At 51.7% G+C, this 139,434-nt stretch overlaps 6 protein-coding genes and 1 long non-coding RNA gene across 25 annotated transcripts in view; 1 reads left to right on the top strand and 6 right to left on the bottom strand.

Moving 5' to 3' along the window:
* Window positions 1-15,386, bottom strand: part of PDE4C (phosphodiesterase 4C) — a 30,765-nt gene extending 15,379 nt beyond the window's left edge. For 2 of the 5 annotated variants that reach the window (XM_021083502.2, XM_085012310.1), the window contains exons 1-3: window positions 15,312-15,386; window positions 14,864-14,928; window positions 7,208-7,413 (exon numbers count right to left, since the gene is read on the bottom strand). In XM_021083502.2, the coding sequence (XP_020939161.1) occupies window positions 7,208-7,413; window positions 14,864-14,905 (248 nt within the window). In that variant the 5' untranslated portion in view covers window positions 14,906-14,928; window positions 15,312-15,386. Of the gene's footprint in view, window positions 1-4,322; window positions 5,251-5,409; window positions 5,435-7,207; window positions 7,414-14,863; window positions 14,929-15,311 lie in introns of all 5 variants that reach the window. The other 3 variants (XM_085012305.1, XM_085012304.1, XM_085012309.1) reach the window with 3 other exon arrangements.
* A 3,339-nt stretch (window positions 15,387-18,725) lies between these two features.
* Window positions 18,726-24,070, bottom strand: CIST1 (colon, intestine and stomach enriched 1). Of its 2 annotated transcripts, none has more exons than XM_005654893.4 (4): window positions 23,945-24,070; window positions 21,215-21,583; window positions 18,973-19,118; window positions 18,726-18,867 (listed from the first exon to the last, which is right to left on the bottom strand). In XM_005654893.4, exons 2-4 carry the CDS (start codon window positions 21,576-21,578, stop codon window positions 18,820-18,822), a joined length of 558 nt encoding a protein of 185 aa, XP_005654950.1. In that variant the 5' UTR covers window positions 21,579-21,583; window positions 23,945-24,070; the 3' UTR covers window positions 18,726-18,819. The 2 variants fall into 2 exon arrangements, with proteins under 2 accessions (XP_005654950.1, XP_003480804.1); XM_003480756.5 differs by having other exon boundaries at window positions 23,971-24,070.
* An 882-nt stretch (window positions 24,071-24,952) lies between these two features.
* IQCN (IQ motif containing N) lies at window positions 24,953-44,475 on the bottom strand. 5 transcript variants are annotated; one of them, XM_085012298.1, is made up of 5 exons: window positions 44,409-44,458; window positions 38,918-39,046; window positions 37,409-37,549; window positions 32,825-37,147; window positions 24,953-25,972 (listed from the first exon to the last, which is right to left on the bottom strand). In XM_085012298.1, exons 3-5 carry the CDS (start codon window positions 37,439-37,441, stop codon window positions 25,037-25,039), a joined length of 5,292 nt encoding a protein of 1,763 aa, XP_084868424.1. In that variant the 5' UTR covers window positions 37,442-37,549; window positions 38,918-39,046; window positions 44,409-44,458; the 3' UTR covers window positions 24,953-25,036. The 5 variants fall into 5 exon arrangements, with proteins under 5 accessions (XP_084868424.1, XP_020939190.1, XP_084868422.1 ...); XM_021083531.2 differs by lacking the exon at window positions 37,409-37,549 and having other exon boundaries at window positions 44,409-44,475; XM_085012296.1 differs by having other exon boundaries at window positions 24,953-37,147; window positions 44,409-44,438.
* Window positions 44,476-50,178: 5,703 nt separating this feature from the next.
* JUND (JunD proto-oncogene, AP-1 transcription factor subunit) lies at window positions 50,179-52,012 on the bottom strand. The gene has a single exon (XM_021083521.2). It carries the CDS (start codon window positions 51,870-51,872, stop codon window positions 50,829-50,831), a length of 1,044 nt encoding a protein of 347 aa, XP_020939180.2. The 5' UTR covers window positions 51,873-52,012; the 3' UTR covers window positions 50,179-50,828.
* A 17,767-nt stretch (window positions 52,013-69,779) lies between these two features.
* On the bottom strand, window positions 69,780-83,415 carry LSM4 (LSM4 homolog, U6 small nuclear RNA and mRNA degradation associated). 4 transcript variants are annotated; one of them, XM_021083530.2, is made up of 6 exons: window positions 83,354-83,415; window positions 83,044-83,104; window positions 78,361-78,402; window positions 75,618-75,716; window positions 72,541-72,724; window positions 69,780-70,413 (listed from the first exon to the last, which is right to left on the bottom strand). In XM_021083530.2, the coding sequence occupies exons 3-6, from the start codon at window positions 78,361-78,363 to the stop codon at window positions 70,322-70,324; spliced, it is 378 nt and encodes a 125-aa protein (XP_020939189.1). In that variant the 5' UTR covers window positions 78,364-78,402; window positions 83,044-83,104; window positions 83,354-83,415; the 3' UTR covers window positions 69,780-70,321. The 4 variants fall into 4 exon arrangements, with proteins under 4 accessions (XP_020939189.1, XP_084868459.1, XP_020939187.1 ...); XM_085012333.1 differs by lacking the exon at window positions 83,044-83,104 and having other exon boundaries at window positions 75,618-76,748; window positions 78,029-78,402; XM_021083528.2 differs by lacking the exon at window positions 83,044-83,104.
* Window positions 83,416-97,156: 13,741 nt separating this feature from the next.
* On the top strand, window positions 97,157-134,934 carry PGPEP1 (pyroglutamyl-peptidase I). 7 transcript variants are annotated; one of them, XR_014837413.1, is made up of 6 exons: window positions 98,289-98,408; window positions 100,428-100,480; window positions 121,708-121,824; window positions 124,773-125,232; window positions 125,719-126,644; window positions 132,738-134,934. XR_014837413.1 is itself a non-coding variant. In XM_021083522.2 (6 exons), exons 1-6 carry the CDS (start codon window positions 98,375-98,377, stop codon window positions 129,489-129,491), a joined length of 837 nt encoding a protein of 278 aa, XP_020939181.1. In that variant the 5' UTR covers window positions 98,289-98,374; the 3' UTR covers window positions 129,492-131,880. The 7 variants fall into 7 exon arrangements, 5 of the variants coding, with proteins under 5 accessions (XP_084868455.1, XP_020939181.1, XP_020939182.1 ...); XM_021083522.2 differs by lacking the exons at window positions 125,719-126,644; window positions 132,738-134,934 and adding exons at window positions 99,383-99,484; window positions 129,194-131,880 and having other exon boundaries at window positions 124,773-125,005; XM_085012329.1 differs by lacking the exons at window positions 98,289-98,408; window positions 125,719-126,644; window positions 132,738-134,934 and adding exons at window positions 97,157-97,931; window positions 129,194-131,880 and having other exon boundaries at window positions 124,773-125,005.
* On the bottom strand, window positions 98,286-108,016 carry LOC146405437 (uncharacterized). Its single transcript, XR_014837415.1, has 2 exons — window positions 106,788-108,016; window positions 98,286-103,122 (listed from the first exon to the last, which is right to left on the bottom strand). It is a non-coding gene; the product is annotated as an uncharacterized LOC146405437 (long non-coding RNA).
* Window positions 134,935-139,434: the final 4,500 nt, after the last annotated feature.

Here is a 139,434-nt window from a genome sequence, read left to right as displayed (position 1 = left end):
GGGGTCTGGTGGTCCTGCTTTATTTTACATTAAAAGGCAATAAGCCTTTGAAGAGTATCACACTGGGAGGCAGGACCTGGAATACCCACAGTTCAGGCGGAAGCGACAAAGGCCCAGGAAGCCTGGGCCTCCCAAATGAGGCCACACAGAAGCTTAGGGCCCGACTGTGTCCTGCTGTGGGATAACAACCCCCCTGGGGACTGCACCCATTTTGGGGTCCCCAGACAAATGCCACTCAGGTTTCTGGCAATCCTGGGGAAATGTGAGATACAACTTTGGAGATCAGGACTTCAATGGGGGATCCTAAGGCTCTACAGGGAGGAGACCCTGACCCTCCCCTAACATCTCAATCATGCTATGGTCCCCATCATATAGATGAGAAAGGGGAGGCTCAAAGAAGGGTTACACTGGGGCCCAGGAGGACAGAGAGTCTCAAGGGTCTGGCTGGGAACCCCCTTCTGTTCCTGTGGCTCTGCAACCGGACACCTGGTGGGAATCAGACGCGCTGTCCCCAAGACAAAAATACCATCTGTGGCTGCTGTGGCTGGACCTAATTATAGCTGGTCCCCAGGGGATAGAGGTCACCAGGACTGGCCTGGTGGAGAGACTGGGGCTGGGTCCAAGGAGCCTTGACACCACCTCGGCCCCATGGGAAAGGCTCACAATACTCTCTTGTCCCCAAGAAGAAACTGAGGCACAGGGAGATTCAGTCCCTCCCCTGAATTCACGAACAAAAAATGGAAGGTTAAGACTAAACAACACATGGATGCAAACGGAGCGCTTTCTGCTCTTCTGGTGCTGAGCCAAGGGCTGTGAAAAGTCATTTGATTTTCAGAGCAACTCTGTAAAGTGGGGACTATTATTCCCCTTTTTTGGATGGGGATACTGAGGCACAGAGAGGTGTATTACTTGCCCAAGGTCATTCAAGCCTAGGCCAGCAGGCATTGCAGCCTGTGCCCATCCCTCTTAATGTTTAACTGGCTCCATCCCATCTACAGTCCCAGATGCTACTCTGACATTAATGCTTTATCAGTAGTCTTTTGTTTTTGTTTTGTTTTTGCTGTGCCCATGGCATATGGAAGTTCCCGGGCCAGGGATCGAACCCATGCCACAGCAGCATCCTGAGCCACTGCAGTGACAACATCAGATGCTTAACCCACTGTGCCCCAAGGGAACGCCCATCAATAATTTTAATATTTTAATATTAGTGCTTCATTGATAGATTCAATTTTAAAATATTTATAACCAATTATAACAGTAATGCATTATTGATAACTTGTTGGATGCAGAAACTGAGCCACAGAGCCAAGCCTCAGCTTTTAAGTCTGGTCTGCCTGACTCTGGAAGACCCCAAGCTTTGCCTGGGAAGGGGCATAGGCTAAAGGAAGAGTTGACATGATTTCGTCTCACGCTGGCTTTGTCCCTGCATACTGTGTGACCCGAGGAAGTGCCCAGCCGTTTCTAGCACCCTTAGCACATCACTGTCTCCATTTCCCCCATTTGAGCCCCTTTTCCCTGGGCAAACAGTTTTCTCAACTGCCACCAGGTGGCTCCAGTGAGATGGTGCTGTTCCACCCATTTTACAGAGAGCTATATACCAGGGTCTGGAGAGGAGAGAGGACTTGCCCAAGTTCTCATGAAGAATTTGGATAGAAAGAGGAGGGTGGAGGATGAATCACATGTACAGATGCTCACATGGGTTGGGTCTCACCCTCCTCTGCTCCAGATCCTCCTGTGGCTCCCCACTGCCTGCACTTCTGAATCCACACCTCCCCAGGCCCCACTCCTCAGCTCACTCCACTCCAGCCTCATCGCCCCTCCCTCCTTGCTATTTTTGGAAGCAGCTAGGCTCAGCCCTATCCCCATGCCCTTGCCCAAATGCTCTTCCCTTGCTAACTTTTGGTCTTTCAGGTCACAGTTGAAGCACCACCCACTTCAGGAAGCCCTCCCTGGACAGACAAGCAAATCTTCTCAGAGCACCTTCCTCTCAATGGCACAATATCACACTGACTGTCATGATTATTTGATCTGTCTCTGCCTTGCCCCCTAGCCCCTCAAAGGCAGGAACTTGCTCCCAGTTGTGCCCTCAGTGCCCAGCACACAATAGGTGCTCAGTAAATGCTTGTGAAATGAATAGAGAGCCTCCCCTCCCACCCTCCAGCCACACTATCTGTGTTCAGCTCCTCATAACCAGATCCTCTTGAATCTGAGGCTTTGCATGTTCTGTTCATCCTGTTTGGCATACCCTTCCCTGCACTCCTCCCAGCTGACTTCTCTTTATCCTTCAGGCTAAGCTTAGATGTCACTTCTTCCAAGCAGTCCTTCCTCATCCTCTACCCCCAAATGCTGGGTCAGAAGCCTCCTTTGGCCTCCATGGCACCCCGATCTCTCTCCATCACAGCACAGATCACTCTGTGTTTTCTCCAGCTGGTGTCAGTCTGTCTCTACCATTAGCATATGAGCACCTGCTTGTCCCTGGGCTGTTTCCCCAATACAGGGCCTGGCACACAGTAGGTGCTAAATAAATGCTTGCAGAACAACACTCAGACCCTCCCAGACCCACATGATCTGCCTGGGGTGGTGGGGAGGAGCGCCATAGCTGAGGATTATGCTCCTATATAGACAATTCATGACAAAATGCAGAAAGTATGGAGTTCCTGTCATGGCTCAGCAGAAACAAATCTGACTAGTATCCATGAGGATGCAGGTTCGATCCCTGGCCTTGCTCAGTGGAATAAGGATCTGGTGTTGCCATGAGCTCTGGTGTAGATCACAGATGTGGCTAAGATCCCGTGTTGCTGTGGCTGTGGTGTAGGCCAGCAGCTGTAGCTCCGATTGGACCCCTAGCCTGGGAACCTCCATATTTGGAGGGTGCAGCCCTAAAAAGACGGGAAAAAAAATGCAGAAAATAAGAGTTTATGTTTGTATCTCATGATGACACTGACGGTCAGGGAAGTACCACCACTACCGCTTGCTTGGAGATGCACAGCACATTGGCCTTGAACCTAGCCTCCTTGAGGGCTGATCCTCTCCTACGACATCTGTACATATATGCATGGGCAAGACACACACACACATGCACACTCACAAGAACAAAATTCACCACTCCCGCCATCCGGAGCTATGTGATTCTCCCCCGCTAGATGGGCCCAAAGCTAGACTCTGTTTTTTCTTTCTTGAAGATGGAAAATCACAAGTCACTGGGAGGGAGGGCAGGAGGAGCTGAGGGCTTGGGGGGTGGGGATAAGGGGCCTGCTGGGTCACCTGGGAAAATCCAACCCTTCCTGGCACTGGAAGCCCATTGGCCCCAGACACCAACCAGGGCTGCTGGAGAGCCAGGCTGAGATGTTTGGCCAGGTTTGTTGATCAAGAAGCCATTGACACTGGGAGATCCATGGGCTAAGGCAGGATAAAAGTCCAGAGAGGAAAGCAATTCACCCTAAATCACCCAATCTGGCCTCAAACCCAGGCTTTATGTCTGGCCAGATTTACCTTCCCCTCCCACTCAAGTAGGGCCTGGGACTTCAGGACCGTCTGCCTTAGCAGCACTGAGGGCTGACTGGTCCCTCTAAAGCCCAAGTTTCTCTGTGTTTCTCTCTGTCTTTGTCTTATTCTGCCCCCTCCCTCAGTTCATAGGAATTAGGAGCAGCCCCTCCCCCATCTGTACTCCCTTCTTCCCCACCCCATTCTTTCTTCTGTGGAAGAAACATCCTGTGCTCAGGCTCCCCAAGAGGCTTTCTCTCTGACAGCAGGAGACATGGGATGGGGGAGTACAGGACAGGCTATAGAGGAGGCTCCTCCCCCCAGCATAGCAGACAGCAGGCCCTGGCTGCTTGCCAGTGGCCACAAACCCCACAAACACTCAAGAACACTCCAGGGTCTGGAGGACACTTAGACACCCAGCTGGGTCAGATCAGATGCCCAGCCACACACCAGGCATGACAAGGAGAAAAACACAGCATGTAGGTAACCCGTAGACACATACCCAAACACATCCCATCACCCACAGAGACACAGCCAGCTGTGGACATTCACACAACAGACCAGAGCACACACAGAGTCGCAACTGCTCAGATTCACACACACATCCAGATGCAGCGACGCTTGAGTACACCCGGTCACACAGACGCATAAGCAATGGTGGCACTACCACCCTCCAGCTCCACCCGATGTAAAAGCAGCTTTTTCCTTTAAAGAGCCGGCCGCAGCCAAAAAGCAGAGACCCCCGCCCCTAGAGAAACAAGGACCACCCCCCACACTCCCGCCAGGCCCTGCGCGCCCCTCCTCTACCCCGCAGGAGGGCCCTGCCCCCGCCCACATACCGCCTGTGGAAGGAGATGGGCCAGGAGCGCCGCGAATTCTCGAGCCCCGGCCGCGGGCTCGGGTGCCGCTCCCTGTGGCCCACAGACTTTTCCGGGTCTGAGTGGTAGCGCTGCTGGATGCGGATGGGGCGCCTGGGCTGCCGCCACAGGTGCTTCGGGACCCTGGCTATGCCTTGGCGGCCGCGAGCGCGGTTCAGCTCGCGGAATGCCTCTACGCCTTCTTGGACTCCCGGGGTCTCCATGCGCCAAAGCAGGGGAGCAGTCCCGGGAGCGAGGAGTGTCTGAGCCGGGTCGGGCCAGAGCCAGGGGTGGAGACAATAGCGAGGAGCTGTCCGCGCCGGAGGTGCTGAGGCGGGAGAAGGTGGAAACAGAGGCTCAAGGTTGGGGGGTGCGGTTTGACACCGAGTAGCTGTCCGTGCTGTGGTGGTGCTGAAGGATAGATAGCGCGGGAAGAAGAACTTGGGGCGGGGGGAGGGTTGGAAACTGGAGCTGAGAATACCCCCGGAGACAAGAATGATATGCCGTCCCCTCTATTGCTGAAGGAAATAGGGTCAACACATGGACTCGGAGTGAAGACAAAAATTGTCCTCTCGGTTGCTGCGAAATGGAGAACAGACAAAGGGGGGCTGCGGAGACCCCCAGAGCTAAGGCACCGACCGTACTCCTGATGCTGAAAGGGAAGAAGGTAGAAGATTCAGGAGCTCCAGGTGGTTGAAACGGAGAGGAACTGTCCGTGACTTGTTGGTGCTGAAGGCAGAGCAGGAAGACTGATGGTGTTCAGAAGCACCTCCAGACCAGGATGCCAAACAGTGCTGAAAGCTGAGCAGTAGTGGGTCCTCAGCCTTTCCCCAGTGACTACAGCAAAGAGAAGTCTGGAAGCAGAGTCCAGGGCTCTGGTCTTCAGAGGTAGACACAGACGGTGGTTTCTCTGCTCAGGAAGGTAGGCTTATCAGCTCAGCCTCAGATGAGGTCTCTTTGAGGTCTTAAAACCCCTATCCACACAAGGCAGGAATCCAGGAAGGACAGAGGAATTGGAGAGAGCTGTGGCAGGGCCCTCCCATGCCTGAGGTGGGCACACAGAACCTACCTCTGGTTGGGAATGTTGACAGTGGCTGTGGGTAGAGAGAGGCACTCTTTTATAGCCACAACCAATGCTGAGACCCCTCAGCAGAAATGGCAGGATCTCATTTGCCCCGTGATGCCTCGGGCCCCACCTCGCAGCCACAATTCCTGCTCGCAAATTCCAGGTCTGCCCCTCCCTTCCCCAGTTCTAGAAACTCAACCCTGCCCACCAGGCAGTCTAATCTCAGGGGTAATTTCCTGGGAAGTGGCAAAGGGAGGGCAAGAACATTTTCTATCATGGATAATGGAAGAAGACAGGGACAGGAGCAGGGCTGAGTGGGTGGGTGGGTGGTTGGGTGTGGGCTGGGGCAGGGAGGAACTTGGGGCCACTTGGTGCAGCAGATGTGAGGGCAGAAAGAGGCCTGATCTTTTCAGAGCTCACAAGGACATCTCAAGAATATTTCCCATGGTGACTGTCTACCCTCTACCCCAGTTGTGTCCAGGTTTGAGGAATGGAAAATGCTTGGATGTGATAGACTGAGCTCAAGCCCCAGTACTACTACTATGTCTTGCTAGGTGATGCAAAACAAATGATTTCTCTCTGTCCATTACACAGGGCTCAATCCCCCACCCTCCAAAGCTGATAGTAGGAGACAACTTGATCCAATGGTGGGAGATGTGTGTTCTACCACTGGTTTGCTATAAATTCCCCTCCCCAAACCTGTTTTCTATTCTGGAAAATGGGGATAATGATGGTGTTCCCACCTCTGAGTATTGTTGCAAAGACGAAAAGGAATGTCACAAGTGAAGGCTAAAAGACCAGGAGCTGTCCACACCACCCCTCCCTCTCTCTTTCCCTCTGCTGATGTCCACCAGTGCCTGTGTGTCCACTTCAGAAATCTTGTATCTGCCTGAACTTCTGAATATGCTTGCTCTCTCCAGCTCTTGGCTTCCACCCTGGTCCAGGTACCACCATTTTCTGCTCAGAACTGCCCAGGCCTCTTTGTTGGGCTCCCGCTATTTCCACCCTGGTTCCTGACAGTTCTCCCTACAGCAGCTGTAGGGAATTTTTAAAATTCCAATCTAATTAACTCACTCCCTTGAAAAACCACCCATGGCTCCCCATTATACCTATAAGATCTTGTGTGGTCATGCCCCTGCCCATCTCCCCAGGCTCCCCACCCACCCTCCAGCTACACTGATCTGTGTTCAATTCCTCATGCACCTGATCTTCTTGAGTCCAAGACTGCAAAACTTGTTTCTTTTTCTTTCTTTCTTTCTTTCTTTTTTTTTTTTTTTTCTGCACTCACAGCATATGGAAGTTCCCAGGCCAGAATCAAATCTGAGCTGCAGCTGCAACGTACGCCACAGCTATGGCAATGCCGGATCCTTAACCCACTGCATCAGGCTGGGGATTGAACCCTTGCCACCAAAGAGACAACACTGGATTCTTAACCCACTGCACCACAGCAGGAAGGCTGCATGCTGTTTCTTCTAATTGGCTTACACTTCCCTGTGCTCCTCCTGGCTGACATCTCTTCATCCTTCAGGCTAAGCTTGCTTGCCACTTCTTCCAAGCATTCCTTCCTCCCCCCAAGTCCCCAGTGCTCCCATATCGCCCTGATCTATCCAGCTGGCATGAGTCTATTTCTACCATCAGCCCATGAACACCTGCTTGCCCATGGCTGTGTTCCCAGGACAGGGCCTGACACAGAGTGGGTGCTTAATAAATGCTTTCTGAACAAGTTAAAGAAAGGTTCAGCTAGATAAGGAGGTCTCCCTCTCCTGGGACAGGACTCCTTGGTTCCCATATACCTCCTCACCTGCTTGGGACCAGGCTGTGGCTTTGCTCATTCCCTTGAGCCTCGATGGTGAAGACCACACAGTCACTAGGCTCCACCTCTCCAGAGGTCCCAAGGTGGCTCAACAGTGGCGGCAGCAATGGGGTCCCCGAGAAGCATCTCCGGATGACACCACTGCCAAGGGGGATCAAAGGGTCCAAGCCAGAATCTGCCGACACTCGGGCTGGCTGGGGAGACAGCAGCAAAACATGAGTGAGTTCCCAGGCATGGTGCCTCTCTGGGACCCTGGAGACCAGGAGGCTCTAAGATGTCCCCACTCAGATTCCTGGACTGACCCAGAGAGTTGTATCTCAGTTCTACTTTCTCCCTGAGTGAATTTCCTTCTCTAAGCCTCAGTTTTCTCATCTGTGAAATGGGGATGTGGATCTTAACCTTGCAGAATATCAACAGTGCCTGGCCCACAGTAAGCATTGCAAAAATATTTATCAATTAACTAATACACAATGTATTCATTATTTATAACATTATATAATATACCACTATTTATGATAATAATATGAACCATAATGATATTCTATCATACGTTCTTTATTAAAATATAAAAATAAGACAAGAAGTAAGTAAACAAGTGAATAACGACAGTATGAATAGCTACCTTTCTGGCACACTCACTTCACACTGGTGCTGTTCTAAGGATACCTCATGGATTAACTCAAAGGGCACAATGAGGCCATTTTGTACAATTAGCCTCTTTGTACAAACAAGAAAACTGAGGCTCAGAGGTTAAGTAACTTTCCCAAGGTTGCAGTTAGTAAGTAAATGGTGGAGATGGGATTCTGGATTCTGAGGTTTGACTCCTCATTTCTTGAAGGAAGGACTGAACAGGGAAAATTAAATGAGATGGTGTTTGCAAGCATGCTCTGGGTAAACACTTGAGACATTTAAAAAGCAAGCAAGTTGTCTTCTTAGTGCAGTAGGCAGCTCATCAGTCTCATAAAAATCAAACAGAATAGGTGTACCCATCACGGTGCAGGGGAAATAAATCCGACTAGGAACCATGAGGTTATGGGTTCAATCCCTGGCCTCACTCAGTGGATTAAGGATCCGGTATTGCCGTGAGCTGTGGTGTAGGTTGCAGACACAGCTCAAATCCCGTGCTGCTGTGGCTGTGGCTCTGATTCAACCCTTATCCTGGGAACCTCCATATGCCATGGGGACGGCCCTAAAAAAAACAAAACAAACAAACAAACAAACAACAAGCAGAATCAGGATGGAATTGATGAGTTGGGGGTGTGCACTCTCCAACCCAACAGATCTGGGTTCAATCCATGCCATGTGGTTCAGGGCAAGCATGCCTCAGTATCCCCATCCTGTGAACCAGGGATGAAATCCATGTAGATTCCTCTGGGTTGTTGCTAGAAAAAGATCTGGCTGGGAGCTGTCCACAGTGCTGACCCCAGGAAGTGGTACCAAAACTGGAACCCACAGCCACAGGGTGGGAGTCAAAGGAACAGAGAGGGAGGTGGAGAGGTGGAGCCCAGAGCTTCTCTGGCTCTTCCCATGTGCTTCACAAGCGAGTCTGTCTCTACCATCAGACAACATTCAGATGGGAAACTGAGGTCCAACACCTCATGGCTAATCAGGATCAGGGCCAGGGCAACAGGGGCAGGGAAAAAAGTGAGACAAGGGGACATCAGTTGAAGTTCTTCTATGTTTGTTTCCTTTCTTATGAGGTGGAGCTTCTCATTCCTGTGTTACAGAGGAGGATGTTAAAAGTCAGAAAGGAGGGAGTTCCCGTTGTGGCTCAGCAGTAATGAACCCGACTAATAACCATGAGGACTGGGGTTCAATCCCTGACCTTGTTCAGTGGGTTAAGGATCCAGCGTTGCCCTGAGCTGTGAGGTAGGTCACAGACATGGCTCAGATCCGGCGTTGCTGTGGCTGTGGCTGTGATGCAGGCTGGCAGCTGCAGCTCCGATTCAACCCCTAGCCTGGGAACTTCCATATGCCTCAGGCGCAGCCCTAAAAAGCAAAAGGTCTGCTGAGTGTCACACAGCTGAGAGCCACTCAGCTCCCGCATCTTCCCTCAACTCTTACCATAGATCTGATCCTTCTAGGACCCAGGATACCCGAATGTTCCCTGCCACACACCCACCCCATTTGAGCTCCACCATCACCACCCTCTCCCAAGGGTACTTCAATTCTAATGCAAAAAGCTAAGTGTTCCACCCCAGGCCTCCCCTGAGAGGATTCCTGGCAGCTGGGAGGAAGTGCAGGAAAAAATGAGGGTGGGGCGCATGGAGACATTGGGCTTCTTCCAGAATAGAGACTTGCTGAGATGTTACCTGCCTGTATTCTTGAGGAAACTGAGTTCCAGATGGGAAAACCATTGCCCACATGTATGTGCATTCATTTATTCACTCGACAAATACAAAAAATAGCTCATATGGTGCTAGAAAGAAAATTAAACCATGTAAGGGCCTGGAGAGCAATTTGGGGAGTGGCTGATGATAGGCGTAGTTAGGGGCCTTTCTAAGGAGATGACCTTGAGCTGAGACTGAAAAGAGGAGAGAAAGCTGGCCAGGGAGTTCTTGTTATGGCTCACTGGTCACGAACCCACTAGCAACCACGAGGATGTGGGTTCCATCCCTGGTCCTGTTCAGTGGGTTGAGGATCCAGCATTGCCATGAGCTGCAGGGTAGGTGGCAGATGTGGCTCGGACCCCAGCCTTGCTGTGGCTGTGGTGAAGGCCGGCAGCTGTAGTGCTGATTCAACCCCTAGCCTGGGAACTTCCATGTGCCATGGTGCAGCCCTAAAAATAAAAAATACCCACCAAAAAAAAAAGACAAAACAAACAAACAAACAAAAAATGCAAAAATAGTTCCTATGGTGCTAGAAAAAAAAAATTACATCATGTAAGGGTCTGCAGAGCAATTCAGGGAGGGGCTGATGATAATGTCGTTCAGGCATAGTTAGGAAGTTTTCTGAGGAGATGGCCCTGAGCTGAGACCAGAAAGAGGACAGAAAGCTGGCCAGCAGATAGCTAGGAAAATAGCTCCCAGGCAAGCGGACAACTCATGCAAAGGCCCTGAAATGGGCACAAGCTGGCGAGTTTGAGGAACAGGGAGGGGAGATTGGAGTGGAGTGCAGGAAGCTGAGTCGGTGGGGAGTTGATGGGGGGCCTCTGAGGTGGGGTGATAGGATGGGAGTTAGTTCCAGGAGTGGAATGAGAGGTTTCAAAGGAGGTGATTTGCTGTATGATTTTAAGAAGTCCCCAGAGTTCCTGTCATGGCTCAGTGGTTAACAAATCCGACTAGGAACCATGAGGTTGAGGGTTCGATCCCTGGCCTTCCTCAGTGAGTTAAGGATCCGGCGTTGCCGTGAGCTGTGGTGTAGGTTGCAAACACCGCTCGGATCCCGCGTTGCTGTGGCTCTGGCGTAGGCCGGTGGCTGCAGCTCCCATTCGACCCCTAGCCTGGGAACCTCCCTATGCTGCGGGAGCGGCCCAAGAAATGGCAAAAAGACAAAAAAAAAAAAAAAAAAAGAAGTCCCCTGTGCCTACATCGGGGAGCAGGGACCACTGGGGGTAGGATAGAGGCTGGTGCAGCCTCTTGGAGGGACACGGACTAGGGTGGGGCCCATGAGTGGATTGGGGACATGTTTTGGAGGCTGAGAGATGGGCCATAGCCGTGACCATGGGGTGTTCAAGGAGATTCAGGGATAACTTATGATCATAATGGGTGACTAGTCATAGTTCTCTGGATAAGTGGGGCCACCATGACCTGGATGGGGAAGATTTTGGAGGAAGCACCAAGATCTAGTGAATTCAGTTTCTGTTTGAGCATAACATGAGCCAGAGGAGGAAGCTTGATGTTTGAGTCTGGGCTTGTGTGGAGCCTGGATGGTTTGGGGGTGATTCAGACAAGATAGGCCCTGTGGGAAGAAGCTGACAGCACCTGCCGTGGGTTGGTTGCCATGGGTTGGGTGATGGGCTTTTCAGCAAAAGCCCCAACTCCCAGGATCCAGCCTGGCTGCTCCTCCCGCCCCCATCCAGAGTGAGGGTAGGGTAGGGTAAGGGGGAGGGCTCTCAGAGCTGCAAGCAGGGGAGTAGAGGGTCCTCCAGGCCTCTCAGCTGCAGCATTAATCAACCTGCCACTCCAGACTAATTGCTTTCCTCACTGAGAGGCTGGAGCCAGGAACCGAGGGGATGGGGTGGGAGGATGGGGTGAATGAGGAAGGAATTGCAGAGAAGCTGAGAAGCTGTCTTTCTGGGTTTTGTTTTGTTTCCCTTTTAGGGCCACACCAATGGCATATGGAAGTTCCCAGGCTAGGGTTCGAATCGGAGTTGCAGGTGCCAGTCTATGCCACAGCCACAGGAACTCAGGATCCAAGCTGTGTCTGTGACCTTCCCCACAGCTCTTGACAATGTGGGATCTTTAACCCACTGAGCGAGGCCAGGGATTGAACTTGCATCCTCAAGGATATTAGTTGGGTTCTTAACCCTAGGAACCACAACAGGAATTCCCAAGAAGCTCTGTTTTTGTTTTTTGTCTTTTTATCTTTTCTAGGGCTGCACCCGTGGCATATGGAAGTTCCCAGGCTAGGGGTCTAATCAGAGCTACGGCCTCCAGCCTACACCACAGCCACAGCAACATGGGATGCGAGCCTCGCCTCTGACCTATACCACAGCTCATGGCAACACCGGATCTTTAACCCACTGATTGAGGCCAGGGATCAAACCCGCAACCTCATGGTTCCTACTCAGATTTGTTAACCACTGAGTTATGACGGGAACTCCAAGAAGTTCTGTTTTGATTTGCCCATGCTGTCCCTGAAATCCTGATATGTGCTAGCTCTGGCTGCGACTCCAAGTTCTCCTTCTAAGAAAAACCCTAAATCTGTCCCTTGCCTGCTCCTAACCTCCCCTCAGCTTCCAGCACCCCTAGATCACTATCCACACCCCTTACCACAGCCCCAAGGCCCCTACCTGCCACTGCCTCTCACCTTCTTCCCTCTGCCCTTGCTCAGCCTGCCCCAGCCCTTGTTGTAGCTGCTCCTTAAACCTGCCTCAGGGCCTTTGCACAAGCTGTGCCCTCTGCCCTTCCGGAGCTCTCCCCATGGCTGGCTGCTTGGTTTCATCAATTTTTTTTTTTTTTTTTTTTTTACTTTTTAGGGCTGTGCCCACGGCATATGGAAGCAGACTAGGGGTAGAATCAGAGCTACAGCTGCTGGCCTACACCACAGCCACAGCAACGCAGGATCCAAGCTGCGTCACCAGGGATCAAACCTGCAACCTCATGGTTCCTAGTCGGATTCGTTTCTGCTGCGCCACAACGGCAACTCCGGGTTCATCACTTCTTCAGCTCAGATGTCACTTCCTCAGAGAAGCCCTTCCAGCCCAGGCTGGGTAACCCCACTTATACTCACCCACCCCGACAGGTTATTCTTTATCTCGTTTAACACCTGTCTGCTTAGCCTGTGACCCTCCACATCCCCCAGGCCCAGTAGCCCTCCACATGCAACTGGATATTGTAAACTGAGTGTTTGGGGGAATGTCAGGGGGTCCCCACTTTGCAGAGGAGGAATGTGTGACTTGGAGAGGGAGCCAGCTGCCAGGGTTCACTGGGGCTGCCCATTAAAGAGGAAGGCTGGGGAGTTCCCGCTGTGTTTCAGTGGGAACGAACCCAACTAGTATCCATGAGGACTCAGGTCCAATCCCTGGCCTTGCTTAGGGGGATAAGGATCTCGTGTTGCCATGAGCTGTGGTGTAGGTTCCAGACGTGGCTCAGATCCGGTATTGCTATGACTGTGATGTAGGCCAGCAGCTGCAGCTCTGATTTGACCCCTGGGAACTTCCACATGCCATGGGTGTGGCCCTAAAAAAAAAAAAAAAAAGGACAAAAATAAATAAATAAATAAATAAATAAAGCAAAAGAGTGTCCTGGGTGGTTGGAATAGTTGGGAGCTCAGTTCAACAGAGCACAGACAAGGGCCCTGAGGACTCGGGTTCAAACCTTACTCAGACACTCACCTTGATGGAGGGCCAGCCTCCCTGTGCCTCAGTTTCCTCATCTGTAAACTGGGACTACCCTTATCTTTCTCTTCCTACAGACAGCTGGAGCGCGGCTGAATGAGTTAAGGCATGTGAGACCTTGCTTGCTGCTGGGGACCAGCTCTTTCTGATGTGTGTCAAGCCACACAATTTTAGCCTGTTTTTTGTTGTTGTTGTTTTGTTTTTTTGGTCTTTTCTAGGGGCCACACCCTCGGCATATGGAGGTTACCCAGGCTAGGGGTCTAATCAGAGCTGTAGCCGCCGGCCTATGCCAGAGACACAGCAACACGGGATCCGAGCCGCGTCTCTGACCTACACCACAGCTCACAGCAACGCTGGATCCTTAACCCACTAAGCAAGGCCAGGGATTGAACCCACAACCTCATGATTTCTAGTTTGATTCATTAGCCACTGAGCCACAATGGGAACTCCCAGCCTGTTGGGGTTTTTTTGTTTGTTTTTTTGTTTTTGGTCTTTTTGCCTTTTCTAGGTCTGCTCTCGTAGCACATGGAGGTTCCCAGGCTAAGGGTCTAATCGGAGCTATAGCTGCTGGCCTAGGCCAGAGCCACAGCAACGCAGGATCCGAGCCGTGTCTAGGACCTACACCACAGCTCACAGCAACGCTGGGTCCTTAACCCACTGAGCAAGGCCAGGGATCGAACCCACAACCTCATGGTTCCTAGTCGGATTCGTTAACCACTGAGCCACAACGGGAACTCCCAAGCCTCTTGTTTTTTAAAACAAGCAAACAAGCATATGGAGAGGCAGGTACCAGCTACTCAGCCATCAGTGACCAACCTGGGATTTAAGTCCAGCTCCTGCTCAGTTCCCTGTTCTCTGGCTTTTGTTTGTTTGTTTGTTTGTTCTTGTTTTTTGGGGTTTTCTTTGGTCATACCCATGACATGTGGAAGTTCCTGGGCCAGGGATGGAACCATACCATAGCAGCAATCCAAGCCGCTGTAGAGACAATGTCAGCTCCTTAACACACTGCACCACAAAGGAACTCCTTTTTGTTTTTGTTTTTTTATTCACTTTTCCTCTTGACTCAGTTTCCCAGAATGGGGCCACTGGCCCTGCCTCACACCCTCCCCACCCTGGACTGAAGGTACCCAGGCCCCCTTTCCTTGGGCAACCAAAAACCTTGTATCCAGGAGTTCCCACTATGGCTCAGCGGGTTAAGGACCTGACATTGTCTCTGTGAGGATGTGGGTTTGATCCCTGGCCTTGCTCAGTGGGTTAAAGATCTGGCGTTGCTGTGGCTGTGGTCTAGGCCAGCAGCTACAGCTCCCGTTTGACCCCTAGCCTGGGAACTTCTATATGCCCTAAGTGCAGCCATGAAAAGAAAAGACAAAAAATTTAAAACCTTGCATCCAGGCCGAAGAGGTCCCAGCTGTCCCCACCCCTCCCCCCACTGCTCATCCCCTGCTCTTCCCAAAAGCAATGGCTGCAGCCCTGGGCTGAATACTTGGATCAAGCCTTAGTGCCCTCTCTGGGCCTCAGGTTCCCCACATATAAGTGGGTCTCCAGGCAGCTCTGGGTGTTTCTAAGTACTGGGACACCCTCCCCCTTGTCCAGGACAACCCAGTTCACCCACCTCCCACCCCGTCCCCACATCCACTGCTCACCTCTCTTAGTGGAAAGGAGAGGGCTGTTCTATTGCGCCTCATGGCAGCATGATGCGTCTCTGAACCTGGGGAGATGGACATGAGCCCTTTGGGCTCCAGGAGCCCTGCTATGCCCCTATGAGCCCCTCAACTAGACAGGGAGCCCGCTCCCACACCCTGTACCCTCCGCTGGAGCCTACACTCCATCAAGGTAGCCCAAGGTAGACCAGGGCCACCAGTGGGGGACATCCATCCATCCCTCTGCAGGGGCCTGGATCCAGGTCTCCACCAGCCACACACTCCACCAGCCCCCTCCCTACTCCCTTCCCAAGTCACAGGCCTTGGAGCATCAGGATCCTCAGGAAGAAATCTCCTGGCCCCAGACCTCATGGGGGATCTGTTCCACTCCCAGCCTAACTGGAGGGTTCAGGGACCCCAGCCTACCACCAGGGAACTCCCGCAAACTTACAAAAGCTCTGCGAGGCCTGGGTAGGCCTGAAGCTCACTGCCACCACTGAGCCCTTCTTGAGTTCCGTGACCTCACAGGGAGGGCGGGGGAGGGAGAAAAGGACTAAACCTGCCCAAGAGCCAGCCCAGGGTCCCCGCCCCCCAGCCCCTTAACTATCTGAGTGCCAGGCCTGAGCAGGACACACCCACATACTACCCTTAGGGGTTGGGAGGTGGCAGACAGGGCAATTGGGAGGGCCCAGGGGATGTCACCAAGACAGGGTAAGAGAGAGTGGCCGGGATGGTGACCAAGTGTGTTTGTGTGGGCGAGGGGTTTGGGGGGTGGGCCCAGGGTGGGCAGGTGTCAGGTTCAATTGTTCTGGTGTTTTCTTATGCAAGTGGGGAAGGAGCCAGAGAGACAGAGGTGTGGCTGTAGGTAAAAATGGACGGTTTTGACCAGCTCAGAGTCTGGGACATAATCTTCCCAGCAGAGCCTGTGAGGTGTGACTTCAGGAGTTTGAAGATGGCTTTTCGGGGTCCCTGGAGGCTCGGGGAAAGTTACCCACCATGCTCTGCTGCCCCCGGCAGATTGATGACCATCTCTGGTCAACACCCCCCTCCATGAACAGTGGCGGGGCTGGAGGTGCAGCAGGAACTGGGCCCCCCGGAGGTGCTGTGGGGTGAGGGGGGCTGTGGCCAGTAAAAGGGATTCGTGTGGTATTGTTGCCTCCCAGGCTGCTCCCAAGTTAATGTTTCACCAGACCTGCTGCCTGCCCGGGAGGCCCTGCCACCATTTCCTCTGCCCTCAAGAATCATTAGAGCATGACCCTCCCCTGGGTGGGCTTCACCTCCACCTGCTGGATGACCTTGACCCACAGCCTCTCTGACCACCCCTCTCATTATGGGGTAAACCCAGCTGGTGGAGGTGGGGGTCAGCGCCAGGCCAAGACCCAGCCTAAAGCCTCCAGAAAGGGTCCAGAAGGTCCCTGGGGATAGCGTGAGTAGAATGAAGAGCCCACAGACCCACCAGTGTCCCCACCCCCAGGCCTACCTATCCCCGAACTCAGTTTTGCCTCCTGTAAAATGGGAGGGAAGGACGTGGGCACTCCGGCTCAGAGCCTGGGAAGCAGGACTGAGACAAATGGTGCTGGGGGGAGTATGCATTTTGACTCCCTGTTCTCTGCATGCTTCTGGGCCCTTCCAGCCTCCAAGCCTTTGTAGAGGCTATCCCTGACCCTGCTGGTCTATCCTCCTAAAGACTTAAAGGGGGAGTTCCTGTCGTGGCACAGTGGTTAATGAATCCGACTAGGAACCATGAGGATGCCGGTTAGATCTCTGGCCTCACTTGGTGGGTTAAGGATCCAGCGTTGTCATGAGCTGTGGTATAGGTTGCCGACACGGCTTGGATCCTGTATTGCTGTGGCTGTGGTGTAGGCCAGCAGCTATAGCTCCGATATAGACCCCTAGCCTGGCAACTTCCATATGCCACGGGTGCAGACCTAAAAAAAAAAAAAAAGGACTTAAAGAGGAGTTCCCATTGTGGCTCAGTGGGTTAAGAACCTGGCTAGTAACCAAGAGGATGCAGGTTTGATCCCTGGTCTCACTCAGTGGGTTAAGGATCTAGCACTGCTGAAAGCTGCAGTGTAGGTGGCGGCTCCAATTCGATCCCTAGCCTGGGGACTTCCACATGCCATGGGTGCAGCCCTAAAAAGCTACACACACACACACACACACACACACACACACACACAAAAGACTTTAAGGAAGACGAGTTGGATTCTGGTACTTGCTGGGTAGAAACTCCCCCTTGGTGTTCTGGCTCAAACTCACACCATAGCCCACCCAGTGTCCCATAGACCCCTCTCTCATCCCAAACTGACCCTGCTCTCACCTCTTTTTTATTTTCCAAATGAGGCAGAATATTAACTCAGGTAGTCAGTGTAGGAGCATGGGCTTCGATGCATTCTTTGATATGGCCATTGGTTAACATTTGCGGCTTAAGGACTCCAGGGAGTAGCATCCCCACAGGCCTTGTTTACTGTAGGGTGTGTACCTACATCCAGACGGACTTGAATCCCTAATCCTCTGTGCCTCGGTTTATGGGAAGAAAAGGACAAAGAAACTATGAGACTTATAGGACATTTCCGCCCCAAGCCCCTATTGGACAAGGACTGATATAGGCAATTGAACAAGGCCAATGGGAGAAAGCCACATCTTTCTGGGCCCCATGTTGGTACCCCTGCCCCCATCTTTAAGGAATAAAAACCCCTATAGGACAATAGAGAAAGGGGGCTCTTCTCCCCCTTCCCAGCAGCCCTGGGAGCTATCTGCTTTCCTTTAATAAAAACTGTGCTTGCGGAGTTCCCTTCGTGGCGCAGTGGTTAACGAATCCGACTAGGAACCATGAGGTTGCGGGTTGGATCCCTGCCCTTGCTCAGTGGGTTAACGATCCGGCGTTGCCGTGAGCTGTGGTGTAGGTTGCAGACGCGGCTCGGATCCCGCGTTGCTGTGGCTCTGGCGTAGGCTGGTGGCTACAACTCCGATTGGACCCCTAGCCTGGGAACCTCCATATGCCGCGGGAGCGGCCCAAGAAATAGCAACAACAACAACAAAAAAGACAAAAGACAAAAAAAAAAAAATTGTTAAAAAAAAAAACTGTGCTTGCTTGCTGCCTGTGTGTTCATGGAGTTCATTCTTTGACTGCCGTGGACAAGAATCTGGATTCCAGTATCATCTTTCTGGTATCACAAATAGCCCAAGTTTTCCCTACCACAGGGCCTTTGCACTGGCTGTGGCTGCCTCCTGAGACAGCTTCCCTGGCTTTCCCCAGGGAGGCTCCTTTGCCCCTTTCAGGTCTCAGCACAAAAATCACCTTCCAGAGAGACCATACCCTTTCAGCAAACCTGGACACCCAGGCCCTTGGAATCCAGCCACAGCCCCAATTTGTGACTGTGTGGCCCTCAGCACCATCTGGAATTCTATCATTGGGTCCCTTGGCTGTCGTCAGTCCTTCTGCTTGAGACTTGTCCCCATAAGGGTGGAGAAAGAAATGGTCTCCGTGACTCTAGCACAGAGTAGGCACTCAGAAACATTTGTACATTTGTCAGGAGTTCCTGTTGTGGCTCAGTGGGCTAAGAACCTGATTAGGAACCATGAGGTTGCAGGTTCAATCCCTGCCCTTGCTCAGTGGGTTAAGGATCCAGCATTGCCATAAGCTGTGGTGTAAATCACAGATGCAGCTTGGATCCCATGTTGCTGTGGCTGTGGTTCAGCCAGTGGCTGCAGCTACGATTCAACCCCTAGCCTGGGAACTTCCATATACTGCGGGTGTGGCCCTAAAAAAACAAAAGACAAAAAAAAAAAAAAAAAAAAAAAAAAAAAAAGAAAGAAAGAAAGAAAAGAAATGTTTGTCAAATGAATCCATGACTCAGGAGGCCTCAGAGGAATAGGGCTTTATTCCCACTAGCCTTGCCCCTCCCCAGACACCCCCAGCCCCATCCAAGCTTCCCTCTCTCCCAGGCTCTTGAGGATCACTCCATCGGGTGATGGGCAGAGAATGACCTTCGACTCACAAGCCCCTAAAGGAGGAACACACACAAGAGGGCGTTCAGGCACCAGTGGGCTTCGTAGCTGGGGAGGGAACTCCCCCAGCCCCCCTCCCTGCCTCCCGTCACCCTGGATACCTCATCCAGCTCCTGGAACTCAGACACGCCCTTGTGGCAGTGCCTCACGGCCATTACCACAGACCCAATGAGCAAAAGAGACACCAGCAGACACACAGCCACCACCACACCTGGGTCTCTGTGCAACTCGGGGGCCCCAGTGTCACCTGGAGTTGAGGGGAGGAACCCTGAGTCAGCCCTGGACCCCACCCCTCCTAAGGCTGAGACACCCACCCAGGGCCCAGGGCCTTTTAAGTCCCAGCTTAGAAAGCTGTGCTTCCTTCCCTCTCTGGTGGCTGCTGCGACTGTTTTTTTCAAACACATTTTTGTGTGTGTGTGTGTGTTTTTAGGGCCCCACCCGTGGCACATGGAGGTTCCCAGGCTAGGGGCTGAATCAGAGCTGCAGCTGCAGGCCTACACCACAGCCACAGCAAAGCCAGATCCGAGCCTCGTCTGTGACCTACACCACAGCTCATGGCAATGCCGAACCCTTACCCCACTGAATGAGGTCAGAGATCAAACCCAGGTTCTCATGGTTACTAGTTGGGTTCTTAACTTGACGAGCCACAAATGGAATTACTCAAACGCATTTTATCCTTTTGCCTTTTTTTTTTTTTTTTTTTTTTCTTTTTTCTTTTTGGCCATACCCATGGCATGTGGAAGTTCCTGGGCCAGGGACTGAACCTGCACCACAGTAGTGACCCAAGCCACAGCAGAGAAAACACCAGATCCTTAACCAGCTGAGCCACCAGGGAACGCCTTCTTTTTCTTTTGAATCTGTTGTCTATAAGGAGTTCATTCTGATCACTATTTCCACTGCCATTGGTGTTTTTTTTTAATTTTATTTATTTATTTTTTTGTCTTTTCTAGAGCCACACCTGCGGCATATGGAGGTTCGCAGGTTAGGGGTCTGATTGGAGCTGTAGCCGCCAGCCTACACCAGAGCCACAGCAACGCAGGATCCAAGTGGCGTCTGCGACCTACAGCACAGCTCATGGCAATGCCAGATCCTTAACCCACTGAGCGAGGCCAGGGATCGAACCCACAACCTCATGGTTCCTAGTCGGATTCGTTAACCATTGAGCCACTATGGGAACTCCTCTACTGCCACTGTTGACCACTCTCAGGGGTTCTTGCAAAATGAAAAAAATCCAACAACCTAGAACTCTGTTCCCAAATGCAGTGACCCTCAACACATGCAAAAAAAATTTCTTTTAGGGCTGCACCTGTGGCATATGGAAGTTCTCAGGCTAGGGGTCGAATTGAAGTTGCAGCTGCCGGCCTCCACCACAGCCACACCAGCAACACCAGATCTGAGCAGCATTTGCAACCTATGCCATGACTTGCAGCAAGGACAATCAGATCCTTAACCCACTGATCAAGGCCAGGGATTGAACCCGCATCCTCCCAGAGACAATATCGGGTCCTTAATGTACTGAACCACAATGGGAAATCCCAAAATTTGACACTCTGTGAAGATGGCTTACATTCTATGACTTGAAGCAAAATGTCATAGTGTTTGCATTCTTCTTTGCATGTTTTGGAGACAATATATTATTTGAATGATAAATTTTTCTAGACCCCCCAAAAATGTGTGGCCTTGGGGCCCATTCACTCACACCTTGCAACTTCCCCACCTTCACTGCCTCCCACTAGTACACCACTAGCCCCATTCCAGCCATCTCACTCTTCCTCAGATGCACCAGCTACAGTCCTACCTCAGTGCCTTTGCACTTGCTGTGATCACTGCCTGGGCTGTTCTCCACCTGCCTGGTTCCCTCCATCTCCTTCAAACCAAGACCTCTGCTGAACAGTCTTTAAAATTTTCATGTCCTTTGCATTCCTATCCCAATTCCTTATCCTTTTGGTTTTGTTTTTTGGCTGCACCCGGGGCATATAAAACCTCCCAGGCCAGGCCAGGGATCAAATCTGAGCCACAGCAGCAACCCAAGCTGCATGCAGCAGGGGCAATGCCAGATCCTTAAGCTGCTGGGTCAAAAGAGAACTCCATGTTCTTTTATAAACAAACATGTACTTATAACTGTGATACACACCAGGCACTTACTAATGCGTATGGAACCAAGAAAGCCTGAAAAGGATTAGATGGTGCTGGGGTGGGGGCGGGTGAAGGGTGGAGGAAGAGGCCCTCCCCAGCATATTCTTGGACTGTGTCTCCCCCTGGTGTCCACTCCCAGAACTGCAACTAAGTACTCACAACTGTTTCGCTCCCCCACCCTCCCTGCCCACATGTGTCAATACTCACCAAGGCCAGAAGCTAAGGTGGTCCCGTCAGTGGAGGCGGGGAACATGGAGGAAGGCACTGTGCTGGGGTTGGAGTGAGTGGAGCTCCAGTGAGGGGTGGTCAAGGAGATGGAACTTGGGGGACTGGAGTGGGAGGTGAGGGGGAGCTTTGTACTCGGGGAGCCAGAGCTGGTGTGGGAGCTTAACTCTGGTTGTAGGGAAGTGGGCTGGAGGGTGGTGGTTGCCCATGAATCTGAAGCAGGGTGGGAGGTTGTGGAATCTGCCTCTGAACTAGAGGTGCTAGGGTGCATGATGACGCTTGTCTCTGGGCCCTCTTCTGCTGGGTAGCTTAAGGAAGAAGATGAGTTTGCAGCATCTGAGGCCATAGTATCTGGAAAGGAAACACCATTGTGGTGCAGGAAGCATATGATGAGGAACAGAACTGTGTGACCCTGGCCCCAACCACCCTCTGTCGCAGTTTTTGTTTGTTTGTTTTTCATTTTTTTTTGTTTGCTTTTTTTAGGGCTATACCCATGGCATATGGAAGTTCCCAGGCTAGGGGGCGAATTGAAGCTATAGCTGCCAGCCTACACCACAGTCACAGCAATGTGGGATCTGAACCACATCTGTGACTTACACCACAGCTCATGGCAACACTGGATCCTTAATCCACTGAGCAAGGCCAGGGGTCAAACCTGCATCCTCATGGATACTAGTCAGGTTCTTAACCCGCTGAGCCACAACAGGAACTCCCCACCTCCCTCTGGATGCCTCTTTCCCTATTACACCAGACAGTACACACCCACTGCCTAGGGTGATCTGGAGGACTTAGTGCACCATATGAGTGCTCAGTGGGAAACCAAAGTGCCCTTGTCTGAAGTCTCTTATCTGACATCCAATCCGGCTTGGACCTTCCCTGCCCCCTATTCAGGGCTCTGAAGATAGATGCCCTCTGGATATAGGGAATGGCTACACCCGCAGGCAGCACGCTGGGCAACTCTTTTAAACTTTCTGGGACTCCGTTTCTCTGTCTGTAAAATGGACATCACAGGAAGTCAGAGACTCTGAGAAGTCACACAGGTGTCTGGCACATAGCGACACAATGCTGCAAGCAGGCACAGAGCCACCTCTGAGCACCCAAGGAGGATCAGCCCTAACCTTCTTCCCCAGGTACCTGGAAGGTCCCATGGCTAAACTCAGAGTTTTAAGGGGACGCAAAAGGAACAGTGAGTGAATCAAGGCTCTGAAGCCCCCACTGCCTTGCTCCAGCTACTCCCTAGCTCCTACCCCATCCTAAACGTTGAGCCCCGGGGCCAGGCTGAGGGTGGGTAAAGAGTTCATGACTCACTGCCCACAATTACTTCCTTTCCAGTTCCAGGCTGCTGGGCAGCTTCACTGCTTGCAAGTTCATTCATCAACTACTCCCTGCCCCACCCCTACCCACTCTGCCCTGTACTGATCTTTGTGCTTCTACCCTGCCTCACCCCAAGCAGTAGAAATGCGGAAATAACATCCAGTACTGGGCCCAGGAGGGAGCTTGGTTCATAAACAGACCTCCATTTCTCGGTCCAATTTCCCAGGCCCTGTGGGGATGACAGATGAGTCTAGAAGTAGCATGGTGCACTAGCCTTATTTCATCCCCATTTTACAGGTGGGGAACTGAGGCTTAGAATAGTTTAACATCTGGCCTGAGGTGACAGAGAGAGAGGGAAGAGGGCCCCTTAAGGACCTCAAAGAAACCAAGGACTTAAGAGTCCAGCCTCCCCAAACTGCCTCCCACCATCATTTGAAGATGAATCCAGAGGACGAGAGGTTTCTGCTGAAATGAAGATGACTCGGGCCACAGTGGACCCTAAGCCAAACCAGACGTCTGAGGAGTTAAATTTTTCAATTGAACGGAGGAAAACTAATGGACCTGGAAAGAGGAGGTGGTGGTGGGGGCACAAGCTCCACTGAGTACCTGGCACAGAGCAGAGTTGACCAGAAGGTAAAGTGGGGCTGTTTCTGCACACTGTGCCAGGAGTTTGCCTTGCCCAGAGACTCCTGGACCAGGAGGCTGGCATGAGCCAAGTCAACTAGTTCTAATCTGGGTCCACCACAGGCTGAGCCTCAGTTTCCTGAGCTATGAAATGGGGACAAATGTACTGCCTTCTGAGTGAAGTCTTCGCTGTAAGAGTCTCAGGCTTGGTGGCCGCCACTCTGACATTCCAGGTTTGGGGTGGGGACGTGGGTCAGAGGGAATGATGACTTGGTGGGATGGGAAGGGCTGCAATAATTTCTTCTCTGCCCTGGGAACTGTCTCAAAGTGAAGCAGAAAGTAACTGTCAGGCGCCAAGAACTCCCAGGGGCCATAGATGCTCAGTGACCAAAAAGTGAGCCCTCCTCCTGCCCACCCCGCCTCCTCATGGTCCTGGCGTCCCTACTCTTTGAGGACTGGCTAGGAGAAACTGAGGTTTGAAATAGAACCTCAGACTGGGTGTGAGGCACTCAACTAGCCTCTCCCTGGTTCGGGTCACGCTGGCTTGGCAAAACTGGGAGCTCTCTGGGCTGGGGTAGGGGGTGGAGACGCTGTAGTGTTCCCACTGTTCTCGTGACCTCCCCACCTTACTTCTGGTAGAAAGAACAGCCCTTTGGGAGATAGGGGGCACCTGCAGACCAGCCTGCGGGAGAAGTCTAGCCGCCAGATGTGTGGCTAGGCCATACGCCCTCTCCGGCTTCGTGGAAGCCGGATCTCCTTTTTACCTGTTTTTACCTGAAATGTCAGTAGAAAATTCTCACCAGAAGGTATCAGCGGCAGCAAGAGAACCAACAGCAGAAGAGGCAGCGGCGGCAGCTGGGAGCCCGCCATTCTTGCGACGGGAAGCGGAGGGCGGGCTCTGCACAGGTGTGTGGCAGGTGCCGGCTTCTTACCCCTGCGCGTCCCCTGCTGGCAGCACGCGGGGCTGCTCAGGGGAGCGTCAGAGGCGGACCCTCGGGACATAGGGCCTCCAGGGGGCGCTACTGCTCACCAGAGGTGACACTCCTGACCCCCTTTCTCCATCTGGCCTACCCACCTCTCCTAACGAACTCTCCTGGTTCATGACTCTGAAGCAGTTACACTCTGCCTAGTCCCTCAGGACACCTCTACCCCTTCCAGTTCCCCCTGGTGCCCCCGCCGCTCTGGTCCCCCTCTGTGGCTGCTCCAAACTCATGCTGTCACCGCCCGCTGCACCTCCTCTTGGGCAGGCTGCCCCTTCTGGGTGTCCCCAGCCCTTGCCTTCCCTCTCTGCCCTGTCCCTGATCCCACCAACTAAGGATGTCTGTGTCTGGCTCTCCCTCACCCAGACTAGGGTCCCTTGAGGTAGACCCAGCCTCCCCCCACCCCCCCATGCCCTGGATCAAGATGTGGCTAGAACTCTCTCTGGTATTTCCTGAATGAGGCACACATGCATGCACCCATAGGACTTTCAAGGGCCAAGGGACTCATGACGGCCCTTCTAGGTCAGGTCCCCAGAGACTGGCTTCTGGAAGGCACTGGGGATGGCCTCCATCTGACACTGTTCCTGTAATCATGGATGGATATCGTGGCACACTGAGGCCACAGTGGCAGCCCTGACCTCCAGGAAAGGCTTAGGGGTGGGCTCCCCAGCCACAGACCCCAAGTGCCAACTCCATGGTTGGAAGTTTTGGGGCCCTCCTGTCCAGGATGTTCCAGATGCCCCCCTAATTCCCCCAACACACCATGCCCAAGATGCCCCCATAAGCACAGGTAGACCAAGACTCAGGCTGTGGAGGGCTTTATTCATTAGACCCAGAGAGCCACATGGCTCCTGCCCTGGTGTCCCCCCACCGGTAAGCCAATGTCCTAGACGCCTGGCCACTGCGTGTGCCGTGAGTTGTCCCATGCTGCTGGGCCCAAGAGCGCATCCGTGGTGAGGGAGGCCCGGGTGCAGCGACCACGCCAGCTCGCTTGAAGCATCTTAGCTGCTACCTGCTGCTGCTTCAGCTGGCGGCGTACCCTGAAGCCCCTCCAGGAGGACTGGATGGTGGTGGCTGCCTTGTTCTGGCTATGGGGTTGCGGGGGGCTCCGGGAGGTTGGCTGGATGCTGCAGCCCCGTGGCATGCTGGCCTGGACTACAGCACCCCGGCCGGTACCTTGCACCACCCGCGTGGGCAGGGTGTGGCCACACATGTGGCATGTACGGGGGCTGGAACCCACAAGCATCACCACGCTGGGTGGGCTCCCCAGCCCAGAGCTCAGGGACTGGCAGAGGCTACAAGCGTGTGGCTGGCAGGACTGGTAGCAGCGGTGGTCAGATATTGACCTGGCCCCACCCCCACCCCCGCCCACTGCAGCCCACACAGCTGGGAGCAGCATCTGCTGGGTGTGGCTCCGGCGGACGCAGAAGCCTCTCCACGCAGCCTGGATGATTGTGGCGGCTCTACAGAGCTGGGCCAAGTCCCGCCGCACGCAGTAACCTCGCCAGGCAGCCTGGATGATGATGGCCCACTGGTGCCACACCTTGATGGTACGGCGCACCAGGTAGCCGCGCGTACACGCCTGGATAATGACCGCGGCATGGATGATTATCTTCTCCACAGCCTGCACCGACGCCACCAGCTCCCCTGGCTGGCTGGGATCCACCGCCGCCTTGCCGCCCGTGGCCTCCCATGGCACAGTGCCCCTGGCTGGCTCCCATGTGCCACCAGGGACTATGGTGCTGTTCCTGGGCCCGACTGCGACACTGGGGATGGCGGAGTTCCACGCTTGGCCACCAGACACGCCAGCGTCCTCAGGGCCCTGGAGTACAGCGGGAGTCAGGGATGGCTGGTGACTGTCCAAAGGAGCCCTGGAACTAAGAGAATCCTGAGACACCAGCGGCGACTCGTGGCTAAAAAGGGGCCGCCGGGAACCATCTGGTGAAGACTCATAGCCAAGAGACACCCTGCGAACCCCCGGGTTCAGCCTAGTGATGGCCACGCCGTGTGCCGCCTCACCAGTGCGGATTATTGGCATGATGGCCGGCACCGCACCTGTGGAAGGGCGTGGAACTTCCTGTAAGGACCTGGGGGCATCCTCCTGCTCCTGATGGGGGGGCACGGTATGGGCCTCAGAACTGCTTGGCATCTCTGAGGCAGGGATATCATGCATGGCCCTGTAGGACTTTCTAGGGCCAAGGGACCCATGGCCATTCTGAATCAGACCCCTGGACACTGGCTTCTGGAACCCCCCGGCCTCTACCCCTCTAGCCAGAGATGGATGAAGAGGCACCTGTGAGGCCATGCTGGTGGACCCTGATCTCTGGGGGGTGCTTGGAGTCACTATCCCAGCCACAGACCCTCGGTGCAAACTGGATGCCATAGAATCACTATGGGCCGGCTTGGGTGACCCTGAGACCGCGGTGGAAGCCATCATCTTATGGGAATGGCGCTGGGGCACAATGTGAGCCACCAAAGACTTTTGATAAGCTGAAGGTTTCTGGGGTGTGATGTGAGCCACTGAGGGCCTCTGGGGTGCAGCAGGAGGCACTGATGCCTGCTGATGAGCCAATGGGGCCCCAGTGCCCTTGACAGACTCCATCTGCACATCAGGAACCCCACTAGCAGCCACAAAGTGGGAACTGGGGACCCTCCAGCTGGTTGCTGACCTCTGCTGCAGAGTTGGGGGACCACCACTGGCCATGGGGTGCTTGGCAAAACTTGGGGACTGGGAAGGGACAGAGGCCACGCCACTGGTCACAGTCTTAGCTTGGCTGGGAGCCACCTCCTCCAACAGTGGCCTTTGACCTTTGGGAAGTGTCTCATCCTCTGCAGGGAATTCTTGGCTGTAGTCAATATCAGTTGCCAGGGGACTATGGTACAACCACGGGGTTGCCTCAAGGATCTCGGACTCCGTCCTAGTAAGGGAGCCCTGGGGCAGAGATTTGTCTGGGTCCTCTGACTTTTTAACAGACTGCCTGCCTATGGTCTCAAATGGCATCATCCCAAGAGCTTGGCTCAACTGTGAGGCTCTTTGCAGAACTGTGGGCACTGGGGCCACCCCCTTGGCTGTGCCATTGGCTTCCAGGGCTTGGGGATGAACTTGAGCTGGGCCAGTGTCATGCGGTGCATGAAAGGAGGCTGTAGGCCCTTCTCCTGCCAGGGCTCCATGATATGGCCGAGGAGTGAGCCCGATCAGCATGGACCCCTGGGGAAGGCTCTGGGCCACATATCCAGTTGTGGAGGGTGAACCAGGTGCACTAGCCATAGGCAGGTTCTGATTCAGTCCCCCAGGCGTAGATGCTGGGACCACATTAGGGGCTATAGGGACACTTGGGTCCACCCCACCTGCCACTGAACCTGGGAGCAAGTTTGGAGCAGTTAGACTAACTGAAGGTCCTACAGAGAAATCTTGCCTCTTCCCACCACCACCAGATGCTGCAATCGGACCTGGGGACACCCCAGTTCCCGACGAACTCAGAGGCAGGGTTCTGGCCATGCCACTGGCCTCAGAACCTGGAGGTAGGCTCTGGGCTACAGGGTTGGTCATGGGATCTAGAGGAAGGCCCTGGCTCATGCCACCAATCGCAGACCCTGGAGGAAGGCCCTGGCCGACGCCACAAATCACAGACCCTGGAGGAAACGTGTGAACCACACCATTCACCATATAACCTGGTGAAAGGCTGGAGGCCACAGAACTCATCATGGACCCAGGAATTAGGCTCTGGCCCATGCCCCTGCCCACAGACCCTGGGGAAAAACTAGGGGCCATGCCACCAGCCACAGTACCTGGCACCAGAGCTGCAGTTATCCTACTGGTTACAGAACCTGGAACCACCGCACTGGCCATGCCCATTCCAGGCTCCTGGATGACAGCATGTGTTGGTTGGTAGCTAGACATGGACCCAGGATACTGGTAGTCCAAAGGTACTGGAAGATCCACCTTGACCTGTGTGCTGGGGCCCATGCTGATCAGGGAGAACTTAGATGAAGTCTTACCTAGTCCACAAGGCCCTGAAGCCCAAGAGAAACCAGGTCCCTTCCCTGAGGCTGGTTCACAGGTCAAAGGGGCACCAGCCACAGAGGCCCGGGATATAATAGGAGTGGTGCCTCTGGCCGCCTGCGATTGGCTTGCGTTCATACCAGTTGCCACACTCCTCCGGCCCATACTCCCTGTCATGCCAGGTGACACAGGTACCCGAGACATACTTAGAAACATGCCAGCAGCCAGAGTCCCCTGAGACATATTTGGGAGCATGCCAGCAGCCATGGTGCCATGGGACATGCTTGCAGCCATGCCCCTGAACAGGATCCCCTGAGACATACCGGGTCCTTGGCCCAGACCAGGGTCCTCTCTACTGGCCGCAGATGCCTGGTAGCGATTTGGCGTTGCAACAGTGACAGAAGGTTGTTCAGTTATGTTTAAGGGTCTCCCACTGACACTGGGTGGCTGATGAAACCCAAGGGACACCTCACTGAACTCAGGGGCCTGAGGATTTGAGGCCACCCCACTAATCATCAGAGGATCTTGATGTGGATCCACCTTAGTAGACACAGTTGGCTGGCTCAGACCTCGGCCCCTGCCATTAGCCACCATTGGATATGGTGTACATGATGTGACATCAATGGCAAATGATGAATGGTGCAGACTGGGAGCCACTGCATTCACCCTCGAGGATGGCAGATTTGAACCTACCCTAGAGGACCAACTTGGCTGACCAAGTGTACAACCCGTACCACTGATCATAGATGGCTGGGCCAGGCTGGGGGGCCCCCTTCTGGCCACAGATGGCTGGGTTAGGCTGGAGAACACCCCACTAGCCATAGATGGCTGGCCTAGGCAGGGGGCCTCCCTATATTCCATAGAAGGCTGGCCTAAGCCAGGAGCCATCCCAACGGCAAAGGATGGCTGGGCTAGGCAAGGGGCCACTCCAATGATCAAAGACGGATGGCCTAGGTTAGGAGTCATGCCAGTGGTCAGAGATGACTGGGCTAAACTGGGGGCTGCCCCACCAACCCTAGATGTCTGGCCTATGCTGAGGCCAACCCCACCAGTCACAGGTGGATGAGCTAGGCTACAGGTCATCCCATCTATCTTAGATGGCTGGACCATGCTGGGCAGCACATCACCAGCCACTGATGTTTGGCCTAGGCTGGGGGCCACTCTGCTGGTCATACATGGCTGGGCTAAGCTAGAGGTCACTCTACTGGTCATAGGAAGCTTGGCAAGGCAGGGAGCCACCCCACCAACCCTAGATGACTGGTTTAGGCTGGGGTAAACTCCACCAGTCATAGACGCCTGAGCCAAGCTGGGGGCCACCCCATGAGTCGCAAGTGACTGGGCTAGGTTTGAGGCCACTCTATTGGCCACAGATGGCTGGGCAAGGTAGGGGGCCCCCCCACTGAACATAGGTGCCTGGGCTAGGCTGGGGTAAACCTCACTGGTCATAGATGACTGTTCTAAGCTGGGGGGCACCCCACTTGTCACAGGTGGCTGGTCAAGGCTCGGGGTTATCCCACCAGTCATTGATGGCTGAGCTAGGCTGGGGGACACCCCACCGGTCATTGATGGCTGAGCTAGGCTGGGGGCCCCCTCACCAGTCATGGATGGCTGGGTAAGGCTGGGAGCCACCCCACCAGTCACTGATGGCTGAGCTAGGCTGGGGGCTCCCCCACTGGTAACAGGTGGCTTAGCTAGGCTGGGGGCCACCCCACCAGTCACTGATGGCTGAGCTAGGCTGGGGGCCATCTCACTGGTCACAGGTGGCTGGGCAAGGCTGGGGGCCACCTCACCAGGCATTGATGGCTGAGCTAGGCTAGGGGACACCCCACCGGTCATTGATGGCTGAGCTAGGTTGGGGGCCACCCCACCAGTCACTGATGGCTGAGCTAGGCTGGGGACTCCGTCACTGGTCACCGGTGACTGGGCAAGGCTGGGGGCCACCCCACCGGTCACAGGTGGCTGAGCTAGGCTGGGGGCCACCTCACTGGTCATTGATGGCTGAGCTAGGCTGGGGACCACCCCACCGGTCATTGATGGCTGAGATAGGCTGGGGACTCCGTCACTGGTCACCGGTGACTGGGCAAGGCTGGGGGCCACCCCACCGGTCACAGGTGGCTGAGCTAGGCTGGGGGCCACCTCACTGGTCATTGATGGCTGAGCTAGGCTGGGGACCACCCCACCGGTCATTGATGGCTGAGATAGGCTGGGGTCCACCCCACCGGTCATTGATGGCTGAGCTAGGCTGGGGTCCCCCTCACCAGTCACAAGTGGCTGGGCAAGGCTGGGGTCCCCCTCACCAGTCACAAGCGGCTGAGCAAGGCTGGGGTCCCCCTCACCAGTCACAAGTGGCTGGGCAAGGCTGGGGGCCCCCTCACCAGTCACAGATGGCTGGGCAAGGTAGGGGGCCCCCCCACTGAACATAGATGCCTGGGCTAGGCTGGGGTAAAGCCCACTGGTCATAGACGACTGTGCTAAGCTGGAAGGCACCCAACATGTCACAGGTGACTGGGCAAGGCCCGGGATCACCCCACCAGTTACAGGTGGCTGAACTGCACTGGTCATCAATGTTTGAGCTTGACTTGTGGCCAGCCTACCAGTCATTGATGCCTGGGCTAGGCTGGGCACCCCCCGACTAGCTAAAGGTGGCTGGGCAAGGCTATGGGCCACCCCACCAGTCATAAGTGGCTGGATTAGGCTAGGGGCCACCCCGCCAGTCATCAATGGCTGAACTAAGCTGGGGACCCCCTCACCAGTCACCAGTGGCTGGGCAAGGTTAGGGGCTCCCCCAACAATCATAGATGCCTGGGCTAGGCTGGGGGCCATCCCACCAGTCACTGATGGCTGTGTTAGGCTGAGGGTCACCCCACTGACCCTAGATGGCTGGCTGAGGCAGAGACCCATGCTATCAGTCCTGGATGTCTGCCATAGACTGGGAGTCATCTTATTGGCTGCAGATAGCTCAAATAGGCTAGACGTGTCCCTAATGGCCATAAAAGGCTGGCCTCGGTTTGGAGACACCTTACTGGCTACTGTGGGCTGGGATAGATATGGGGTCAACCTACCAGGCATAGGTAACTGCCAATAGACAGTAGGAACTACATTACTCAATGACAGACTTCTTGTCAACCCAGTTCTACGGGGTTTCTGGGACAAGCTCTCCTCCAGATCCATGGAACTTTGACCTGAGAACATATCACCCTCATCCTGATCATCTGAGCCCCAGTGGACACTCAAGGTCAGGCGACTGGCCACTGAACTGCGATGCAGAATGGGGGTCTGTTCTAAGGCTGGAGAGGACCGGTCATGGACCTTTGGGATCATGGCCCGATGGTCTGTGCTCTCAGTCCCTCCCATGGTCCCAGGTCCCTGAGACCCCTCCATGGCCTCCCCAGATTGGAGAGCCCCTAGATGAAGGTCCCTGTCCAAGCTGGCTTCCCAAGACTCCTCCTCTACCAGGTCGAGTGCAGTCAGGCTGGCCATAGACATGGTGGAAAGGCTGCGTGAACTGCAGCTTCGTAGAGAGCTCTGGGAATTGCTCATATTTGGGCCATAGTCTGTGGAATCCTGGGAGAAGCTCCTGGCCAGGTCATTGTCTGGAGCCTGTGGCAAAGTGGCCACCAGTTCATTGATTATATGGCTAGTCACCAGCTTCTGTGGGGAAGGCACACTAGAAACAGCATCCCCTTTTCGACTCTTCTCCTGCCTAGGGATGGCTGTACGGGGAAGGGTGGGTGCCAACTTATTGCCTGGGGAGGCTTGGAACAGAGTGGGGTTGGCCTGAGTCCTGAGCGCCCAGCGATGACCAGGAGCCACAGAGCCAGGGGTTATTACACAAGCCTTGGGGATCTGTGCCTGTGGTCTGCTCACCATGGTGGCATGTGGTGGACTTGGGGTCACCTTGCTGGTCACATCCCTAGTGCCCATGGAGGGCCGTTTACGATTTGGGGACCGAGTTCTCTGCATGGTCTCCTCAGGGACCACAGATGGCTGTTGCAGACCTTTGGTCGCGGAGGGTCGACGCACACCAGGGGGCACCCTGCTAACCCCGGAGGGCTGACACCAGCAAGTAGATCCCCCATAGGCGGCAGCACACTGGTGGGAGTGGGCAGCCCTCCCACCACCCTTAGTGTTGGGAAGCTTGCCCGATGCCACCCTGCCCTCCCTTGACGACGCCCATGGACGTGGGGCCACCCTGCTGACCTCGTGTGGACTGTGGGAGCTTGGGGTAGTGCTACCACCAGCCAATGATGGCTGGCTGGTGCTTGGGCCCACGCCATTGGCAATGAGCGGCTGCCATAGGCCAGGGGGTGGCTGCAGGTGGGGTGAGTTGGACAAATTGGGATCCATGTCACCCAACATGGGGTGGAGATCTGATGTCAATTCACTGGCCCTTGGGTGCAGGTACACATTCTCGAAGACCTCAGGGCTCAGATACAGATTTAGGGAGTCGCTGCTGGGCCCTGTCTCCCAGGACAGAGTGGGGTCCAGGGCAGCAATCAAGGGATACTGATGAATGGCAGTGATCACCCCAGCTGTCAAGGAGGTGCCCACAGAGACCACCGATGAGCAGGGGGACCCCACGAGCATGGCCCCATCCCCCCTCTCTTCCAAGAACCCAGAGGGCCAGCCTGTGACGAAGCCCTCCCAGGCCCCACCCCAGGGAACCCTGACCTTGTTGGGCTGTAGTCTCATGGGGCCCAGGCTGGGCCCCCAGGAGGCCAACTGGTTTCCCCTGTAGTCCACCTCCACTGGGCTCGGCATCACAGTCATCCCACTTCCAGCCGTTTTCGAGGCAGCCTTGGGAAGGACAACTCCAGACCTCAGGGCTGCCTGAGACAGAGACTGGCTGAGGACTGCTCCCAGCTCCCCCTGACACAGGGCCTGGCTCAGGGTGGCCCGCTCCTCCTCCGTCAGGGCCTTGCTCAGCACGTCAGCCAGTCTGCCCTGAATGACCTTGGTGAGTTCCGCCCGCAGCTCGCCCCGGGACAGGGCGCGGGACAGGGTGGTACCCAGCTCGCCCCAGGACAGTGCCTTCACCAGCGCCGTGCCCAGGATGCCCTGGGGCAGGGCCTTAGCCACTGTTGCTCCCAAGACTTCTTTGGACAGGGCCTGGTTCAGGGCCGCCCTCACTTCCCCCTGGGAGAGGGCTTTGGCCAGCAGGGCACGGAGATCATCCTGGGAGCCCAAAACGGCAGCCAGCTCAGCACACAGGGAGGCAAGCTGAGAGGCCGCCAGCTCCTCCTGGCAGGGTGGGGCCGGGCTGGTTGTTGATGGCTGGGCCCGGGCAGCCCCACTGTCCCCCCAGGATTCAACATTGCAGGTGGTGTGTCCAGCAGATGCCAGCAGAGGCGCCAGCATGCTCTGGGTCTCCGAGGCCCCATGACATGGGCCCTGGGTGACCTTGCCCTGCACATAGCCGTGGGACGGGAGCTGGGTGAGTCTGTCCTCTGGCTTGGCTCGGGGTAGAGTGCCAAGGATGCTGTGCTGGCAGGGCTGGGTGGAGGCCTTGAACCCAACCAGGAATGGCTGTGACTGGGTCTTGCTGCTGAGCTCAGCAGCTTGGCGGGCTCCATAGAGGCACTTGGCTGTTTCTGTGACCAGCTGAGCCTGCGACTGAGCCTTAGTCAGCCCTGTGGGCAGATGGGCTTGGGATTGTACCTTGATCACTCCTGTGGCCAGGTGTGCCTGGGACTGTGCCTTGGTCAGAAATGAACCTGGGTGTGCCAGGGATGGGGCCTTGGCCAGCTTGGTGGGCAGATGGGCCTGGGACTGTACCTTGGACAGATGCGTGCCCGGATGCGGTTGGGCTGAGGCTGCGATCGGCTCAGCAGATGGATGTCCCTGGGGTGGGGCCGTGGTCAGCTCCGTAGACAGAGGTGTCTGGGACAGGGGCTTGGACAGACATGTGCCCAAGTGGGCCTGGGGCAGGGCCTTGGTCAGCTCGGCAAGCAGTTGGCCCTGGGATGAGGCTGTGGTTAAACAGGGGGCTGGCTGTGCCTGAGGCAGAACTTTGGCCGGACATGTAGCCGGATGTGCCACAGCTGTTCCAACAGGGACATATACCTGGGAGGGGACATTCATGACCTCCATGGCCAGGTGGGCCTGCTTTTTCCTGTCCTCAGCCTCTTTTTCCCAGGTCATAGCCTCGGCCATTGCCATGGCCACATTGGTGTGAGATGCTGTTTCTGTTTTTACCTGTTTCTGGGAGAAGGCTTTGATTTTCTCACTTTGCAAAGGAAGCCGGGCTGGAGCCTTGGGAGCCCCAGCCGCTAGATGTGATGGGGGGAAACATTTCATCTTTCCTTCAGTCAAATAGGAGCGGGATGGGACCTTGACCACCCCTGTCACCTGCCTTGGGGTCACCACAGCCTTGGCCTTTGGTCCACTTAGGCATGTGTGGGAGGAGGTGTCAGGGATTCCAGCTGCGGCTGCCGCCGCCACTGCCGCTGAAAGTGGAGGCTTCAGATTTCCAGCTGCTGGAGGGGGCAGACACAGGGTCCTGAGGATGGTGGCTACTGAGCGTAACTGCGCTGGGGTCTTAGTTATCATGGCCGCCAGGCGCGTCTGGGGAGGAGGTGCCTTGGTCACCGAGGCTCCTTGGAGCGTCTGATGAGACGGGGTCTTGGGCATCGTGGCCACCTGACATGTCTGCAGTGGGGTCTTGGTCGCTGTGGCTGCCGGGCGCACCTGGGGTGAGGTCTTGGCCATCATAGGCACGGTGCAGGTCGGGGGCGGAGCTTTGGTCATTGTGGTGGCTGCCGGACGTGTCTGTGTTGGGGACTTGATCATCGAGGCCAGCAGGCACAACTGGGGTGGGATCTTGGTTGTCATGGCTGCCAGCCGCGTCTGGGGTGAAGTGTTGGTTGTTGAGGCTGTTGGTTGCATTTGCGTTGGGGTCTTGGTCATTGGGGTCGCCGAGCACGGCTGGGGTGGGGTCTTGGTTATTGTTATTGTAGGCACTGGGCATGGCTGGGATTGGATCTTGTTCATCATGGTGGCCAAGCACGTCTGGAGCGGGGTCTTGGTCACTGCGGCTGCTGGGCACGTCTGGGCCGGGGTCTTGGTTATTGCAGCCATTGGGCATGTCTGGGCCGGGGTCTTGGTTATTGCAGCCATCGGGCATGTCTGGGCCGGGGTCTTGGTTACTGCAGCCATCGGGCACGTCTGGGCTGGGGTCTTGGTCGCTGGGGCTGCCTGGTACACCTGGGGTGGGGTCTTGGTTACTGTGACCATTGGTGTGGGGCATGGCTGGAGTGGGGTCTTGTTCATCATGGTGGCCAAGCATGACTGGAGTGGGGTCTTGATCATTGTGGCTGCTGGACACGTCTGGGCTGGAGTCTTGGTTATCAGGGCAGCTGGGTATGTGTGGGGTGGAATCTTGGACATTGGAGCTGCCAGGTACATCTGGGGTGGGGTCTTGGTTATTGTTACCATGGGCACTGGACAAGGCTGGCGTGGGGTTTTGGTTGTGGCTGCCGGGTACATCTGGAGAGGGGTCTTGGTAATTGTTCCTGTGGGCACCGGTTGGGGTGAGGTCCTGGTTACCACAGGTGCCGGGCCTGTCTGGGGTGAGACCCTGAGGACCTCTGCTTCCATGTGGGCCTGGGTCTGGGTCTTGAGTTGGCCGTGAACTGCCTGGGCATACCTTCCACATGGTGGTGGACCCAGGACTCCTGCCTTGTTGGCTCTGGCAGTTACTTGCTTGGTCTTCATTGTGTCCCCTCCTACGTGAACGAGGCAGGTGCTTCTGACAGTTCTTGTCAGCAGACATGGGCGGCACTTTGCATCCAGACTCACAGGATACGGAAGTCCGATGGAGACCGTCTGGTGTGGCAGGAAGGTGACATTGGGATCTCTGATGGCACATGTAGCCTGCATGCCAGGCTGTGACATGACTTTAGACTGCAGCAGGGCTAATTGGTGTGCGCAAGAGGTCAGGCTGTCAGAGGAAGGGAACTGGGTCTCCTTGTTTACCATGATGGGCTGGGCCAGAAGGGACCTGCCCTCTTCTGGATGCTGGAACCGCACCTGCTGGGGTGGGTGATAAGGAATGTTCCTCTCCTCCACCTTCACTTTTTTTTCCACTGCCTTGCCAGACCGGAGGAGGCGCCTGGTATTAAAGCGCCGCCAGGCCTCCTGGATGGCCTTGGCTGCCATCATCTGAGAGATTAGCTTCTGTCGGAGCCGGTAGCCCCTCCAGTTGGCTTGGATGAGAGTGGCTGCGCGGGACAGCATCATGTCCATCTCATCCACCAAGACATTCTTGAAGGCCTGGCTCTCAACCACAGCCCGGAGGCGTGGGATACGGCGAGCCACCATTTTGTCCTTGTCCAGCTGTTGCAGAAGGGTCTCCTTGGGTGTAGGTGGCTCATGCTGGGGCTGTGGATGCGGCATCCCCACTTTGTCTTGGGTATTGGGGACAGGCTGATAGGAGCTCTGCCCACTGGATGACACCTGTAGCTGTGAATGTGGTGTCCCCACTTTGTCCTGGACATTGGGGACAGAATGGTATGAGCTCTGCCCACTGGATGACACCTGTAGTTGTGAACATGGTGTTCCCACTTTGTCTTGGGTATTGGGGACGGGCTGGTAGGAGCTCTGCCCACTGGATGACACCTGTAGTTGTGAACGCAGTCTCCCTGCTTTGTCCTGGAGACTGGGGACAGACTGGTAGGAGCTCTGCATACTGGATGACACCTGTAGTTGTGAACGTGGTGTCCCCACTTTGTCTTGGGTATTGGGGACAGGCTCGCAGGAGCTCTGCACACTTGGTGACATCTGTAGCTGTGGACACAATGTCCATGCTTTGTCCTGGAGATTGGGGATGGGCTGGTAGGAGCTCTGCACACTTGGTGACACCTGTAGCTGTGAACGCAGTGTCCCTACTTTGTCCTGGAGATTGGGGATGGGCTGGTAGGAGTTCTGCCCGGTGGGTGACACCTGTAGTTGTGTTGCTTGCTGCATTGTCTTGGTTCCTAGGCGGGTCAGCTCTGCCTGTGGAGGTGTGGCAGGGAGGTGAACAGGGAGTGGGGGTCAGGCAGACATGAGGCCTCCTGGCTGGAGCAGGTACGCACCAAGGGACCTCTATTTTCTTATTCCTGGCACCCTGCAATCTTCTTCCTGTCCTTTGCAAGCCCTCTCTCTCCTGGCCACAGGCTCAGGTGGCCTTTCATACCCATGTCTCCCTCATCATCCTGTGGCTACTTCAACACCAGCATACAGTGCCCCTTCTCACCCAAATGCCCAACCACTTACCTGTTTTTCAACCTTCCACTGTATCTTGACCATATGGTGAGTACAGCACTGATCACGCTGTTTTGAAAATATCCTGTTTGTGTGTGCATGTGCACGTATGTATGGTGTTGTTATTTGCCTTTTGCCATTGACTGTGAATTCCTAGACAGCAGAGACCAAATCTGAGTCATTTCCATGTCCCCATCTCAGTCATAGGGTCTGGCTTCAGGCTATGAACAGGTGGATGTTGGCTAGGTGGCTAATAAACAAACAGGTAAGTGGGAGTTCCCACTGAGGCTCAGCAATAACAAGCCCTATGAGGATCCACGGGGACGTGAGTTTGATCCCTGGCCTCACTCAGTGGATTGGGGACCTGGCATTGCCATGAGCTGTGGTGGAGGTCACAGATGTGGCTCGGATCCCCCATTGCTGTGGCTGTGGGGTAGACTGGCAGCTACAGCTCTGATTCAACCCTTAGCCTGGGTCCATATGCTGTGGTTGCAGCCCTAAAAAGCAAGCAAGCAAATACAGAAATAAATAGGTGAGTAGATTGAAAGTTGGATGGATAGATAGATGCACTACTAGATACTGAATGAATAAAGCAGCAGATGAATGAATCATTGAATGGGTTGGAGGGATGGATGAAGGCTGAGTTGAAAATGGATGAGTAGGAGCTCCCATCATGGTGCAGTGGAAACAAATCTGACTAGGAGCCATGAGGTTGCAGGTTCGATCCTTGACTTTGCTCATTGGATTAAGGATCAAGCATTTCCGTGAGCTGTGGTGTAGGATGCAGACACGGCTTGGATCCCGTGTTTCTGTGGCTGTGGTGTAGGCTGGAAGTTGTAGCTCTGATTAGACCCCTAGCCTGGGAACCTTCATATTACGTGGGTGCGGCCCTAAAAAGCAAAAAAACAAAACAGAATGGATGAGTAAATGAAGTTGAGAAGTTGATGAATGAATTGTTGAAGAGATTGGTAAATAAGGAAGTGAATACATGGATAGAAGAGTAGGTAAGTAAATAAATGGATGGATATGTGTGTGGGTGAGTGGATGGATGGGCAGATGGATGGATAAACGGAGGAATGAATGGATGGATATATGAGTGAGTGGGTGGATGGACAGATAAGTGGAAGGATTATGAATGGATGGATGGGTGTAGGAATAAATGGATAGATGAAGGGAGGAGGATAGATTAGTGGGTGGGTGGATGGATGACATCTGAGTGAACAAGTGTGTGAATGAAGAAAGCTGAAGGAATTGGTAAAGAGATCATGAATAGGGAGGTAGATTGATAAATGGCTGGATGTATCAGTGAATGGATGGTGGGTAAACTGACAGATGATGGATAGATCAATGGCCAGTGGAAGGATGGGTAGAGGGAAAAATGAGGGGATGATTGGTTTTCAGAAGTACCTTGGTGCAAAGAGAGTTTAGACACTGTCAAACAGTCCTGATGTATAATCTGGAGCATAACACACTTATTTTGTTGAAGTATCCCCCTTCCCACCAGACCAACAGATTGCATACCTTGGAAGATCATAGAGTTGGAAGAGGAGCAGGAGGAAGAGGTGCAATCTCAGAAGCCAGCTTGCAAGAGGAAGCAGCCTTCAGCCCTTCATCTCATTCAACATGCAGCAACACCGCCTTGGGCTAGCTCTGTTCCCAAGACCAACATGAGAAGAGATGTTAAGAGCAAAAAAACTAAATTCCCTAAGAAAACAAAAACAAAAACTTTTTTTTTTTTTAGTTCTAGGGCCAGGGATCAAACCCAAGCCGCAGCAGTGACCCAAGTCCCTGCAGTGACAGTGTCAGATCCTTAAACTGCTGTACCACAAGAGAACTCTAAAAGTTGGCACTTCCAGGAGTTCCCGTTGTGGAACAACAGAAATGAATCTGACTAGGAACCATGAGGTTGAGGGTTCAATCCCTGGCCTCGCTCAGTGGGTTAAGGTTCCAGCATTGTCACTGTTGTGGCACAGGTTCAGTTCTTGGATTCAGAACGTCCACATGCTGTGGGCATGGCCAAAGAGAAAAAAGGGCATTCATTTTCAGTGAATCTACTGCACATGCATGTCTTTGGATTTGGGGCGGGGGGAAGCTTTTTAAATCTACAAAAACGAATGCTCAAGGAAGTTTGTTTCACTGTTTTTTTGTACCTAAAAACCAAACAACTGGAAATAACCAAAAAGGTGATTGCTAATAGGACAGTTACAACTGCATATAGAAAAGTATTTAAGGATGCTCATCCCTGTATTGTTTAGAAGAGTAAAAACTGAAACAACCCAAATGCTTATCAATAGTAAGTAGTTTAAATTAATCAATAGGACCTTGGTATGCTACTCAGCCATTAGAAATGATATCCAGATCCACAGAATGGCTAAAATTTAAAAGGTGAACATGTCATAATCATCTGGGTAAACAATCTGTGTCTTGAAGGCAACTCATCAATTCCACTCTTGACAAATATACTCATGAGGTCCATGTGTTTATACTCACCCCAAACCAGAAACCACTGAAATGCCCATTATTATAATAATGAATAAGTCAGAGTTCCTACTGTGGCACAGCAGAAATGAATCCAACTAGGAACCATGAGGTTGCAGGTTCAATCCCTGACCTTGCTCAGTGGGTTGAGGATCCAGCATTGCAGTGAGCTGTAGTGTAGGTTGCAGATGTGGCTTGGATGTGGCATTGCTGTGGCTATGGCGTAGGCCAGCAGCTACAGCTCCGATTAGACCCCTAGCCTGAAAACATCCATATGCCACAAGTGCAGCCTTAGAAAAGACAAAAGACAAAAGACAAAAAAAAAAAAAAAAAAAAAAACAAAAACAAAAACAAAAAACCACCTCAGAAAAGCCTAAGCAAGATAAGCACAAAGAAACACACGCCTGGGCTCTACACAGTCAACAACCTAAAACACAAGGATCAAATCTTGAAATCAGGCAAAGAAAAATAATACATAACATACAAAGGAGCCATGATTCAGCCAACTTCTTATCTAAAACTATGGAAGCCAGAAGACAGTGGAACCACATTGAAGCTGTTTTAGCTCAATCAAGATAGAAACCACACCATAGACTGAGCGAAATTTAATATGAAAAATTGTTTGTGAGGAGTTCCCGTTGTGGCTCAGTGGTAAAGAACCTGACTAGTATCCACAAGGTTGCAGGTTCAATCCCTGGCCCTGCTCAGAGGGTTAAATCTCTGGCCTGGGAACCTCCATATGCCGCAGGTGTGGTCCTATAAAGACAAAAAAAAAAAAAAAAAAAAAAAAAAAAAATGAAGACTGCCAAAAGGTTTTCCCCAGCCAAGCCTGCAAAGTTGGCTTTGAGAGGACATTCTGGATCCATGACTGGGGCAAGTTCACCAGGAATCTTTACACTTCCACCGCTGACCCTTCCTGAAATGTCTCATCAGCACCCTCTAGTGAGAAAAATGAACATTACACTTACCTGAAAGACCATGAAAGGAGCTCTTGTTTATTACAGAGCACTGTACATATTGAAAAGTGCATTTGGAACCAAGAGGCAATGGATTGGGGACTGACAGGCACATATTTAAAGTGCTGAAAGAACAAAGAAACCCACCAACCCATAATTCTGTATCCAGTGAAACTGTCCTTTGAGAATAACATTTTTAAGAAAACATTTTCAGATAAAAGAATTTGTCAACTGTACACCTGCATTATAAGAAATGCTAAAAAAAAAAAAAAGTTCTTCAAACTGAAGGAAAGAGACACTCAAGGGAAACAGATCTTTGGGGAGAAATGAAGAGAACATAAGAGATGATAAAGGAATTCCCATCATGGCTCAGCGGAAACAAATCTGACTGGTATCCATGAGGACACAGTTTCAATCCCTGGCCTCGCTCAGTGGCCAGGATCTGGCATTGCCATGAGCTGTGGTGTAGGTCACAGACACAGCTTGGATCCCGTGTTGCTGTGGCTGTGACTTAGGCTGGCAGCACAGCTCCAATTCGATCCCTAGCCTGGGAACCTCCAAATACTTCAGGTGCAGCCCTGAAAAGACAAAAAAAAAAAAAAAAAAAAAAAAAAAAAAAAATAGAGAGAGAGATGATAAGGATTTGCATAAATAGGAAAGACTATTATTTCACTCTTTTAAAAAACACCTATGGGAGTTCCCGTCATGGCGCAGTGGTTAACGAATCCGACTAGGAACCATGAGGTTGCGGGTTCGGTCCCTGCCCTTGCTCAGTGGGTTAACGATCCGGCGTTGCCGTGAGCTGTGGTGTAGGTTGCAGACGCGGCTCGGATCCCGCGTTGCTGTGGCTCTGGCGTGGGCTGGTGGCTACAGCTCCGATTCGACCCCTAGCCTGGGAACCTCCATATGCCGCGGGAGCGGCCCAAGAAATAGCAGCAACAACAACAACAACAACAACAAAAAAAAAAAAAAAAAAAAAAAAACACCTATGACTATATAAGCAAAGATGAAAACATTGTCTTGTTATGGGAGTTCCCTTTTGGCACATAGGATTAAGGATGCTGCATTGTCACTGCCACAGGGCTCGGGTCACTACTGTGATGCAGATTGGATCCCTGGCCTGGGAACTTCCACATGCCTCAGGCAAGGCTAAAAAAAAAAGCAACACATTGTTTTGTGGCATTTATAATTCATATGACAAATAGAGAATAAAGGACAACAGTGAGGGTAAATGGACTTATACAGTTGGAAGATTTTTTACATTTTAGGTGAAGTAGAATAGTAAATCTAAGTCAATTGTGACTTAAGGATGGGTATTAAGAATTATAATTCCTTGAGCAGCCCCTAAAAAGGAAAAAAAAGGCAGTAGTTAATTTAAAATGGAATTCTAAAAAAGATTCGAAGTTCCCATTGTGGCATGGTAGAAACGAATCCAACTGGAATCCATGAAGATTCGGGTTCGATCCCTGCCCTTGTTCAGTGGGTCAGGGATCTGGTGTTGAAGTGGCTGTGGTGTAGGCTGGCAGCTACGACTCGGATTTGACCGTTAGCCTGGGAACCTCCATATGCCACAGGTGCAGCCTTAAAAAAAAGAAAAAGAAAAAGATTCAAATAATCAAAGACAGAAGAGGGGGAGTATGGGGGATAAAACTCAGGGACCACAGAAAGAAAAATAGTGAAACAGTATATTTAAAGGCAATCACATAAATCATTGATATGATAATTGACTAAACATCTCAACACAGAGATGATCTCAATCTATTTGTTTTCAAAGACCCATGCACCATCTCCTTGTAAAATGGACTTTTTTTTTTTTTTTTTTTTTTTTTTGCTTTTTGCCTTTTCTGGGGCCGCTCCCGTGGCATATAGAGGTTTCCAGGCTAGGGATCTAATTGGAGCTCTAGCTGCCAGCCTACATCAGAGCCACAGCAACACAGGATCAGAGCCATGTCTGTGACCTACACCACAGCTCACAGCAACATCAGATCCTTAACCCACTGAGCAAGGTCAGGGATCGAACCCGCAACCTCATGGTTCCTAGTCAGATTCATTAACCAGTGAGCCACAACAGGAACTCGAAAATGGACATTCTTGATTCACTTATGTGATAGGTCAGGGCAGGCGAGGCCCAGGCACAACGAGCATCAATGTGAACTGAGTTGTAACAGCAAACTGGCCTGAGGTCAGCTTCCCTGGAGGTAGGCACAGTCCCTGTTCCCATGTCACAGAGGAGAAATCTGAGGCCCAGAGAAGCCAATATACTATGTGTCTTATTTCTTGTTTTTTGTTGTTGTTGTTTTATTTTGTTTTTTAGGGGTTTTTTTGTTTTGTTTTGTTTTTAGGGCCGCAACCCCAGCATATGCAAGTTCCCAGGCTAAGGGTCAAATTAGTGCTACGGCTGCCAGCCTGAGCCATAGCTGCAGCAACACAGGACCTGAGCTGCCTCTGCAACCTACACCACAGCGCACGGTGCCGGATCCTTAACCCACTGAGCAAGGCCAGGGATCAAACCCCCATCTTCACGGATCCTAGTTGGGTTCATTAACCGCTGAACCATGAAGGGAACTCCCTGTGTCTTACTACTTGATATAGTTTCCTCTTTGCTTCCCCCATTAGACTGTGAGCTGCCCACTGGGGAGTATCTTTTGTCTGCCTTCAAATCCCAGTGCCTAGAACAGTACACATAGTAGGGCTTCAATAGATGTTATGGATGGATGAGTGTGGCATAGGCTTCAGAACTTGGAGACGGCAACCTCCAAGGCCTGAGGTTTCATCATTCGCATGGTTCAGTCCTTTTGATGAACTCAGCCAGAGTAATAAGAGAACAGGGAATTCCCTGGTGGTACAGCGGATTAAGGATCCAGCGTTGTCATTGCTGCATCTCCAGTGGCTGCTGTGGTGTGGGTTTGATCCCTAGCCAGGGAAATTCTGCATGCTGCTGGCGGGACCAAAAAAAAAAAAAGAAGAAGAAGAAGAAGGGGGCAAAGGGAGGATGGGGAGGGAAATGGGATTGTGGGGGCCAGAAAAAGGAAAAGGTGCTATGGATATATAACCTGAGTGGCCAGCTATGCAATTTTTTTTTTCTTTTTAGGGCCGCACTGTGGCATGTGGAAGTTCCCAGGCTAGAGGTTGAATCCGAGCTACAGCTGCTGGTCTACACCATAGCCACAGCCATGAGGGATCCAAGCCACTTCTGTGACCTACACCACAGCTCACGGCAATGCCAGATCCTTAACCCACTGAGCAGGGCCAGAGATTGAACCTGCATCCTCATGGATATTAGTTGGGTTCCTTACTGCTGAGCCATAGTTTCCCTATGCGTCACATGAGCTAAGACCACTTTTCCAGGCTCCCAAGAAGATGTGCTAGGCTCTCCAGGCTGGGACCTCAAGGCAAACAAACCCACTGGGAGGCCTTTGGGGAGCCCCAGCTCCCCTGCTCTGACAGGTTGTGGAGCTGTTCTACCTCTCCGAGCAGCCTGGAGGGCCCAAGAGGATTCTGAGGGCACTGGGGACCAGGGGAGAATGACCAGGTCTCCACATATCCCCCCGACCAAACCCACCACCAGCCTCACTCACCTGCCCTTGAAGCTGAACCCACCAGCCCAAACAGTCGGCCTTGGGGACTTGGTGCCAGGGTGGCTTTGTGACTCACAGCCAGGTTCCAGCCAATCCCCACCAGCTCCTGGGGGGAGGGGCTTCTAGAAGGCTTACAGTGGGGGTGGGGGAGGGGCAGGTCAGGGCTGAGGGCCATGGTGGTTGCTACAAACCGCCTGCCCATCCTGAGAGCAGAAAGTTAGGGCTCTGAGCCCAGAGGGGACCCCCACATCTCTCCCTTCCTGTGTCGGGAGATCTCAGTCTCTGATCCCTTGGGCACTTGCTGAGGACCTACTTGGTGCTAGGATTTGATGTGGGTCTGGGACACAAAAAACTCAAACAATTTAAGGAACCAAAGAGGAGGTGGGATAGGCTGAGCCCTACAGAGAGAGAAGGAGTTGGCTCTGGGAGATCTGTGGGAACGAACAGCGTCCTGGGTGATGGACAGAGCATGTGCAAAGGCCCTGAGGTCAGAACAGGCTGGGTGTGTTTAGGGAACACAGAGGAGGCTAATGCCTTTGGAGGCGAGGGAGAAGCGGGCATAGATGGGGGGACTGTAAGGCAGGGCTTCAGAGAAGAGGACAGGCATTTGGGTTTTGTTGAGAAGCTGAGGGGAAGCCAGCAGACGGTTTAAAACAAAGGAAGCGTATGGGAGTTCCTGTTGTGGTGCAGCAGAAACAAATCCAACCAGTATCCTTGAGGATGTGGGGTTTTTTTGTTTGTTGATTTTTTTTTTTTTTTGGTCTTTTTTGTCTTTTCTAGGGCTGCTCCCAAGGTATATGGAGGTTCCCAGGCTAGGGGTCTAATCAGAGCTGTAGCCGCTGGCCTACGCCAGAGCCACAGCAATGCGGGATCCGAGCCTCGTCTGCGACCTACACCACAGCTCACGGCAACGTCAGATCCTTAACCCACTGAGCAAGGCCAGGGACCGAACCTGCAACCTCATGGTTCCTAGTCGGATTCGTTAACCACTGCGCCACGACGGGAACTCCATGAGGATGTGGGTTTGATCCCTGGGCTCAATCAGTGGGTCAGGGATCCAGCATTGCCATGAGCTGTGGTGTAGGTCGAAGATGCAACTCGGATCCTACATTGCTGTGGCTGTAGTGTAGGCTGGCAGCTATAGATCCGATTCGACCCCTAGCCTGGAACCTCCATATGCCACAGGTGCAGCCCTGAAAAGCAAAGAAATAAAGCAAAGGAGTTCCCACCGTGGCTCAGTGGAAATGAATCTGACTAGTATCCATGAGGACGCAGGTTCGATCCCTGGCCTCACTCAGTGGGTTGGGGATCCAGCATTGCTGTAAGCTGTGGTGTAGGTCATAGACACGGCTCAGATCTGACATCACTGTGGCTGTGGCGTAGGCAGGCAGCTAAGCTCTGATTCAACCCCTAGCTTGGGGACCTTCAACCTTGCGTGCAACCCTAAAAAGACAAAAAAATAAAAACCTTTACAATTTGTTTTTAAATAAAATAAAATAAAAAATAAAGCAAAGGAAGCATAGACTTTTGCACTCTGACTTATGCCCTAAAAGGCCCGGCACATCTGGCTCTGAGGATGGAGGCTCCTCAGGGTAGCGCTGTGCCTGAGGGCCCTTGGGATCCTCCCACTGCCTGGCCAAAGTGGGCGCTGACCCTGAGCCACAGTCTGGAAGGGGAAGTGAGGTCACCGTCCCCGGTCACCTCCTGGGCTGGGCCAAGGCCTGGTGTGAATCATTGCTAGCCAGGCCAGGGCTGACACACACTTTGGCCTCAGCTCGGCAGGGTCCCGCCAAAACCACACAGGCCTGGCCCAAAGGCCTCTGCCTGGCCTCCCTGGGAAGCCACTAGGAGGGGTGCTAGAGCAAGAGGCCAGTAGGGAAGCCCAGCCTCCCTCTGCAAAGATCTCCACACTGTGGGGTATGGCTTTGGGCAAAACCAGGGACATGGCAGCTGGACAGGACTGATTTCCTTTGTCTCAGCAGAGACCAGGACCAGTTCCCATCCATGCCCTAAGTGAGCCAAACATAAATCCAAAGCGATCACGGCAATAATAATGGAAGAACAGAGCACTGATAAAGCCCAGTAAGGAAGGCCCTGGTCCAGCTGGGGGTTGGTGTGGACCAGCTTCCAAAAAAGAAGGCGTCTGCAGCTGAGGTTGAGAGGTGGAGCTCGACGTGGTGGCCGAGGGAAGAAAGGTATGGGGGCTTATAGCCATGCAAAGGTCTGGAGGCCAGAGGGAAAGGAAATAAGAGTTTGGGTGGGGGAGGGATCTGGAGAGAGACTGAACAGCGCAGGGCCAGTGCAATTAAGACCTTTTTTTCCAGAAAAGTTTAAGTAGAGGTCAGGTCTGTGGTTTCCAAAACGCCCTTTTTGTCACATGGTAGTGAAAGAGAGGGCCTCCACCTAGCCCTGAGGCAGGTAAGAGGCTTGGGTTTGACCCCTGCCCTGCCATTTAGCAAGCAGGTGACACAGTAAGATAACTTTTGGTCTTTGTCAGTGGCACACAGCTCCTAAAACTTTCGTAACCTCTGGAGTGCTAAGTATCTTTCGTATGGTAATAAAATGAATAATGGCTGGTGGGGGGTGCTTAGATAGCTTTGAAATGGGAGTTGGTCTCCAAAAAGACCAAAGCATGATTAGAGGGTTGTAACTTTCGGCCTCATCTCCCAGACCTCCTGGCAGGGGAAAGAGGCTGGATATTGAGTTAATCACCAAATGCCAGGGATTTCCTCAATCCTGCCTAAGCATTGAGCACGTGGGGTGCTGGGAGGGTCAGATGCCCAGAGGTGGTTAAGAAATACAGGTGGCAGAGTTGCCACTGTGGCACAGTGGGTTGAGAATCTGTCTGTAGCAGCTCCAGTTGCTGAGGAGGCAAGGGTTTGATCCTAGGCTGGGTGCAGTGGGTTAAGGATCAGGCATTGCTGCACCTGTGGTGTAGTTCACAGCAGGGGCTCAGATTCAGTCCCTGACCTGGAACTTCCTTATGCTATGGGTGTGGCAAGAAAGAGGGGAGGGGAGGGAAGGGAAAAGAAAGAGAGAGAGAAAGGGAGGGAGGAAGGAAGGAAGTCAGTCAGTCAGTCAATCTGGGACAGGCATCTAAACTGAGAGGGGGAGTTCCCGTCGTGGCGAAGTGGTTAACGAATCCGACTAGAACCATGAGGTTGCGGGTTCATTCCCTGCCCTTGCTCAGTGGGTTAACGATCCAGCGTTGCCGTGAGCTGTAGTGTAGGTTGCAGATGCGGCTCGGATCCCTCGTTGCTGTGGCTCTGGCGTAGGCCGGAGGCTACAGCTCTGATTCGACCCCTAGCCTGGGAACCTCCATATGCCGAGGGAGCAGCCCTAGAAATGGCAAAAAGACAAAAAAATTAAAAAGTTAAAAAAAAAAATAAACTGAGAGGGGAGTTCCTGTGGCGCAGCAGAAATGAATCCGACTAGGAACCATGAAGTTGCGGGTTCCATCCCTGGCCTCACTCAGTGGGTTAAGGATCCAGTGCTGCTGTGAGCTGTGGTGTAGGTTGTAGACACAGCTCGCTTCCCACGTTGCTGTGGCTGTGGCATAGGCCTGCAGCTACAGCTCTGATTGGACCCCTAGCCTGAGAACCTCCATATGCCACAGGTGCGGCCCTAAAAAGCAAAAATAAATAAATAAATAGAGAGGCTTGGAGTTTCCACCGTGGCTCAGCAGGTTAAGAACCCAACTAGTATCCTTGAGGATATGGGTTCAATCCCTGGCCTCAGCCAGTGGGTTCAGATTCCAGCATTGCCGAAAGCTGCAGCATAGTTTGCAAATGTAGCTCAGATATGGCGTGGCTGTGGCGTAGGCCACCACTACAGCTCCAATTCGACCCCTGGCCTAGGAACTTCCATATGCCACAGGTGCAGCCCTCAAAAAAATAAAAAATAATAAAGTGAGACAGTCTTTGGAGCTCCCTGGTGGCTCATGAGGTTAAGGATCCAACTGTTATCGCTGTGGGTCTGGTTACTGCTGTGGTCCCTGGCCCAGGAACTTCCACATGCTGAGGGTGTGGCCAAAACATTTAAAAATGAAGTGGGAAAGTCTTCTAGGATTGAACCTTTCACCTGTGTGGTCTGTGCTAACAATGTCGAACTGAACTGTAGGATACCCTTGGTTTCTGTAGTTGGAAGGTTGGTTGGTGTGGGGGGAAAAAAATCCCACATGTGCGGCATCAGAAGTGCTGCGAGTAAAAACATTTCAGGAGGTATCATGAAAGCTCCCTGGGCCTCCCCTTCTCTATAGATTTATAGATTGGGGGCTGCACAGGAAGCACCTTGCCCGAGCACTAATTTCATTCATTCATTGTTGTTCATCCCCTGAGCACTTCCAACTTCTGACCTGAAACATGTTACCTGGACATGTGAAACACATACTTTTCACAGCACAGGAGCTAAAGGCCAGAGTGGGATGGAGACTTGACTGAGGTTACAGTGGCAAACTGGCACCCAAGCAAGGACTCGTCTCCTGAGTGACGCTGAAAAGTGACACTCTGCCCCCCTCAGACATGGTTCTTGGTCTCCCCTGTGTCAACACCCTCCCATCTCAGCATCAGCTTCCCTCTCACTCCAAACCCGACTCCTGAAACATCTGCCTGAAGGTGGTACCATGGAGAGGTCACATGGCTAAAAGCCAAACCCTAAAGCAGCTCTTGGAGCTTTGAAAAGTGGCAGCCAGAACTTGCAGCTGGTGAGGGCTCAATCTTCCAATGGCTGAGGGACTGTGGTCACAAGGTGTTCCTTCTCTGCACCAAAGTTTCCTCATCTGTAAAACAGGTGAGATTTGCCCACCTTCTCTAACAGAGCTAAGCTAGTTCAAAGCTCGCTTGCCCTGTGTCCTTAGCCACCAATGCTCATGTCCCTCCAGGCCCTAAGTGAGGCAGAAGCCCAAGGTCCAGGGTCTTTTGCCCCCACAACAGCAAAGGCCAGAGCAGGAGGGGAAAATGGTAGTCTGGCAGTCAAGGCTCTGGAGGTGAGAAACCCAAGATCCAAATGTCCCTGTGCAGTCTACTAAAAAGGCTGTAAGACTCAAGCCAAGTCACTCTGAACCTGTTTCTTCAAAATGGGTGAATAAGATTTTGGGAGAGGGATGTTTCAGAGAGTACTTGAAAAAGCCTGGATTCCATGTCAGTGCCCTAACAAGAAGGTCCCTTGAAACCTAACTACATCTCCAGTTCTGGAGGCAGACCACCTAGGTCAGATCCTACCTATGCCAACCTTTCTTCCAGTCCTGAGACTCAGGTCTCCCATGCAACAAACCATACTACAAGCTCACACTGAGCACCACCTGTAAGCCAAGAACAGCTCTGTAATCCTCACAAATTTCAATCCTCACAAATTTCTAGGACATGTTTACAACTGTTCTGTCCATTTTACAGACAGGTAAACACAAGCCGAGAAAGTTTCTATCTTTTCCTTTCTGCCTCCGGCTGGACCTGCTCCCCTTCCCTCCCGAATTCCCTCCTCCGAAAAGGGGAGGCAAAGGTCTGGGACAACCGCGGGCTAGCTAGCCCAAACGTTGGCAGGAAACCCCAAAGTCCCCCGCCCACCCGGATAGGAGTCGGCCCCGCGCCCAGAGGCGCCTAGATGGCGCTCTCTGCGCGCCAGATGTGCAGTACCTTCCCGGACGCCGACTCCCTCCTTCTCCGAGCAGGGGCGGAAGGAGGCGGCAAAGGAGGCAAGAGGGGAAGGGGAGCCGGTCAGGCCCCGCCCAGCCCGTCAGGCCCCTGCGGGGGAAGAAGGAGGCGGAGAGCCGAGCTGGCGTAACGAGACTTTACTGAAAACAGAACACCGGGCGAACCAAGGATTACAAACAGGAATGTGGACTGGTAGCAAAACAAAACAAAAAAATAAAAAGGGCGAGAGGAGGGGTTGTCGGAGGGATAGGAGGGGGGAGCGAGAGCAAGAAAAGGGTTTTTTTTTTTTCTTCTTCCCATTTCTTTAAAAAACCAACACAAGAAAACACACACACACACAACCAACGTTTGTTCCCGAGTAGAAACATAAATAGGGCAGAATCGAACACTCTGTTCTTCTCTCTTCCAAAGTCCAAAAAAAAAAAAAAAAAAGTAAAAGAAAAGGAAACGCAGGGCTTGAGGCTGCGCCCCCTTCGGCGGCGATGTGTACAAAGAGGCAGCCAGGACGCGCGGGTTTGTGCAACACCGGGTGGCCGCGCGCCGAGGACAGAGGCAGCGCGAGGGCAGGGGAAAAGGAGGGGGGGTCATGCGCTCGCCCCCCCAGGAGCAGGGGGTCCAGCTTGTCGAGTCTGAGGCGCCCTCTCCGAGTCCTGGCACCCTCGGGGGGGGGGGTCCCCGGGGCCGCGCCCTCTCCAAGTCCCGGGAGCCCACGCCCCCCCCCCGCAAACCCGCCTCTCTGGAAGGGGGCCGCGCATGCGCCCCGCGCGCGGGCTCAGTACGCCGGCACCTGGTGCTGGGGCAGCAGCTGGCAGCCGCTGTTGACGTGGCTGAGGACCTTCTGCTTGAGTTGCGCCACCTGCTCGCGCAGCAGGCTCGCCGTGGACGCCAGCTCCGTGTTCTGGCTCTTGAGCGTCTTCACTTTCTCCTCGAGGCGCGAGATACGCTCCAGCTTGCGCTTGCGGCACTTGGAGGCAGCGATGCGGTTGCGCAGCCGCTTGCGCTCCGCCTTAATGCGCTCCTGAGTGTCCATGTCGATGGGCGACAGCGGCGGGCTCTCGCCGAAGCTCGGCACGTCGGGCACCGTCTGCGGCTCATCCTTGAGTGCGGCCAGGCGTGGCGGCCCCAGCGCGCCTGGGGGCGGCGGCGGCGGCGGAAAGGGCACGGGTTCAGCGGCGAAGGCGACCGTCGCAGCTCCCCCCGAACCCCCAGTCCCTCCCGCGTAGCTGCTCAGGTTCGCGTAGACGGGCGCCTCGGGCGTGGCCGCCGCTGGGGCCAGCTCGCTGGGAGGTGCGGCGCCTGCAGCCGTGCCTGAGGGTCCTCCGGCGGCGGCGGCAGCGGAGGCCGCGCCCGCGCCCAGCTGGTTTTGCTTGTGCAAGTCCTCCAGGGCCTTGACGAAGCCCTCGGCGAACTCCTGCTCCTCGCTTGCCGCCACCTTGGGGTAGAGAAACTGCGTGCTCGTCGGCGTGGTGGTGACCAGCCCGTTGGACTGGATGATGAGACGTTCGAGCTCGGGCGAAGCGAGCTTGAGCAGCCCCAGGTCGGGCGAAGGGAGCAGGCTGTCGGGGGGCGCCGCACCCTGGGCGCCGTCGGTGCGCAGAGGGGCCGGGGGCGGTGCGGCCGCGGGCTTGAGCGCCGCTGCCACCTGCTCGCTCAAGCTCAGCGTCAACGCGTCCTTCTTCATCATGCTGCCGGCGGCTGCCGTCGGGGGCGCCCCGGGGAACAGGCGACCCGGGGACGCGAAGCTGCCACCGCCGCCACTGCCACTGCCGCCGCCCAGGCCGCTCAGCGCCTCATCGCCGTAGAAGGGTGTTTCCATCCTCCGCCTCCCCCGCCGCGCCGACCCGGGGGGGGGGAGTGGCCGCGGCCGCCCGGGGGGCCCTCGCCCCCCCGTCCGCTCGGCCCTGCGCCCGCCCAGGCCGCGGCCGCTGCGCCCAGCCCTCTGCTGGCGGCGGCTCCCGAGTCGCGCAACGCGCGCGCCCCCTTATAGCCTCGGCCGGGTACGATGAGCTCACTGTCCCTGCTCGCCATTGGACGCGGGTGACGTCGCTCATTTGCATGGAGGGGCGGGGCCAAGCCACTGACGGCCTCTTCAACCCCCACCGACTGCAGTCGTCCAGGTGACGCGCGGTAAACGGCACAACAGCGCGCTGCCTTGTGGGTTGACGTCATGGGGGCGGGCCGCGCGTCGGCCCGGTCACTCCGCCCCAGGAGCCAGAGTAAGACCCAGGCCCCCAGCACCGCCTCCCGCCAAGGCACGTCCCGGGTGGCGTGATGGGCCCGGCCACCAGGCGCCCGCCCGCCCGAAGCCCCGCCCCGCGTCCGCGCGTGGGGCCCCGGGCGGGCGGAGGCGGTACTGGCTCCGGGGACAGAAGGGGGATGGGGCCCCGGATGGATAAATAACTCCCTGGCGCCTCCAGCTCCACTACGCCGGCTGGGCTTCCCTTAGCGCGCCTGTAGCTACGCTCCGTGGGGTTGAAGACCTGAGGGAGCTGAAGCGTGGCTCGCCAGGGTGTGGGTCTAGTCTGTCCACCTCACCTCCACCCCCCAGCCCAGTCCCAAGTGGTGTGTTTGCTTCAGAAAGGCCGGGAAGCGGAGAGGAGGCCAGAAGTTGCTGGAACCTTTTTGATCTCAATACTTTTCACTGGGTGGGACTGAATCGTGGAGTCTGACTTCCTGACTTTACAGATGGGAAATTGAGGCTCGGCGAGGTGGAGTGACCTGTCTCCGGGACCAGGCCTGAGCTCTTATACATCTGGCAGAACCCTGGCGTCCATGACCCTGGACAGCCCCCTACCTGGGTCCCACTCCTCACCCCCCAACCCTTGGCCCTTGGCTCCCGGACTGAGCTATTAAGGCAGGAATCCCAGTCCGTATTTATTACCATGATTGTCAGGTCAGGCTTAATTGGCCTCGAAAAGGCTGGCTGGGAACGGAATGTGAGGGAGGTGGGAGAGACTCTTCCCACCTTGGGACTTCTGGGTCTGACCTACAGTCCCTGCATACAACCCCTCCATGGTTCCTACCACACTGAGGATGGAGCCTAGTCCATCGGGAGGGGGCCCCACACCTTTCTTGTGGTGTTCTCTAACCTTTCACCCTCACCTTCTTTGAGCTTTGTCTTCCCAATTCATTGCTACCTCGGGGCCTTGACAGGTGCTGTGCCCTCAGCCTGATGCTGCCTTCCCCCAGTGCCAACACTTGTCCTTAGGCCCCTCACACTCACCTTGTTTCCATTATATCCTGGCAACCATCCACAATGATGGGATGGACCATAAGTCCCTGGAGGGCAGGGACCTTGTCTAGCTCAAGCTAGCTGGGTACCCAGCTTTCTGCATGGGGCCAAAGACAGCGTTAAGAAAAAAACACTCTCTGGTGGGGTTGCTGTGGCAGTCTCTGGCCTCAGTCTGATTGCCTTTGGACATGAGCACTTGCTCTTCTAGGTCCCTTCCTCACCTAGCCTTGCCCCTAACTGCGCTGTCGAGCAAGAAGGCCATGAGGGAAGTTGTCACAGGAGCCAGAAGCCAAGCCTGGCTGGCAGAGGGTCAGAGTATGGGTGTGTGTGTACAAACACACAAATGTCTGTTTGTGCCTTTGTGTGTTGGTGTATGGGTCACTATACCCAAATGTGTTCATACATGGGAGTGGATGTCTGTGTGCCTGTGTGGATCTGTGTTAACATGTGTATGTATATATGTACGTACACATGTATGTATGCATGTATATACATATACATACACATCTGTATGTATGTGTCAGTGTGTCCAGGCATGTGGGTCTCTTTCTCCTCCTGTCCCAGCCTGGGCAAAGGGACACCTGATGGGAGGGTATACAGCCTCCAGCCTGTAGCCAGCCCGGTACTGGGTTCCTCCCTCTGGGCCTGTGCAGTGGGCCAAATTGAAGGAGATGGGACCATGATTCTCCCAAGGCAAAAGGGTGAGTGGGCGGCCTATGAAGGCCCTACTCTGACCTGGGGCTTTGACCTTGACAGGTAGGCAGGTGGTCAGGAATGCTTTGGGCTGGGCCAACCTGATTTGAGAGGCTGACCAGCAGACAAGCTTTGGTAAATGGAGGCACAGGAAAGCCAAGGCATGTTACCTCTGAGTGTGTTTATTGCTTATGAAAATGGAACAAACAATCCCATCTACTTCATGGAGTATTGTGACTTTTATTGGAAGGATCTGAACAAAAAGTAAAGGCTCAGTAAATATTTTCTGTAATTGTTTTGCTTTATTATCATTTGGCCAAACTTTTTGGGGGGCCACACCTCGGGCATTTGGAAGTTCTCAGGCTAGGGGTCAAATCAGAGCTGCAGCTGCCAGCTTACGTCATAGCCACAGCAACGCAGGATTCCAGCCATGTTTGCAACCTACACCACAGCTCATGGCAATGCCAGATTTTTAACCCACTGAGCAGAGCCAGGGATCAAACCTGCATCCTCATGGATATTTGGGTTCATTACTGCTGAGCCACGATAAGAACTCCCTTATTTGCCCAAATTTAACTGGGGTTCTTGGGTCTGGAGTTCCCTTGGCCTGGAGTGCCCTTCCTTAGCTTCCTGGCAAACTCCTACTCATCCTTCAAAACCCACTTCCAATGTTTCCTCTTGAAACAGTCTTCCTTAACCATGCCTCCAAGACTCCCCTAGACTCCCGCCATCTGGCTGAGCCCTGTCCACTATCTGTGTCCAGTTCCATCTGCCCCAGGCAGGGGAAGGAGAGTCCTTGGGGCTGGGTAGAAAGGACCTGCTTGGCCTCTAAGTGTGGGGAGCTGCCCTTGCCATCCTCTGCCATCCCTACTCTCCAAATTCTACCCCCTCAGGCTTCTCTGCTGTGTACTTGCTAATCCCTGTGACCCAATGCTCTTTCCCATCCTCCCCTTCCTCCCTTTGGTACTCTCAAGTCCTGCTTCTCCATTTGGACTAGCCCTGACCCCACAGAACTGGATGGCAGCCTTGTCCAGCTCAGTCCTCCCAGACTGGGGGCTCCCCTGGCAGATCAAGGGGGCCCCAAATCCATCAACCAGTCCCATGCAGTGAACTGGGAATCACTCCCATTCATTCATCCATTCCACATAAATAGATTGAGGACCTACTGTGAACCTAGTGATGGGGACACATAGGATTGTCACAAACTCCTGCCCTTTTTCAGCACACAGTCTGAAGGAGGAACCTGGTAAACACAGTTTCAAGGAGAATGAATGGTATTTCTTTCATGAAGGATGAAGCTAGAAGGAAGAGGGACTGTTTTAGAGTTGGGTAAGCTGGGACGGGCACCCAGGTGGTGATGTGGGCACTGGTTTCCAGTGAGAACAGCAAGTGCAGAGGCCACATTGATCTGATCGAGGATAGAGAGGTGAGTGGGGCTGGATTCACCAAGCTGGGGGAGCCAGAAGAAGAGAAGGAAGGCAAGGGTGGCAGTGGAGATGCCTTCTCTGAAACTTAGGTGGTTTTTGTTTCAAGGGCAGTGGGAGGGGCATATGGGACTGAGGGAAGAGATGGTGACAGGGCTAAGTCTGGTCTTATTTTTGCCTTTATTCTCCCTGCAGCTTTCTAAGTACATGGACATTATCCCACTTCCCAGAGTGTTATCCAGAGAGTGCGTACAAAGGGTCCTGGATCACACAGCTTAGGCCTGGAAAGAACTCCACTTTCCAAACGAGAAGCTAAACCTGAGGCCCCCTTCCTGGTGTTGGGGTCTCCCTGGCTCTGGCCTCTCCCCAGCACAAAGAGATTTGCTTTCTAGTTTCAAGCAACCTGCAGTTCAATTTAATGTCTGGGTCTTTAACTGAAGACCCAGAGATGTAAAATCTGCTTAATAAAATGGAAAGCCCCAAAGAACAAAGAGTTAAGCAGAAAAGAGTGAGGTGGTGAGACGAAGGGGTTCTGGGGGCAGAGGATTTTGCTAAGGATGTCTGGAGGGACTCAGGAGGCCAAGGGGCCAGGTGGGGAATTGCGGGGGTGGGGGGGGACTTTCCCCGGTGGCAGGACCCCATGGGGTGGCCCAGGGGGCAGGGGTGTGTGGAAGGCACCAACCTCCGGCTGGGGGCACTTCTGGCCCCGGCGCATTCCTCAGGATCAGGTTACCCTGGCAGGCAGCAGCCGTCCCTCCCCCCCACTCCCCTCCCTTCCCCTCCTTCCCCACTTCCTCCCACTGCCTGGAGCAGGAACCACAGTCACGTCCAGTGCAGGTGTTTGTCCAGCAGCTGGGAAGGGACCCAACTCTGTCCTCTGGCTCTTTCTAGTCTCACGAGACCATTTTATAGACAAGAAAACTGATGCACCCTTCAACATCAGACACCTGGCAGAGCCTGCTTTATGACTCTGTGGCCCTGTTGACTGTTCCCAGGGCTTGTGGTGTCTCCCATAGTTCTTGAAGAGCTGCAAGGTCCAATTTTTTTTTTTTTTTTTAGGGCTGCACCTGAGGCATATGAAAGTTCCCAGGCTAGGGATCGAATCAGACCTGCAGCTGCCAGCTTAATGCCACAGCCACAGCAATACAGGATCCAAGCTGTGTCTGTGACCTATACCACAGCTCATAGCAACACCGGATCCTTAACCCACTGAGAGGGGCCAGGGATTGAACCCACATTCTCATGGATTCTAGTCAGGTTCATAACCCACTGAGCTACGATGGGAACTCCAATATTTGTTGATTGACCATCCTGAGTGAGCCCAGAAGGGATATGGGGCAAGAAGTACACAATTCTCATGCCACCCCCACCCTCCAGGAGGAGCAGGACCCCTGCACACACATATCCAGTGTACACAATATATACTTGGTGTATACCCGGGCCCAGTCAGGCCCTCTCACAGGAGAACTTTGGGGAACCAGAAGATTTGGGGGTCAGAAGGTAGTGAGTTCAATTTCACTATACCAACTACAGAAGTTGATTTGTTTTTCTTTTGCTTGTGGCCAACCTCAAGCATTATTATTCATCCATTCTACCACTCACTGTTGAACACCTACTGTATGCCCAGGCCTGTGTGCTAGTGAAGATTTGGGGCCATCCCTCCTCACCTCTGAGCTGACAAGACTCTCATGGGGGATGGGAAACCACCACAGGAATACAGAAGCCAGCTTTAGGTCAATGTCATAATTTTTCCTTTAAGTCGACTGATCCCTTTTCTGTTTTTACTTCAGTAAATATATTTGAAAAGGGAAGCTTCGAGTCACCACCAGGAATGGAAAACCAAGTTTCTCTTGCCATAAATAGAAGGAAACTGAAAAAACGATGAAACGAGAGCAAAACCCAGGCATTCCCTCCTCAGGGACACTCAGGGCCAGGCCTGGACCGCTAATGTTCCAGTGTCCAGAAACCATTAAAGTCAGGGAAGCCCCAAGCCAAGAAGAGTGGGGCGTGTGGGCCCAGAGGGCAGGAGGGGACACATGGACCCACACAGCTTTCCTGTCCCCAAGGGGAGGGCCCCAGCACACAGTAGGAGCTCTTTAATGTTCCCAGCCTTGGTGATGAGTACCTACAATGTGTAATGTGTGGGTTTTGCCTGTATCAGCCAGATTCCTCCCAAGGACCTTTGATACACTGACCCATTTTGGGGTACAGATGGAGGCAGTGGTGGTGGCAGACAATGGCCTGTCTGGGGAGGCTTCAGGTTGGTTAAGTGGAAGCTCCCACTTCCTCCTGAAGACCTTGGGACTGTCCCCACCCACGGTCCTGGTCCTGTGGGCCCCTGACATCCTTCCCAGGCTGCCTGGGTGGGATTGGGGAAGGGGGATGGTGAACCAATGGATACATTTATAATGAAATGAATGAAGATGATTTAGTGAAGTAATAATCAGATGCCTCTGTGCTGCCACAATGGAAGCCCATTCTTGACGTTGTTCCTTAAAAGCCCCAGAGCAGCACCGCAAAGAGGGACAACTGTCCCCATTTTTCGCATGAATAAACTGAGGTTCCAAGCAAAGAATGGCTCTGATCTTTGGAGGGTAGGCTGGAATCCAGGTGAATATCTACAGGCAGACGTGGGGGGTGGCGGTGTGTGAGCCAGGCTGGTGAAAAGGACAAGGGGCTGGACCTTGGGCCTGTGGGAGCCTTGTGAACAGGCACCTGATTGGCATCCCTACAGGATCCAGGCCCATACACTGGAGTAGATCGGATGGGGGCGAGGTGGCAGCGGAGGGAGCAGGGAGGCGGTGGCAGAGGGGCCCCCAGAGTGGGGAGGAGGCAGAGTCCGAGTTGGTTAGGAAGGAGCACCAAGGAAGGAGCAGTTTTGGGGGGCTCTCTACATGTGTGGTATAAATTAACGCCAGTTCTCCCCATCCTGGGCGTATGGGCGAGGAGACCCCCACTCCGAGGAACCCAAGGCCGCTCCTCAGAACTCGCAGCGAGTCATTGCCCACCCTCCTCCGCCCCTCCTCCTCCGCCCCCGCCGCCGCCGCTCCCTGGGAGGAAGTGGTGAGGATGCGGGGGAGGGCCCCCCATTCTCACTTCCCCTGGGGCAGGGCGGGGCCCGCAGGGTCCCCTCCCCTGCCGCAGGAATGGCGGGGCATGGGGTGGGGGTCTGGGAGCCGCAGTACCTGGGGCCCGGCCAGGTTTGGAGGGGCCCCTCTGGGTGACCTGTAAGTTTTCTAGGCTTCGACGGTTCTCATCTTCTCAGCGAATTGCTGGGTTGAGAGGACCCCGCCCGGGCCTGACGAGCGCCCCCCCCTACACCCCGCCACCGCCCTGGGGCGGGGAGACCCAGGCGGACAAGGACACGCCCAGCCCTGGAGGGGTCAGGGCCAGGACGCTGGGAGGGGTGTCGCAGTAAACACGGACTTGGATGGGGAGGGAGGCGCATTCCAGGCGCAGGCAAAGGCCCTAGAGGCTAGTCGGGGCCTCCCGTCTCGCCTGGTAGCCAGGCCTGCCCAGGACTTGTCTCACGTAGATCCCCACAGCCTGGCCCCTTCTCTGGCCGGGGTTGAGGAAAGAGAGGTAATTGGGGGTCTCGGCGCGGCCAGGGGCTGCGCAAGAGTTAACCCCGCGCAGCGGTCGGACCCAGTGGCGACGGGGGCGGGTGGCGTCAGCGCCGACGTCAAGGCGAGGCGGAGCGGGTTAGACGCCCGATGCCCCGGCCGCCCGGCCCGCGCCCCACGTCGCGTGGGAGACCGTGGGCGTAGTGGTGGGGAGGGTCCGCCCTAAGTTTCCCCGACGCTGCGCAAAGAGATGGAGAAACTGAGGCACCAAGAGGGGCGTGGCTTAACTGGGACAACCCAGCGCCTGTGGGCTCCAGGTCCCCGCTCGTCGGCCCGGGTCCCACAGGTCACCCTCTCGCACGCCGAGACCGCCCGCAGGGTTGCCTGGCTGGGACGAACTGGTATTTTGTTCTCCAGCACGCAGACAAAACCGCATAAATAGTCTCGGAGTTAGTCGCCACATCTACCTGGGCCCCAGTTTGCCCTCGGGACAATGGGGAGCGAGCCGACATTTACTGCGGGCGCAGAGCTCGGGCTTCGGGAGGGGTTGGGCGGGGATTCCCACCCCCGAGGGGAACCGAGAGCCCTGAGAGACGAGCTGGGGACACTAGCCAGGCGGGATTCGAATCCCCGGTGGGCTCCTGACCCCCCGGTTGGCTCCCGCCCCCGCTTACCTCCGGCCCCCTCTAGGCCCTCTCCCTGCATTTCTTCTCCCTTCCACTTCTCCCCCGCCTCGCCTATTCCCTCAACTCCTCTTCCCACCCCCATCCTCTCCCTTGCTTCGCCCTTCAGCCTCCCTCCCTTCCCCGCTCCCCTCTCATCCCCGCTCCCCCCTCCCCCGCTGCCTTCCTCGCCCCCACCCTCGCCGGTCGAGACCGCCCCGCGGGGCCGCTAATTAAATACAGGGCTTGGGGGGAGGGGGACGGCGCGCGATTAACTCCTTCCCTGCCGGGCCCTGAAATGCTGTTGCTGCTGGAGAGGAGGAATGTCCGCTGCCTAACTACCCTCAGCCCAGGACTTCAGGCCGCAAGACAAGCCCATTTGATGAATGGGTAGCTCAAGGCCAACGGGCCGGCCCCGAGGTTCTGAGCAAGACTGGATTCCTCAGGGTCTCCTAATGGGGGGGCTGGAGCGTAGAAATAATGGGAGGAAAATGGGAATTATAGGGACTGCGAGATAAGTAAAGGGAGAAAGGCAGAGATGGAAGGGGGGAGAGCAGGAGCGGGAGGATGGAGCGAGACCGAGACCAGAGAGAAAGGAGGTGGGAAGAGAAACCAGCTGGAGAAGGCAGAAGACACAGAAAGAGGCACATGATTGTTTTACTTTTTTTTTTTTTTTGGTCTTTTTAGGACCACATTCAGGGCATGTGGAGGTTCCCAGGGTAGGGGTCGAATCAATGCTGTAGCTGCCGGCCTGTGTCAGAGCCACGGCCACAGCAAGGAGGGATCTGAGCTGCCCTCTGTGATGGACACCACAGCTCAGAGTAACACCAGATCCTTAACCCACTGAGTGAGACTAGGGATTGAGCCTGCATCCTCATGGATACTAGTCTGGCTCCTTAACCACTGAGCCACAACTGGAACTCCACATGATTGTTTTTAAATCAAGCCACATTTTTCATTGGGATCCAGGGCCCTTGGCTGCGGACTGAAGCCAATCTTCAATCTCATTGGCATGAAGAGAAAGTCACCCTATAAATCTGTACAAGGGAAACTGAGTGACTGTCTCCTAGGGCAGCACAGTTGGGGCTAGTGAGGACATGGTGACCCTAGGGACAATCAGTATATATAGTGGTAAGAGATTCACAGGCCACCTCAGGGCCTGGCACCCCAATTGTCCTGGAGGCCCTGATGCTGGTTCCTGGCCCTGGCCTGGCTCATCCACTGCTCATTGATCTTTGACAGGGCTTTATGGCCTGAACCGAGGGTCAGCCCTGTCCAGGAAACTGTAGGTCACTCGAAGCCCCCACATTGCCCCTGCGCACTGGATCAGGAGGAGAGGACCCAGACACCGGCATTTTACTGCTTGGCTCCCTCTTTTGTTGGCACCCTGGCTGTTGCCATTGTTGAGTGGGGGTAAACCGAGGCTCTGAGAGGAGCCCTCATTCTTGCTGTGGGAATAACAGAAAAAAAAATTGGCAATATAGTATCTGGCAGTGACAAGGGTTATGAAGAAATCTCAGTGGGAAGAGGGAAATGAGTACACAGGGCCCATGACACCTGCAGACAAAGAGGGCACCATGAGGCTGCACCAGAGAAAGATGTTTCTGAAAGTTGGATTAGCACATGCAAAGGTCCTGAGGTAGGAATGCAAGGTTTACTTTTTTTTTCTTTTTATGGCTGCACCTGCTGCATATGAAACCAAGCCACACCTGCAACCTACACTGCAGCTTGCAGCAATGCCAAATTCTTTTTTCTTTTTTTTTTTTGTCTTTTGTCTTTTTAGGGCCACACTGGCAGCATATGGAGTTTCCCAGGCTAGGGGTGGAATCGGAGCTGTAACTGCCAGCATATGCCACAGCCACAACAATGCCAGATCTGAGCCGCATCTGTGACCTACACCACAGCTCGTGGCAATGCTGGATCCTTAACCCACTGAGCAAGGCCAGGGATCAAACCCACACCCTCGTGGATCCTAGTCGGGTTTGTTAACCACTGAGCCACAATGGGAACTCCGCAATGCTAAATGCTTAACCCACTAAGCAAGGCCAGAGGTTGAACCCGAATCCAACAGCGACAACATCAGGTCCTTAACCCAATGAGCCACAACAGGAACTCCAGGATACAAGGTGCATTGGAATAAAGTCAAGGAAGAGCCTTGGGGTGGAGTGAGGAAAGAGGAGTTGAGGAAGGTGGGGCAGGGGCAGAAATCACAGGTGCAGCCATGTCATCAGCAGTTGGGATAGGGGGTAGTGGGAGTCCTTGCCAGACTGGGGGAAGCTGCCTCACTGTCTCCACCAGTTCTAGAGGATGCAGGGAAGGTTCACGAGGCATAGGGGCTGCCCAGGGTTACAGGGATACCCTCTGTGGCTCCCTGCTTCAGCCCATCCCCCTATCACCCCCTAGCTCTTTGCCCACTGCTACCATCCAGCCACCCAACCCTTGCTGTGATATTCCCTCACCAGCCACTCTCCAGCCCCCGTCCCAAGCAGAGACTGGAGACCCTCCCTAAGCTGTCTCTCCATCCCCATTGGGCCCCTCACTCTACCACCTCACCCCATGTTTGGCTGCAAGCTCTGCACAGAGGGTGTGGCTTAGGAGGCAGAGAGGCTGACAGAAATGAGAGAAGGTGGGCATCAGGGTCCTTGAGCTCTGCCCGCAGCCTGGGTAAAAATAGCTGCCCCCTCTGCCCCTGCCCCCAATGAGGAGGCGGCAGTGACGTTGGTGGCTGCAGTGATGGGGGATGTGCCCGGAGGAGCCTGCAGGGCCCGTGTTGCCATGGTGATGCTGACTCAGAGGCAGAGGCAGGTAGCGGCATCTGGTACCCGGGCTGGCCCGCCTCTGCACTCATGGCACCCTGCCCAACCCCCACCACGTAGCCTCCACTCCACTCATCTTTTGAGACTAGAGAGAAGTGGATGAGGCACCAGGGCAGCTGGATAAGTTCCTCCACTAATCCCCATCCAATCACCTACTGGAAGATGGGAGAGGATGTTCTTGCTGCACTGATCTGGGTACCAGGTCTTCCTGCCTCCATCCACCTGTTGTCCTGTTCATCTGTCTGTCCATCCATCCACCCACCCGCCCATCTGTCCATCCCTCTGTTCATTCATCCACCCAACATTTATGGACCACCTACTGTGGTGTCATAGCACACCCAACATTTATGGACCACTTACTGTGATCTGGGCTGGGAGGATGTAGGTAAAGACCTCTGGCCACTTGAACCCAGGCCTCAGGATATGGAGGCCCCTTCTCTTCCTCCTGCTCCAGTCTCTCTCCCTCTTCCTGCATCTTTTCCTCTGTCTCTCCATCTCAGGGTACAGTCCGGACCTTCCCCATACCCCTTAGGCCCTCAGCTGCTGTCCACAACTTTCCTCCCTCCTCACTTATTCCACTCCAGCCACATCAGTCTCTGCACTTTTCCCTCCAACACACCAGCTTATTCCCACCTCAGGCCCTTTGCACATGCTGTTCTCCCTGCCTGGAAGACCCTTAGGATCTTCACCTGGTGTTAACTCATTTAATTCTTAGTTTCCTTATCATCTCTCTATCCCATCTCCAGAGTGTATATACATAAGAGATGGCCTGTGGTTCCTTCAGTGGCCTGTCTGCCTGTCTGTGCCTTCATTTCCTCAGGTGTGAAATGGGTAAATCAGCATGGTGATTACAGTACGACTTTAGAGTGGGGATGGGGATGAAATGCTTAGAACTGTGCTTGGGGAGTTCCCGTCGTGGCACAGTGGTTAACGAATCCGACTAGGAACCATGAGGTTGTGGGTTCGGTCCTTGCCCTTGCTCAGTGGCTTAACGATCCGGCGTTGCCGTGAGCTGTGCTGTAGGTTGCAGACGCGGCTTGTATCCCGCGTTGCTGTGGCTCTGGCATAGGCCAGTGGCTACAGCTCCGATTTGACCCCTAGCCCGGGAACCTCCGTATGCCGCGGGAGCGGCCCAAAGAAATAGCAAAAAGACAAAAAAAAAAAAAAAAAAAAAAAAAAAAAAAAAAAAAAAAAAGAACTGTGCTTGATGCCAAGCAAATGGTCAACAAACAGTTCAAATGTCCATGAACTGATGGAGGAGACACAAAATGTGACCCATTTATACAATGGAATATTATTCAGCCAAAAAAAGGAATGAAGCACTGATACACACTACAACATGTATGAACCTTAAAAATATTATGCTGGGGAGTTCCCACTGTGGTGCAGTGGGTTAGTGATCTAACTTGTCTCTGTGGCATTGCTGGTTCAATCCCTGGCTTGGTGCAATGGGTTAAGGATCTGGCGTTGCCACAGCTGTGACGTAGGTCACTCAGATTTGATCCCTGGGCCTGGGAACATCCATATGCAATGGGCATGGCCGAAAAAGGCAAAAAAAATATGCCGAGTGAAAGAAGCCAGGCACAAAAGGCCGTGTAGTATATGATTCCGTTTATGTGAAATGTCCAAAACAGGCAAGTCCATAGAGACAGAGAGCAGATCAGGGGTTGCCAGGGGCTGGGGGAGGAAGGACTGGATATGGAGTTTCTTTTGGGGGCAGTGAAATGTTCTGGAACTAGAAACAGATGACCATTGTACAACATCATGAATATATTAAATGCCACTGATTTGCTCACCTTTAAGATGGTTGATTTTGCATTAGCGAATGTTATCTCAATTTTTTTTTTTTTTTGTCTTTTTGCTATTTCTTGGGCCGCTCCCGCGGCATATGGAGGTTCCCAGGCTAGGGGTCGAATCGGAGCTGTAGCCACCGGCCTATGCCAGAGCCACAGCAACGCGGGATCCAAGCCGCGTCTGCAACCTACAGCACAGATCACGGCAACGCCGGATCCTTAATCCACCAAGCAAGGGCAGGGACCAAACCCGCAACCTCATGGTTCCTAGTCGGATTCGTTAACCACTGCGCCACGACGGGAACTCCTCAATTTTTTTTCTTAAAGGACCTTGGGTAAAAATGAAGTGTGGACTTCAGGTCAACTTGCTAAGTCTCTAAGACACCCAGAATGCACCTTCCCCAGGATCTTTGCACCTGCTGTTCCCTCTAGGCTTCAGATGACCAAGGCCAGACCCCAATAGGCCAAGTCACAGTCCCACTCCAAATTGCTCCCCTCACTTTCCCTCAGCCACCAGAAAGGTCACATGGCTGGGTGGGTGGAAGGAGCGTGCCCAGGAGGCTGAGTGTTTAGAATGCTATTTGGGTGCCTTGGAGGGGACAGTCTGCTTCCCTGGGGGAGGGAGAAGGACTTCTCACCTATGTGGAGTCTCAAAGCAAGTGGATGGGGGGAGATAATAGAATTCAGTCCAGCTGGGAGGCCTGTCCTAGGGGCCTGCTTCCCCACAGTCTTGTGAACACAAATCACAAGAACCATTTTCTAATTTTTTTTTTTTTTTTGGTCTTTTTAGGGCTGCACTGGTGGCACATGGAAGTTCCCAGGCTAAGGGTAGAATCGGAGCTGTATCCGCCAGCCTATACCACAGCCACAGCAACACCAGATCCGAGCTGCGTCTGCAAACTACACCACAGTTCATGGAAACACCAGATCCTTAACCCACTGAGCGAGGCCAGGGATCAAACCCACAACCTCATGTTTCCTAGTTGGATTAATTTCCCCTGTGCCCCGACGGGAACTCAAAGAACCATTTTCTAATTTTTAAGGAAAACTGCTGAGTAATGAAGATCTCCCTGGATGGTGTTGCTGTGCCCAGCCTCCACCTCCAGGAACTGGGACTTCTGGGGGTTGTGGAAAAGGCTTCACCCTTCCAGAGAGTTCTGGGAGACCCTTCCGGAGTCTCTCCATGGTAACAGGGAGAGAAGGAGACCACCTCGCCACCATCCACGTGAACCTGGCACTTGGGGACATCCCACAGCCCTGCTCCTCAGGGACACTTAACATGCTGGAGGGGCACAGGGTGGAGGGACAAAGCCATGGGGGCAGGGTGCTTACAGGGATCATTTTCAAAGGAACAGAGCAGGGAAGGAGGGAGGGGAAGATGCATGAGGACGCGCCAAGTATTTTTAGGCGCTGAATGCAGCCCTGAAATATTTCCACGGCCACTCCCGAGAGTGAGCTGGGTGACTATTTCGGTGCCTGGTTCCAGCTGAGGCGGGGATGCGGTGGGGAGGGGGGTGAGTCACAGCTGGGTAGCTGGGCCCAGACCAGGAGGGGGCTCTCAGAGCAGGACCAGGAGCCTGTAAGGTGACCTCTCTCACTGGCCCAGGCCAGGCATCTGCTGCCGGCCTCCAGGACACAGAAGACAGTGGCCTGACTGCTACCTATGGCTTGGTCTTCCCTGGACAGTGAGCAAATCGTGCTAACCCCACAGTTTATGGCAGTAACTATGGCCCTGCGGTGAGGTTTCGGACGCTCCACAGGTGCTCAGTGAAGCGCATCTCCCAGATGTTTTCAAGCATGTATGGAGCACTGGCTCTCTGTCTACCAACCACCCTCCCTTCATGTAACCCAACAATCCCTGCAAGACGGAGTCCCCTGCTGTCCATGCTGACCAGTTAGGAAACTGAGGCATAGTAGGGTTAAACTCACCGGTACTCTGTGCTTTGAAACTTGTTCTTCAACTGAGGCTATAATCAAGGGAGTGAATTTTTTTTTTTTTTTTTTTTTTTTTTTAATTTGACGGCTGAACCCACAGCATGTGGAAGTTCCCGGGCCAGGGGTGGAATCCAAGCCCCAGCTGGATTCAATGCCACAGCTGCAGCAAGGCTGGATCCTTTAACCCACTGTGCTGGGCTGGGAACCAAACCCACTCCTCTACAGAGATCTGAGCTGCTAGAGTCAGATTCTTAACTCCCTGTACTATGGCGGGAACTCCCAGGGAGTGGATTTTAAAGCAGGTGCTGGAGTTCCTGGCGTGGTCACTGCTGTGGCATGGGTTCGATCCCTGGCTTGGGAACTTCCACATGCCATGGGCATGGCCAAAACGAACAAACACACAAAAAGCAGGTGCCAGTGGTGACTTCATATCCCCTCAGCCCCACCCTGCTCCTAATTCCTATAGCTGAACTGAGAGAAGGTAAATATATCCTTCAAGTTCAAGGAGGCGAAAATGGACTGAGGAGGCTCTGGAGCTGTGTGTCCTGGGGATGGAGGTGGCAGTTCCCATGAGCAGACCTGCATGTGGTAACCGCCTGGCACATGCTAGACTGATGTTAGTTCACGCCCCTAGGTCTGTTGGTCCTCTCTGCCCTCCCCAAGCAGTCCACAGAAGCTCAGGAGCTTTGTGCTTGCTGTTCCCTCTACCTGTTCCCTGCTCTCTTCCCAAGGCCAGCAGTTTCTCATCCTTTGGGAACTGGTTTGATCATGTCTCCCTTTTACTCTGTGAAAAGGGCCCATCACAGCATTCTGAGCTTCCTGCAGAACAGTGAGCCTACCTGCCTTGGGCTTCATGGCACCCCTGCCCCTTCTCCCACCACCTCTGCAGCTTTGACCTTGGGCTGAGCCCCCGCACTGCCTCCTCCTGGTCTCTTGGCTCCCACCCTTGCCTAGGTCTATCCTGGAACCTTCTGTGTCTTCCCATCTCCTTCAGGATCTGCAACTGCCCCATTTCCTGTGCCCTCACTTAGCTCCTGTCACCCACTCTGCACAGGGCCTTCCTTTGCATGGAACACTCTTCCCCGCATGGCTGGCTCCCTTGCCACCCTCAACCCTTTTCTCAAATGTCACCCCCACTAGCCTGCCCTGACCGCCTCTCCTCCCCATTCTTGCTTTCTTCTCAGATTGTTTGTTGCCAGCTCACCCTTGGGGAAGGTAAAGGCCACCGTGGCAGGGTCTCTCTGCTTAATTCATCACTGAGTCTCCAGTGCCTGTGATGGGGTTATGGCTTCAGTTTCTCTCTCCCCAGCCAGCCCTCTGCTCCTGTTGCGGCAGGTAGCTTCTCCCACTGAGATCATCTGAGTGGACATCAGACCATCTCCTGTACCTGCCACAGGCCAAGCAGCCCTTCATCCAAAGAGATGTCAGGGGACACAAAGGCATGTGCTGAAGCATGAGGGACACACACGCTGCTGATACCGGGACATGCAGACCCCAGCGTCCAGCTGGATGGGTGGGGAAGACACCTGCCATCAAGGACACCTAGAGGAGGTGGGAGGCGGCAGGCTCAGGGCAGGGCTTCCGGGTGGAGGTGCTCTTGGGGCATTGGGTGAGCCCAGTGGAGGAGGAATCAGTGCAGAGGTGTGTGCGGGCACCGACGACACAGGAAAGCAAGACACCTTCCTAGCCACCACCAGCCTTGTGGGGCTGCTGCTTGAGGCTGCCGGCTCCTCCAGGTCTCTGAATGGACTCATGGCCGCAGGTTGAGGCAGCAGGGCCATCCAGGCTGGCCCTGTGGAGCTGGCCCCAGGCTGAGTCACACCTGGGTATGTGACCTGACCTGAAGCAGCCCTAGCAAACTCCAAGGGGAGGAGGTCTGGGACCCACAGGAACCACCTACACTTAAGGGAGCCCTCACGCTGTGGGTCACACACCAGTCAGCTGATAACGGGTGCAAATCCCTGGGGACAGACCAGCAGAAGGCCAATAAGACTGAGGCGTGGTGTGGGAACTAGGCCAGTGCTTTTGGTTTCTCTTCTTGTTGAGGGGATTGAGGCTGGTTTCTTGAAACCAACCAGCAAGAAGACTGGAAAACCGGCCCTCCCGACACCCGGCTCCGGAAGACGGCGCCTTCCGGAAGCCCAGGGCACCTAGGCAGCCAGGGCTGGGGAGGCGGCTCACGTCACCGGCGGGCAAGGTGGGGACTGGGCAGCCAGCCCGGGCTGCCCAGCGGGAAAGGTCAGGGCCGGCTGGCCCTGCAGGCGGGAAGCCGCGATTACGCACGCCCGCCTGCGATGCGTCCCAGCGCGGAGACCCAAGACCCTGCCTGGGCTGGGAAGGGGCCCTAGGGAACGTCTGAACATGTTCTTGGTCCAGGGCTCAGTAAGGGAGGAAAAACCAAACTGCAAAGAGCAGGAAGGGGCGGGGCTTCTAAAGGGCTTCGCATTCGCAGCCAAGCAGGACTCTCGACCCAGAGCCCCTGATTTCATCAAAGCCTCACCGTGGAGAAACCCAGCCCCCAGGACCAAGGCCATTTTGGGATTCTTTGTCCAGGGCGATGGGGGAGGGGAGTTATAAGCCCAGCTCTCTCCCTCTCCCCATCCTTCTCTTGTTGTCCCTTCAGTCCCATCAGCCGGACCCCTGCACAGCCCACCCTACCCAGGACTCCTGCCCACATACCTGATGAGGGAGGGAGGTTCTCAGGGTCACTCTCAGGCCCCACACCCCAGTCCCCAACCTGTATCAGTGTTGCTTTGTCACTAGACAAGGATTCAGGCAGCAGCAGGTCCCTAGAGGGCGGCCAGGGGGAAGAAGCAATGATGGGGGTGGGGGTGGGGTGGCAGGGAACCTCGATCTCCAGACAGGATCTGGCTGAGAAATCTTAATTCAGAGATCTCAAGATAGTGAGGCCAGCCACTGCAGATCTGAGAGTGGAGTTAGTTCTACAGGCACCACCACCTTTTCTTCCAATCATGCCTCAAAACCAGTCTCAACTTGGTGACAGTAGCAGCTGCACCCACAGGAACTGGCCTCCTAGCACCAGGCTGTCCCTGCGGTTCCGAGGAAAATCGGTCAGCAGACCTTATCAACGGAAGCATTCTGCACAAGCACTGGCTCAGCGTCTCAAACAAATCACCAAGTTGTGGGCAGGCAATGCCCTGACTTGGAGAGGAGGTAAAAGGTTGACAAAAACCTTCATGGGTTCCTCAGGGTAGCTGCCTTTCACAGCTTCTCTCTTGGGAACTCTGGTGTGTGGATGGTGCTTGCAAAACAGGGACCGAGGGAGGAACACTGGTGGTAACGCTGGGCACTGTCGGTGTCACGCTGGCTCCAGCCTGGGGCTTCCTCCTCCACCTCCCCGCGACACCCACTCTCCCTACAAAGGGGGGAGGGTCCCCTACTGCCCAGACACCAGTACTGCCTTTTATCTTTTGTCGGAGGACATTGAGGGACATGGGAACCAGAGTCCCGCTGAAATGCTTCCCCTCAGCCAGAGGCCACAGCCTGCAAAAGGAAACTTCTTTCATGGGGCTGTGATTTCCTGAGGATATTACCTACTACATGTGCCCAGGGGTTCCAGAGGAATTATGGTTTTGGAGTTTGTATTTGTTGTATTTGTTTTTATTTTTGTAATACAAAGAGGGAGAGAGGAGGCGAAGGGATGGGGCCCAGCGTCATCCCAGAACAGCTTCTAGAGCATACGTTTTGACAAGGCAATTTCGGGGTCTGTGTTTTAGGAAACTCTCCAGGCTGTCAATCTCAGTGCAAAGAGCTTAAAATAAAGACCTCCCGTCTGCTCACCACACGGGGATCTAACACAAAATGCAGAACAAACCTGTTGGGAAAATGCCTGCCCTTAAAAGAAGAGTGAGTGCTGTAAAGATGCATTAAACAGAATCTTCCAGGAATCAAGTGGGCTGTGACGTCACAAACCCAGAAGCACAGAATAACATTTCCAACTGTAGAACCACTAGCTAAAAAAAGGGGGGAGGATCGCAAGATGACAGGCAGGGGGTCCTCCCCCAGATACCTGCCTCTTCTTTTTGTGCTGAAAAGACTTATGAACTGGAGAGTAGAAAAGCGGCCTTGGGAGTGGGAGCAGATGCCTGGTGATTTCGGCTCAGTCTCTGGGGAGCAGAGGGGGTGCTCACTGTTTCCCCGCCTGTCTGCCCGGCTTCTTTTCTGGCTGACCTCTGCCAGTGCCTGGGATGCCACCTCGGCCCCGGCCACCAAACACACCTGTGGAACAGAGAGGGAGCAGGGGTGGTACTTCAGCAGAGCTGGCCGGGGAGGTCTCACTGTGGACTGGGACTGGGAATTGGAACCCTTAGAATACGGCTAAATCATCTAAGCTTCCACCTCTGTAAAATGGGACCAGTGACTATACCAATGGTGAGGGCAGGCTGAGAATCTGAGGTGGAGCGTCTGACCAGGGCTGGGCATGAGTAGGGCCCCAGAACATTCTCAGTGTGATGAGGGCCAAGATCAGCTCCCCAGGGGTGCAAAGGATGCTAGGGAGGACAGAGGTTGGCACCAAGTCACGCTGGGGCTTGGGGTAGGCTTCCTGGAAGAGAGAGAGGGCTGGGGGCCAGGGCTGGAGGTGGTCGTCAGGACAAAGGGGAGGGGCTTCCAGGAGGAACATGAGCTAGGACCAAAACAAGGCCTGCACTCAGCCCAGGAGGAGGGCAGTGACCTCCAGCTGTGAGACTGTGTCAGGGGACACAGGCTTTCCTTGCTCTACCACCACTTACATCTGGCCCAGGAGAAAAATGATTGGGGGTTTCTGTGTGTCCGGCCCAGAGGGAGCAGGGGAGCTCCAAAGTCTGAAGCCAGAGGTGGGGCTGTTTGCAGACCGCCCCCCTTTTTTTTCCCTGTCTTTTTAGGGCTGCATCCATGGCATAGGGAAGGTCCCAGGCGAAGGGTCAAATTGGAGCTATGGCTGCCAGGCTGCGCCACAGCAAGGTGGGATCCGAGCCGCACCTTCAACTACACCGTAGTTCATGGCAACGTCGGATCCTTAACCCACTGAGCCGAGGCCAGGGGTCGAACCTGTGTCCTCATGGATACTGGCTGGGTTCACACTGAGCCACAACAGGAACTCCCCAGAAGACCTTTCACATGGTACAGGCGGCACTGCTGTGGGAGGTGGGCAGTCGGCAGTAGGCCGTGTCCAAAAGAGTCTCAGAAGGATTAAGGGCAGCGTGGGGACAAAAGCCAATGCTGGCAAGGTCTGCTAACCTCATCTCTCACAGGGCAAGACCAGCTGTGCCAAGCAGAGCTTGGCCATGTGGGGAGTCCTGTGAGATTTCCACCAGCCATTGAGAGCCCCGTGGCCGCCCTGTTCAGAGCCATGTGAACAAGCCTTGCTCTCCCCGTCCTCCTTGCACCTTCAGGCAGTTTACTCAACAGTGGAGGCCCCCAGTGTGAAGAGCCTAGCCCTCAGGACAGGCCCTGAGATCCTGAGGGCCCTGCTCACACCCAGGCCTTGGCTACCCTCCACCTGGACTGCCTTCTTGCCCTCATCCTCTGGTTCCTTCCTGTCAGGGCCGGCTCCTGTGTCCTTCCTGGCTCTGCCTGAGAGCGCCCAGGGCAGGCCCTGGGCTGGGCACGCAGGAGCCCCCTTCAGATAAAAGAGACAAAGCCAGATAGGTCCCTCAAACAGGAGCCTGGCAGCGGGGGAGGCAGGGAGGGGTGGGGTCTGCAGATGGCGTCTGGGCTCAGGCCCCAGCTGACTGCTGAAATTTAATTTTATGCCAGATTTCTAATCTCAGGATGGTGTGGAGGGAATTGATCACAAAGGCGTGACCTTGGCTTTGTATAAAGAAGTCGCATCTGGGAAAGGTCCCATGCCAGGCCAGGGTCCTCAGCAGCAGCCCGGTGAGGCGGGCACTGGGAGCCCTCTCTGCGGAGAGGAAACTGAGCCTCGGAGAGGTGACCAGAGCACCAGGAAACACAGGCAGGGCTCGAGTCCCAGGTCTGTGTGGGTGCCACATGCGTCTGCTGGACTGGACCTGGAGCTAAGGGAGCACCAAGAACCGGGGCAGGAGGGCCCAGGTGGGTGGGAGTCAGCATTGACCACAGGGCTCAGCCTGGGCTCCCAGTGTTGAGGTCATGGGGCAGGACAGGCGGCAGCCAGCAGCATCAGCTGTTCCACAGAGGAGCCCCATGAGTCACAGCCCCCCAGCTCCATGTAGGAGGGGCTCAGAGCCAGGCCTTCAGCATCGTGACGGCACCGGCCAAGAATGTCAACACTGGGCCGGGACAGATGCCACGTGCTGCACTCGCCCCCCCTCCGCCCGCCCTGCTGTGGGGAGGCCCCAGCAGCGTCGCAGCCTGCTAGGGGAGAAGGGCGGAGAGCAGACCTACCTCTTCCAGCACCCCCCATACCACGGCCCTTTTGCTGCTTCTGCTGCTGCAGGCCACCGCGGCCACGGCCCTTGGCCACCACCTCCTCCTTGACCATGTCGATGATCTCGTCAGGGATGCGGAGGTACTTGATGGTGCTGCCACGGATGTAACACTCGGGCATCCGCCAGAATTTGTCCCCATCCTGCGAGGGGTGGGGTGGGGTGTCAGACCTGTGTTGGGGTGGGGTGTGGATAGATGCTGCAGGGGCACCTGGCATTACCCTCAGTCTGCCAAGTTCTCCGTCCTGGATGCAATACAGGAGGGGCCACCCCCCAGCAGGATCTCTCTGGGCCCTTGGCAGCCCTTCATGCCTGAGGGAGGGCGGGGTGGGGCCGTGTGAGAAGGCCTGTGTGTCCTTGGCCTATCCTCTGGTGTAGGATGCAGCCCAAAGCCCAGAAAGGGGTGAGGCTGTCCCATATGCCAGGTGCTGCCACAGCCAGATCCTTCCTAAATTCTGCCCCAGCCTTCCAGAACTCACCTTCTGAACCCTCTCTACATGCCCTGACTCCTTCCTTCACCCAAGTAGCTCGTGACGGGGTCTGAGCTGGGCATGGGACACAGGTGAGCAGGATAAAGACCTTGTGTGATGGATGAAGAGGGCTGGGAGGCCAGCCAGGGGAACCTCCAGGTGATGCCAGTTTTCAGGGGAGCTGATGGAGACTGAAAATGAGGGAACTTGTCTTTTTTGTTCTTTTTTTAGGGCCATACCCGAGGCATAGGGAAGTTCCCAGGCTAGGGGTCGAATCAGAGCTACAGCTGCCAGCATACACCACAGCCACAGCAACGCGGGATCCAAGCTGTGTCTGCAAACTACATCACAGCTCAGGGCAACAGTGGATCCTTAACCCACTGAGCGAGGCCAGGGATCAAACCTGCATTGTCAGGGATGCTAGTCAGATTCGTTTCTGCTGAGCCATGATGGGAACTCCAAGAGACGAGGGGACTTGTAAAGCCACAGGCTCACAAGCAATGCCAACCCTCTGGTTCTTAGGATGCTGACTATCTCCCCACCACCCACACTACCACATACCCTGTGACCAGCACAAGGCCTTCCCCTGACCCCGCCTCCTACTGCCCTTGGGCAGGAGCCCAGGGCCTCATCTATCAGACAGCTCTCCGGCCCCACCCCTGCTGCCCCAAGCCAGAAGCCTGGGCAACCCCCCACCCCCAGAATCAGACCAAGACATCTCCCTGCTTAGATCCCAATCAGGGCCCTGTTGGCCCAAGGACAAGGTCCAAACTCCTCAGTGTGGCTCCAGAGGGCCTGAGATCCAGCCCCACCCTGGCCGCCCTCTCTTGGCACTGAATGCGCCTTCCAGATGGAACTTTCTGGAACATACACAGTGGGCTTCTGGCCCCCAGCACTTTGCACACACACTGGTCCCACATTTTTGTGTCTAACTCCAGCTGCCTCCTTGAAACCCCCGGTTCTCTTGCATGACACTCGTCAGCAGTGCCTGGGCCACTAGAGCCCAGCCCAGTGGAGGCACTCGATGGGGACAAATGGAATGTTTGAAGGCCAACTCTTCCCAGGAACACACAGAAGAGCCCCCGATCCATGCAGGAACCTCAAGAGGCCTCGGAGCATTCCTTTCCCAGAAAGACAGGCAACGGGCCAAGTCCGTGGGGATGCAAAATACAGCCAGACAGAAACTGATTCTGTGGAAACTCAGGGCCAGGACTGGGGCTGGCCGCTCAGTGCTAGCTTTTCCCTCAGCCTAGGGCAGGCCAAGCCCAGCGTGCTCCCTGTAGAACAGGGCTTACTCTGCTTTCCATGGGGACAGCTAAATGCCTCCCAACCCTTGCTCTCCCCTGTTTTCTCAGCCCCCTGGGGTCTCTGCATCCAGCTGTCAGCTACCCAAGGGAGGGAGGGGCCACCATCACCTTTTTATAGATGAGGACGTTGAATGCCCTGAGAATGTACCTCATACCAGCCTCTCCTCCCAATTGCTGGCTCACAGAGGGGGACTCCTCAGGGGGAGCCATGTGTCCAGTCTCAGCTGGCCCCGGAGGCCAGACTGACATTGCCCTGAGACACAGTGATGGGTTCCAGGTCCCCAGAAGCAGACATAGACCTACTGGCCACGTGCAGAAGGCCACGTGCTCAGCAGTACTATCTGCCACAGCCACACTGGAAATGCCTAAACACCTGCCACCAGGAGCGCAGTCCCAAGAAGTAGGGCACAGAGCTGAGCAGGCGAGGGGAGAGGGTCATACTCACCTGTCTGCGTTTTTTGGGTGTGAAATATCCAGGGCAGACCAGGGGCAAGAGTGGCTGGCATGGAGAGCCCTGGGGGCATGCTGCCCACAGCTCAGTACAGCCCCACCCTGGCTGGGCCTGCCAGCAGCTTCCGCCCCGAAGCAAGGTGAAAGGAACGCTCTAGCAGAACCCACTGCAGGTTAGTGGGACGGAGTCCTGCCTTCACCACTGTCCTTGTCCTCCTCCCTTTGTGGCTCATCCCAGGACAGGGAAGGCCTGTGACCCTGGGACCAATGTCCCCAGCCCTGGCCCTGCCCTTCCTGGTTTCAGGCCTCAGGAGAAACAAACCCCCTGGTGGCCTGGCCATCCCACAGCAGCACCACCATGGTCCGCCCGGTGGGCAACATCCACAGTCAGCCAGGACCAAAAGCAGCAGAAGATGATGAGGCACCAGAGGGTGGGGGATGGGGAGACAGCTCGATACCTGCCAGGCAGCATCCCCACAGGTGCAAAGTCCAGGGCACTAGAGGAACTAGGAGCCTTGTCCATCAACCTTCCACACCGCCCAGTCCCTCAGGCCCCGCCCCTCCACAAGCCCCACCCCACGGGATGACCAGCCGTAAGGGCTAAGGTATGTCCTGTTCCACTCCTCCCACAAGGCCCAGGGAGAGGCCTGCAACCCCACTTGGAAGCAAGGACTCTAAGGCTCTGTAAGCCCTAGGTACAAGTGCACATTCCTGGCCACATAGTTTCCATGCTTCCCTACCCCCATCAGACCAGCGCCGCCTGAAAGCCCCCGGGCATCAGGTGCAGAGTTGGGGTGCAGGGCACTCACCCTGGATGTGCAGATCACCTCACGCAAGTTGATGTTCATCCAGTTGTCACAGCTCACCAGATGCCCATTATACGTCTCCCCGTTTTTGAGCTCTACCAACTGGAGAGAAATGGGTCCGTCAGTCTCAGGCCCAAGGAAGGTGCAGCCCTACCCTAAGAGCAGGTGACCCCCACCGAACCTCATTCAGACATGTCCTCAGCTGCTCTTAGGACTCAGTGGCTAGAGCACCCAGCACCCAGGCCTCCTCGCCAGAGGCCTGTCTTGCTGGGCAACGGCCTCTGCTTTCACTGTACACTTTGCTGGGCACTGCAGACTTCCTGCGATGAAAACCGTTGTGTTTGTTTGTGGGGGAAAAAAAACCCACAAATCTTTTTCTTTTTAGGGCCGCACCCGAGGGATATGGAGGTTCCCAGGCTAAGGGTCAAATTGGAGCTGTAGCCACTGGCCTACACCACAGCCACAGCAATGCCAGATCTGAGCCACATCTGCAACCTACACCACAGCTCACGGCAACGCCGGATCCTTAACGCACTGCACGAGGCCAGGGATCGAACCTGCGTCCTCATGGATGCTAGTCAGATTCATTTCTGCTGAGCCACAACAGGAACTCCAAAACCCAGGAATCTTTAAAGGAACAAGTATGGTTAGGGTAACAGGGTGGCTAGGGATAGCACGTGTGTAAGCTTCGGTGGTCTGGAAACACTGGTTTTCACTGCAATAATTACTCATCTATTTTGATGTGTTTGGGGAAAAGCACATCATTTTAAAGACATGTTACTGCTGGGAAAAGGCTGAGATTTAAAAAAGCATTGGGGGGGTTACAGAAATAAATAAAACAAAATAAAATAAAATAAAACAAAATTGACTCAGCTACTTGCCCAAGAGAAATGATGGTATTCATCTATGGAAAAACGTGTGCATACACAGAGGCTAACAGCAGCCAAAATATTCAGATAGCCAAAAATGCAGAACAACCCTAATGCCCATTACCAGTAGACAAATGGATAAATAAAACGTGGGGTTTCAATACAATGGAATTATCACCTGGCCATAAGGAATGAAACCCTGACACATGCTACTACGTGGAGATACCTTGAAAACTTCAGGCTGAGTGATGAGTTCCCATCGTGGCTCAGCAGTTAATGAACCTGACTAGTATCCATGATGTGCAGGTTCGATCCCTGGACTTGCTCAGGGGGTGAAGGATCCGGCGTTGCTGTGAGCTGTGGTGTAGGCCAGTGGCTGCAGCTCCAATTAGACCCCTAGCCTGGGAACCTCCACATGTCACAAGTGCGGCCCTAAAAAGACAAAAAATAAAAAATAAAAAATAAGCTTCAGGCTGAGTGAAAGAAGCAAGACACAAAAGGCCACACAGTATATGATCCCATTTACAGGAAATGTCCAGAATAGGCAAACCCAGAGACAGAAAGCAGACTAGTGGTTGTCAGAGGCTGGGATTGAAGCGACTGCTACTGGAGACCAGGTCTCTTTCTGGAGTGATAGGATTGCTCTGCAACTACATCGAGGTGGTGGCTGCACGACACCATGAATATAATGAATGTCCCTAAATTGTACACTTTGAAAGGTTGAATTGCATGATTTAGGAATAGCACCTGAACAAGAAAAGGAAAGACTACAGAACACACTGACAGACACCACACTGCACCATGAACAAAAGCAGCTTAAGGAGTTCCCGTTGTGGCTCAGCAGAAACGAATCCGACTAGGAACCATGAGGTTGCAGGTTCGATCCCTGGCCTCGCTCAGTGAGTTGGGGATCTGGCATTGCCATGAATTGTGGTGTCGGTCACAGACATGGCTTGGATCCCACGTTGCTGTGACTATGGCATGGGCTGGCAGCAACAGCTCCAATTCAACCCCTAGCCTGGGAACCTCCACATGCTGCGAGTGCAGCCCTAAAAACCTAAAAAAAAAAAAAAAAAAGCAGTTTAAGGAATGCATATCACATGAGCCCATCCATATTTTAAAAAATCATTCACAAAAAGAAAAACAAATTAATTCACATTCATACACACAAACACCAGAGGTCTAGCTGTGTATATATCAAAGTTAAACTGATAGGAAGATTAATGGAGAGGGGCTTTTACTGTCTATGAATCTCTAGTGTTTGTTTTTTTTTTTTTTTTTTTTTTTTTTTTTGGTCTTTTTGCCATTTCTTGGGCTGCTGCCGCAGCATATGGAGGTTCCCAGGCTAGGGGTCAAATTGGAGTTGTAGCCGCCAGCCTACACCACAGCCACAGCAACATGGGATCTGAGTCATGTCAGCGACCTACACCACAGCTCACAGCAATGCCGGATCCTTAACCCACTGAGCGAGGCCAGGGATCGATCCTGCAACCTCATGGTTCCCAGTCAGATTCGTTAACCACTGAGCCACGATGGGAACTCCACTATGTTAAAAATTTTTGGCCATGCCTGCAGCCCGTGGAAGTTGCCAGGCCAGGGATCAAACCCGTGCCACAGCAGTGACCAGATCCACAGCAGTGACAACACCAGATCCTTAACCCACTAAACCATGAGAGAACACCATATTTGAGCTTTTTAATAAGCCTGTATTACTTTGATCAGCAGCAGAAATAACCCAGGTCCTGACATGCATGGGAAGGAGAACAGGACAAGCTGCTACTCTGTGGACAGGGAGGAAGCGGGTTTGGCTAGAGGCACCTGACCCTTTGTCCAGTGTCCCCACTGAAACTCTCCATCCCAGACCAGTATGTACTCACCATTGGGTGATTCTGAGCTGTTTTCAGCAGCGACAAGGGAAGCTGAAAGGCGAACACAAACACATGACTTGTCTGTTTCATTAGTGCTGTGGGCCCCCCCACCCAGGCAGGGCCGAGACTCCAGTCCCAATATTAGGGGCGCAGGAGCACGCACCCCACGACAGAAATGCCTTTTCCAAACTCTGCCCAACTCCAGGACACACACAGTTAGGACAGAAAAGTCTCAGACCCCCTCCCTGCCAATCTCAGAGGCAGCTGCCCTCTGGTCTTGGTACTGACCATTCTGGACATTTCTTTGTAGCTGCAGATACTCACACCTCTGATAGCACCAGCCCTCTGTGCTTATCAGCAGCATCACAGCACACAGGTCCTGCTGTTGCTTGTTTTTTGACATTTCTGAGATGTATCCATGTTAATACATACAACTCTAGCTAGCCCTTTTGTTTTCAGCATTGTAGGTGGTTATCATCACACCCACTTCATGGATGGGGATATTGCGGCTCAGAAACTGAGCTTGGCTTGACCCCCAACAGTCAGCAGCCAGTTCATGCTAGGCCCACATCTGAGGTGGGGGTGGGGACAGCCCTGACTGAACCAAGAGTGAATGGGCTAGGCACAATGCAACTGGGAGTCCACGTGATCTGAGGAGGCCACGTCTGAGCCCCCGTTCAGAGAGAGAAATTGAGCAGGTGAGAGGAAGAAACATTTCAGAAAAAGTCTGTGGTTACCGCAAGGGCCAGGAGACAAAAGGATGGAATTTAAAAACCCACCCAGATAAGGTGAACCTTCAAGATAGTTCTTTTTCCATTATTACTGATTTTATTTTATTTTTTTGATCTACTCGCAGCATGCAGAAATTCCTGGGCCAGGAATCAAATCCATGCCACAGATGTAACCAGAGCCACAGCAGAGGGCAGAGGCAACGCCAGATTCTTAACCTGCTGGAACATGGGAGTCCTGAATTTCTTTTCTTTTCTTTTTTTTTTTTTGTCTTTTCTAGGGCCGCATCCGCGACATATGGAAGTTCCCAGGCTAGGGGTCCAATTGGAGCTGTAGCCACTGGCCTGCGCCAGAGCCACAGCAATGCCAGATCCAAGCCGTGTCTGCGATCAACATCACAGTTCACAGCAATGCAGGATCCTTAACCCACTGAGCAAGGCCAGGGGTGGAACCCGCAATCTCATGGTTTCTAGTTGCATTCATTAACCACTGAGCCACAGTGGGAACTCCCCAAATTTCTTTTTTTAGAACATATAGTGTAACTGGGAAAGAAATCGGCTCTTTTCATTCTGGGAATGCAAATCACAACCCACACGCTAGACCCTGTCTCTGGGTCTCCAGAAGGGTGACTTGGATGGGAGTGCCTGGGTCCAGGGTCCAATGACAGCCTATCCAGTAGGGCCAGGTGAAGGTTCTAGACCAAGGGCCCCACAATATGGGACAGTGTCTCAGGGAGGATGACACCTTGCCCTAGTGACTTGGGAATTCTAAGTTGGCCTGACCCCCCAGAGTTCTTTGCAGGAGAGCTCCAGCCCACCCTTCACACTCCCAATAGGAGGCAGCCACTTCTCCAGGTGGTGGGGACCGTAAGGCCTCTCTGTGAAGAGGCCCTCCACCCCCAGAGGACGGCTCCCTATGGAAGGGCTTGGGGTGGGGGTGGCGGATGCCACATCCCACAGGCCTTCTCTGAGAAGAGCCACCTGGGGGAGATCCAGCAGTGGCAGGAAGCTGGGCCCAAGCCCACTTCCTGCACTGGCTTCCTGGAGGGGCAAGATAAAGAGGAGGAAGGTGCCACGTGGAGGAGAGGTGGAGGAGAGGTGGCTGGTCCTAGAAGGCAGCTGGGGGTCCCAACACAGGCAACATGCAGCCCCTGCCCCCTCCTCTGGAATGCATCTGTCTGGAGTTCCTGTTGTGGCACAGTGAAAACAAATCCAACCAGTATCCATGAAGATGTGGGTTCGATCCCTGGCGCTGCTCAGTGGGTTAAGGATCCGGCGTTGAAGTGAGCTATGGTATAGGTCACAGACGTAGCTCTAATCCCGTGTGGCTGTGGCTGTGGTATGGGCCGACAGCTGCAGCTCCAATTCCACCCCTAGCCTGGGAACTTCCATATGCTGCAGGTGTGGGCCTAAAAAGGAAAAAAGAAAAAGGAACACATCTGTCTGATGCTGCCTGAGCACAGCAAGCTGTGGAGAAAGAACAGGAGGCTCAGATATGCATGAGGGAGCCACAGAGCCAGGTGGTATTCTATTATAGAGAAGCTCAGGGTTTTCCTGGACAAGCCTGTTTGCTGTATCCACAACGGGAATCAGGACCAGAGCAATGACACACTTGAGTCCTCCTCCCAGATCACCGGAGACGGGGACAGGGCCAGGCCAGCCCCTGTCCTGGAAGGTGAGAATGAAAATGGACTGTGTGGAGAGGTGGAGGGAGTAGGAGTAGCACAGCCAAGGCCCCTCTAGATGAGGTACCAGCAGCTAGGAGGGACACCCAAGGATACAGAGCAAGGTCTGGGTAAAGCCGGGGAAAGCAGATTAATGCCTGTTAGCAGAAGACCCACAGATGTCCTTTTATGGCATACCTTGCCTTCAGGCTGTCTCTCTCAGGCTACCATCCTGTCCCAGCTACGAGTAGCACACCCCTGGAGGACCCACAGCCTTTGCAGCTGTTGCCAGCAGTGTGACCTCAGAGGACGGCAGCGACACAGATGGAACCAGCACCTGCTCACACCCTCCCCTGCACACCCGCTCCCTCGGCTAGCCACAGAGCCAGGCCTGACACGGCTCTAGCAAACTGGCCCGCTCACTTCTTCACACCACGCCTGGTGCTATTGGTCAAACTTTGTTCCTTGGTTCCCTCTACCTGGGGTGCCCTCCCCCAGGCTGGTGACTTCTGCTTCAGCCAGCCCCTCATTATAACCCCATCAAGGGAATGAGGTTTCCACCTGGGCCACCCTCTGCTTCTATTATAGGGTATAGCCAGTCTCTAATTAACTTGTTTATTTATTACGTCTCCCTGGCTAGACTGGAAACACCAAGCCTCTTGCTAGACTGGAAAATTCAGAGGGTGTGGACTTTGTCCAGTGCTGAACACTGGGCCAGGCACATGCAAGGGACTCAGTAAATATTTGCTGACAAATATAGCACATACCACCCAGGGAGGCACTCCAGGCAGGGGGTGGTGACAGGGGTGGGGTGGGGTGGGGAATACTTGCCACACCTCACAAGACAAGGAAAAGGAGAAGCTCAGGTAGGGAAAGGTGGCATTGGGACAGCCCTCCAAGACTTCAACAACCGCAGCAGTGGTCATATCTACTTCCTTGTTCCCAAACGCTGTTGGAGACAAAGGCCAAAGGAAGAGGAGGAACCTGGTGAACTTGAAAGCGAGGGGTATGCTGGGGTGGGGGAAAGCATGAAGGTGCCAGGGATACAGGAGAGGGCAGATCACCCAGTTCAGGGGGGAGCAAGGGCTGTGTGGAATTTGGAGTCATAAAAAGCTTCAGGGAAGAGAATTCTTTTCTCTAGCCTTTCTCAGAACATCTGGGGTCTGGCCCTCAGGTCTAGGTCCATCCACACCTAAATACATTTATTTATTTGCTTTTTAGGGCCGCACCCATGGCATATGGAGGTTCCCAGGCTAGGGGTCGAATTGGAGGTACAGCCACCAGCCTGCGCCACAGCCACATGGGATCTGATCCACGTGTGCAGCTTACACCACAGCTCACAGCAACACTGGATCCTTAATCCACTAAGCAAGACCTGGGATCAAACCCCCAACCTCATGGTTATTACTCGGATTCGTTTCTGCTGTGCCACAATGGAAACTTCCACAACTGGATTTAATGGTGTCCTGAGGTTCCCAACTCAGGAAGCTGCTGATCACCCACTCCCTCACCCAGACCTTGGCTTGGCTTCCGCCCCACCCCGACCACAAGGAACAGGCAGTGTGTAATGCCTTAGCCACTCCTGAACACAGACTTTGCACAGACACTGTTCTAGGCTCTGGCAATATATGAGGATAAAACAGAGATCCTATCTCCATGGAGCTTAACAAATGGATTCTTCCACAGACCAACTCTACCCTCCAGAGAGACGAACAGAGAGAACGAAGCTGCTCCCTTCTCTCCATCCCTACAATGACCAGAAGAATTACTGAACCCTCATGGTCAGCTCCGAAAAATGTGCAGCGACCATCTTAGAGGACTCGAGGGCTGATGGGCCAGGTTCTCTCCCAGCTCAATTCCTCTGTGTGGGCCTCCATTTCCCTGTCTGTCACTCACTGGGGACACAGGCACGCTGGTTTAGATCTCCAATTTCCACAACTTGTGAGATGGCATGGCCCTGGGGAGACTTCCTGCCAGGGCCTCGATTTTTTTGTTTTCTAAACTGGGATACGGTTAGCCCATCCATGGCTGAAAACGCCCCCCCTTCCCCTGGAACCATATGCTGTGTGACCCCGGAAGAAGTTAACCTTGCTTTGGGTCTGCTTTTTAGTCTGAAAAGGAGAGGCATAAGAGGTTGCGCAGCTAGCATTCCAAGGGCAGTACAACCCCCGAAATTCCCCAGATTGGCTGAATTTGAGAAAGAAGGCCGGCCCCCTACTGCCTGGTGCTCTAGCTTTACTGTCTAGGAGGTCAGATCGGGTCGGATGCACTGGGAGCCATTTCCCCGTCCGAAAACTCACTCTGCTGCATTCACCGGGCCCTTCAGCAGGTCCCCTTCCTCTCTGGCCTCAGTTTCCCCATCTGCAAAATGGGAAGACTGCTGCCAGACTGCCATACTGTGATTTCATTTCTATCCAATCCCAAGCTCCCCCGAGACCGACGTGCTTGGTGTCCTGGGAGAAGCTCTTCCACTCTCCGGCCTGTCCTCCCCACCTTGGGCGAAGGGGCAGGACTCAAGGCCCAGATTACAGGCTGGCTCCACAACGCCCCTGAACCAACAACCGCCCCGAGGGCCCTTGGCGGCCGGCTCCCCCGTCGCACCGCCCTCACCATGGTGTCGGCGGGGACTAGGCTCGTGGGCTACTTCCGCCGCCGCCGCCGCTCACGTTCCCGCCGGTAGCTGCAGCTCTGCGCGCCACTAGGCTGAAATGGAGTGGCAGCAACGCGAGCCAGTCAGCACGAGGCTCATGGGAAGGCCAACCAATCCACGCGGAGTAAGGCGGGGCCTATTAAACACGAGGGGCGGGGCGGGCCGCGTTCCTACCGGAGAAATGAGAGAGAGAGTCGTAAAGTGCCGCTATGAGTGCTGCAAAAGGGGGCGGAGCAATGTGCGCCGGCGCAGGAGGCCTTGTGGGTAAGGGCGCCTGCGCAGGTGCAATCTTCAGTGATTTTTCCGGGCTCCACGCTGTGGGCAAAACGGGGTAGTGCCTCCAATTTCCAAATGGAGGAATGGCAGCTCTATGGTTATTGCCATGTGTCCCTTCGAGCTCCTACTCTTCTGATTCTCTTTATTGTAGTTGACCGTTGTCCAGGGCACTTCTTTTGATAGGCTAGACGTACCGGTGTGAACCTCAGTTTGCTTCCCTTTGAAATGGGCTTAATAATAGTGTCTGCTTTAGAAGGTTGCAATGAGTGCCAAGTGATTTATGCCTTGTAAAAGAAGAGTGCCCGGCACGTACTGAGCACTTGATACACGGACATGCAATAAATATTTATTGAGCATCTACTACGGGCCTCCTCCTGGAAACACAGAAGAGAATAAACCAAACAAAACTCCTGGCCCTCCTGAGGTTTAGGAGCCCACTGGGGAGGCAGACTGTAAACAAAATAGACAAATGTATTAGTTTCCTTGGGCTGCCATAACAAATGATCAAACTGGGTGGTTTTATTTTTTTATTTTTATTTGAATATTTTTTGCTTTTTAGGTCCTCACCCATGGCATATGAACGTTCCCAAGCTAGGGGTCGAATTGGATGGAGCTACAGTTGCCTACACCATAGCCATGGCAATGCAGGATCTGAGCAGCATTTGTGGCCTACACCGCAGCTTCCTTAACCCACTGATTGAGGCCAGGGATTGAACCTGAGTCCTCATGGATACCTAGTCCGGTTCCTTACTGCTGAGCAACAACAGGAACTCCAAACTGGGTGGTTTTAAACAGTAAAACTTAATCCGAAAGACTGAAATCAAAGTTTTAGCAGAGTTGGTTCTTTCTGAAGGATCTGAGGGGCAATTCATCCCATGCTTCTCTGCCAGCAATCCTTGTAGTTCTTGGCACAGATTCCTCTGTCATCACATGGTGCTTTTCTTTGTGTGTCTCTGTGTCTCAACTCTTCCTCTTTTTTTTTTTTTTTTTTTTTTGTCTTTTTGCTATTTCTTGGGCCGCTCCCGCGGCATATGGAGTTTCCCAGGCTAGGGGTTGAATCGGAGCTGTAGCCACCAGCCTACGCCAGAGCCACAGCAACGCGGGATCCGAGCCGCGTCTGCAACCTACACCACAGCTCACGGCAACGCCGGATCGTCAACCCACTGAGCAGGAGCAGGGACTGAACCCGCAACCTCATGGTTGCTAGTCGGATTCGTTAACCACTGCGCCACGACGGGAACTCCTCTTCCTCTTTTTTTATGAAGGCATTCCTTTCTCGTATTAGGCCCTTCCTAAACTCAGGTTAAATTTCATCTTGAGATCCTTAATTATATCGACAAAGACTTTATTTCCAATAAGGCCATATTCACAGATATGGGGGTTAGAACTGATCTCTGTTATCGATGTTCTGTTGGAACATTAGCCTGCAGTTGAGCAAGATCAAACATGAAACTATTTTATTTATTTATTTATTTTATTTTTTGTCTTTTTGCCTTTTCTTGAGCTGCTCCCGCGGCATATGGAGGTTCCCAGGCTAGGGGTCGAATTGGAGCTGCAGCCACGGGCCTACGCCAGAGCCACAGCAACACAGGATCCAAGCCGCGTCTGCAACCTACACCACAGCTCACAGCAACGCCAGATCCTTAAACCACTGAACGAGGGCAGGGATCGAACCCACAACCTCATGGTTCCTAGACAGATTTGTTAACCACTGAGCCACGACAGGAACTCCAAAACTATTTTATAATAAAGTGTTGAATAGCTTATGTGATTTATTGAATACCGTACTGAAAGTAAAAGAACAGTTATAAGTGTATCCCTTCTTTACCATTGTGAGCATATGACTGACTGGGAGCTGAGGCTCGCTGCTACTGCTGAGCATTATGAGAAAGTACCTTACTACATATCACTAGCTTGGGAAGGGATCAAAATTAAAAGTTCAGGGAGTTCCCGTCATGGCGCAGTGGTTAACGAGTCCAACTAGGAACCATGAGGTTGAGGGTTCGATCCCTGGCCTTCCTCAGTGAGTTAAGGATCCGGCGTTGCCGTGAGCTGTGGTGTAGGTTGCATACGCGGCTCGGATCCCGCATTGCTGTGGCTCTGGCGTAGGCCGGCGGCTGCAGCTCCGATTAGACCCCTGGCCTGGGAACCTCTATACGCCGCAACTGCAGCCCTAAAAAGCCAAAAAAAAAAAAAAAAAAAAAAAATTCAAAGTTCAATTTCTACTGAATGCTTTCACACATTGTGAAGTCGAAAACGCTAATGTCAAACCATCTTAAATTGAGGACTGTCTGTAATCATCTCTGCCAATCGAGGTTACTGTGTGGAGTGATCAAATGTGAAACCCATATAAAGTGTGAAGCACCTGATAGCCCTGAACCAACAGTTGTCCTTCATGTCTTTTTTTTTTTTTGTCTTTTTTGCCTTTTTCTAGGGCCACACCCACGCATATGGAGGTTCACAGGCTAGGGGTTGAATCGGAGCTGTAGCTGCCGGCCTACACCACAGCCACAGCAACTCAGGATCCAAGCTGCGTCTGCGACCCCCACCACAGCTCATGGCAACGCCAGATCCTTAACCCACTGAGCAAGGCCAGGGATCAAACCCTCAACCTCATAGTTCCTAGTCGGATTCGTTAACCACTGAGCCACGACGGGAACTCCCCTGTCCTTCATGTCTTAAAATGGGATCTGCCCTCCCCCAGAAGCTGACCCTGAGATGAGGACTCACAGACACATAGAGTATGCAGGGGGAAAACACCAGAAGCCCCCATTGGGAATGGATACCTGAGATAGGGAGGGAAGGAGCTCTGCAGTGGACATTGATGAGCAGGTGACAAAGTGGGCAACTGAGGGTTAGTACAGCTGTGGACCGTCGGGAATCAACATAAGAGCTTGTGTCTCATAGAGGCCCCACCCAGGGTCAGGGCAGTGTTTATTTCCGCCTTCATCATTGGCTTGAGGATGCTCCCAGGGTTGCTGGTGAGGTCTGGAAAGTGTGCAGAACGCTGGATATGCCAACTGGGTTGAGGTGACTAGCCAAGTATTGTTTGCCGCAGGTAAAGGCCGTTGTGATGTAAACAATAGAAACTGGGATACATGAAGTGCTCCAGCAACAACACGCTGGTAGAAGTAGGAAGAAAATCGCATGTCGGTTCACATCTTTGTGACTTTTCTAGACTTTTCTATGTGCAGTCTTTCTCCTTTTGCGCAAGGGATCATCCTTTAAAACTCTGCTTGGGTGACCCCGTGTGGCAGACTGCGATTACTGCAGTTTGAGTTAGCTCTTTCAACTCCGGAGTTGAAGTTCGGAGTTCTCCACCCACTTGGGCATAGTGATTGGTTAAAGGGGAACACGTGACCAACCGAGGGCCATTAGACTATCCCTATCCCTTGGGAGGTCTAGGAGGAGAAGAGCGCTTTCCACAGAGGTTTTTAAAAGTGCGGTAGTGAAGGTCCTGTGCCATCACAACTGATCTTCTGGAATAAGTTCTTTGCCAGGTTTTTTGTTTGTTTTGTTTTTGTCTTTTCGTCACTTTAGGGCCGCACCCGCGGCTTGTGGAGGCTGCCAGGCTAGGGGTCCAATCGGAGCTATACGAGCTATCTGGCTACACCAGAGCCACAGCGACGCCAGATCCGAGCCGCTTCTGCCACCTACGCCACAGCTCACGGGATCGAACCCGAAACCTCATGGTTCCTAGTCGGATTCGTTTCTGCTGCACCACGATGGGAACTCCTTTTTGCGGGTTTAATCTGAAATACAAAGGAATTCCTCTGTGGAGAAGAGGCATGGTTTGATCAGATATTCCTGAGGTTATAAGACATGACTTTCCACTTATAGGGGCCCAAGAATTTGTCCTTTGTTGCTTAATTGACTTGGAGTTTGGATACTGTCCTTAGCATTTGGCAGAGCCTGCACTAATGCACAGCTGCTCTTTGAACTTTTCAAAATTTAAACATTCCCCCCTAAACTTTTTTTTTTTTTTTGGCTGTACCCTCGGCATATGGAAGTTCCTGGGCCCTCAACCTACACCTCAGCTGCAGCAACACTAGATCCTTAACTTGCTGTGCCAGGCTGCGGATAGAAGCTGTGCCTAGGCAGTGACCTGAGCTGCTGCAGAGACAACACTATTCTTTCCAGTCCAGTTTAAATTGTATTTCTGGCAGCAGAAACCTAAAGAGTATGAACCAATGTACCTATTAAATTAATAAAGATACACTACCCTCCACTTTAAAAAAGGGGGGGAGGAGAGAAGGATCATAAAACTCAATTCTGGCAATGTTGTGAAACTGGTAGACATACGTTTTCTTTTTTTAATTTTCCCTCTCTTTTTTTTTTTTTCGTGTTTTGGCCACACCTGCGGCATGTGGAGGTTCCCTGGGCATGGGACTGAACCTGTGCCACAGCAGTGACTCAAGCCACAGCAGTGACAATACTGGATCCTTAACCCATGTGCTATCAAGAAACTCCTATGTTTTCTTTTAAGGAGGGAAAAATGGCTTTATGTTTGAACATCTATAAAAGTGTCATACCCTGAAACTCAGTAATTTCTGCTAAGGAGGTCTTACAAATGAGGGGAACTGCTCCATGCCAAGGCCTTGCAGCAATGTTGCCAACTTTAAAACAAGAGAAAGAATGTAAATGTCTAACAGCCGCGGGGACTGATTGAGGAAGCTATCTATGTTTCCTCCATTAGACAGAATATTTTAAATGTATTAAAAAAATTATATGTAGGAGCTCTCATCATGGCTCAGCAGAAATGAATCTGACTAGCATCCATGAGGATGTAGATTCAGTCCCTGGCCTCAATCAGTGGGTTAAGGATCTGGCATTGCTGTGGTTGTGGCTGTGGCTGTAGCCAGCAGCTACAACTCCAATTCGACCCCTAGCCTGGGAAACTCCATGTGCCACGGATGTGGCCCTAAAAAGAAAAAAAAAAATTTATATGTAGGGGTTCCTGCTCTGGCACAGCATTTTAGGAATCCGGCATTGCCTCTGAGGTGGTGGAAGTTCCGTCTCTGTCCCAGTGCAGTGGGTTAAGGATCTGTCATTGCTGCAGCTGTGTCATAGGTAGCAGCTGCTGCTCAGATTCACTCCCTGGCCTAACTTCCATATCAAGCCATAAAAGAAAAAAAAGTAAATCCACCTCCACCCCACTCCCTCCAGATGGTGGGCTGAACTGAGTGGCTGGATTCTAATGAACAGAGAAAAGGGAAAATAATAACTCACCAGTGGAGACATCAGGCAGATACCACCTGTAGTGGATTGAATGGTGGCTCCTTCAACACATGTCCAAGATCTGACCCCAAGTAACTGGGAATGTGACCTTATTTGGAAAAAGAGTCTTTTTCAGAGGTAATAAAGTTGAGGATTCTGGGATTTAGGATGGAACCGGAGCCCAATGACTGGTGTCCTTCTAAGAGAAGGTAGAGGGAGATCTGAGGCGCAGACATAGAAGCCAGAGACTGGGATTGGGCTGATGGGGCCACAAGCCAAGGAGAACCCGGAGGCCTGAGCGGCTGGGCAAGGCAAAGAGGGGTTCTTCCATAGGGCCTCTAGAGGGAACGAGGCCCTGCCCACACCTTGATTTCAGTCTTCCAGCCTCTTGAACCACAAGAGAGTAAATTTGTATCGTTTAAGCCACCTAGTTTGCAGTCATTTGTTACTACAGCCACGGGAGCCTCATACACCGCCTTAACAAGATGATTCAGATCGCACCACTGTGCTTACTCAATCAGTCCACTACTGTTAGACTTATATTCTTCCTGTTGTTTTAAAATTGGCAACATTGGCGTTCCTGTGGCGGCTCAGTGGTTAACAAGCGAGACTAGTATCCATGAGGACATGGGTTTGTTTCCTGGGCTCACTCAGTGGGTTAAGGATCCAGCGTTGCCATGAGCTGTAAGTTACAGATGCGGCTCATATCTGGCGTTGCTGTGGCTGTGGCATGGGCCAGTGGCTATAGCTCGGATTAGACCCCTAGCCTGGGAACTTCCATAGGCCGCAGGTACAGCCCCAAAAAGATCAAAAAAGGAGTTCCCGTCGTGGTGCAGTGGTTAACGAATCCGACTAGGAACCATGAGGTTGCGGGTTCGATTCCTGCCCTTAGTCAGTGGGTTAAGGATCTGGTGTTGCCGTGAGCTGTGGTGTAGGTTGCAGACGTGGCTCGGATCCCGCATTGCTGTGGCTCTGGCATAGGCTGATGGCTATAGCTCCAGTTATACCCCTAGCCTGGGAACCTCCGTATGCCACAGGAGCGGCCCTAGAAAAGGCAAAAAGACACACACACACACAAAAAGACCAAAAAAAAGAGGCAACATTGTTGCAAGACCTTGGCATAGAGCAATTCCCCTCATTTGCAAGACCTCCTTAGCATAAATTTTCAGAAATGAATTACTGAATTTCAGGGTATGACACTTTTATAGATTTTCAAACATAAAGCCGTTTTTCCCTACTTGAAAGAAAATATAGGAGTTTCTTGATGGCACATGGGTTAAGGATCCAGCATTGTCACTGCTCTGGCTTGGGTTGCTGCTGTGGCTCCGGTTCAATTCTTGGCCTGGGGAACTTCCACATTCCTCAGGTGTGGCCAAAACAGGAAAAAAAAAAAAAAAGAAAAAGAAAGAAAGAAAAAAAAAGAAATAAAATAAAAAAAGGAAATATATGTCTACCAGTTTCACAACACTGAAACCGTGTGGCCGCAGGACTCAGGGATCCTGCACATGGTAAGGTGAGAAGGGTGCCTCACCTCTATGATTTTCCTCAAACACCTATAACACCATTCTTTATTTTATTTTATTGTCTCTTTAAAGCCACACCTGAGGCATATGGAAATTCCCAGGCTAGGGGTCCAGTCAGAGCTGCAGCTGCCAGTCTATGCCACAGCCACAGCAACTCTAGATCCGAGCCATGTCTGCGACCTACACCACAGCGCACGCAACGCTGGATTCTTAACCCACTGAGTGGGGCCAGAGATCAAACCTGCATCCTCATGGATACTAGTTGGGTTCGTTAATCACTGAGCCACAATAGGAACTCCTCAACTTTTCTGTAGCTCTGAACGTTTTCAAATATAAAAAGCTTATTTAAAAAAATCACATGTAAAATACATGCTACGTGTGACACAGCTTTTAATCTCAAGATGCATTGTGCAACGTAATTGTGATAAGGAAGAAGAAGAGGAGGAAGAGGTGCTTGTGCAGGCTGGGGGTTCAGTTCCTCCTTGAATCCTGACATCTTACCCATGAGGTGTTTTGAGGGTTTTCTTCCATGTGACAGGAGGGGAAACTGAGACACCACCCGTGCATTCCCCATCAGTACCAGTCTCTGAGCATCAAACACTCCTGGGACACAAGCATCACCAGGAGATACGTAGACGGCTGTGTTGGACTTATTAGAGCGTTAAGATTTCTCTTCTTGGAGATCCTGTCATGGCTCAGCGGTTAACGAATCCAACTAGGAACCATGAGGTTGTGGGTTCCATCCCTGGCCTCGCTCAGTGGGTTAAGGATCTGGCGTTGCTGTGAGCTTTGGTGTAGGTTGCAGATGCAGCTCAGATTCTGCGTTGCTGTGGCTCTGGTATAGGCCGGCAGCTACAGCTCTTATTCGACACCTAGCCTGGGAATGTCCATATGCCTCGGGTGTGGCCCTGGAAAAGACCAAAAAAAAAAAAAATTTTTTTTTTCTTTTCTTTATTATTATTATTTTTTTTGGTCTTTTTTCTTTTAAGGCCGCACCCATAGTTTACGGAGGTTCCAGGCTATGGGTGGAATCAGAGCTACAGCTGCCAGCCCATACCACAGCTCACAGCAATGCCAGAAACAACCCACTGAGTGAGACCAGGGATCAAACCTACATCCTCATGGATCCTAGTCAGCTTTGTTAACCGCTGAGCCACGAAGGGAACTCCTGGTTTCTACTGTTATATGCTGCAGGTGGAAACTGCTCTTCCTCCCCACCCCCAGCAATGACTTTCACAGCTTCTGAGGACTGCCAGGACCTACTTGGCAAAAGAAGCAGAGAAAAAAAAGAATATTGCCAGAAAACTGTATGCATCTTCTCTTTCTACTCTTTACTTTTTTGGCTGCACCCAGAGCATATGAAAGTCCCTTGGTCAGGGATCAAGTGTGAGCCACAGCTTTGGTAATGCCAGGTCCTTAACCCACAGTGCCACAGTGGGAACTCTCATCTCTTTCAATCCAGCAGAAAATATTCCTGTATCCAGTGGAACATGGTTTTTTTCTTTTTTTTTCCCCTGCAAGGTACAGAAGTCTAATTTTTTTTGGTGTGTGAATAGTATGGATAGGTAAAATATAGTTTTGGGTTTTTTGTTTGTTTGTTTGTTTGTTTTGTCTTTTTGCTATTTCTTGGGCCGCTCCCGCGGCATATGGAGGTTACCAGGCTAGGGGTCCAATCGGAGCTGTAGCCACCGGCCTACGCCAGAGCCACAGCAACGCAGGATCCGAGCCGCGTCTGCAACCTACACCACAGCTCACGGCAACGCCGGATCATTAACCCACTGAGCAAGGGCAGGGACCGAACCCGCAACCTCATGGTTCCTAGTTGGATTCGTTAACCACTGCGCCACGACGGGAACTCCCTAGTTTTGGGTTTTAAAAAAGTAACATCATGGGCTTCCTTTGTGATGCAGTGGGTTAAGGGTTGTCACTGCAGTGGCTCGGGTCATTGCTGTGGCTTGGGTTTAATCCCTGGCCTGGGAACTTCCACATGTCACAGGCGATGCCAAAAAATAAATAAATAAAAAAGTAATGTCATAATGACATTCCTAATTAGAATTAGTATGTCTGTTTTTGTATCTCGGTATTGTACTGGAACACTTCATTATTTTGCTTTGATTAAAAATGGTTCAAATAGGTAATTCCCATCGTGGCTAATGTACTGGCATCCATGAGGACATGGGTTTGATCTCTGGCTTTCCTCAGTGGGTTAAAGATCTGGCATTGCCGTGAGCTGTGGTGTAGGTAGCAGATGTGGCTCGGATCCCTTGTTGCTGTGGCTGTGGCATAGGCCAGCAGCTATAGCTCTGGATTGACCCCTAGCCTAGGAACCTCCATAAGCCACAAGTGTGGCCCTAAAAAGCAAAAAAAATAAAATAAAATAAAATAATAATAATAATAATAATGTTCAAATAGATAAGAGGTCAGGTTTATAAAGACAGGGTACAGGAGTTCCTTGGAGGTACAGCGGGTTAAGGATCTGGCGTTGTCACTGCAGTGGCTTGGGTTGCTACTGTGGCTAGGGTTTGATCCCTGACCCAGGAACTTCCACATGATATAGGCGTGGCCAACCCACCCCCCAAAAAAACACCCAGCATACAGAACTGTAAATAAAATGTGTGCAATGAATTGTCTCTTAGATAAAAAAAAAAAAAAAAAAAAAAAAGAGGGTGGGGCGCCAAGTGTAGAAACTCAGAACAAATGTTTCCCACTGGACTTAGTGAACAATTTGATGCCTTCAAACATCTCCCAATGGGACTCCTGGCCTGGGAACTTGCATATGCTGCGGTGTGGCCTTAAAAAGATTAAAAAAAAAAAGAAAAGTAAAAAGGAAAACATCTCCTAATGGAATCCTTAAGACCACGGGCGGGGCTTTGTCACCTCAAGGGGTCAGTCACTCAGTCAACTTTGCTGAGTTTCTCTTTCTGTCTCCATCCTGGGCCAGTTCTGCTGATTGACATGTCCTCAGCCTTGGGGACGCTCTGTCAAGGCTGAGGCACCGGGGGGACTTTGGGCAGAGTTTTCTTAGGAACTTCCTGATATCTGTCTGTATCTCAAAAATTGGAAACCCAGACACCTGCAGCCCCAAATTGGAAAAAAAAAAAAAAAAAAAAGGAAGGAAGGACATTCTGATTTTGCAGGAAGGGGGACCCATTCCAGGGCCTGAGAATTGGCTCTTGTCTAAAACTCAGAAATGAACTGTCCAAGTGACTTCATTGGGAAGGGGCACCCAGGTGGAGAGCAGCAAGGTAAAGGCACCCAGGAGAAACACTCTGCTATACGTGGCTCACAGCCTCTGGTTTTATGGGAATAGGGTTAGTTTCTGGGTTGTGTCTGGACAATTGTCTTGCTCTGCTGGAATAGGTCTGGCTCAGGGTTCTTCTCTGTGGCTCTCACATCTCTCGGCCAAGATGGATTCCAGGGAAAAGGATCCTGGGAGGTTGGTTGTCTCCTCCCTCCTATTCTCCTATTGGCCCCTCCCTTAGATCCTCCAGTTAGTCTTCAGGGCAACATCATGTGCCTTTTTTGTTTTTGGTCTTCTATAGGGCAGCACCCATGGCATATGGAAGTTCCCAGGCTAGGGGGCAAATTGAAGCTGCAGCTCCCAGCCTATGCCATAGCCACAGCAGCGAAGGATCTGAGCCACGTCTGCAACCTACACCACAGCTCATGGTAACACTGGATCCTTAACACACCAAGGGAGACCAGGTATTGAACCCGTGTCCTCATGGATACTAGTCAGGTTCATTACTGCTGAGCCACAAGGGAGAACTCCAGCACTGCATTCCTTGTCAGGGCCTCCTGCTGTGCAACAATTCTGGCAAGCAGCTATTGTCTTGTCTGGCCAAAGTAGGCAGTTTCAGTCAATGGTCCTCTGACACCGACACATGCTACGACATGGATGAACCTTGAGGACATTAAGCTAAATGAAATAAACCAGTCACAAAAAAACAAGTACTCTCTGATTCTCCTCATGTGAGATCCCTAGAAGTAGTCAAGTCCACAGAGACAGAAAGCAGAACAGTGGGTGCCAGGGGCTGGGGGTGCAGGGAGTGGGAAGTTGTTTTTTCATGGGTACAGTTTCTGCTTTGCAAGATGAAAAGATTTCCAAAGATGGGTTGCACTGCCATGTGAAGAATACACTTTTAACCTTGCGGATCTGTACACTTAAAAAGGGTAAATTTTATGTAGGTTTTCGCATGTTAAAAAAAGAAAATCTAGGAGTTCCCGTCATGGCGCAGTGGTTAACGAATCCGACTAGGAACCATGAGGTCGCAGGTTTGATCCCTGGCCTTGCTCAGTGGGTTAAGGATCCAGTGTTGCCATGAGCTGTGGTGTAGGTTGCAGACATGACTCGGATCCCGCATTGCTGTGGCTCTGGCATAGGCTGGTGGCTATAGCTCCGATTCGACACCTAGCCTGGGAACCTCCATATGCAAATGGCAAAAAGACCAAAAAAAATAATAAAAATTAAAAAATAAAAAATAATAAATAAATAAATAATCTAGCAGTGTGTTTTTAAACAAGGGAGTGTCCGTATCATCTTTATTTCTGATTCGTTGATGCTGGTACACAGTGGAAGAAATGTTGAGGATGTCTCCTCCCCACCCCCACTTTCATCTCTCCCACATCCTGGTTCCCTCCCCAAAGGCCCCCCCACCCCCACCCCGCTCTTATCAATTTCTTGCCCTTCCTTCCTGAGATATTTTCCGCATTTGCAAACACATCTTTCTCTTACATTTGTTTTGTAATCCATCAATGCTTCCACACTGACTTTTATTATTGTTATTATTGTGATAAAACATACATAACACTTACTACATAAACCATTTTAAAGTGTACAGTCCAGTGGCATTAAATGTATTCACCATGTTGTGCAACCATTGCCTTTTATCTAGTTTCAGAACACTTTCATCACCCCAAAAAAACCTTGTCCCCATTAGAGGTCACTTTCTTTTTTTTTCCTTTATTTGAATACAAAAGTATTTATTTTATAAACTTTATATTTAAAATAGAATTTTAACTTGTCTACTCACAAAATCTAGTTCAAAACATGATACATTTATCTCTCTAGCCGATCTCATGTTACTATTTTACAAACAACACTGAATTTGTAATTATGTTATATTAAGAACCTGTACTAAATGAAGTCGTTATTTTATCAGAAAACATTTCCCTTTAGTTTTAAAAAGTGCCTTTTTATTTTTATGGCTTTTTAGGGCCAGGCTAGGAGTCAAATCAGAGCTGTAGCCACTGGCCTACACCACAGCCACTGTAATGCCAAATCTGAGCCAGATCTGCCAACCTACAACCACAGCTCACGGCAACGCCGGATCCTTAACCCACTGAGCAAGGCCAGGGATCAAACCCGCAACCTCATGGTTCCTAGTCAGATTCGTTAACCACTGCACCAAGACGGGAACTCCATGGCAACACTGAATCTTTAACCCACTGTGCTGGGTCGAGGATTGAACCTGCATCCTGGCACTGCAGAGACTCTGCTGATCCATTGCACCACAGCAGGAACTCCAACCATCTTATTTTTTTAAAAAAAGAGCTCTCCTGGAGTTCCTGTTGTGGCTCAGTGTTAACAAACTCGACTGGTATCCACAAGGACTTGAGTTTGATCCCCGGCTTCTCTCAGTGGATTAAGGATCCGGTGTTGCCAAGAACTGTGGCGTAGGTTGCAGATTCGGCTTGGATCTGCCATTGCTGTGGCTGTGGCCTAGGCTGGCAGCTACAGCTCCAATACAACCCCAAACCTTGGAACTTCCATATGCAGTGGGTGCAGCCCTAAAAAGACAAAATAAAATTTTTTTAAAAAAAGAGCTCTGGAGAGTTCCCATTGTGGTGCAGTGGAAACAAATTTGATAAGTTATCAATGAGGTTGTGGGTTCAATCCCTGGCCTCACTCAGTGGGTCAGGGATCTGGGGTTGCCATGAGCTGTGGTGTATGTTGGTTGCAGTCTTGGCTCGGATGCTGAATTGCCATGGTTGTGGCATAGGCTGGCAGGCAGCTTTAGCTCCAATTTGACCCCTAGCCTGGGAACTTCCATATGCCGCAGGTTTGGCCCTAAAAAGGAAGAAAAAAAAAGAGAGAGAGAGAGGGAGAGAGAACACAGAGTTCCTGCTGTGGCTCAGCAGGTTAAGAACCTGACTGGTATCCATGAGGTTGTGGGGTCCGTCCCTGGCCTCGCTCAGTGAGTTAAGGATCTAGCATTGTTGCAAGCTGTGGTATGGGTTGCAGATGAAGCTGGAATCCGGTGTTGCTGTGGCTGTGGGGTTGGCCGGCAGCTGTAGCTCTGATTTGACCCCTAGCCTGGGAACCTCCATATGTCACAGGTGCAGCCCTAAAAAGAGAGAGAACACCAGTGACGTGCTTAACAGGGCCTGCATCCTGTGAACATGAGCTTTTATTCCTAGTCACTCTTGGTGGTAGCATGTGACTCAGTTTCTCTGATGACTAAGGTTGGGTGCTATCAGTTTCCTCTTTCTTTCCAGTACAGTGGGGGAAAATGAAATCTCTCTCCACAGCCCCGGCTTCTAGCAAAACATGCTCTTTGTATCAGACACTTACTACATGTTTGAGTTCTAAAACTTGATTCTTGGTAAGATTTTTGTTCCATTCTCTTTTTCAACTTGGCTGAGGTCTCGCTCCCATAGCCAGCCCAGGCCGGATCTCAGATTTTCTGAATTCTACCTGAAGCTGCCAGAGACCAAAATAGCCACTGAGTGTGTGACCTCTGGTCTGAGCTTGCAAACAAGGCTCCCGGGCAGTTCAGAGAACACTGCCTTGCATATTCTTGGGCCAGAGGCAGACGGTCCTTGGTCAGCGTCCTGGCTAATCTGGGGCCAAGGCTGCTTGGAATGAGATTTTGGCGACCCAAGTCCAAGGTCCAGATCTGTTTCTAAGGACGTGGCCAGAAACTCAGCTTTATTTTTCTGGCTATTTTTGGAGGAACGATGGCCTCTGCTGAAAGTGAGTTGGGAACCTCCTGTGTGCCAGGCACACAGCTCTAACAAAGACATGCCCTTGCCCTGGAAGTCAGGGCAGGAAAATGGGAAATAATCAGAAAAGCAGTGCCTATTAAAGAATAATTTCTGAATGTAACCGCTGCTGTGAAGAAGATGAAACAAGGAAATGAGACGGACCTACTGGGGTGGTGGTGTGGTGGGGTGAGGAGGGTCACTAGGAGGAGGTGATGTTCCAGCTGAGCCCTGAAGGAGAAGCAGCTAGTTTTGCAGGTATCTGCAGGGCATGTTCCAGGCAGAGGGAACAGCAAGTGCAAAGGCCCTGAGGTGAGACTGTGTTAGGCTCCAGGACAACTGCTGGGGTTACAGCAGCTGTGTATTGGGGAGCTAAAGGGAGGGGAGGCCAAGGTTAAGGGGCCACATCAGCCTCCTTAGCAACATAGGACCCTACTCTGGGCACCACCCAACCGTGGGTGCGGGGTTTTCACTTTATTTCACTATCCCCTCGACCTCCTGGCTTGAACGCCGCTTCTGGGACCTCAGGAGGCTTTAGGTAAGTAGTCTTCGATACTACGGCTCAGTTTTCTCATCTGTAAAAGGGGCCAAATGATGGAGCTTTGCTCACAGGGGGGGTGGGGGCCAGCGATGTTCATAGCAGGCGCTCAGTGAACCCTTGCGGAATAAATGACCAGCTCATGCCTAGCGTCTGCCACAGCCTTCGGGATGAAGTGTCCCCATCTTACACATGGGGAAACTGAGGCTGCGAGCCAAGCGCTCCTAACGTGAAAGTTAAGGATGGGGCGCGCACGCTGCGTCTCGGGTCGGGGACGCGCACGCCTAGCCGCCCGGCTTGGGGCGGGGTCGAGGGCGGGGCCGGATTTAGGGGCGGGGCCGCGCGGGGTCCCGCGGCAGCGGCGGCGGCAGCGGCGGCGGCTGCGGACTGGTCAGCTTACCAGTCCCAGCAGGAGCGAGTCAGAGGTGCAGCCTGCGCCCGCCATGGAGCAGCCCAGGAAGGCGGTGGTGGTAACGGGTACGCGGGCAGTGTACCAATGGCGGTCGCAGCGGCAGCGGCCCCGGGGCAGGGGTTGGGTCGGGCGGCTTCAGAACCAGTTGGGCCGGGAGGAGCGCGGTGGCCCGGGCGGGGCAAGTGCTAGAAGTGTCCCAGGTTTGGAAGGTGTCATCATCCGCGGGAGCCCAGCTCAGTCCGCGCGACAGAGAAAGTGGAGAAAGGGGCGCCCCTGTGGTCCTACTGTCAGGGGCCGGGGCAAGGAAGGACGTGGGGGTCTTGGCAAGTGACCCACACGGAGCAGGCCCCTTTCGCGTCCTTCCTTACCCAGTTGGGGACAGTAACTCTCTGGGCACCTGTTTGTTCTGTCTGCCTGGCCAGCAGGCTGGACCGGGCTCCTCCCTGCCCCTCCCTAAGTCAGGTTTGTCACCACCCCCGGTTCCAGGGGACAAAGGCCGATTTGCGGGCAGGAAGTGCCCCGGTGACAAATGAATGTCTTGCCAGCCACTGCTCCCCGAGCCTTGCGCCAACGGAGGGCTGCTCCCCGGAGGCGGGGGCAGATGGAGTTCGGTGGACCTCGGTTGCCCGGCCACTCTCTCGGTTGCCCCAGGGACCGTCTTGGTCAAAATCTTTAATGCCCCGGTTGTTTGTGTGTCAGCCTGCTCCCACCCCCACCCCCACCCCTCGCTGTCACCAAGTCCGAGAAACTAACTCTTCCTTCTTGAGGAGACTCCGCCTTGGGTCCTCGTGGGCGTCAACTTCCGCCAGGCCTCTGGTGGGAGGGTGTCATTTTGACCCTCAGTCTGGAGGAGTCGGAGTGGGAAATCCAAGTTCAAACAGGTGTTTTGTCGCCCAGGGAGATTGGGGCTGGTCCTGGAATTCCCAGGAAGATAGAAGTCCCTTACCTGGCTAATAGGTGTGTCATATTGCCAGAGGGTCACTGTCCTCTGCAGCCCTCCTCTATCTGCTTACTTATTACTCTCCTGCTAACTCTGCAGGCAGCCACCAGACTGGGCATTTTTCTTGCATGAGCTCATTACATCGTCAGTGTCTCCATTTTGCAGAGGGGAAAACTGAGGCTCACAGAGGTCACCTTGTTTGTAAGTGGCTGAGCTGGGACTCATACTTGGTCTATGCAGGAGGAAGAAAGGGATGGAGAGGTTCTGACCCTACTTGGGGGTCCCCTCCAGGCAGAGGATCCTTCCCAGGGCCGTGATACCACTTGGGACATTCAACCCAGCTATGGTTCAATGATAGCCTCTCTTGGAGATGTTTATTTTTTAGGCAGTTTGTTGGGGTGGTTAGAAGAGGGAGGCCATGGGCTCTTATGGGTTCGGGTTTGAATCCCTGCTCTTTTGACTTCTTGCTGTGTGACCTTGGGAAGCTGGCTTCACCTCTCTGTGCCTCAGCCCCAGCTCCTGTGAAATGGGCCCAGGAAATACCCTTGCCTGAAAGGGGATGTCCAGTGAGGCTGAATGCCACAGTGCATGCAGAGCACTTAGCACCTCCTTTGGTAACTGCTTAGTTTGAAATGGGGCCTGGAGTTTGAGTGAGGAGGAGAGTGGCGGGATGATGTCTGGACAGCGTGCCTCCCTTAAGGGCCATTCCTCATCAGGTGATGTGTCATGGAGCACCTCTGGCCCTACAGTTCCAGACTTCAGGGAAGAGGCACAAATACAGTGATACAGTAATTATATTTGGGGGTCAAGGGTGGGGGAGTAAGTTGAGAAGGGAATAAGGCCAGCATTTTCTGGGGGAAAAGGAGGCCACTGGCCCCTTGCTGGGCATGAAGTTCAGGTGAAGGTGAGGACAAGAAAGGACTCATAGCTTCAGTTAAGAGCAGACAAGTATGTGTGGTGGAGGGCTCTGAAGGGCCACTGGGTGCACCCCAGAATCGGGAGCAGGCCCCCCACATTGTCCCAGGTAGCAGCTGCTCCTGATGTTCCCTGCTTCATCCTGCTGGATGAAGGCAGCAGCTTAGCCCTGGGCAGACCAGTAGGGGCCACTGGGTGGTGACATGCTGCTTTTATTATTTTTTTTCAGGGTTTGGCCCTTTTGGGGAACACACTGTGAACGCCAGCTGGATTGCAGTCCAGGTAACTGGATCCAGAGGGTAGGAATCAGGCTTGGGGCTGGGTTTCCCTGGAAATATTTGGCACCAAAGAAAGAAAGGAATCTACAAAGAAATCAATCTCCAGAAGAGTTCCCTTGTGACACAGTGGGTTGAGGATCTGGCATCGTGGCTGCAGCGGCTCAGGTCACTGCTGTAGCACAGATTGGATCCCTGGCCCCAGAACTTCTATGTGCCACTGGCTCAGCAACTCCCCCACCCCCCAAAAAAAGGAGTTCCCATCGTGGCACAGCAGAAATGAATCCGACTAGGAACCGTGAGGTTGCGGGTTCAATCCCTGGCCTTGCTCAGTGGGTTGGGGATCCAGCACTGCCGTGAGCTGTGGTGTAGGTCACAGATGTGGCTTGGATCTGGCGTTGCTGTGGCTATGGAGTAGGCTGGCAGTAACAGCTCCGATTAGACCCCTAGCCTGGGGAGCTCCATATGCCATGGGAAGTGGCCCTAAAAAGACCAAAAAAAAAGTCTCCTGTGATGCTTCCTGAGAGGTATTTAAGTCTGATGTACATTTCCCCTTAGATAGTTACCACTGTAGCTTGCATTTACTGAGTGCTTGCTCTGCTCCAGGCATTTTTTTTTTTTTGCTGTCCAGTGTGCCAAATTCTTCCAACAACTCTTAGGTGCAGTTATTCTTGTGCCTACTTTCCAGATGAGGAAACTGAGGCCCAGAGAGAGTTATGTCAGGACTTCCAGCTCAGAAAACAGAGTTTAGGGCAGCGGGACCAGGCAGGGGTATTGGGGTACGTATTAACCTTGTAAAGGCGGGTGCAGTGACCCTCAGCATTGCCTCCTGGCAGCTGGAGGAAGAGAAGGCTGCATTTTGGGCAGGGCGGGAGGGTCTTTCCCACTGTCCCAAGCCTCGCAGTTTCTTTGTCAGATGGGGCATTTGGAGGAACAGACTGGGGAACAATGGGCAGAGAGAAAGAGAGAAACCTTTTCTCCTTATATAAATCAGATCTGCAGAGACCGGAGCCAAACTCATGTTAATCCTAGCCCATTAGCTGCTTGATTTAAAGCATCCTCTGCTTTCCACTCCAGAGCCCTGAATTTGGAGAAAAATCCATGTTGAAACCTCAGGGTGTCAACTCCTAGTTGGGCCTCCCCACTTTTTTTTTTAAATTACCTCTGGTCCAGACCTCAAAATCTTGGCCACATTCCTCCCTCCTTTTTAAAAAAATATCACCCCACTTTGCTATCGGGACAGAAGGACAGGGTCCCCAGGACCTTGCAGATGGGAGCATGTCTGAGGCCCTGCTGGTCGCACCCGCTCCCTGGAGCCCCAGACAAAAAGGAAACAGCGTGTTTCTGAAGACGTGTGTGTCTGGCTTTGTGCGAGTTTCAGACAGGAGTCTTCACGGGGCTGAGTGGACACAAAGCCGTGTGTCTGAATTCCTGGGCCCCAGACACTATGATCTGCATCTAAATAGGAGAAAAATCAATTAAACAATCTTTGGAAATCCCTCCGAGCCTTGGGACTCGGATGGTGTAGGATGGCGGCTTTTCATCCTGCTGCTGGCGGGGCAATACTCCTTATATTTTAGTCGTCCATCTCTCCAGACCTCACCTCTAGAAGACTTTCAATTTTCCTCCTCAAGTTTATGAAACAAGAAGAGAAGATTCCCCACCAGTCCCTGGCTAAAAAGATACCAAGCTTCCCAGATCTGATTGTTTCCATTTAAGAAACAAAACGAAACTGGAGTTGTACACACATACCCTGAGTGCACATAGCTCTGTAGCTCCATGAAATTTTACACGTGTACTTCTGCAGCACCTGAGTCCAGATCATGATCTAGAACATTCCTAGCCCCTTCTCTGTTCTCCCCCGTTGCACAAGCTCCTCGAATCCTTTCCTTCCCCAGCTATTCCTGCTGTGCCCCACCCTCACCCCAGGTATAAACCTCTCTGCTGACTTTATCACCGCCAGAGTGCATTTTGCATGTTCTAGAACTTGGTGTCAGTGGAATTGCACTTGGGTGCCTTCTGCATGGGGTGACTCAGAGCTGCTGGTGGTGCTTTTCAGTCATGGTGGATAAAAGAGATTTGCTCATAGGAAGGGTGTAGCTGTTGCAAGGGTCAGATCCATCCCTCAAGATGATATATTTCGGGGAGTTCCCTTTGTGGCTCAGTGGTTAACGAACCCGACTAGAATCCATGAGGATGAAGGTTTGATCCCTGGCCTCACTCAGTGGATTAAGGATCTGGTGTTGCCATGAGCCATTGCTGTGGCTGTGGTGTAGGCTGACAGTTGTAGCTCCAATTCAACTCCTAGCTCGAGAATTTCCATGTGCCGCAGGTACAGCCCTAAAAAAGCAAAGGAAAAAAAAAAAAAAGCAAAGAAAAGAAAAAAGAAGAAGACGAAAACATGCTTTGGAGTGTTCTTGGTGAGATCCAGACATGAGTTGTGAGCAATATTTGATGTCTGTCACCTCAAGCCAAAGATGGATTTTTGGTTAGGCAGAGTGAGTGGCAGTTTCTCCTATTCCAACTGATTTTTCTGAAGCTCAAGTTGCCACCTGTGGAAGGAATTCCTTCTCCTCTCCCAGGGACCAGCTAACTTCCCTCTGTCTCTCCCCTCCTTCCTTCCTTTCTTTTTTCTTTTTACAGCCACATCTGGGGCATATGGAAGTTCCCAGGCCAGGGGTCTAATCAGAGCTGCAGCTGTCAGCCTCAACCATGCCAACACCAGATCCTTAATCCACTGAGCGAGGGCAGGCATTGAACCTGCATCCTCACAGAGACAGAGTTGGGTCCTTAATTCGATAAGCCACAATGGGAACTCCCCCCCCCCCTTTTTTTTCTTTTTTGGTTTCACCCTTGGCATGTGGAATTTCCTGAGCCAGGGATCGAACCCATGCCATAGCAGCAGTCTGAGCTTCTGAGCTGCTGCAGTGACAATGCCTGATCCTTAACTTGCTACACCACAAGAGAACTCTGCTCCCCTCCTTTCTGTCTCTCTCTCTGTTTGTTTCTCCCTGCATGTCTCTCTTTCTCTGTGTCTGTCTCTCTCTGGGTCTCTGTCCCCTTCTCTCTCCATATCTCTCTCCCTTTCACTTTCTCTTGGCCTCTCTGTGGGTCTCTGTTTTTCCCTCCTCTCTCTCTCACAGTCTGTGTCTCTCTCCCCTTCTCTCTCCATCTCTGTCTTTCTCTGCCTCTTCTCTCTCTCCTTCTCCCTCGCCTGTCTCATTCTCTCTCTCTCTCTGTCTTGTCTTTCTCTCTCATCTGATCTTCTTTCTCTATTCCCTGGGTGAACTTGTGCCCCAGCAGAGAATGAACTGTTTTCCACATTTGGGCACATTCAGGAGGTGGGAGTTCTGGGGACAGAGGGGCAGCCCCCCCTTTCATCTTTCCCAGGATAGCGATGCCCTTTAGCACCTCACTCTGGACAGACTGTACTTTTTTCTGATCTCCCTGAAGGTCTTGGGTGGTGGTCGTGGGATGCTGGCTGCGGGTCTCTCTTGCCCTAGGAGGCTCAGGTGGGTGTCAAGGGCTGGGACCTCCTTGGCTTGGGACCGTCTGGAGCCTCTCCTGCCCAAGCAGGGCAAGGAGGAACCGGGTCACAGATCTTGGTGACATCACGGAACAATTACTGCCACAGTGAGTCTAGACAGACCTGCTAAGGATATTAACCAGGGAACAAAGGGGGTCTTTGTTGTGGGGTCAAGGGAATCAGTCAGACGCAGCCGCGCGGCGGGGTCTTGTCAGGTAGACGGGGTGTAGACAATGTGTTGTCTGGGGTGCACAAGCCCCGTTCCTTTCACGGTGTGTGCTTAGCGGCTGCGTTTGTTGCAAATTGTCGTGGGATTTGGGGTGCATTGCTACCCCCCCACCAAGGAGAACTCTCCAGGCCTTTTGGAGCAGAAAGTGTTCAAAGGCAAAGAATTTAGCTCAATTACGGGCCACACACTTTTCCTAACTTCAGATGAAGGTTGTAGATGCTCCCCCACTTTTGCCCCTGTTAGAATTGGGGAATAATCTGTATAAAGACATATACAGATCTTTGGTGCTCCCATCACTATGGTGAAAAGTATTTATGCCCATGTCACCAATACTCTGATCAAGATGGCTGAGGAGTTCCCTCTACAGGCCAGCAGCTGCAGCTTCGATTGGATCCCTAGCCCGGGAACTTCCATGTGCTGCATGTGTGGCTGTAAAAAGAAAAAAAGAAGAAAATTGATGTGGGTGAATCTCCCAACTAATGCTTGGTAAATGTCACCCAAGTGGAACTGACCCTTGAGTTGCGGCTGTGAGGGTGCTCAGCACGTAGCACCTGTTCTGCCGAGGGAAGGGAGAAGACCCATCATAGTGAGGGGCTACTGCCACCCTAAGCTGGGTGTCAAGCCTAGGACAGCAATCTCAGTTTGGGGACAACTCCCCAAGTGGAACTCTGAACAAATAAAGGTGATTATTTTTTATGACTGCATCCTCAGCATATGGAAGTTCCCAGGCCAGGGACTGAATCTGAGTCACATACCTGTGGCAGCGCTGGATCCTTTAACCCACTACACTGGGCCAGAAATCAAACTCTCGTCTCTGCAGTGACCCAAGCTGCTGCAGTTGGATTCTTAACCCACCATGCTGTAGGGGGAACGACAAAGGTGATCCTTTTAAGTCCTCATTTAACCTGGGAGATGGATTTTTGTTTGTTTGTTTGTTTTTTGTCTTTTTGCTATTTCTTGGGCTGCTCCTGCAGCATATGGAGGTTCCCAGGCTAGGGGTCTAATCGGAGCGGTAGCTGCCGGCCTATGCCAGAGCCACAGCAACGCGGGTCTGAGCCATGTCTGCAACCTACACCACAGTTCACAGCAATGCCAGATCCTTAACCCACTGAGCAAGGCCAGGGATTGAACCCGCAACCTCATGGTTCCTAGTCAGATTCGTTAACCACTGCGCCATGACGGGAACGCCTAAAAATTTTTTTTGACAGATTACAAGAATCATGCAAAGAAGTCTTTTCACACCCATATTCCCCAAATGTTAGCATTATATTACGTTTGCTCTTTCTTTATTGATAAATAGGTAGGTAGATCAACATATTTAAAAAATATTTTTCTTGGAGTTCCCATCATGGCTCAGTGGTTAACGAATCCGACTAGGAACCATAAGGTTGTGGGTTCAATCCCTGGCCTCGCTCAGTGGGTTAAGGATCCAGCGTTGCCGTGAGCTGTGGTGTAGGTCACAGACACGGTTCAGATCCCGTGTTGCTGTGGCTCTGGCAAAGACCGGAGGCTACAGCTCCGATTAGACCCCCTAGGCTGGGAACCTCCATATGCCGCAGGAGCGGCCCTAGAAAAGGCAAAAAGACCAAAAAAATAAATAAATAAATAAAAATAAAAAATAAAAAATATTTTTCTTGACTTTTAAGTCATTTTTTAAACTGTGGTAAAATACATAGGTCATAAAATTTACCATCTTGGAGTTCCCACTGTGCGCAGTGGGATTGGCAGTGTCTCTGCAGCACTGGGACGTAGCCTTGGCCCCAACACAGTGGCTGAAGGATATAGTGCTGCTGCAGATTCGGTGTAGGTTGCAACTGTGGCTCAGATCTGATCCCTGGCCTGGGAACTCCATATCCCGCAGGGCAGCCAAAATTTTTTTTACCATCTAATCACTATTAAGTGTGCAGTTCAGTGGCATTATGTACATCACATTGTTTTGCAACATTACCATCGTTCATTTCCAGAACTTTTTCATTTTCCCAAACTGAAACTCCGTCCCCATTAATCACTAGCTCCCTATTCTTCCTCATTCCTTAGCCCCTGGCACCCACCCTTCTACTATCTGTCTCTATGAATCTGACTACAATAAGGACCTCATATAAGTGGAACCGTATAGTTTTGCCCTTTTGTGTCTGGCTTATTTCACTTAGCATGATTTCAGGGTTCAGTCATGCCATAGCACATATTGCCTTCTTCCTTAAGGTTGATTAATATTCCATTGCATGTATATAGCACATTTTGCTTATCTAGTAATCAGTCAATGGATACTTGGGTTGCTTCTAAATTTTAGCTCTTGCGAATAATGTAGCTACGAGCATGGACACACAAATATCTCTTCAAGACCCTGCTTTCAGGAGTTCCCGTTGTGGCACAGCGGAAAAGAATCCGACTAGGAACCATGAGGTTGCAGGCTCGATCCCTGGCCTCACTCAGTGGGTTAAGGATCCATTATTGCCGTGAGCTGTGGTGTAGGTTTCAGATGCAGCTTGGATCCTGCACTGCTGTGGCTGTGGTGTAGACTGGGCACTACAGCTCCGATTAGACCCCTAGCCTGGGAACCTCCATATGCCGCAGATGTGGCCCTAAAAAGACAAAAAAAAAAAAAAAAAAAAAAGACCCTGCTTTCAGTTCTTGTGGTTATGCATGCTGAAATGGAATGGCTGCATCAAATGTTAATTCTATATTTAATATTTTGAGGAACTGTCATGCTCCATGTCATTTAAAGGTCAGTTGCAGACATGATACCCCTCTACCCCTAAGTAAGTCACTGTGCATTCCTGAAACACAGACTGTGCACAACGATCAAAATCAGACCCATTGAACATTGATACAATTCTTTTTTTTACGGCCATGTCTATGGCATATAAAAGTTCCCAGGCCAGGGCTCAAATCAGAGCTGCAGTTGCAGCCTACGCCACAGCCATAGCAACACTGAATCCAAGCTGCATCTGTGACCTGTGCTGCAGCTTGCAGCGATGTCGGATCCTTAACCCACTGAGTGAGGCCTGGGATCGAATCTGCATCCTTACAGAGACCACGCTGCATCCTTAACCTGCTGTACCACAATGGGAACTTCTGATACAATTCTATAATCTATAGCCCTTTATTCAGATATTGCCTATCATCCCATGAAAGTCCTTCACAGCAAAAGAAAATTCTAGGTTGTGCATAGTGTTTAGTTGTCCCATTTCTTTAATTCCCATAATCTGGAAAGTTCCTCAAGTCTTTGTGTCTCATGGCATGACATGTTTACTAAGAACTGCTCAGTCCTTTGGAGTGCCTCTCAGCATGATTTCTCTGGTGTTTCCTCACGACTAGACTGAGGCTGTGCGTTTGGGGCAGGAATCCCACAGAAGCGATGTTGTGTCCTTCTCCATTGTATGAGGAGGCACTGGATATATCAATATATATATTGATGTGTCTCATTACTGGTATCATTGACCTTGATCACTTACTAATGATGAGGTCTGGTGGATTTCTTCTCTGCAAAGTACAATTTTGCCCTTTTTGATTAGAACTTATCCTATGGGAGTTCTCATCGAGGCGCATTGGTTAACGAATCCGACTAGGAACCATGAGGTTGTGGGTTCAATCCCTGGCCTTGCTCAGTGGGTTAATGATCCGGAGTGGCCGTGAGCTGTGGTGTAGGTCACAGATGTGACTTGGATCCCGCGTTGCTGTGGCTCTGGCGTAGGCTGGTGGCTCTAGCTCCGATTGGACCCCTAGCCTGGGAACCTCCATATGTCTTGGGAGCAGCCCTAGAAAAGGTAAAAAGACAAAAAATAAAATTAAATTAAATTAAGCATATCTTATGGTTTGCCAGATGCTCCACTTCTCTGTTCTCGTTGCTGAGTGTCTGTATGTGGCCTCATAGAGATGACTGTTCCCTGCTGTAGGGGGTCTCTCTCCCCTTCCTCCCTTCCCCACTGCAGCTTCACTAACCTATCTCCTAGCCTTGTGCACACCCTGCAGAGCCTGATACCAGCACAGGATCGTGGCATGGATTTCCCATCAGCCATTACCAACCAAAATTTGCATATATTCTTTTCTTGGAAATATATTCTTTTTTCATTGATATTTTTTTATGGCCACACCCACGGCATATGGAAGTTCCTGGGACAGGGATTGAATCCAAGCTGCAGTTGTGACCTATGACACAGGTGTTGCAATCTGGATCCTTTAACCCACTATGCTAGTCAGGGGTGGAACCTGTACCTCCACAGTGACTTGAGCCACTGCAGTTGGATTCTTAACCCACTGTGCCACAGTGGAAACTCCACTATTAACATTCTTTACTAAATATGTTACTACAATTTTATGTAAGTTTTTTCCTTTAGTCATTTCCACAAACCGAATAACCTACTTATAAATTGGACTGTGCTTATAATTATCTTTAAGATGCAATAAATCTCTTAATCCAAGCCAAAAAAAGAGTATCCCTTAGAGAGATACTTTGAGGCATTCCCATTGTGGTGCAGTGGAAATGAATCTGACTGGTATCCAAGAGGATGCGGGTTTGATCCCTGGCTTCACTCAGTGGGTTGGGGATCTGACGTTGCCATGAACTGTGGTGTAGGTCACAGATGAGGCTCAGATCTGCCACTGCTGTGGCTGTGGTGTAGGCCGGCAGCTGTAGCTCTGATTTGACCCCTAGCCTAGAAACTTCCATATGCCGTGGGTATGGCCCTAAAAAGCCAAAAAAAAAAAATTTTTTTTTTTGAGACCATATTAGCATCCCCTGGTGAGTCTGGCTTGAATCAGTTATGATTTTAGTATGATGGTGGCCAAAGTGTCTTTTTCTTTTTTTTTCCAAGTTAAGATAATTTATCTTTATTAGCACAATTCTCAGAGGCAGATAATTCTGTCAGCTTTGTATGTGTGTGTTTCAAGCTTTTTTTTTTTTTTAATGATTTTTTTTTTTTTTTTGGTCTTTTTGCCATTTCTTGGGCCACTTCCGTGGCATATGGAGGTTCCAGACTAGAGGTCAAATCGGAGCTGTAGCCGCTGGCCTACGCCAGAGCCACAGCAACTCGGGATCCGAGCTGCGTCTGCAACCTACACCACAGCTCACGGCAACAATGGATCCTCAACCCACTGAGCAAGGGCAGGGACCGAACCTGCAACCTCATGGTTCCTAGTCAGATTTGTTAACCACTGAGCCATGACGGGAACTCCTAATGATTTTTATTTTTTCCATCATGGCTGGTTTATAGTGTTCTGTCAATTTTCTACTGTACAGCAAGGTGACCCAGTCACACATACATATGTACATTTTTTTCTCACATTATCATGCTCCATTATAAGTGACTAGATATAGTTTCCAGTGCTATACAGCAGGAATTCATTGCTTATCCATTTCCAAAGCAATAGTTTGCATCTATTAACCCCAAATTCCCAGTCCATTCCACTCCCTCCCCCTCCCCCTTGGCAACCACAAATCTGTTCTCCAAGTCCATGGTTTTCTTTTCTATGGAAAGGCTCATTTGTGCCATATAATAGATTCCAGCTATAAGTGATATCATATGGTATTTGTCTTTCTCTTTCTGACTTAACTTCACTTAGTATGAGAGTCTCTAGTTCCATCCATGTTGCTGTGAATGGCATTAGTTTGTTCTTGTTTATCAAGTAGTATTCCATTGTGTATATATGCCACATCTTAATCCATTTATCTGTTGATGGACATTTAGGTTGTTTCCATGTTTTGGCTATTGTGAATTGTGCTGCAATGAACATACAGGTGGATATATCTTTTTTTTTTTTGTCTTTTGTCTTTTCGTTGCTGTTGTTGCTATTTCTTGGGCCGCGCCCGCGGCATATGGAGGTTCCCAGGCTAGGGGTTGAATCGGAGCTGTAGCCACCGGCCTACGCCAGAGCCACAGCAACGCGGGATCCAAGCCGCGTCTGCAACCTACACCACAGCTCACGGCAACGCTGGATCATTAACCCACTGAGCAAGGGCAGGGACCGAACCCGCAACCTCATGGTTCCTAGTCGGATTCGTTAACCACTGCGCCACGAGGGGAACTCCTTTTTTTTTTTTTTTTTCCCACTGTACAGCAAGGGGGTCATGTTATCCTTACATGTATACATTACAATTACATTTTTTTCCCCACCCTTTGTTCTGTTGCAACATGAGTATCTAGACAAAGTTCTCAAAGCTATTCAGCAGGATCTCCTTGTAAATGTATTCTAAGTTGTGTCTGATAACCCCAAGCTCCCAATCCCTCCCACTCCCTCCCTCTCCCATGAGGCAGCCACAAGTCTATTTTCCAAGTCCATGATTTTCTTTTCTGTGGAGATGGTCATTTGTGCTGGATATTAGATTCCAGTTATAAGTGATATCATATGGTATTTATCTTTGTCTTTCTGGCTTATTTCACTCAGTATGAGATTCTCTAGTTCCATCCATGTTGCTGCAAATGGCATTATGTCATTCTTTTTTATGGCTGAGTAGTATTCCATTGTGTATATATACCACATCTTCTGAATCCAATCATCTGTTGATGGACCTTCGGGTTGTTTCCATGTCCTGGCTATTGTGAATAGTGCTGCAATGAACATGCGGGTGCATGTGTCTCTTTTAAGTAGAGTTTTGTCCGGATAGATGCCCAAGAGTGGGATTGTGGGGTCATATGGAAGGTCTATGTATAGATTTCTAAGGTATCTCCAAACTGTTCTCCATAGTGGCTGTACAAGTTTACATTCCCACCAACAGTGCAGGAGGGTTCCCTTTTCTCCACACCCCCTCCAGCACTTGTTATTTGTGGATTTATTAATGATGGCCATTCTGACTGGTGTGAGGTGGTATCTCATGGTAGTTTTGTTTTGCATTTCTCTTATAATCAGCGATGTTGAGCATTTTTTTGTGTGTTTGCTGGTCATCTGTATATCTTCTTTGGAGAAATGTCTGTTCAGGTCTTTTGCCCATTTTTCCATTGATTGATTGGCTTTTTTGCTGTTGGGTTGGATATATCTTTTTTAAGTATAGTTTTGTCCAGATGTATGCCCAAGAGTGGGATTGCTGGGTCATATGATTGTTCTATGTTTAGTTTTCTGAGGTACCTCCATACTGTTTACCATAGTGGTTGTACTAATTTACATTCCCACTAACAGTACAGGAGGGTTCCCTTTTCTCCACACCCTCTCCAGCATTTGTTATTGGTAGACTTATTAATGATGGCTATTCTGACTGGTGTGAGGTGGTACCTCACGGTAGTTTTGATTTTCATTTCTCTAATAATTAGTGATGTCGAGCATAAAGGGTGGTTTTCTAATTCCATCTTTCCTTTGGTACTTTTTAATGGCCTTCTACTGTAACTTTATTTGTATCTGTGTGGAATCATGGGTACTTACTGTCTTCAGTAGATGATAATCTCTTACTGTCTTAATTTTAATGCTCGCATCTCCCAGATTTGGCCGGTGATGGCCCCTTCAGTTGGTTCCTGTGTCTTTTTTCAATGTCGCCATCATTCTTGAGCACTTTCTTCCTTTTTGGTTCCAGGCTCACTTTTTGGAAATACACTTTTTTATTTTTATTTTTTTTGCCTTTTTCTAGGGCCACATTTGCAGCACATGGAGGTTCCCAGACTAGGGGTCCAATCGGAGCTGTGGCTGCCAGATCTGAGCTGCATAGCAATGCCAGATCTGAGCTGCATCTTCGACCTACGCCACAGCTCACAGCAATGCCGGATCCTTAACCCACTGATAGAGGCCAGGGATCGAACCCTCGACCTCATGGTTCCTGGTCGGATTCGTTAATCACTGAGCCTCATCGGGAACTCCGGAAATACACTTTTAATTTCAGAATAATTTCAGACTTACAGAGGAATTGCAAAGATAATACAAGGAGTTTCCACATACCCCTTGCTTTCTGCTAGTGTTAACATCTTATATAATGACTACATTTCTCAAAATAAAGAAGCCAGCATTGGTCCATTACTGTTCACTAAACTCTACTCTTTATTCAAGTTTCATGAGTTTTCCTACTAATGTCCATTTTCTGTTCTAGCAGCCTGTCCAGGACCCTACATTGCATTTATCAGGGCATCTTTTTTTTTTTTTTTTTTCTGATTGCTACTTTAACATTTGATGTCAGATGCTTTGGGTTTTTTTTAATTGAGATATAATTTTATTGAGATATACTCATGTACCATAATTTTTTTTTTTTTTTTTTTTTTTTGTGTGTGTGTTTTGGGGCCGCACCCATGGCATATGGAGTTCCCAGGCTAGGGGTCAAATTGGAGTTGCAGCTGCTGGCCTACACCATAGCCACAGCAACATGGGATCCAAGCCATGTCTGCTACCCACACCACAACTCACAGCAACACCAGATCCTTAACCCACTGAGCGAGGCCAGGGATTGAACCTGCATCCTCATGGATGATAGTCGGGTTCATTACTGCTGAGCCAGGATGGGAACTCCAAAATTTACCTTTTTAAAATGTGTAATTTAATGGTTTATAGTATATTCACAAAGTTGTACAACCATCACCTCTACCTTAATCAAGAACATTTTCATCACCCCAAAAGAAACCCCATACCCATTAGCTATCACTCCTATTCCTCCTTTCCCTCGGTCCCTGGCAATCACTAATTTACCTTCTGTCTGTATAGATTTACCTGTTCTGGACAATTCATATAAATGGAATCATACAGGGAGTTCCCATCGTGGCTCAGTGGTTAACGAATCCGACTAGGAACCATGAGGTTTCGGGTTCGGGTTCGGTCCCTGCCCTTGCTCAGTGGGTTAACGATCCAGCGTTGCCGTGAGCTGTGGTGTAGGTTGCAGACGTGGCTTGGATCCCGCATTGCTGTGGCTGTGGCGTAGGCCGGTGGCTACAGCTCCAATTCGACCCCTAGCCTGAGAACCTCCATATGCCGTGGCAGCAGCCCAAGAAATAGCAAAAAAACAAACAAAAAAGAATGGAATCATACAAGAGGTAGTGTTTCGTGTCTGCCTTCTTTCACCCAGTATAATATTTTCAAAGTCCATTCATGTTGTAGCATGGATCAATACTTCACTCCTTTTCATGGTTGAGTAATATTCCTTTGTATGGATAAATCACATTTTGTTTATTTGTTCACCCATTGATGGGCATTTGGGTTATTTCCCCCTTTTGGTTATTATGAATAATTCTGCTGTGGACATTCACATACAAGTTTTTGCGTGGATGTAGGTTTTCATTTCTCATATATATACGCATACACACTTAGGAGGGGAATTGCTGGGTCATATGGTAACTCTGGGTTCACTTTTGTACTTTCCCTACCTCATCCCTGGAATGAGCAACTTCTCCAAGATGTTTTATTCTTTTAGCAGATAATAATATTTGGCAGAAAATATTTAAAACTGGAAGCTGGGAGAATAATATTTAAAACTGGAAGAGAGTTTTAGCAGAGAATACTATTTAAAACTGGAAGCTGAGAGCTGGGTGTGCTCATTGCTACTAGAGTTTACTGCTTCTGAGCTCTGTCAGTGGACAGAGCTGGAAAATAGAGGTGTGTACATTCACACCCACTGCCTTACACATTTCTATATCAAAACTCTGGAGTTTGCACAGATGCCTCCAATTCTGATCCAGTGCCACAGACTTGTGACTCCTTCCTCTGACAGTGTCAGGCTCCTCCCCACCATGATCTCCAGTGTGTTCACTTCTTTTTGATCAATCCTAGAATAAACAGAAAGGAATTTCAGAATTGCTAACTCATGCTTCCCCCAAAAGAAAGCCTGCTCATTCGAATTTAGTATTTGCTTACAGTTCTTTTTGTCTTTAGCCAGAGGACAGAGTCCAAACACTGTGTTCAAACAATTACTTGAGTAATGTCTGTGTGTGTGTGTGTGTGTGTGTGTTTTAAAATAAAAATTGCAAGGAGTTCCCGTCGTGGCGCAGTGGTTAACGAATCCGACTAGGAACCATGAGGTTGCGGGTTCGGTCCCTGCCCTTGCTCAGTGGGTTAACGATCCGGCGTTGCCGTAAGCTGTGGTGTAGGTTGCAGACGCGGCTCGGATCCCGCGTTGCTGTGGTTCTGGTGTAGGCCGGTGGCTACAGCTCCCATTGGACCCCTAGCCTGGGAACCTCCATATGCTGTGGGAGCGGCCCAAGAAATAGCAACAACAACAACAAAAACAAAAAGACAAAAAAAATTAAAATAAAATAAAATAAAAATTGCAATGTTTATTTCAGGTTCTCTCTTAGTTTGTTTTTTTTTTTTTTTTCTTTTTTGCCACAACTGTAGCATGTGAAAGTTCCCAGACCAGGGATTTATTTATTTATTTATTTATTTATTTGTCTTTTGTCCTTTTAGGGCCACACAGTGGCATATGGAGGTTCCCAGGCCAGGGGTCTAATCCGAGCTGTAGCTGCCGGCCTACACCACAGCCACAACGTCAGATGCGAGCCCTGTCTGCGACCTATACCACAGCTCATGGCAATGCCGGATCCTTAACCCATGAGCAATGCCAGGGATTGAACCCGCAACCTCATGGTTCCTAGTTGGATTCGTTTCCACTGTGCCACAAATGGGAACTCCCTAGGCCAGGGGTTGACCTGGCCAGCAGCAGTGACCTGAGCTGCTGCAGTGACAATGCCAGATCCTTAACCTACTGGCCCACAGGGTATCTCCATCCTTTATAGTTTATTACATGATATTAGGACTTTGTTGTTTATCAACTGGAGTTAGTGGATTTGTGTGTGCGTGTGTGCGTGTGTGTGTGTGTGTGTGTGTGTGTGTGTTTTCTAGGGCCTCACCTGAGGCATATGGAGGTTCCCAGGTGAGGGGTCGAATCGGAGCTGTAACTGCCAGCCTACACCACAGCTACAGCAACGCAGGATCCAACCTGTGTCTGCGATGTTCACCACAGCTCACGGCAACGCCGGATCCTTAACTCACTGAGCGAGGCCAGGAATCAAACCCACAACCTCATGGTTCCTAGTTGGATTCGTTAACCACTGAGCCACGACGGGAACTCCAGATTTTTTTAAATTTGAGTTAGTTTTAAAAGGAATAAAAACTATTTTTGGTAGAAGAGAGAAGTGCTATAAACTATTTTTGAAATAGTTCATACATGAAAAATATATACACACTATATAGTGCAAACATGAGATTATAGTGGCTGAGTATTTAATATAATGTGTTTTAGAAAAAGCGTATATGAGCAGCACATCAAGTCCTGTAACTTCTTGGATATTGTCAATTAGGGATGAAGCTAAATTTATTTAAGGGAAAAAAATTAAGTGAATGAGTTTGAGGCAAACATTAAATAAGTATTAGCTCCATTGGGGAAACAGCTGAAATGGTGGGCTATCCAGCATGAGGCTTTGGGAAAGGTGTTCTGTGCCTCTAAGCTCATGACTCTCCAGAAAACTCACATTTCTTGAAATTGAAAAGTTTGTGCATCCCCATCTTCCCTACATGGTCAAGATCCTGATAAAAAGACAGGATTGGGAGTTCCCTTTGTGGCTCAGTGGTTAATGAAACTGACTACGATCCATGAGGATGAGGGTTCCATCCCTGGCCTTGCTCAGTGGGTTAAGGATCTGGTGTTGCCGAGAGCTGTGGTGTAGGTCACAGACGTGGCTCGGATCTGGCATTGCTGTGGCTGTGGCATAGGCCAGTAGCTACAGCTCTGATTAGACCCCTAGCCTGGGAACCTCCATATGCCATGGCTACAGCCCTAGAAAGACAAAAAAAAAAAAAAAAAAAAAAAAGAGAGAGGGAGTTAATCGTTTAAGGGAAGTGAGTTAGGAGGACTACAGATTTCTTGCCTGTGTACATCCGGGTCCTTCCACCTGGCCAGGCTGTTGAGAGTTTGAAGTTCCTGTGAATTGTGTGAAGATGACATTGAAGTGGGCATTTATTCTGTAGATTTCAAATTTTTCCATTGAGTTTGAGAGAAAAGCAGGAAGGAACTCCAGAAAGTTCTAGAGGATTTAAAATTGGAACTCGAGGAGTTCCCGTCGTGGCGCAGTGGTTAACGAATCCAACTAGGAACCATGAGGTTGCGGATTCCATCCCTGGCTCAGTGGGTTAAGGATCCGGCGTTGCCGTGAGCTGTGGTGTAGGTTGCAGACGGGGCTCAGATCCCACGTTGCTGTGGCTCTGGCGTAGGCCGGCGGCTACAGCTCCAATTAGACCCCTAGCCTGGGAACCTCCATATGCCCAAGAAATGGCAAAAAGACAATATAATAAAAGTAAAGTGAAATAAAATAAAATAAAATAAAATAGGAACTTGATGCTTCCCAGCTTTCAGCCCATGAAGTACAGCTGGCAAAGAGCCAAACTCTCCTCTCCAATGGGGAGAGTTTGGTGTGCAGGGAACAGCTTGGGCTGCAGGGAATAATATGTGCTTAGATCCCAGACTCGGGGCAGAGGCTCAAGGGAAGCTGTTTGTCATCCTGTTAACAGGCTCCTCGGAGCCCCTGGTGTCAGCAAAATAAGAGATGTCTTTGGTGTCTGTGTTCAGGGAACCATCCATAGGTAAGGCGATGGATACAGACTGTAGCTTTCAGCTTTCTCTTTTTCAAATTGTGATAAAATACACATCACATACAATTTACCATTTTAACCATTTGTAAGGTTATAGCCAGTGGCATTAAGTACTTTACTGCTGTGCAACCAACACTATCATCCAACTCTGGGACTTTTTCATCTTCCCAGACTGAAACTCTCTTCCTATTAAATACTAACTCCCCATTCTCCCTTCTCCCCAGTCCCTGGCACCTTCCCCCGCCCCCCATTTTCTGTCTCTGAATCTGACTGCTTCAGGGACCTCGTGTAACTGAAATTGTGCAGTTTTTGTCCTTTTGCATCTGGCTTTTTTTTAAATTTAATTTATTATTATTATTATTATTATTGCTTTTTAGGGCTGCACCAACTGCATATGGAGGTTCCCAGGCTAGGGTTCAAATTGGAGCTACAGCTGCCAGCCTACACTACAGCCACAGCAACTCGAGATCCGAGCTGCATCTTTGACCTATACCACAGTTCACGGGAACACCAGATTCTTAACCCATTGAGCGAGGCCAGGGATTGAACCCACCTCATGGATCCTAGTCAGATTCATTTCCGCTGTGCCATGATGGGAACTCTGCCTGTCTCATTTCTGAATCCTCAGACCCTTTGAAAAACGGGCCCTCTGATTCCCATCACACAGTCTAGGAAATTGAGACTTTGATGACAAGGGAGCATGAATAAAAGTATTAATGATCAAGAAAAATGATTTGGGAGTTCCCGTCATGGCGCAGTGGTTAACGAATCTGACTAGGAACCATGAGGTTGCAGGTTCAGTGCCTGCCCTTGCTCAGTGGGTTAACGATCCGGCGTTGCCGTGAGCTGTGGTATAGGTTGCAGACGCGGCTCAGATCCCGAGTTGCTGTGGCTCTGGCGTAGGCCGGTGGCTGCGGCTCCAATTAGACCCCTAGCCTGGGAACCTCCATATGCCACAGGGGCGGCCCAAGAAATAGCAAAAAGACAAAAAAAAAAAAAAAAAGATCCAACCCCCTTGTCCCCCAACCATCTGCCCAGCAATGTCTGCATCTCACCATGCACTAAGTTTGGGTAGTGGGTTTGCACTCTGACCTCCTTGGTACAGCTCTGGGATTTCTGGGGCCGAGGTAGTCTCTAGTCTCACACATCACTGGGCTTGGCAAGAGGGTTGGGGTCCCAGTTCCTTATGTTGGCTTTTTTTTTTTTTTTCCCATGTCTTTTGTCTTTTTAGGGCCACACCCACGGCATATGGAAGTTCCCAGGCTAGGGGTTGAATCAGAGCTACAGCTGCCGGCCTACACCACAGCTGAAGCAACGCTGGATCCAAGCCGCGTCTGTGACCTACACCACAGCTCATGGCAACGCTGGATCCTAACCCACTGAGTGAGGCCAGGGATCAAACCTGAAACTTCATGGTTCCTAGTCAGATTAGTTTCTGCTGCGCTATGACGGGAACTCCCTGATGTTGGCTTTTGAGACACCCCCACACACCCTTGCCACACACCCCTACTCTACAGATGTTCTTGTCTTCTGGTGACCTTGACACACCCTCTTTGGGGAACGATGTGGAATTATCTGTTGGTGAGGAGGGATGTGCCTTTCCAGGCATCAGATACTCTTCAGAGCAACTGCAGTGGATAGGGTGTGGGGTTGGGACAGCATAAATAGCAAGGTCAAGATGACCAGATAAAGAAATCCTGAAGTTACTGCAGAAGATGCAAAAACACCTTTGGTGACTTCATCAAAGTCAGATGCAAAAAATGCTTCGCTTGGGACCCTATTGCAGAACGCTGTAATATCCATCAGTGGTAGCGTTCCCAAACTTCTTCATGAGATCTGAGAATAATGTGAAACAGCCCGACGATAATCATTATTTGGAGTAGGGAGTTCTTGCTGTGGCACAGTGGGTTAAGAATCCGACTGCAGGAGTTCCTGTCGTGACTCAGTGGTTAACGAATCCGACCAGGAACCATGAGGTTGCGGGTTTGATCCCTGGCCTTGCTCAGTGGGTTAACGATCCGGCATTGCTGTGAGCTGTGGTGTAGGTCGCAGATGTGACTCGGATCCTGTGTTGCTGTGGCTCTGGCGTAGGCCAGCAGCTGTAGCTCTGATTGGACCCCTAGCCTGGGAACCTCCATATGCCTTGGGAGCGGCCTCAGAAAAGGCAAAAAAGACAAAAAAAAAAAGAATCCGACTGCAGCAGCTGGAGTTGCTGTAGAGGTGAGGGTTCATTCCCCAGCCCAGCACAGTGGATTAAAGGATCCAGCACTGCCACAGCTGCAGCGTGGGTCACAGCTGTGGCTTAGATTCGATCCCTGGCCCAGGAACTTCCATGTACCGTGGTTGTGGCCATAAAAAAAGAAAATCATTATTTGGAATATTAATTTTACCATGAAGAATGCCTAGTTTTGTTTTGCTTTTTTTTTTTTTTCCCTTTTTTTTGGCCGCCCCTGCGGCATATGGAAGTTCCCAGGCCAGGAATCAGATCTGAGCTGAAGTTGTGACTTATGCCTCAGCTGTAGCCATGCCAGATCCTCAACCCACTGAGCCGGGCTGGGGATCAAACCTGCGTCCCAGTGTTCCAGAGACCCCGGTCCTGTTATGCCACAGCAGAAACTCCCAAGAATGCCCAGTTTTTCATATTGAGTTGAAATCTTCATCCGCAGATGTCTCTGCCTGCCTCTGGGTGCCAGGATCATCATTCCTCTAAGAAAGTTGGTTCTGGGTCTGCTGTGTGCTGGGCCTTGGGTCATCTGGGGGAAAGAGGCCAGTTATGGGCTCTATCACATGGAGAATCTGAGGAAAGCATCAGTGTTTCCCCAGAGGAGTGTGCATAGGGAGATCCATAATACCCCCCTTTTTTGCAATTATACATACATATACATGTATATTCTTTTTCATACTCTTTTGCAATATAGATTATTATAAGATACTGACTGTACTTCCCTGTGCTCTCTAGCAGGTCCTTGTTGTGTATCTATTTTATATATAGTAGTGTGTATCTGTTCAGCTCTTAAGTTATCCCTCCCCTTCTTTCCCCTTTGTCAACCATAGTTTGTTTGTTTGTTTTTTGTCTTTTTTGTTGTTGTTGTTGTGGTTGCTATTTCTTGGGCTGCTCCCGCGGCATATGGAGGTTCCCAGGCTAGGGGTTGAATCGGAGCTGTAGCCACCGGCCTACGCCAGAGCCACAGCAACGCGGGATCCAAGCTGCGTCTGCAACCTACACCACAGCTCACGGCAACACCGGATCGTTAACCCATTGAGCAAGGGCAGGGATCGAACCCGCAACCTCATGGTTCCTAGTCGGATTCGTTAACCACTGCGCCACGACGGGAACTCCCATAGTTTGTTTTCTACGTTTGCGGGTCTATTTCTGTTTTGTAAATAAGTTCAACGATATAATTTTTTTAGATTCCAGATTTGAGTGATATCATACGATATTTGTTTTTCTCTGTCTGACTGACTTCACTTAGAATGATAATCTCTATGTCCATCCATGTTGCTGCATGGCTTTCTTTCCTTTTTTTTTTTTTTCTTGGTTGATCCTGTGGCACATGACACTTCCTGGGCCAGGGATCAAACCCACACCATAGCAGTTGCCCAAGTTGCTGCAGTGATAGTACCAGCTCCTTGACCTGCCGTGCCACAAGAGAACTCCAATTTTAATCAATTTTGATGGCTGAGTAATATTCCATTGTGTATAAATGTAATACACCACGTTTTTTTCATCCATTCATCTGTCCATGGACATTTAAGTTGCTGCCATGTCTTGAATATTGTGAGTAGTGCTGCTATGAACATTGGTGTCATCATAGCCCAATTCATGATGTTCTTAAACCCCTTCATTCCTGGGATTGTTAGAGGATCCCTAAGGAGTTGGGACCATCTGTAAATGTATGTTGAGACCTTGCTATCTGCCATACACCACATCTATAATTCAAAACAGGTATAACAAAGGGAGAGCGTAATAACGAACAACAAAAATAATAGTACAGATCGGAGCCGCATCTGTAACCTCCGCCACAGCTTGTGGCAACAGCAGATCCTTAACCTACTGAGTGAGGCCAGGAATAAAATCCTCATGGATACCAGCCAGGTTCTCAACCCACTAAGCCACAAGAGGGACTCCATTCCTTCAATTCTTATAACTACCTTGTGAAGTAAATACATTAATATCTCCATTTTACAGATAAGGAAACTGAGGCTCAGAGAGGCTAAGTGACTTGCCCAAGGTCACACAGGCAGGGCTTAAACCCAGGAGCCTAGCTCAAGTAATGTTGGCTTCCATATGCACAGTATAAGCTGTTCCGAGCATTGCTTGGAACTCATAATGTGAATTCATTCCTTCAGTTCTTTTTTTTTTTTTTTCTTTTTTAGGGCTGGACCCACAGGATATGGAAGTTCCCAGGCTAGGGGTTGAATCAAAGCTGAAGCTGCCGGCCTGCACCGCAACCACTGTCACGCCAGATCCGAGCTACGTCTTTAACCTCCACCACAGCTTGTGGCAATGCCGGGTCCTTAACCCACTGAGTGAGGCCAGGGACTAAATCCCATCCTCATGGATACTTGTCAGTTTCTTAACCCCCTGAACCATCACAGAAAGCCCATTCCTTCCATTTGTAACTACCTTGTGAATTACATTATGAAGTACATTACCTTGTGAAGTACGTTATTATCTCCATTTTACAGATAAAGAAACTGAGGCTCAGAGAGGCTAAGTGACTCGCCCAAGTCACACAGGCAGGGTTTAAACCCAGGAGCATAGCTCCAGAGGCCTCAGTGTGATGCTGCTGTCCGTGGAGATGCTGAGAGCATGGGTGGGGAAGGGACTGAGGGAGGAGCTTTGGGATAAACCAGCACAGGGGCCTTCCCCCTCTGCACAGTGAGTCAGGAGCCTGCCTGTTTTCTGGAGAACAGGTCAGTTTATCCCCAGGGATTGCGTTAGCCCTGCTGCCCTTACCTAGTGCCACATTTCCTTTCGTCTTGCTCCCAGGAGCTGGAGAAGCTGGGGCTCGGTGACAGTGTGGACCTGCATGTGTACGAGATTCCTGTGGAGTACCAGACGGTCCAGAGGCTCATCCCCGCCCTGTGGGAAAAGCACAGTCCACAGGTGAGTGGGGTGAAGGCAGGTGCTTCCTCATTAGGACCTGCAGGTGGGTACCCCATACATAGATGATTTGTGTGGCTTTGTTCCTGCTCTGATCACCTGGCTGATGCTACAGAGTTATCCTCCAAAGTGCTACACTTTCTTGGGTTACCCTCGGAGGTGAGGGAGGAAAACAAACATCTGGAACTTCACAGAGCCTTGGTTCTATCCCACTGGAGTTCTGTATCAGTCACGACATGTCTGGTTATAAGTGACAGTCAAAGTACACCTCAACCCAGCTCGTGCACCGATGTTTGTTTGCTTCAGGTATAGCTTGATCCAGGCGCTCACCCAGTGTCATCGGCCTCCTCTCTTGGCCACTCAGCTTTGTTTTACTTTGTACTGTGCTCTTGCCTTGGCAAAGATAGGTAGCTGCTGGCTGATATCCTCCCAACTCAGTCCCTCAGCAGAAAGAGAAGGCCTTTCCTCCAGATAACTCCCCAAAGTGCACAGCTGATTCGTTTTATTATCTATTTATTTATTTATTTGTCTTTTTAGGGCTGCAACTGCGGCATATGGAGATTTCCAGGCTAGGGGTCGAATTGGAGCTGTAGCTGCTGGCCTGTGTCACAGCCGCAGCTGCAGCAACTCCAGATCCGAGCCATGTCTACTCTGCACCACAACTCACCGCAACACCAGATCCTTAACCCACTCAGTGAGGCCAGGGATTGAACCTGTTTCCGCTGAGCCACGCCCATCACCCATCCCACTCCCACAGCTAATTCTTATTGGCCAGCTTAGGTCACAGGCCAGTCCCTGAGCTAAACGCTATGTCTGGGGAAGAAGGAATGCTCTGATTTGTGAAGCCTGGGTCACATGCCTACTCTGATGGTCAGGGGATGGTGTCACCTCTCTCCAAACCTCCTAGAATGAGAAGGGAAAGTGGAGGTATTCCACACATGGAAAATGACTGTGGGAGGGAGCCATGGTTGTAACCAGCTATGATGGAATGGAGGCCAAACAGGCAGGAACCATATCCTCCCACCAAAGATACATGTGGTCCGCTGTGGTGGCCCCAGCCAGCTTGCCACACTAGTCTGCTGTTTCAGATTCTCCAAGTCTGGCAGGAGGAATCTCCCTTTCTAAGGAGGCTTCCCGTTGCACCTCAAATGGAATTTGCCCCTCTTTACAGAGGGGGACCTGGAGACTTACCGAGGTCTGACTGAAGATTCTGTGAATGAGCTTTTTCTTCTGCTGGGTCTATGCCATCCTGCCTTATTCTAGTTTAAAAGAAAACCTAGACAGTTCCCATTGTGGTGCAGTGGAAATGAATACAACTAGTATCCATGAGAATGCAGGTTTGATCCCTGGCCTCACTCAGTGGGTCAGGGATCTGGTGTTGCCATGAGCTGTGGTGCAGGTTGCAGACATGGCTAGGATCCCACGTTGCTGTGGCTGTGGTATAGGATGGCAGCTGTAGCTCTGATTCAACCCTTAGCCTGGAAACTTATGTATGCCACTGGTACAGCCCTAAAAAGCAAAAAAAAAAAAAAAAAGAAAGAAAGAAAAAGGAAAACCTAGGGAGTTCCCATCGTGGCTCAGTGGATTAAGGACCTGATGCAGTCTCTGTGAGGACATGAGTTTGATTTCTGGTCTCGATCAATGGGTTAAGGATCTGGCATTGCCTCAAGGTTGCAGGTGCAGCTCAAATCCAGTGTGGTGACTGTAGCATAGCCCTCAGCTGCAGCTCCAATTCGACCTCTAGCTTGGGAACTTCCATATGCTGCAGGTATGGCAGGTAGTGGTCTAGTGGGTTAAGGATCCAGCGTTGTCACTGCTGTGGCGTGGGTTCGATCCCTGAAGCAGAAACTTCTGCGTGACACCGGCACAACCAAACAAAGAAAAAAGAGAACCTAATGCATGAATATGTTTTTCAAAAATTTCTCACCACATAGAAAGGAATAAAGGAGAAGGATTTGGGGGCCAGGCTGCTACTGATGAGCTGTGAGGTCTCAGGCAAGCTCCTTGAGCTCCCAGTGCCTCAGTTTCCTCCTGTAACAGGTGGAAATAATAACATAGTCAGGCTTCAACCAAGCACAGATCAAAAATATTTGGAAAAAAATTCCAGAAAGTTCCAAAAAGCAAAACCGGAATTTGCCTTGACCTGGCAGCTGTTTATTTACATAGCATTTACATTATACTAGGCGTTATAAGTAAACTAGAGGAGTTCCCTCCCTAGGGGCTGGGAGGTCTTCCCTGTTTGGGTCACAGGAGTGTAAACATTCATAAAGCTATACAGTAAAAATAGGTGCATGTTGGAGTTCCCTGGTGGCTTAGCAAGTTAGGATCCCGCGCTGTCACTGCTATGGCTCTGGTTACAGCTGTGGCGTGTGTTTGATCCCTGGCCTGGGAACTTCTGCAGGTGCGACCAAAAATTCTCCCTAAATGTAATTTTAATAGCTAAGTAATTTTTAGTTATTAATACAGCCATTCTGTTATTGGGCATGCTAGTCATTTCCATTTTTTTTTTCACTTTTATAAATAACACTGAAGTGACCATTAACAGATTATTAGCTCTTTGATTATTTTCGGGTTCGATTCCTGGAAATTGTACCTTGCCTTTTGCCTTCGGCCATATGTCTTGAAGATTGTGCCATAAAAAAAATTGCCTTGGGCCTCTTAACAGCTACAAAGTAGCACATAAATTTAGCCAATTCCCCCCTCCACAAATAGCTAATTAGGTCATTTCCAGTCTCTGACTGTAACGACAAAGCTGCAGTGAACATCTTTGCATAATTCACATTCTTGCATGTTTCACTCGGCATACCTTTCTGTAAGAGTGACTATAAGGTCTGTTCCAGCAGCAAGAGGTCAGCAAGCATAAGCTCATCCAGGATACCGTCCTCTCCTTGGCCTCAGGGGACCCCAGTCCCATGACCAGACCCTACTAAATCCTGCCCATCTGTCTGCAGCTGGTGGTGCATGTGGGGGTGTCAGGCATGGCTACTGCGGTCACGCTGGAGAAGTGCGGTCACAACAAGGGCTACAAGGGGCTGGACAACTGCCGATTCTGCCCCGGCTCCCAGTGCTGTGTGGAGGATGGGCCTGAAAGCATTGACTCCATCATCGACATGGACGCTGTATGTAAGAGGGTTACCACACTGGGTCTGGATGTGTCCGTGACCATCTCACAGGATGCCGGCAGGTAAGGTGCCATGGAGCCTCAGGCGGTAGGTGTGAGTGGGGGTTTCCCTCCTACATCAGCCCAGGCTGGGTGATGAACAAACCAAGTGCCTTTGAATTTGGCCTCTGTGGGCCAAGTACTCACTTTTTTTCCCCTTTTGAATACATCATTGATTTACCACCTGGTAAAAGCATGAGATAGTTTAACACTATTATACATAATCTTTTCTGGCATGCAGAAGTTGCTAGGCCAAGAATTGAACCCGAGCCACAGCAGTGACAAGAATGAGTCCTGAATCACTAGGCCACTAGGGAATTCCTCTGCGTTTTTTTTATTTTGGCCATGCCTGCAGCAGGCAGAAGTTCCTGGGCCAGAGATTGAACCTACACCATGGCAGTGACTAGTGCTGTTGCAGTGACAAAGCCAAATCTTTAACCCACTGTGACACCAGGGAATTCCACATGATATATTTTTTTTTTATTTTCTATTCTGGCTGCCTCTCAGCATGTGGAACTCCCAGGCCAGGGATCAGATGTGAGCCACAGTTGTAACCTATACCATAGCTGTGGCAATGCCGGATCCTTTAACCCACTGTGCTGGGCCAGGGATTGAACCTGCGTCCTGGCACTACAGAGACGCTGCCGATCCCATTGAATCACAGTGGGAACTCCTCCACATGATTTTTTTTTTTTTTTTTTTTTAGGGCCACACTTGCAGCATATGGAGGTTCCCAGGCTAGGGGTCAGATTGGAGCTATAGCTGCTGGCCTACACCACAGCCACAGCAACTCGGGATCCGAGCAGTGTTTTTGATCTACACCACAGCTCACGGCAACACTGGATCCCTGACCCACTGAGCGAGGCCAGGGATTGAACCTGCATCTTCATGGATACTAGTCAGTTTTGTTTCCGCCTGACCCACGAAGGGAACTCCTCCGCATAATATTTTGACACAGAAAAAACTACATAGCATTTCACTGTTAATAATTCTCACCATGCATGAGGCACAGAGCTAGGTATGTAAATAACAGGTCCCACTACTTCTGCTTTTAGAACTCATTATATATTGATCTGCCCACTTCTCCTCACCCAGGCTCCTGGCATCTCCCACCTGGACAGTCCTCTGGCTGCCTCCCTCTGGTTCCTCCTGTCCCCTCTACCCCAACCCTGACAGGCCTTTTCCCCTAAGCAGTCAGTTTCTAAATGAGTTCCCTATGGCTGCTGTAACAAATTACCACGTTGGTGGCTTCGGACAACAAACATTTGTTCTCTCTCAGTTCTGGAGGCTAGAAGTCCACTATCAAGATGTCAGCAGGGTTGGTTCCTCCTGGAGGCTCTGAGGGAGAATTGTTCCATGCGTCTTTCCTCGTTTATGGTGTTCCCCGGCAACCCTTTAAATTCCATGGCTTGTTGATGCTTTACCCTATACATGTGTAGGGGCTTCACCTCCACATGGCCCATAACTTTTTTTTTGTCTATGTCCTGTGGCCTGTGGAACTTCCCAGGCCAGGGATTGAACCCTCACCACAGCAGCAACCAGAGCCACAGCAGTGACAACCCTGGGTCCTTAACTCACAGAGCCACAAGGGAACTCTACCATCAGTCATTTTTTTCTTTTTTCTTTTTAGGGCCACACCCCCACGGCACATGGAAGTTCCTAGGCTAGGGGTCGGATCAGAGCTGCAGCTGCCAGCTTACACCACAGCCACAGCAACTCAGGATCCTAGCCACATATGCAACCTACACTGTAGTTTGTAGCAATGCTGAATCCTTAGCTCAGTTAGTGAAGCTAGGGATCGATCTAGCATCCTCACGGATATTAGTCGGATTCTTAACCCACTGAGCCACAGTAGGAACTCCTTTGTATAGATATATATTTTTTAAAAATTGAAATATGGTTGATATACAATATTATATGTTACAGGTGTATGGTATAGTGATTCACAATTTTTAAAGGTTATATTCCATTTATATTTATTATAAAATATTGGCTATATTCCCCATGTTGTACAATTTATCCTTGTACCTTATTTTATACCTAGTAGTTAGTCCCTCTTAATTTCCTAACCCTATATTGCACTTCCCGCCTCCCATCAGGTTTTTTTTTTTTTTTAATGACTGAACCCACAGAATACAGACATTCCCATGTCTGCAACCTACACACAGCTCTTGGCAACTCTGGAAACTTTAACCCACTGAGGGAGGTGGTTCTTAACCTCCTGAGCCATCACAGGAACCCCCAGTCTTTTTTAAAACTAGTTTTAAATTACTAATATAATTCTAGGAATATATTGTCATACATTCCCATTGTGAAGGATTCTCTTGCCCTCTCTCCTCACCCACCCCCAACTCCAGAGATCCCTCTGTTAAATCAGAGACTTTTTTTTTTTTTTGTCTTTTTAGGGCCGAACCCATGGCATATGGAGGTTCCCAGGCTAGGAGGTGAATCGGAGCTATAGCTGCTGGCCTACACCACAGCGACAGCAACTCCAGATCCAAGCCGTGCCTTTGACCTACACCACAGCTCACGGCAACGCTGGATCCTTAACCTACTGAATGAGGCCAGGGATTGAACCTGCGTCCTCATGGATGCTAATCAGATTGGTTTCCGCTGAGCCACGACGGGAACTCCTAAATCAGAGACCTTTAAACAAATTTTGTGTGTGTGTGTCTTTTTGTCTTTTTTAGGGCCACACACATGGCATATGGAGGTTCCCAGACTAGGGGTCTAATCGGAGCTGTAGCTGCCGGCCTACATCACAGCCACAGCAACACCACAGCTCACGGCAATGCTAGATCCTTAACCCACTGAGCAAAGCCAGGGATCAAACCCGCAACCTCACGGTTCCTAGTCAGATTCGTTTCCGCTGTGCCACAACAGGAACTCCTAAACAAAATTATTTAAGTAATTATTTTGGCCACATCTGTGGCATGCGGAAGCTCCACTGCCAGGGATCATACCTGCACAACAGCAGTGACCCGAGCCACAACAGTGGTTATACAGGATCCTCAACTCGATATACCACCAGGGAACTCCTAAATCAGAGACTTAAATTGTAGCCTTAACTACTCACTCACACATATGTTTCCACACATATATAGGACACTTGGCATGCCGCTTTCAGATTTTGTCCTGTTGCACTTTTGCTTTCATGTGGGTGCGGTTAAATGGTGTGCATTTTCATGAGAGTTCCCTTCCTCAGCTTCCCCTGTGGGCATGTGACATGAGTCGTGGTGAGGTTCTGTCTTCCCGTGGGTCTATCACTTGCCTTGTGAACAGCTGCATAATATTCCACTGTGTAGATGAACCAGAGTTTGTTAAGCCACTCCTCTGTCACTGGGTATTTGGGCAGTGTCTTAGTCTGCTCGGCTGTTATAACAAAAAATCCCTCAGCCTGGGCAGCTTATAAACAATAGAAAGTTGTTGCTCACAGTTCTGGAGGCAGGGAAGTTCAAGATCAAGGTGCCAGAATGGTAGCGTGCTGATGAAGGCCTTCCTATAGGTTGCTAGCTTCTGGCTGTAACCTCACAGGGTGGGAGGGGAATTGGAGGGAACATTAACACTCAGACCCTAGCTGGTCGCTTCCTGTTTTTCTGCTTGTATACATCATGCCACAGCAGATACCTTGTGCATCTTTCTTGTGCCCTTGTGCCAATGGCTCCTGAGATAGATTCTAAAAACTTGAAACATCAGGTCATGAAGTCTGTGCATTTGTAATTTTATTAGCCTGCCAGAGTGTCCTCCCCTGGGGCGATTTGAATACCAGCCAGCAGCATCTCTCACTGCCTCCTTCCTCACATATATTTGGACTTACTGTTTTATTTGTTTAACTTAAATTTTTTTTCCTTGCTTTTTAGGGCCACACCCACGGCATGTGGAAGTTCCCAGCTAGGCATTGAATCAGGGCTGTAGCCGCTGGCCTACACCACAGCCACAGCAACGCCAGATCCCTAACCCACTGACCAAGGCCAGGGATTGAACCTGCGTCCTCATGGATACTAGTCAGATTCCTTTCTGCTGAGCCACGATGGGAACTCCCTTTATTTTTTAAATTTTTGCCGGCTGGGGAGTGGAGAAGCAGTATTCCATCTTGTGGATAGCTAGTGAGGTTGCCGTGGGTGAGGCGGGGTCTTAGATGGATTTGGATGGAGCGTGCACCCTCTGATCCCATTTTGGTTTCCCTCCCATCCCCCACATCCCGTGGCTTAGGTACCTCTGCGACTTCACCTACTATACCTCTCTGTACCAGAGTCACGGCCGCTCAGCCTTTGTTCACGTGCCCCCTCTGGGCAAGCCGTACAATGCAGACCAGCTGGGCAGGGCACTCCGGGCCATCATCGAGGAGATGCTGGACGTCCTGGAGCAGTCAGAAGGCAAAATCAACTGTTGCCAAAACACTGAGTGCCACTCAGGCCTCCCGAGACCTCATCCCGCCCGGGACTCTGAGAGAGACGTCCACCCTCCGGGGCCTGACCAGGAAGGACAAGTTCATCAGCTGCGGATCTGATTTGGATCAAATATGCCAACTCACACACCTCCTCTCCCTTTTTCTCTGCAAAAGCCCTGGTTGATCTGAAGGGGGCAGCTGAAGATTTTTTTTTTTTTTTTTTTTTTTTTTTCTGTTTCTCTTTGCATCTGGGGATACAGCTGTGGCAGCCAGGAAGCCTCTAGGAGGCCCTGAATCATGCAGAGAACCCTAATCAGGTGGCCGGATCTCCACTCTTCGATCCCATGGCTGGGGCCACCTGCTTTTCTAAGTCTGTGGCAGAGGGATTCCTGAGTTCCCTCTGTCTGTGACTGGTTTTTCCCAAATTTAAAAGCCTCATAAAGAGTTTGCCTTGTTCCATGTCCCAACAGCCTCGACAGCCCCAGCAAGGGCTGCCTTCGGATATGGTATGGGTTTGCGCTTCTTTCTTATTCTCTTTTTCAAAACAATAGTGCTAGTTTGGGCACAGAGTAATTTATATTACCTTTGGTTAAAACGCAGGCTTTAGCCAAACACAGAAGTGTCTTTTCTTTTTAATGGGGTGTGGCCCCTTCTGCCTCCTGTCCCAACCCTGGACCTGCATCTCTGGGTGGGGGCTGACATCGAGGTACCCTTGCCATAGTGGGAGTGGGCAGGGTCCATGGCCAGACCATGGGGAGGCGGGGTGGCTGCCTCCCCAGGAGACCGAAAGCATTGGCTGATCTTTTCAACAAGCCAGCTCTACCCCTGGGGCTTCCAGAGCTGAGACGCCAGTGGAAAGCAGACTGTCAGGTCAATGGGCACATGACTTGTTTTTTGTTTTTGTCTTTTTGCCATTTCTTGGGCTGCTCCCCCGGCATATGGGAGGTTCCCAGGCTAGGGGTCCAATCGGAGCTGTAGCCACCGGCCTACGCCAGAGCCACAGCAACGCGGGATCCGAGCTGCTTCTGTGACCTACACCACAGCTCACGGCAACGCCGGATCATTAACCCACTGAGCAGGGGCAGGGATCGAACCCGCAACCCCACGGTTCCTAGTCGGATTCGTTAACCACTGCGCCACGACGGGAACTCCCCTTGTTTTTGGTTTTAACATGTAAACGTGTAGCAGCTGAAGGCCTACCCCACATCTGACCTGGATTTTCCGTCTTGGTGCTGGGGACCAGCTTCTTGTTTTCCTTCAAGGGGAGGGGGGTGCAAAATGGAGTCTGGGGGCTGAGCTCCATGTGTGCTGGCGTGTTTGAGCAGGAGGGCAGCAGGGCAGCCAGCAGGCTTCTGTGTAGATGGGTTTTGGATGCACCTAGGACTCAGTAAATTTTTATCTCATTCCCTGGTGACTTTGCACTTACCAGTCAGGAATAAGGTCTCCCAGGAGGCAACTGAATTCAGCTGGACCTTGACACCGGCAGAGAGGGTGTGGCAACCATGAGGAGAATGCCCATTTTGGAAGTATTCTTCTATTTTTCGGAGCACACGCAGTTGTATCACTCTCCTAAGTAGGAAGTGTGTTGGAGTCCAAGGCTGTGTCAGGTCTTGTTGGTGTTTCCCAGTTTGCAGTTCTTTTGAAAACAGCTGTTTTGTTTCGTTTTCTTAAAGCTTCACCCTGTTTCCCTCCTGTTCCAGTGCTCAGGGTGGTCTCCGTCTCTGCTGAGCTGCTGTATTGCTTGGAAACCAGATGAATGTGTTTCTGAGTGACATGCTTACTCTGAAGGGGAAAAGTGGGCACAGGTGGGTGACATGGGGTCAGCATGTGGCAGTGGGTATGGAGTGTGGTTGGCAAGGTGAAATGGTGGGGACCGCACTCCCCTGTCCATGCCAGCCCTCCCTCCAGAAACACGCCACCCCCTCTCCCCCCGCCACATCCCCAGGCCAAGTGTGCCAACCCCAAGAAATCTGGAGTGGGAGATGGCATTGTACCTGCACTTACTCAGCTGGCATCAGTGAGCAGAAGTGGTGGCTCTTTTGAATGTGGGAGGCTCAGGGTCAGGGAGTCCCCTGGAGGTTTTATCCAGAATGACATCAAGCTCTGTCTAGCTCTGTTCCCTAAAGGTTCTGACCTTTGGGGCTCTGAGGAGGAAGTGGATCTTGGCCTTGGAGACGTGGAGAGCAGAGGGAGGACTGGAAGTGAGCCAGGTTTGAGCTTATCTGGGGGGCCCCCTAGAACCTAGACACACCATCCTCAATTCTGCATTTTCATCTTTCTTTTGTCCCCATTCTGCTCTCTGTTTAAAGCACCACGTGATTTAGCACCTTAGAGATATAACTTATTGTCCGATCATTGTCAAGTGTGTGTGTGTCATTTCTGTGGTCCTGCAATGGTTTTAGATTTCCTCATTGAGTCAAGCTGGGATTCTGTCCTTGTCCACAATGCAGAGCATGTAGCTTGTTTTTATTTAACCAGATAGCCATTAAACATTTCACTTGCTCCCTGACAGCTTTTTAATTTTCCTGTTTTAATTATTTTTATTTTATTTATTTATTTATTTATTTATTTGCTTTTTTTAAGGCCACACCCCAGCATATGGAGGTTCCCAGGTTAGGGGTTGAATTGGAGCTACAGCTGCCAGCCTACACCACAGCCACAGCAATGCCAGATCCGAGCCACATCTGCGACCTACATACACCACAGCTCATGGCAACACCAGATCCTTAACCCACTGAGCGAGGCCAGGGATCGAACCCACAACCACATGGTTCCTAATCGGATTTGTTTCTGCTGCGCCACAATGGGGGCTCTTGTTTTAATTATTTTTAGTTTTTCCTTTTGGGCAAACTCATCTGTTCACTCCATGGCATATCTGTCTGTGTTGTTGAGTCCCAGGCTAAAACGTCCTTGTGTGAGAAGAGGCCGGGGGGCTAATCCCTTGTCATTTCAGAGTCTCAGATTGTGGTGGGGGACAAAGAACAGGGAAAGGGATGGGTCTGCGAAATGGGTGCAGTTCCACAGTATAGAGGTGAGCTGTGCTAGAACGGGTGGGTGCAGTGAGTATTAATGGTGGAAAGATGGGCTGGGGGATGTGATGAGAAGGCTGGTGGGGAAAAGGTGAGACTTGATGCTGGGAATGGACTCATAGGAAAGTGGAAGAGGGCCTCTCTCTGTGAACCCTTCCCCGTGCAGGGTGCTGAGATGGGGGATGGGGTGGGGCAGTGATCTGGGCTCGGATGATGGCATTGCCTTTAAGATGCCAGAGCCTCTGCACCTTATTATTATTATTTTTTGAAAGACACTTTATTTTTTATTTTTCATTTGCTTTCTAGGGCCGCGCCCGCAGCATATGGAGGTTCCCAGGCTAGGGGTCCAATCGGAGTTACAGCTGCCAGCCTACACCAGAGCACAGCAACGCAGGATCCTTAACCCACTGAGCAGAGGCCAGGATCGAACCTGCAACCTCATGGTTCCTAGTCGGATTTGTTTCCACTGTGCCATGATGGGAACTCCATGCACCTTATAACTTTATACTTTTCTCAGCTCCTTTGGCCTCCCCTTCCCCATCTAAAAGGTCGGTGGTCTGTGTATTAGAACATAGTTTGAAAAAGAAATAAGATTGGGTGAATAGAAAGAAGGTGGGAAGAGGCAGGTATTCCGCTTGGTGGACTGGGCTGGATGCTACCTGGCTTACCTTGTCCACTCAAGGAGCAGCCAAGGTCCCCTGGCCACTGAGAAAGAGACGGGGCCATGGGGCAGCAGGGGGATGGTGAGAGGGCGGCAATCATGGCTTCTAGTCTGTGCCAGGTATTTGGGGAAAGGTCAGACTGAGATAGTTTCAGGAAGAAAAAAAGTTTTCAGTTACCCTGCTCTTTGCTGGCATGGAAACTTCTAGAACAGAAAGGGCCTGCTCGGGGGAATGACTGCAAAAGTATACTTGAGCTGCCTTTTTGTTATCTCAGAAGTTTCTTGCCAGGAAGCAAGACGGCCTGTGCACCCACCTCCACCCCCGCCAAGGGTGACTGGAGTGGGGGTGCGGGGGGAGGGAAGCTGCTCATAAAAATCCGCCCACCACACTGGCCTCTTTTTTGCTGCCACTGTCTAGACTGTTGACCTTTGACCTCTCCGCCTCTTAGAGTGTCTGAACCCAGAGGTCCCCTTCAGGGATACTGGGACAAAGCCTCATTCTTCTCCGGGGCCCCAGCCTCCACCCTGAGACCACTGAAAACACTCACTCACTCGCGAGCCTGCAGCCAGCGTGGGGCACTGATGGTGGTTGTTCAGGCAGAAGCAGGCCACTCATTGACAGGTCACTCCTTGTGGCCACCATTCTCATCGCCTCCACAGACTCCTGGGGAGCGGAAAAGGTCTTTGTTTTTATATCCCTGATTAAATTTCCCTTCTCATGGAAGAAGTGCCTCGTAAAGGGACCAGGGCTGCCACTGGGAGGAAAAACATCTCCATTTTTGCAGTGAGGAAGTGCATTAAAGACCAGGGGTCTCCCTCAGACAGATCCCTGAGCAGAATGCCTTTTGAAGGAGGAGGGCATTTGCCAGAAATCCACATCTTGAAAATTAGTTCTTGGGTAGACACTCGACATACCTGCTAAGAGATTCTGGCCTCCAGTTCAGGGGCAGTTGTCACAAGCTGAGTCTCACAGGCTTCCAGACCTGCAGGGGCTCAAGTCCAGCCCAGGCTGCTTCCCCACTTAATCCATTTCTCCTCTTCCCTCTCCTCCTCCAAGCCTTCCCTTCTGCTGTCCAGAGAGCTACAGAAGTGCCTGCCTCTGCCATACATATGGGACAGGGAAAGGGGACAAGTCAGGAAAGAAAGAAGCACCTCCAGGCTCTGGGAGGTGATTCTGGCTCCCCACTGCCCGGGCCAGGCTCATCCAAGATCTTCCAAGGCTTTTGCATGCTGCACACTTTGTTTGATGAAATCCCCAAGAAAGCCCAAGGCCTGGCTGGATGCCACGGGAAGCCCCACCTGGATCTTGCAAAGCACAGTTGGTTTTCAGCCTGCCCCCTCTTGGGGGGAGGGTACTTGGTAAGTTTCCAGGGCTCCCTTTTTTTTCTTTTCGCCACCCAGCAGCACATGGAATTCCCAGGCCAGGGATTAGATCAGAGACTCCGTTGTGACCTAAGCCGCAGCTGTGGCAGCACAGAATCCTTAACCCACTGGGCCAGGCCAGACAGGGAGTGAACCTGTGTCTCAGTGTCCCCAACACACTGCCACTGCCCCCAATCCCACTGTACCACAGCGGGAACTCCCCAGGGCTCCCTTAATATCTCAGGTTTCTCTCTCGTCCTAAATGTCTCTCTAGGAAAAACCCTTCTGCTGAAGGTGACTGCGTTCTGTCCCCAAAGGAGAGTCCAGCCCCTGCAGCCTTGGGGTGGCTTCTCCCTGACCCCAGGGAGACTCCTGTGAGTGCCTTGTCTGAAACCCCAATGTCTGGAACCCCAGGCCAGGCAAGGGTCTGCCAGACTTTGCTGAGGGCTGGGCCCTGGGAAACCCCAAACTTGACACCCCAGGAAGCAAATAAAACACTTGAAATGTGCAATTTCTTGCGTGTCTTTGTGAGAAGCTGGCGTTCACCAGGGTCATCCTCAGCCTGGGGTCCTCAGCTGGCAGAGGGGACTCTGAATCACCAGTATTTCTGTCCTTGGTGTATGACCTGGTGCTCGGTTTGTGGTCTGCTGGATGGATAATGAGGAGAGGATTTCTGTACTGAGCGTTCTCCCTCCTGCAACCCACTGCCTCTGTTCTGATGCACAGAGAGGTTGAGTAACTTGCCAGTGATCACACAGCTAGAGAGGTGGGTGCTGAGATTTGAGTGGTGATTGTGTTGACCCCCGTGTGTGCAGAATTCACACACACACACACACACACACACACACACACACACACACCCCTGTGGGGGGGCTGCTGTTACCACCTTTTACAAATGGGGAAACTGTGGCTTCGCCAGTTGAAGCCTCTTGTCCCAGGAGAGGAGGGACAGGAATGTGAACCCAAGCTGGCTTCTCTGGAGCTGAGCAGCTTGTACACTGGAAGCTGCATTTGGACATCCCTTGTGTCTGTCCTCAGCAGGAATGGGGACACTTCAGAGTCAGCGACTTTCAACAAAGAAGGTCTTCAGCAGTAAGGAAATGCCTTGTCTTGGGAACACAGTCCTAGGGGAGGGGTGCCCCCTCCAAGTCCCTGAGCCCAAAGGGTCTCTGCACTCCTGGATGAAGTGTCCATGGCTGAGTGGCTTTGCTCCTAAAGCTGGCACTTTCCACAGTCCTGAGGGGCTCAGCAGCAAGTGTACCCTGTAGATGCTCCCATGGTTACTAGAAAGGGCTCTGTCCTTTTTTTTTTTTTTTTTTTTTTTTTTTTGTCTTTTGTCTTTTTAGGGCCACACCCACAGCATACGGAGGTTCCCAGGCTAGGGGTCTAATCAGAGCTACATCTGCCAGCCTACATCACAGCCACAGCAATGCCAGATCCGAGCCGTATCTGCCAACTACACCACAGCTCCCGGCAATGCAATATCCTTAACCCACTGAACCAGGCCAGAGATCAAACCCACAACCTCATGGTTCCTAGTCGGATTCATTTCTGCTGTGCCATGACGGGAACTCCTCTGTCCTTTTTATTTTATTTATTTATTTATTTTATGGCCACACCTGTGGCATGTGGAAGTTCCCAGGCTAGAGGCCACAACCACTGCAACGCCAGATCTGAGCCCCATCTATACTTTTGCCACAGCTTGTGGCAAAGCTGGATCCTTAGCCCACTGAGTGAGGCCAGAGATCAAACCCGCATCCTCATGGATACTAGTCAGGTTCTTAACCTGCTGAGCCACAACGGGAACTCCCTGTGTGTCTTTTTTATTTTTGTTTTATTTTATTTATTTATTTAGTCTTTTTAGAGCTACACTCATGGCATACGGAGGTTCCCAGGCTAGGGGTCAAATCAGAGCTGTAGCTGCTGGCCTACGCCACAGCCACAGCAATGCAGGATCTGTGCTGCATCTGTGACCTACACCACAACTCACAGCAGCAATGGATCCTTAACCCACTGAGCGAGGCCAGGATCCAACATGCGTCCTCATGCATTCTAGTCAGATTCTTTTCTGCTGAGCCATGACGGGAACTCCCCCTGTGTCTTTTGTATTTATTTATTTATTTTTGCTTTTTAGCACTGCACCTGCAGCATATGGAGGTTCCCAAGCTCGGGGTCTAACTGGAGCTACAGCTGCCAGCCTACACCACAGCCACAGCAATGCAGGATCCGAGCTGCGTCTGTGACCTACACCACAGCTCACGGCAACGCCGGATCCTTAACCCACTGAGCAAGGCCAGGGATTGAACCCGCAACCTCATGGTTCCTAGTCAGGTTCATTTCCTCTGAGCCATAACAGGAACTCCCTGTGTGTCTTTTTTAGATGGAGAAGTCTGTTCTCACATCCTAGAAACCTCCCCTTGCCTCCTTGGTTCGACGGGAACCCCTGCCTCCCCTTGGCTACTCTGCCCAAAGAGAAGCCCCCTGACCTAACCGTACCCTACAAGTTGCAGGCAAGAGGTGAGGCTGTGTGTGGAGGGGAGTGGTTAGTCTGGGTGGAAGGAGTGTGGGAGGGATAACAAGGATGATGGGCAGGGCCTCAAGGCCTGGTGAGTGGCCAGGGTTATTTCAAAAGCCATGCAAAGCGGAGAGGTGGGGAACTACCTGAGGCCCACTGCCTTTTGCCTCCTTGCCCCATGCTCCTGGAGTTTGTGTGAGAATTCAGTGAGACTCTTGTATTACAGCTCTAATAGTAGTACATAATTATAATAAGTAATAATAAATACAATTATTGTTATTATTACTTCCTCCTCCAAGAAGCCCTCCTAGCTGTCCAGGCACCTCTTCTGCCTCCCATAGCTACCTAATTCTCCCCCACCCTGCACCAACATACTGTGGGTGGCAACTGACCAGTTCTGTGGAGCCGAGGAGGATAGGCCGGTCTTTCTGGGGTCCCGGGTGTCTCTTGCACAGAGACACATGGCATGCAGTCATAGGCATGCTGTAAACTAGAGGAGAGGGGTCAGTGCTGGATGTTCCATTATGAGGCCAACAGGGGGCGCAGAGAGGCGCAGGAGCCTCTGGGGAAGGGGAAGACGCCCCAGAAGGCTGGGCTCCTCCTCGAACTGAGGCCAGCACCTTGCCTATTCCCTGCCATGAGAGCCCAGTCTCCTTGTGGCTGGACCAGGCACTGAAGAATTATCTACTGTGCCCTAGGCTTTGGGCTGGGAACACACCAGGGATCTCACCACTCCTAGGTTGGGAGTAGAGTACAGGGGTCCCAGCTGTGATGGGGGACACCCAGGCAGCTGAAGGGTCCAAGGCATATTCGGGGAGGCTCATTCCAGGATAAAAACTGACCCCACTTAACAGTTTCCCTCAGATCTTGCCTGGACATTCTCAGTCTTAAAGGTGAAGCTCTCAGACACCATGGCGTTCCCACCAAGGCGCAGTGGAAATGTTTTCTGTTTTTTTTTTTTTTTTTTTTTAGGGCTATACCTGTGGCATATGGAGGTTCCCAGGCTAGGGTTCAAATTGGAGCTGTAAGTATATGCAGGCCTACGCCACAGCTATAGCACCTCGGGATCTGAGCTGCATCTGCAACCTACACCTCAGCTCACAAGAGTGCCAGATCCTTAACCCACTGACTGAGGCCAGGGATTGAGCCTGTGTCCTCATGGATACTAGTTGTGTTCTTAACCCACTGAGCCACAATGGGAACTCCGAGGCGCAGTGGAAATGAATCTGACTGGGAACCATGAGGTTGCGGGTTCGATCCCCGGCCTTGCTCAGTGGGTCAGGGATCCAGCGTTGCTGTGAGCTGTGGTGTAGGTCACAGACGTGGCTCGGATCTGGCGTAGCTGTGGCTGTGGTGTAGGCTGGTGGCTACAGCTCTGATTAGACCCCTAGCCTGGGAACCTCCATATGCTGCAGGTGTGCCCCGTAAAGACAAAAAATTAAAAATTTTTAAAAATTAAAAAAAAAAGAAAGGTGAAGGTCTCAGATACCATTCTTGCCCTTCTAGTCCATCCTGTTCCAAGAATCTGCCTGAGCCCCTTCCCACCTTTCACACCCTCGGCGGTTCCCCTTGGCCCCCAGGAGAAAACCAGACTCCTTTGCTGAACATCTGAACCCCTGTTCCCTTGTGTCTGCTGATCTCAAGTTTCCTTTTCTACCTGGAAGTCTCTCGTCTCCCATTAACACCTAGAGAGTTCCTAGGCATCCCTCAAAACCCCAAGTTTTGGGGAAGATGTTGAGGTCATTTTGGGACAGTTTGTATGTAACAGAACTGGGTAGTGGTAAGAAGGGCAAAGTACTGCACCGGAAATCCCACACCTTCTTCAACTTTCCTAACTGCTCCTTCCTGCCCTGGCAGCTTGCCTCTGGGCACTGCCCAGACCTGCCCAGGCATGTCCTGGTCCCCCAGAAGAAAGGAGGGGCGGGTTCAGGCGGCCCCCCCCAACACGTACACACTGCGTTGTGCTCATGGGAGGAGAGGGTAAGAAACTGAAAAACAGAAATGCAGAGAGGATGAGGAAGAGAGGGTTTGGGGACTGAGGGAGGCAAAGAGAAAATGCGGTAACTTCCAGCCACTTTCTCTTCCAAGCTGCTGTGTTTAGGGTGAGGACATGGAGAGGCAGAGAGAGCCCCAACCAACCAGAAAGGAGGCTTTGGGATGCTGGGTGGCTGGGACCCCATGCTGTGAGAGCCCTGCACAGGGCTGCCTGTTCCAGGTCTCGGTTTCCCCCTGTAACAGAGAGCTGACATCACACCCCCCCACCCCCACCTCCTGGGCAGGACCACGAGTCCACACGCAGCCAGAGCCTAGGGCGCAGCAGGTGTTACATAAATGCACACTGTGGTCAGTGAAACCGTTAGCAAGAGCAGGCATGCAACCCAGGGCGCTGGAGCAGGGTGTGGGGGGGCGGAGGAGGGGTGGGGGTGGGGGCTCAGGGTTCCGGGCTTCAGAGCAAGCACGTGGGGCCCCAAGCCTGATGTCTCAGCTGACCCATTT

The sequence above is a fragment of the Sus scrofa genome, chromosome 2 (assembly GCF_054392235.1).
Source record: "Sus scrofa isolate SSC_HxYL_T2T_F1_AM1 chromosome 2, Sscrofa_HxYL_maternal_Yorkshire_Landrace_v2.0, whole genome shotgun sequence".
Classification (NCBI taxonomy): Eukaryota; Metazoa; Chordata; class Mammalia; order Artiodactyla; family Suidae; genus Sus; species Sus scrofa.
Note: the sequence above shows the minus strand (reverse complement) of the source record. Positions and strands in the feature narration are given on the sequence as shown.

Excerpts from the sequence above, each read along its gene's own strand:
- CIST1 (XM_003480756.5), bottom strand. The coding sequence starts at position 24,040 with ATGGCGGGCTCCCAGCTGCCGCCGCTGCCTCTTCTGCTGTTGGTTCTC. Across the intron at positions 21,584-23,970 it reads GCTGCCGCTGATACCTTCTG|ATACTATGGCCTCAGATGCT; the intron begins GTGAGAATTTTC and ends TTTCCTTTCCAG. Across the intron at positions 19,119-21,214 it reads CACCTTAGCTTCTGGCCTTG|GTGACACTGGGGCCCCCGAG; the intron begins GTGAGTATTGAC and ends CCTCAACTCCAG.
- IQCN (XM_085012296.1), bottom strand. The coding sequence starts at position 37,441 with ATGGTCAAGATACAGTGGAAGGTTGAAAAACAG. Across the intron at positions 37,148-37,408 it reads AGTGGAAGGTTGAAAAACAG|GCAGAGCTGACCCGCCTAGG; the intron begins GTAAGTGGTTGG and ends ACACCTCCACAG.
- JUND (XM_021083521.2), bottom strand. The coding sequence starts at position 51,872 with ATGGAAACACCCTTCTACGGCGATGAGGCGCTGAGCGGCCTGGGCGGC.
- LSM4 (XM_021083528.2), bottom strand. Across the intron at positions 72,725-75,617 it reads AGGTGATCTGCACATCCAGG|GATGGGGACAAATTCTGGCG; the intron begins GTGAGTGCCCTG and ends CACCCCTCGCAG. Across the intron at positions 70,414-72,540 it reads TATGGGGGGTGCTGGAAGAG|GTGTGTTTGGTGGCCGGGGC; the intron begins GTAGGTCTGCTC and ends TCTGTTCCACAG.
- PGPEP1 (XM_021083522.2), top strand. The coding sequence starts at position 98,375 with ATGGAGCAGCCCAGGAAGGCGGTGGTGGTAACGG. Across the intron at positions 121,825-124,772 it reads GGGAAAAGCACAGTCCACAG|CTGGTGGTGCATGTGGGGGT; the intron begins GTGAGTGGGGTG and ends ATCTGTCTGCAG. Across the intron at positions 125,006-129,193 it reads ATCTCACAGGATGCCGGCAG|GTACCTCTGCGACTTCACCT; the intron begins GTAAGGTGCCAT and ends CCCGTGGCTTAG.